Genomic DNA, 124420 nt, shown 5'->3' on the forward strand with positions numbered 1-124420 from the left:
CCCAGTCTGCAGGAGCTTGGCAGAAGAAGAATATTTCACCATGATAACCGTCCAAAGCACTCTGCTGAAACTGCACAAGAATTTAAGAAAAATGTAAAAACTATGACCTGGACAAATGTGTCATCTAGAATGATTCAATGAAACACTTTTGGGGCAATTTAAAGAGAACGGTCGGTCAACACAACCTCGTCAACAAAGAACATCTGAAAAAAGAAGAGAAAATCTTCTCAGGAACACACTGGCATCAAACATTATTGGTACGTTCCAACGAGGAGTTTTGAGTGTCATTTAAAATAAAGGCGGACAAATACCGAAATTTTTAAGTTTTGAATCTCAGTAACAAAAGGTGTACTGACTTTTGTTGCATTATATTGTTAATAAAGTGAATCTAAACTATTGGTTTTTAATTTTACAGAAGTGAGATACTCTAGTAATTAACTTGGAAGTAATGCAATAACCATAAGGTGATACAATTTTAAATCGTTTGACATTGCAAAGGACTTACCTCCATTTATACACTGTAACTCCATTACTTCAACTCAGCTGTTAGAATCTCCCTGCTGCAATGGAAGGTCTTTTGGAAAACCATTCTTAAAAACCCATAATAAAGTGTGCATTCAAACCACCTCACCACAAACACACACATGCATCACCTCAACTTCACACATGCTCACTGTCGCTTTCACACACAGCCAGATAAAATGATGCAGGTGTTTCCACGCTGTTCAGATGGAATGGTTTATTCATAATCATGATAGCATAATAAAACAATGAACATTGAAAGCACTGACAGTTGAACCCAAGGCCTCTCACACACAGCATGCACCACCCCGACCCCAGCGTTCACAGAGACACTGAACATCCCGAACGCCAAGTCACTCCTGGCTTCTGAAAGTCGTCCTTTTTTATTCTCTGTCCCAGTCAGGTTTTTCCTTGTTCTTTTTTTTTTAATCCTTTAAATATATTTTGATATAAAAACAAGCCCACATATGATGAATCAACCATGTTTGTGAACTGCCTCTCCCCCTTCGTCTCCTGTTACTGTCCTGCCCCCACCTTCCCACTGCTCCTCCAGGGCTTGCCTCGGTTGGAGGACGAACCCGGTGCTCACCCTCTTCCTGTTCACATGCTCTTCGTGGACACTTGGAAACAAAAAAACCCCAGTCTGACGTGGCAATGGTGGAGGTGGGGGAGACAGCACTAAAAAAAAAATATGGTTTAATAACCTCCCTGAAAAAAAAGAAAGCAATAAAAAAGATAGTTTTTAAAAAAAGTGATAAAAAAAATGAAACCACAACAGTCCAATTAAAAGAAGTGTTGGGGGGGGGAGTCTGGAGCTCTGTAGACTGGAGGCACTTTGGCACAGAGCGAAGGCCCCACACCTGACACGACGGCCGAGGGAAAGTAAGGAGGGAGAGAAGGATGGAATGACACAGAGGTGGGCTGAAAGGCATGCAGAGCCACATGGTGATACAGAGATCCAGGAATGATAATGGGGTGGGGTGAGGAGGGAGGAGCACCTGACAAACGTGGAGGAAAAGGCCAGCCTCCCCTCCAGTTAATGCCATGTTCAGGAGAGGAGGAGGGGAGGAAATACAAAGAAAGAAAAGGGATCTGTCGGGTAGAGGAAGAAGAGCGACTTGGACCAAGTGACAGAGAGCGAGTGAGCAGCGGCAGGTGTAGAAGGAGGAAAGAGCAGTGGCCCATCGACAGAACAGGAAATTGTCTGGCAAAGCTATACAACACAAACAGGAAAACAGTCCTAGTGTGGAAGCAGAGGAGGGCTGGTGGACGCCTGAGGTCGGGGCAGGGGGCTCGCTATGGCAGTCCCACAGGTCAACAAGCCGGGCAGGCAGGAGGAAGGTGCTGTGGTCCCCTCTTCTTCTTCTTCTCCTCCTCCCTTCCTCCTCCCAGCTGTGCTGGGCTGCTTCTGGTCCCCCTCCTCTTCCTCCTGCGCCCCCCTCCCACCTGAGCCTCCTCTTCACAGGTAGAGCTCTTTGGCTCTGATATGCTGCAGCTTCTCCCTCAGCATACGGAAGGAGGGCCGCACCACGGGGTCCAGGGTCCAGCACTGCTTCATCAGGTCGTACACCACTGGTGGACAGCCGTCTGGGGCGTCCATCTTGTACCCCTTCTCTACCCGGGGCACCACCTCTTTCAACGGCTGACGGACACAAATAGAGCAAAACTCCCATTAGAGTGTCTGCATCGAGGTTCAGATCAATAAGTCATCTGATGCAAACGATTAAACGATCCCAAAGGTCATTCTTCACAACAACAAATAACTAAACGTGTAAATGTAACAAGTGGTGAAGCATGAAGCAAGAAATAATTATGTTCATAATTTATGGTACACCTTCTGGTCACATTTTCATCATCCGCTCCAGCAGTTTAGCGGCATAAATGTAATTATTTTGAGGTCTGCACTGAGGAAACCAGACATTACACTAATGTTGCACAAAAACAAATAAGAGAAAACAAAACACTGGTCCCAGGAACAAAGCCTGCCATCTGCTGGTGTGTGTCAGACCTCAGTGGAGGTACTTACAATTCTAGGGTAAGGCACACGGCCAAAGGAGTAAATCTCCCAAAGTAGGATTCCATAACTCCAGACGTCTGACTTGGTGGAAAACCTCTGTTGGACAAAAGAGAAGCTCAAATTCACACACGTTGCACATAAAGGCATTCAGAGAGCAGATTAGGGTTTTGGGCATGGAGCCCAACAAAACAGTTTGCTTTAATCTTATTTCAGGAGGTCAAGCGAGCAAATACTACGGACACAATAGCCAGCACTCTGAGAGCACTGCAGCCTGAGCCTAAAGAATGATAAAATCTCTAAAATGCTGAGCTACATGTGTAAAGCCAGTTCAGTATAGGCTCCACGGTTGGGTAAACAGGTCTTCACTATGAATCAAATATCAATCATGATCACGATTGTGGCTTCACCTGAATTGTGCGTATGATCAGCGGCAATTCTGAGGTTTGAAAATACTCCACTCATCTGCACACAGACAACTATGTGGATAAAATCACTTCGTGCCACTTTGTGTAAATCGGACATCACAGCTCCTTATTTTACCCATTTCAAAGTGATTTTTTGGCCACAGACCTGTCTAAGCTAGAACAACTGAGAAAGAAAACTACAGGCTCCTCTGTGCACGGCCACCCAGCTAGCCTCTTCCATGTCCTGCATACGAGGGGTTTAGAAAATAATGCTAAACTGCTGAGTCTATTCACAAGGAGCTGTTCAGCAAGTGAGGCGATTTGGGTCAAGTTTTTAAAAAATAACTCACCCTAAGAAGATGCACTGAATTTAGGTGAAGACAAACCTTATTTTTAACACTTCTTGTGGTACACAGATTTGCACAATAGCAGGAATGTCGCACAACGTGGAGGTGATACCGGTGCTCTGCCTATTTAAATGTGAACGTTGAATAAAATTATCGTGTAGTAAATAACTGTAAGCTCAGTATTGATCAGAGTAATTAGGATTACCACTCTGGCTATAATTGTGCAGTCCTATGTGCAATGTGCAGTTTAAAAGATTAGCAAAAAACATAAGGCACCAGGCTGCCTCTGAATCTGCTGTGTTTTGTTCTGACATACTGTCAGAGTCTGAATATAAAATGACCTTAATTATGAAGAGATGACTCCTCTTTTAGAAAACTCAAAGATATGAAGCAATTTCAGAAAAATCCTGTTTGGAAAGTTTTTCTGAGATACTATTATTCCAAGTAGACGACAGTGATCCTTGTTGCCTTTCCTCTCTTAACTGAGAAACAGTAAGTGGTGCCATTAAAGCATAATGTATGTGATGCATAATGTAGTCTAACTCCACATTTGTGCAGCTTGTCTCTCAGTCAGACATTCACACTCTTTCCTTTGAGGCTCTGAGTGGCCGGAATTATTTTCTCGGGGTTTGAGCTTTTCTTTAAGCTCCTCATAATGTCATTCTACGCTGGCAGTAATTCTTGGAGGCTTGACAGATGACTTGATTAAGACTTGGAGAAACTCTGGACTTGTTTTTACTCATCATGCATTTAATCCATTGCAGGAAAACCCCTCACATGAGCCACAAGAAACTCTTCTCAGCTAAACTGGGCTAATGAAGCATTTTTGGGCTATTAACACCAACAGACACATTGCTAATGCACTTGCTACCAAAAGAAACACTGAGGCTACAGACAGCCCATAATGCAACATGATGTAAGAGAGTAGTGGACCAGTATTCGCTCAATTCAGAAATAATCTGCTGTTAGGTGGTGCAGTCCTTGAATATGATACAGCTCCCATTTTAATACATTTTAAATCCCACCACCCTGTAGTTCATGTCGTTGAAGCAGATGAATACTAATGCCACCAAAGCCACATCTCATCAGCACAGGTCTACTACCCATCCACCCCTCATCCACTCACCTTCTCTCTTAGTGCTTCGGGGGAGGTCCATTTGACGGGCAGCTTGGCAGTGTCCTGTATGGAGGACGCCTCCTTGGTGAGGCCGAAGTCGCTGACCTTGGCGATGTTGTCGTCAGACACCAGTACGTTGCGAGCTGCCAAGTCTCTGTGGACGAAGTTGTTGGCCTCCAGGTACTCCATGGCTTCACACACATCACTGACAGAAGAGATGATGAAGGATGACTGATAATATAACAACCCACAGGTCAAGATCTATTTTACTCCTTAATTTAAACAGACATACATGTGGCTGCGTTTATGACTTTTTACTCTCGGCTCTTGCTATGACATCAAACTGCAGTGCAAATAAGGAGTCATGATTTGAATTCAGCTTCAGAGGTCTTACTAAACTTGACAAAACAAAAAATGACAAAAAAAAAAATCAGTTATCAGTTAAAATGCAGGACATCTAAAATCAAATCTTTTGTAATTTTCTCACAAGTTCAGGCAAGGGTTACACTGAAGCCTCCACTGAAAAAAGAAATGTGAAATAATAAGTGGATTAAAATATTAATGTCTACTGATCCAAATGTTTATGCCTAATTTATGCTTGCACGCATTATAACTTGTGCTGGATTACAGCATGAACTCAGCAACTGTTAAATAAAAAATAAATGGGAACTTGGAAACCCTCGACTTACATTTAAAGCAGCCACTTACCAAGGCAAACAACCTGCATGATGGTTGTCTGAATAAACAAACAGCTCTTTCATGTTTCCAGTTGAGTGCGTGACACTGTTCTTTTGAAATTCAGTTCATTTCTGACAGTTGAAGCAAGAGCAGTTTAGCTGCAGACCCTGACTGTGCTGATTCAACGTTGCCCTTTTGTACAAACCAAATGAGTGCTTCAACAAGAAGAGGACTCACAGTGAGAATTTAAGTAAGCAGTCTCCACCGAGGACAGTCCGTCCTCGAGAGCGCAGGTAGTCCACTAGGCTGCCCTGTTGAACAGATCTGACTATTAAAAGAACATTTATACTCAAGAAAAACTTACATCATCCCATGCAGGTGTGCTTTTAACATGAATGAGTCCAGTGAATATCAAATGGCTGACACTCAGTATTTCTGAAAAGAGTTACAATGAACCAAGACATTTACAACATGTTAGTTTTCAAATTTTAACTCTTAGTTAGCGATACCTACAAGGTAGGAGAATATAAATTGTAAAAATTGTCACATTGCTGTTTAATATAGGATATTACAGAACTTGGAATTCCTATATTCGATTCCTTTGCTTGTAGGAGTAACTTCCCGGAGTCTTCACTGGCTGCGTGGCTACTGCCTCCTCCAGCAAACAGTCTGGCACTTAACTCACTGAAACGTCTTTGTTCCCCATAACTTTTTGTAAAAATAAAGCAAGCCGAGTTGCTGATAGTCACATTTTGTAACTTTGTACGGGCAATCTCTTTTCCCATGATTCCAGACCATTCATTTTATGCTAAACTTACCAATCGCTTGTGGTAGTTTCATGAGGCTGATACTGATTTTCTCATAACTCTACCACACAGTGAAAAATGTGGAACTATTCTTTTAAAACCTTGATGGAAAATATAAATACTAACACTCTCCAAACAGCTTTGAAATAAGTGAACGTTTAGAAGATCGTCTTGAGAGAGAACTACATAATACAGTGCAACTGACCTTCGCCATGTATTCTGTGACGATGTAGAGACTGCCCCTCTCCTCAACGATCACCCCTAGCAACTGCACCAGGTTGTTGTGTCTCAGTTGCCTGTGCAAACACAGAAACAGAAAAAATGTGATCTCAGAGTCCAGCAAAACTTGAAGAACACTCCTCGCTTTTTTTCTGCACACAACAAAATGAAATCCCTGAATAAACAAGGGCAAAAAAGTCAATGACAGGGGACAACCTCACATTTAAATTAAGCCAGTGTAGACACAGAGACGTATTTCACAAGTGGTCTGAAGGACAAAAGCAATAGTTGGAGGATCTTACGTCATGACAGAGGCCTCAGCGATGAAAGCCTGTGCTGTTGCATCATTTTTGATACACTTGACCGCCACCTTGGTCCCTCTGTAGTCTCCTACCATCACATCTGATAAGAACACAGACAGGTGAAGTTTTAGCGCCATCTCCAAGGCGACCTTGGGCTGATGTATTGAATGAAAATAAATTATGCAAATATATTTTTGAGAGTTTCTCACCTCCAAACTCCCCTTTGCCAATGGTCTGGATGAGTTTCAGCTCCTTTCTGTTCAAGGCCCAGCCGCCTGCCAAGAGACAGCATTAATGACACTTCATACTTCAAGTCCAATAATATTACTCTACAACAGTTTCACATAAAGGAAAAGATGACGTGCTTCTTGGTGTTTTTATAACAGCATGTTTAAATGAGTTTCCAAGTAAAAAGTGAAAAAGAAGGGACAAGAACTATTTGGTGGCTATCCAGGAAAATAAATAAAATATTCCGTTTCATTTGCATGGCAGCCATCTTCATGTCTAAGCAAGTGTGATACTTTTAAAATGATGAATTTCTCACTTGAGAGATGTAGTCTTGATTTATTCCAACATTTATCTTGTCTCATTTTTCTGCTGTAAGAATTAGCCGGGTCAGACGGGTACGAGAAGAGAAATAGAGGTGGAGAAGACCCAGACTGACCTTGAGAGCCTGTGAAGTCCAGCAGTCATTTCCAAACACGCAAAGATTAATCACCCTCTGGTGATTAATGCTATTAGGACTGCCATGATAGCAGAACCTTGTGGGAGATGCAGGATTTGTCTGTACACTGTGTGTGCGTGTGCGCATGCAAAGCTGGTTCGGTTAACGTGGCAGTGCATAAACAGGCCTAACAAAATGTCCCTGTGTGCAATGATGCCCTGTAGTGTCCCTGTAGAACAGTGTAATGAGCTCTGGGTGCCCTTACTCCTGGAGAACTCGTCTTGCGCTGCCACTGTTCCCTCCATCAACTTGGGTTTAATCAGTCTGGTACAAAGTCCATCGGCGTCTTTGGTGTAGTGCTGGAGAGAAAGTTGAGAAGTGAGGAGAATTAAATGCGTTTTCAGTGCATAAACAAAAGTGCCAATATGTTTGAATTAAATCATCTGATATTTGCAGGTCTGCAGTATATACTGTACACTGTGGACCAAGTTGAGAGATCTGGGACTGATGTTCATGAATTAATTCAGATTGTGAATCTGTACACAAGTGTTTGATATGCAAAACAAAAGTGAGGCTGAGGTTTCCAGCTACAGATGAACATGAAGGTAGTAATGAAAAAAAGATTCAGTCTGTGTTGTAAGATTGGATGTGAGGGGGGTCTGTCCACCAAACAGACACAGCATGGCAGCTTAAACTTTAATCAACATACATCAGTATTAAAGATGCAGAGAGACATCTGGAGGGATAACAGAATCCCTGCCTCATTTCCACATAAAAGGTGAAGGAAATAAACTTGAGAGGATATACAACATGTTACCCAGTGTAAGAACAGGGCTAATTTTATTCCTGATTCTCCTGTAGCAGCTCCCCTTTATTGAACAGTGAGTTCCTCTAATCAGCTCCACCTCCAAAAGGGAATTTTGAGAAAACATCAGGTATCTCTTTGCTGTAGCTCTTAAAGGTATGAAGTACGATTCTGATTTAGTGTTTTATTTCATTAAAAATAATCTGTCAGCAGGAGCAGTGCACAACCCTGATTTTCTGTGTGTATCCAGCTTAAAAGACAGTTTCTCCACATGAGCCATGTTTCTTCCCATCCATCTAAACACAAAATTTGCCGCTTTCATGCACAACTATGGTAAAATTATCTGCAGAGTTTAACAAGGACCAGAATATGGAATATGGATCTCACTTTTAACATTCCAACCTAAATTTCAACTGCAACTTTGGTTTATTACTAAAGCATCAGAGAAAGCTAACCATCAATAGAATTTACACAAGTCACTGAAACCCAAAGCATCTGTGCTGCAAGTGTACAGATGTATCGTGAAAGAATCACACGTATGAAATGAAGAAAGTTTTGCTGTAGATAACAAGTGTCAGGCCAGCGTTATAAATTTCGCTTCAATGAGTATGCAAGGGTCAGCGTGAAGTACATTTTGCCATCATGTCCATGTGCAGTCCAAAAGCTGTGTCCACCCTCTACAAGTGCAGTCGCGTGCATGAGTGGAACACGTAACACCAGTCTCCTGCACGTGTAGAACAGACTCACAGACTAGAAGGTGGCATAGCAACAACAACTATGCACACGTGTATGTCTGCTAGCCTTTAATGTTATCCCACTCAGACAAAGAGTATGTCCCAGGATGTGGAGTTGGGTAGTGTAAACTGTGAGAACCAGCAGCAGAGGACGACTGTGTGGGTGTGAGAGCGGTCAATGCATCTGTTCCCCTCCAGAAACACAAGAAAACAAACCCCAATCAATATCTGCTTATCATGAATTCAGGTCAGACATAAACACACACTAAATACAGATTCACAACTTTGGTGATATTCTACACCGATCAGACACGACACTAAAACTGCCTGTATAATAACACTCTGTCAGTCCCTCTCTTGCTGCCAAAACAGCTCTGACCCATTAAGTCACGTACACGGGACCTTGGGATCTGACATGTTTAGAGGCCAGTAAAATGCCTTATTCTCTTTGACATGTTATTCAAACTGTTTCTAAGCAGCTTTTAAGGTGTGATGGGGTGCACCGTCCTGCTGAGGGAGTGCCAAGGAGGGGTGTGTTTGGTCAGCAAAAATGTTTAGGTGGGCCAAAGTAACACCCAGATGAATGCAGAACCAAAGTTTCCTGCAGAACATTGCATTGTAACAACATGATCAGTGTCATACACTTCACCTTCAGTGGTTTTAATGTCATGTCTAATCACTATATTGATGTGGGAAAATAAATTAATATTTACACTTGCTTCAAATGTGAAAGACGGAAAAAGCAGGAAGGATGAGGTCAACAATAAATCAGTGTCTTAACAGACAACTGAGGTTACACGAGATCATTAAACCTCTGTGTAACCACTAGATTGCCAAATAGTAAAAAGAAGAAGCTTCACCACCAACAAAGCTAATGTTATACAACTGCAGATTGCTGACCACAGACTGTAAGTTACGATCACAGCCACCAGGGGGCAGCATGGTTAAGGAGGGGTGTGCTACTGGTCCTTTGTTAAGTACTAAGGCTGACAAGTGCAGCCACATTTGGAAAATATCCACAACTATACAAACAAACGTGCACAATTAGATTATATTCAGCATTTGTCAGCGATGCAGCTCTATTGTTTGTTATCATGTGTGCAGTGATGTCTATATTTCCTTCGAAAATGAACAGTAAAGAGCCAGGAAAGGATCCTAATTAGTACTGCTTATGTAACATATTAAAATGACTTAGCCTCTTATCACATGGAAGTGTATTTTCAGGAAAAAAAACTGTCCTGGCTTTCCCATATGTAATTAACAAAGAAGGGTGTAATTACAGATTAAAAACACACATTGAGAGCTATATCAGACAATCCTACTGCAACTTTGCAAATACCACGTCACTGCAGGTACAAGTCTGGGTCTGTCAGCACATGTTTACGTATATAGCGTGTGCATGCTATGTATGTGCATCTATGACAAGCCTGCTGTGACCAATGTGACCAGTAGAGCAGGACAACAGCAAGCAAACCGGAAAAACACACAAGAATGTGAGGAATCGCACCATAGGCTATTATAGAGAGACAGGAGGATGCAGACAGACTCCAGGATAAAGATGTAGACTAATAGAATGAAAGCAAAGAATGGGAGACAGCAGAGGGTAAAAGGAAGAGATTGAGATGGATAACAAAGAGAGGAGGACGGAAAGCAATATGCCAGGTATACATGAGGGAGCACAAAGAGAGAAAGAGGGAGGGAGGTGGAGAAAGGAAGTGGAAGCAGAACCAAGCCTGGAGGGTGTGAACCAGAGAGAGAGAGAGCGTGAGAGGGCGAGAGAGAGATAGAGATTGTGGGTGGCTGATAACAAGAATGCACCGGAGATGTAGATGGTCTCATTGCCAGCTGGCACATTCCTGTCGTCCACTTCCAATGCCCCGCGAGGCAAAAAGATGAGGCCCAATTAAAAGTGTGATAGCCGCCAATCCAGCTCTTCTCTTTATCTGAGATGATGAAAGGCCTCTCTCTCTCTCTGTGCTATCATGTCTCCTGTCTGACTCTCCACACTCTGTCCTTCCTCTGAACCGGCTTTCAGATATCAGCCAGGGAGTGAGAGGATCAGACAGCTTTTTGAAGAACGTTCACTTGAATCAGATTTTTGAGGGAAAATCCATGGGAATATTGTGACTGTCCCTGTTTACAGAGTTATGTAATCATACTGTTGCTTGATTAACGGAAATATAACTACTGTAGCTTTATTTTTAATAATTGTAGTGGAATAAGATTTGAAAGATTAATTCTAATCCCTCATATGTCTAATTTGTCAAATACAGAAGAAAAAAAGAACACCTAAACATGGATGTGCATTTGTCTTTGTTGTACCATGTAAGCTTATTTTTTCAGACAAATTCTTAACAGAAGACTACGAGGGTACAGCAAGATAGTCAAAAATGCCATCTTAGTCTCAACAAAGACAGAACTTCCACTTTCTTGTTATAACTCTTCTTATATCATTCACCTTTTCAAGAGTATCTACAGGTAAATATATATGTAGATCGATAACGTGTGCTGATGGGACAGTATGCACAACAGAATCTGAGAAATTTCTACACAGTCCTGCAGAGTTGCAAATCTTTATATAATTGTGTGATTGATGCGTGTTTTTGATTTATCATTTGGTCAGTAGAACATCTAAAATTGTCAAGTTCCAGGATAATATGTTCAAAGCCTGTATTTTGTCCAGGGAACAGTCTATAACAATATTCAGTTTACTATCACGTAGGACAAGAAGCAGAAGCAAATTTCTACAACTGAGAAGCTGCAATGCGGGAATATTTGGGATTTCCAAACAATCAAAGTGCCAATTATTGTTCTGCTGATCAACGTATCACCTATTTAACAATTTCAGCGGCATTATGTTGCTGAAGAAACCTCGACATGAACTAACATTTGCAGAATAGACACATTTTCTTCCACATTTCCAGCTTAAGCTTGAAAATTTTGCCTTATCCCTACGTGACTTTCACGGGAGAGAGGAAGTTTACTGGAATCCGAAAACAGTGACATTTATGGACCAAATATTAAAGGTCAAAGGTTTCACTTTCTTGCAAACAGCTCTTTATGCCATCTCTGTGGTTCAGCTCAACACTGTGAGCCTTTCAATTCTTACTGCGATTAAGTTTAAAGACTTAACAACCAACTCGCAGCGATGATGAGTGGCCAGTTATCCCTCTCAGCTGCCACACTGAATGCAAACTGTATTATGGTTACTAAAGGTATTATGTAAAGAAAGAAACGGAAGCATATAGCAAATGACAGCGACGTTCTCTACGATTTCTCACCTCCACCAGCTGCATGAGGTTCTCAAAGTACTCCTCCTCATCGATGGTGAGTTTGCCGTTGTGGTAGATGATGCGGTAGTGTTCCACCTTGCCGTCGCAGCTGACGCACAGGGTGTAATCACCAGGATAGTTGGTGCTCTCCCTCACCAGGAACAAACCCGTCTCTGGAGGGTAGAGGAGCCGCTCGGCCTGCTCCCGAGTTATCTTACCATGAAACCAACTGCAGGGAGGGAAGAGAGAGAGAAAATGAAGGACAAGAGGTGGACACAGGAAAAAGCAAACAAGAGTGTGTCAGACAAGAAAAGAGGACATTTATCTAGTCGGGAGATTGTTTGGCTGACAGGTTTCCATTGCCATATACAAATACATTTGATCTTTGTATAGGAATACTACATGGGCGAATTCTTGTGCCAGAAAAAACACCTAACGCCACAAACAGAATCCGACGGTCCAAAACACTTCAACAGATCCCACAAGTGGAAAAAAAAGTCACACTGGTTTATTATTGTCATTACACTCATTTGCAACTTCAACCATAAAAAAGGATTCACTTCCACGTATCAGGCCCACTGCCTTCCTCTGAAATGAGAAGTGAAAAACAAGAGCGAGGCGGTAATAGGAAGCCAGCAGCAGCACTTCCAGTCTGTTCTGCCTGAACGGTGCAGGGGCGGGGCCGTCCCGTCCTGGGGAGCCAGTGAGAACCCAAACAACAGGAAACACGGTGCTCACAAACACACACACACACACACACACACACGCACGCACACGTGCAAGAAGCCTCGAGGCAGTCGGACACTGACGCGCAGGCACTGCAATAACAGGAAAATGCAAAAATTGCTCAGACGAAGGTGGAGAGTAGGACAGAACCGAATGACCTGTTCCTGACTGAGGTCAGAGAGACCAAGGGATGGACTGATCTCTAAGCTAAAAAGCTGGTCAGAGGTCTGCTGTTATTAATATACTCTAACAACAAATAAAGCTCGGCCTTCCTGATTCGGAAGCTGTATAACCCTTTATAACCCCTTCTTTACCCTCACCATATGGCCTGATGGATACATCTATAGGCCACTAATGGATGGATTAGACAGCTGCACCACACTGTCATCTACGGATCCATGGTCTTTACAGATCTCTTAAATGCAAACACAGCATTTCTCATGGTTATTTTTTTATTTTTATTGAGCAGTCAGTACATTTTATCTTCAATCTGCTAATGGTGAGGTGTAATGCATTTTAGTTTTCGTCAATAAATGCAGTTAAGTTTATTTGCAATAAAAGCTGAGGTCCCACTGTTTGGATTCTGAAATTTACTTCCTCGACCTGTACTGATCTGTGGTGTTAACCTCAAACACAAAAACCCTTGAGCCAATCTCAACGGTGAAACAGCGGCCATCCCATCGATACATGTCACTCCTTGTCTGAAAGGACAAATTAGCCATCAACAGTAGCAACGCACGGAGTCTCCCTATCCACGTTGGTTGGTCAATGGGTGGTAATTAGCGCCGATAATTGATTCAGCCTGTTTTCCTGTGGCTGCCTCCATCACACCCTCCTCCTCTTCCCCCAAACTCGGCCTCCTCAGACAGCAGAGGCCCTTGTGGCAAAGCAGCTTAATACGGGTTGAGTTGATTAGATCACTGCAGGCAGCCTCTCCGATGGACAGCAGCTTTTTAACTCCCCCTAATCCGAAATCAGGCGGCAAGTGCGGACGTTAACGGAGACACACAGCCCCTTGGCGGAAACACACTCGCTGCTTTGTCTCAAAAAATCAGCTGCAGTTTTCAGAAATGACATCATACTTAAATAAAAGAAAGTCACAAAAATGTGGTAAACAACTTGTTCGGGACAACATGGATGGGGAAATTGGACAGCAGGGCTAAACACCATGGCTTTTGTTGTGGGTGGTGCTGTCATGTGGGGTAGATATCTGCCACATGGGGGCAGCAGACAGAGCAGATGCCAGTAATGGAGGCTGAGACTGCATCTGATGCTAACTATCAACTGGTCAGGGTGAGCATGGGGGCAGAAGAGCACAGCTGAACTCTTATGTAACCCAGAAAAGAGGGAGAGATCTTCAGTGAGACATCTGTTAGTGATTCATAATGAAATCAACAAGTCCCTGTGGGTTACAGCTAATGGCTCCAGAAGAACGACTTCTGATGGCTCAAGGATTTTTGACAAAACACCTAACATTGCACAGCAGTAAGAGCATAAGGTCAGCAAATGAAGTCACATCAAATATTTGGGTGTCTACTCATTTCATATGAAATCCAAGTAAAATTAGTGAGTGAGGCAACAGGTTTTGTAGCTTTGACTGATGCTGACCATCAGCAGTTTCTGTCTCTCAACCAAGAAAAATAGTTATTTGAAATATATTAAGTGATGATAATTTTGTGGCAGTTAACAACCAATTTCACTAAATGTAATCTGTGGTATAGCTTTGCTAAAATTGTAGCTAGTGTTGGAATGCAGTATTGACTGCTGAAGTCCTGTGTTTGTAAAGCCCTCAAAGTAGCACGACTAATTTTAGGTTACCATCGGCTCTCCTCATGTCACACACAACAACATGCCAAAGCTGGATGACACACTGACCAAGTTCAACACGGTGTGAACAGAAAGTATGAGGGCTGGCAACAGGAGAAGTTAAAGCTTTCAGCAGCAGTTGGTGAGGAAGACAAAGGGGGTCAAAAGTCTGTTTAAATGTTTCCTGCCAAACAAGGTGTTAAGAGCTCACCTACTATTGTGAGTTGCTGAAGCAATGCTGTGTGACAGTCTACATATGACAATCAATCCATAAGGTGATGTCTACATTTGGAGACAGCAAGTTTCCAATAAAATCTAACAATTTCCTCCTAGGGGCTCGAGGACAGTTAAGTGTTGTCAAACAATGCACAAGAGGACATAGAAGAAAAAAAATGGGAGCTAGCTATTGTACAGCTAATGCACAGTACATCCCTGAATCTTGTCAGAATAAGACATGTTTTTCAGGAAACGCAGCACAATGTTATACTGGGAACAAAAATTGAAATAAATGTGTAATCCAGAAACAACCGATTTGCAGAGTTTAAATACTTATTTATTATCAAGTAAGGGTAAGCACAAATGGCTTGGCCACTTTCAGAGCTTTCAACATCTCACTGCTATGTTATAATACTGTAGCAGCTCAGCTTTCCGATCTTCTTTCATTTGCATATGCCTCTCGTTAGGTTTTCCTCTGTTTGAATAGCTACAGTTTCAAAGCAACTGAAATGCCACTCAAATGTAGTGCACAGCTGGTCCTGGCCTCGGTGGCAGTCAGACACGTACAACAGACGACAGACAGTAAAAAGCAAGAAGGAATTTCCATCTTTTGAAGTCAACACTACATTTTCCCTCGCTGCAGGGAACAGAGGGGAGCGGGGGAACAACAACTTGTTCACACACTGAAGGGTGGAAGGCATATATGTCAGACATGTTCAAGACGCATAACCTCAGCTACAATTATTATGATGATTACTCCTACAAGCTGTTATACTGCTGTACAGCTTTGGCTTTTCCTAAAATGTTCCTTAAAAATCAAACATTTCTGTAATCTTAACAGTTCTACAGTTGGTTATTACAACAATTAAATTTAGCCTAGTGCTGGCTTTACAATGCCATAACATCTTACACATGAAGAAATGGTTTATGTAAACATAAAAAGTTGTAACCCTTTACACACACTCAGACATGATCAGTTAAGCCAGGTTTATCCTCTGTTAGAACTCTGATACTCACGGCATGAGACTGAGTTTCCCTCCTGACTTGACTCCTTCCCTTTTCTGGACATAGTTAGCTGGGATGGTGCCCTCTCTGCCCACTGTGTTCCTTGCTCTGTACCAGTTTGGATCCTGAAACAGTCAAGGTCACAACAACAGAACAACTGAGATATGACAACATCTTGAACATTCAGGTCATGATGCAGGTGTAGAGCATTTCAGGGTCTTAGGTCTCCAAATGCAGTTAGAAACATGGAGATTAGGCACCGCAGTTTGAAGCATAATAATAAATATATAATAATTAAATAAGATTATTAATCATGATCCACTTCTACAAACCCGGATTCAATCAGATATTGTTGCAGGCATTGGGGGCTGCTGTGCATCCATCCATTCTCTATACACCGCTTTATCCTCACTAGAGTCGTGAGGGTGCTGGAGCCTATCCCAGCTGACTCGGGCGAAGGCAGGGGACACCCTGGACAGGTCACCAGTCTGTCACAGGGCCACAAACACAGACGACAATCACGCTCGCATTCACACCTACGGGCAATTTAGAGTAACCAATTAACCTCAGTGTATTTTTGGACTGGGAGGAAGCCGGAGTGCCCGGAGAAAACCCACACATGCACAGGGAGAACATGCAAACTCCATGCAGAAAGATCCCAGGCAAGCTGGGACTCGAACCAGGGATCTTCTTGCTGCAAGGCGAAAGCGCTAACCACTACACCTGCTGCTGTGCATCTGTAGCAGAAATACAAGAAAGCGCCTCCAGCTATAACGTAACCCACTGACTGGGGCTACAAAGCTGTTTGATGGAATTACTTACTTGCTGGAATTTTAAGATTTTTAAAAGCCAATACGCTTTTTCATGAAGCTCTTTGTTTTGTACCATGCTGACATAAACTCAACGTATTTGGCAACAACATGTTGTTCTGATTGTTCTGCAATTATCAAATCTTTATTAGGGGCAGTATGTTTTGGCTGTCCTTAAGCGACTTCATGAACTACAAGTACTGGCTCAGAGTTCAGCTTAAAAAGAAATACAAAAAAGTCAGGAGACATATATACATAGAAACTGCAGTCCACATGAGATTGTTGCATTGCTACATATTTAAAGCAAGAAGAAAAATGTGTCCTTTCAGTATACATTCCTGTATTCAGTCAAAACCTTTAATTGGGGCAACTAAAAGTGGATCCATTTATGATCCCACATTATGAAGAAGCAAATAAAAGCATTTCAAAAATTAATTCACTCCTTGAACCAAAATCGTTTTGCCAGGACAGCAGCTCCGAGGGTTTATTGGACAATGTGCATCAATATCTCCACCAAGGAGGTTATGCTTCCATTTGTCTGTTAGCAATATTACGTGAAAATGATGAGGCCAAATTCAATGAAACTATGGAGCTCAGGCAAAGGAAAAGCTCATTACATTTCGGTGGGGATCCAGATCTCATTCTTTCAAATTGTGAGATAGGGCATTGGCCTTGGCCGAGGTTTACAGTCTCTGAGTGCACTTCTAGCTTATAACCACCATATATTCTGAGATACCCATTTTCTTACCCTGGTGACACCGATGATGGTCAGTACATCTCCTTTACAGAAGGGCAGGTCTTGTTCGTTGGCAGTCTGGAAATTATACTTGGCTACACACTCTGTGCCAGTCGACCATGGCGTCTGCATCACACAAGACACAAAGAGACCAACATTTAACATGAATGCAATTTAGTTTAACATTAGGAGCTGAACTAAACTAGTTCGAACACACAGTAAAACTCAAAATTAGAGATAATGAGACACTCAGGCAGGAAGACACAGAAATGGTTAACCAGACAGCAAGTTCAGCTCTGCAGTGTTATGATCTTGCAGTTCAGTCATTTACACCACAGCCCGACAGCAAGACAGTTCTTGGTTCAAATCTTTCTTTGGGGAGTTTGTTCATCCCATGTTGTGTGTTTCTCTCCCAAATTCCAAAGATGTGATTTATCTTCTGCTGTGAATGAGTTTGTCCAGCACAGTTAGCTATGTAAAATCCCCAAAAACTTGAACAAATAAAGTAATAAAGAACCTAAATTTGAACCTTGTAAAAACAATTCATATATTAAAACACAAAGTAGAGATCCAATTATGATTTTCACACACAGCAATTGCCACAGAAACTTATAATTACTTGAGGGGGGGGCATGATCAATATCTCAGAAATTAAATTGAGTGCATGCACAGAAGGTGTGGCTTGGATTTCAGGCAATAATTTATCTCTGTGCAGCTGTGCATGCTAACATCAGCCACTTCAAAGGCAGAGATCAACAGAGCCCAAGGTGGTTATATGAATTTTGGCAAAAGGCTGACTGCTACTCATAAAGACAGCAGTAACTATAGAAGCTGTGACGCTGGGGGGAGAGGAGTTTAAGTTTTCAAGTGCAGATAGAAGACTGTTTAACATAAACAAAAGGCTGTAATGGTAGCTGTCCCTTAAAAATTACCACAGAACCCGCAGAGTTCCTAAAAATTAAAATATAATCAAAATTTAAACAAGTTCACTCGAGGAAACTGAGGCTTATTTACATTATTTACAGTCCATTTTAGAACATTTATTGTTGTTTTGCTAGATGACTGTGGGTGAAATAGTAATAAAATGACAAAAGTGAACACATTCAAATATGTGATGTGAATGTAATTTCCCCACTAAATCACATCAGTTACACTGGAAATAAGCTTGGCAGCTACCGAGTTCTGTTAAACTTGTGAAACCAGCTAACAGGACAGGGCTAGGTTTGTTAAGGTATTGGGGTTTTTATGGTGTTTTATGAGTGAATTTCTGAGTTACTTCAACAGTTTACACTTTCCAGATTAAACAAACTAAAATTTAGCCATTTAGGAGAGGAAAAATAGACAAAAGTCTTCAGTAAATTGTCTCAATCTGGCATGATGTATTTTTTTTATTTGTTAGCTGGTATTGACTATGATTCATATAGTCCATACTGTCTATTAGTCACCTGAGCTTGATATTCACTACATCAGAGCTTATCTGAAAAAGCAAGTACTTCCACATTTTTCCTTTTAACTTCATGCCCTCAACCCCTCCTCCCTAAAATTAGCCATTTCCAAATCGCAATACTTGAAATTACAGACAAAAATTCTTGATAGATAATTTCATGTGTTGCTCTGCCAAACTTTACAATAAGTAGAGATCTCAATAGCCAGAAAAATCTGTGCAGGTGTGGGAGGTCTTTATGGCCCACAATAATCTGTGATATCAGTGTCTCACAACAGTGACTTTGAATTTCAGCAAACCTCTTGAAGCTCTGTATGGCCAATAATCTGTACTGCGAGTTGCTCTGACGACAATAAAGGCAGCAGATGCAAGAGACGAATGCAAATGACAGAAAACAGAAGGAAGGTAAGTGTATTCAGTTTGCGCTGTTAGATGAGCACAGTGGTGTGATCAAAATCACGCCTCAGTAACCTGAATGAGATGAAAGGACAAAGCCAGAGTACAAAGCACAGGTGTGAGTGAGCGAGTACGTTCCTTGAACAAGCTGTTTTATTCAGAACAGAGGCTGAATATGTTTCATGCAGTCTCAGTCAATAGTGTATTATGAGTTTGGACCATTGCTGACGGCTGCTACCAAGCGTCACGCACACACAGCAAAACCAAACATCCCTGGTGTTATTAATTTCCATGTGATCACATGAAGGACTTCATTTATTGAAATGAGTTTTGCTACACAGATTGTATTTCAAGAGGATATTTCCTTGAGGATCTTTACTAATTTAAAATGCAACCAAGTGCAACACACAAAACAGCTGGGGAGGAAAGTCACAGCTAAGTTTGATGCCATCTGTGCTTCACTGTGTTTGCTTGCTTAAGTTTTTAAAAAAAAAAATTTTCACAGGAGGGCTAGATGTTGATATAAACACAACACTATATGTTTGACCTTTTGGTCACGAGTTGGTAACATTACCAATAGATCACGGTGCTGCACCTCAAAATATTCTGGGTCAAATTGGCCTCTGGCCACGTGGCATCCTTACAGACACTCACTATGTAACTTTAGAAACACATCATCAGTTCTAAGCAAGGACCACACTCACTGCACAATACGTTTATGTTACTATAAAGCACAGGGTCTTGATGCTCAAATAACCTAAGTAATGACAAATGGTTATTCATTATGTACTATAACATGAGCCTTTAGCTGCAATTTTGATTCACTGACAAACACAATTAAAACTCCAAAAACCTCATAAGAAAGCATAAGAAGAAAAAATAAATTTTAAAAAATGCAACATGTACAAGCCAAGTATGTTAACAGACCAACGCAAGAAAATACTCCACTTTCCTGTGTGATGTGATTACATTTCCCTGAGACTTCCCATGGTCACATAGTCAAATTATTTAGTCAAATCTCAGCCTTGGTGTTCCTAAAAACATTAATTACAGCTACTTCCACATTTTCCTTTTTAACTTCGACCTTCCTTACTAATATGGAGTGTTATTCATACAGCAGCTGTGAAGCAAACTCCATGAGAGTGAAGTGGAATGTGGAATGCAGTTTGTAATAAAGTGAAAACTGTGCTGCTTCAGTTTGATGATGGGGTACAGACTAATACAGAGACAGGAACAAACACGAAAGACTGTTAAGTTCAACTTTGACGTTCAAAGTAAACATAGAAAAATAAACATTACACAGCGATCAAACAGTCAAAAAAAATTTCAGATCAAAGAAGAGTATGCTACAGAGAATTTTTAGAGAGTGAACTTTATCATTTAAATTAAACAACAGCAACAAAACCTAACAGCTGTCACTGTGAAGTAGTAACCTCCAGGTGGGAACAAGTAATTTTGTAACTGAAGCCGTTTTTCAAATGAAGGAAGGTCTTCATAAAAGGTGGGTTAATAATTTAATCTTTGGCATACCTCAATAGGCAGAAGAGACTGCTTGAACTATTTTGGGGAGGTTGTAAAATAATTTATATGTAAAGTTTTCATAAAATTTGCACTTATCAAGAACAACTTCAGACATGTGTGACAATAGAATATGCATTCAGTGATTCGGTATCAGGAACTGACAGTAAAGACAAATATAAATGCCTTTGGACAAAGAAAACATGCTTGTGCTCAGTAACTTCTACTGAAAAGGCCTCTTGAAGTGTTGGAATTTTTTGTTGTCAACTGACTGTACCTGTTGTGTCGTGTTATTTTAGATTTAGTTGGCTCAACAAACAATTTATGAAATGTAGAGAGAAGAATGAGAGAGAAATGTTTTCCTTCTCATGCACATAAAAAGGAGAAAAAAAAATTGCACTCCATGCTTTACTTACGTGGATCCCAGACATGATGAAGGGAATTGGGCAGCAGGTGTCCTCAGGAAGGTAGCGGTCACTGTTCAGCTAGTACCATCAGAGCTGAAACACAAAAGGCAGGGCATTAGAAATTCAACCAACAGCCTGTTCATTTACAATTTTGTAGCTTTCTCTGCACCACAGATAAGTTTTGATTTGATAAATATGCAAGAGTGGATAAGAATCTTTAGGCCTCAGCTGGCACTGATTATTACAGAAAGCCATATTTTACCAAATCTTGTCATGTTGTCAATCACAGAAAAATTTTGTTCTTACAACATTCTGGCGTTCAAATTGCCTAGTAGCATTTTCTTGTTTAGTCTACAGCTGAGATTTGCTAATATAACCAGTACCAACAACATATCAATGGAACAATTCAAAACTTCAAAATTTGGATTTGGCAATATCACTGGCCCTGGTGTAGAGAGGATTTTAATTATGACATTACATAAAGGGAGCCATGAGCATCAGTGTAGCCAAATCAGACATGCATTTGCATTCTAACAAAGGTGGATAGAGGTATCGCCGCGGAACCAAAATATGAGCAAGTATGTTTTTGAGCACGCAGAATAGCTGAAAATGTGTTCTGGCCCCAGAATGATAGAGTCACCGTGTTTCTCTGGAGGAAAGCTAGTGGTGCAATACATTATATATGGCCTTTCTGTACATGTGGGTATACATGGTGTAAATACAGACTGCCATAACGATGAAGGCAACAGTTTTTTAAAAAAATTATTTGCAGTATGTAATACTACACCTCAAAAAATTTCAACGATTAACAAAATCTCAGTGTTCCCCTCTAGTAGTCATGAGGTAGTATATCAAATGTCACACGCACGAGCGCTGCATCAGCTACAGCAACAGCAATGTAAAGATCTCAGGGAACAAATCATTTTCTAGCACACAGACTGTGCAAAAACTCAGCAGGGCTTCTACACTGTTAGGCAGCCACTGTGCCCATTTCCCTGAAGAAAAGGCATTAAAGCCAAATTTAAGTCAAATTTCCATTTATAATACTTAATGTTGCCGATTCTCAATGTACATCAAATAGAATCTCCCAAATTCATTCGCCCAATTTGTCCTTCTGACAAATGAAGTAAGCTGTGGATAAAACACTCCTTGATCTAGGACTGTTCTACAGATTAGGTGCAAGTCTGAAACTGTGAGATACTAAATGAAGAGAAGGCTGCTCAGTGATATCAGACTCTGTTGAGCATCTTGCTTCTGCAGCCATTTACCAGTCTTTTAAAGGTGACCTTGATACAGTGACAGAGAGGAGGAAGAGAGGGAGAGAGATGGACGATTGCAGACAGAGAAGAGAGTAAAGAACGAGAATGGAAAAGAAGGCATGAAGTGAAAAGTGTGCATCTGTTTTTTAAATGCACCTAGAGCGAGTTCATGTATGATTGGGTTTTTTTTCACTGTGTGACCAGTGGATCATCTCTGCTGAAGTGTGTGAGTAGAACACTGTATAATGTGCTTCTGTGTGCCTGACGCGGGGTGTGTTTAGATGTGTGCCTAAGTTAACCCATATCTGTGTGCTGTATTATCTTTAGTGTATCTGCCAAACTGGGACACCGTATGAAAAATATAATATGAAATGTTCTATGTCAAGACATACTGACAAGTCGATGGCAGAATGCTTGACATTACAGTAATCTGAAGATGCAACAGCAACTGAATAAGGTCTCCTGCCATACCCTCCACTCAAACCATCAAACTTCCGACCAGTCCAGAGAACAGGAAGCTGAAATGGGGAGGGTGGAGAGTGAGAAGAAGGAAGTAGCCAACACATATTTTCCAGTGCTTTGTATGAGATGGGGGGGGGGGGGGGGCTGTACTTGGAATCCAAAGTGAGCGTAGGTACTCTGGTTGACCTTCAGACGGACTACAACTGCTCTTGATAAAGTCAGGTCAGAACAGGTCACTACAAACAGGGAACAAAACAACTTAGGTATAACTCATAGCTCAAACATCCAAAATAATAATATATTCTTTAATCGTATGCCTCCCTTTAAATTCCCCTGCATATCTTAAGTGGATGTAATTACTAAAAGCTCCGAGCTTTCACTCCGATTCTGTTTCACAGAAAATTTTGTTCACTGAGTGTAAGCCAGTTGTTTTTCCACTTACAAAGTAACTTAGGGCCCTGTGTAATTTTAGATGCCTGAAAATGATGCATCTCCTTCCGAGGGCTTGGCTACTGGTTGGCATTCTCCCTGAGAGCATCTATGGCCAGGCTTCACAGCACTACCATATCCTGTGTTGAAACAGGAAACAGCCTAATTGCAGACCATCGGAGAGCTGTATGCAAACTGATGGAGCCAAATATATCTGCGGCCAGGCTGTTCTGGTGAACCCAGAGGGCACTCGCTTCTTTCCCTTTGCCATTCTTTACGTCTAAAGCAGCACTGCCGGAACAGAGCAACGCAGCTCACCAACCCACAGCCACACTTGCTGGCCAATAGAGGAGAGACAAGTGAGTGCTATTCTTATCTCTCTCCGGTGCTGAGAAATGCCTGCGAGCTATTCAATAGTTTCAACATCACACTGCTCACACCACTCTCCTTAAGTTAGCCAAGTGGTACTCAGTTAGGGCCCGTGACATCTTCAATTTTCTCTAGTAGACTGTAGAGGAGAGACATCGTATACAATTTGACAACACTTCAGCAAGTTTCTCAGAGAGTAGAAGATAGAATAAGACAGATACTGACAAAGAATGCATTGTGATACAGGCATGTTTAATGCTAAGCAACAAAGAAAATATTATATTGTAGTACTGCGTAACATTATTCTTGCTAAGCATCGATGCAGAAAACTGAAGCTGTGTTCAGACTGACGATAACACTACGCCAAAAAATAAGTGTGTCCGGCTTGAAAGCTTATTGGACGTCAAGACACTGTTCAACAGCTGATATACCACTGAGACAGGATTTTAGGATTAACATGAGAATTGATATAATGCTGCTTGGCTGGCTTGGACTGGAGACAAAGCACTGCCAGTTAATGTGTACATACACTGTGGTAACAGCTGTGCAACAAACAACTCTTCTACAATAACAATTGTTGATATGAATCCTCAAGATAAGGTGCCAGATGAGCACTTAACCCAACCAACTGGATCGTGTTAATAAAATGTCTGACTGCATGGCTTTTCATATGTTAACGTCACTCATCAAAGTGCACATTTAGCATTCTAGTTCACTCCGGCTACCAGATGCGCCACACATGAATGGAAATCACTTCCTTCTCCACATGCCCTCCTCCTACTCATCTTCCTCTGTGTGACAAGAGCTGCTGGTAACAGTGTCATGGCAACAAACTAAGTGACGTAACAGCATCCTTTGATGTAGCCCTGCTGTTTCCTTTGCTGTGCCAGACAACAGTAATATTACTACTGTTTGTCTTATGTGCCATTTTTATTATAGGAAGCGTTGTGTGTTAAAGCCTGTTCTTTTTCAACTGTCTGCACAAGTGTGTGTGATTCATATCAACTGCTGCACTCTACTGCACTTTGATGAATCCAGATTAAAGTGACTAAATGAGTGTGGGGTGCTCATCTAACACGCATTACGGTTTCAGCGCAGTGTGCCTCGGAGACAAATTCATGTAGTTCCACTTAGAGACTAAAATTTTTGTTTCTGTGCAACACCACTATCCCAAATCCTGGTGCCACCATTTTCTGTTCACTAAGGGACACAGCTACAGAGAGCAATCAAAAACATCCTGACAGGTGTGTGTCTCTGCTATAAGATGTCCAGGCATTCTTAAAAACAAATCTTTACAAGGGTGTTCGAAAATGAATCATTTTTGAAAAGACTATTGAGATAGCAGTGAACAAAAGATGACTCCTACGTATATCAGGAGGAAAACTATCAGAGGAAGGTGCCGTAATGCAGAATGCTGCCGTTCCTCCACTTTGTTGAAAGAGAAAAAAAATAACTAAATTTTGAAACTATACATGGTCAGTCTTGGGAAAACTGACAAATGCTTTAGAAGTTGTACAGGAGTTAATGTGATTCACTTGGAACTCTGCTGTCATATGGGTTTCCTGTGCAGCAGAGTTTGAACACAACTTTGCAATATTTACTTTTTACTTTTCAGTCATTTCCCACAGAAGACAGACAAGCTGCTCTGAAATGTGAGACTGACTTGATCCATTGACAGAACAGACAGTAATTACAGTTACAGCCCATTTTGTAATTTACAACTGCTGGCTCTGCCTTGAAATGAAGCTCATCTAGACGTAAAAGCTTTAATCTCCATTCAATAATAATACAAACTACTCCCCAGTTTCTTGTCAGTGGAGGAGCTGTAAGATGCATCACTTGATGGAGCTCCATATTTGTGATTCAGTAGCAAGTTACAATTTTGAAAATTTAGCTTACACTCTAATCCAGCTCTTAATAGCGGACACCCAATCCAAGAATAGCAGGACTATTTGTACCAGACACCTACCACATGCCAGCAACTGTGAGAAAGTTTAGTTGATTGTTGCTCTGTCAGCTTTTCCTGGATAAATTAAAGCTTCAACAGAAACTACAAGACAATGATGGTGTTTGACTTAGACTGCTGTTGTCAGTTTCTAAAAGTATTGTGACAAAGCCTCAGGTTATGTAAACAGAAGTCTCTGGACCAGGGCAGGCTCAAGGCCATCCACAGATTACAGTCTAATAGCAGAGCTTCTACAAGAGGTTATAAAAGTCTACTTTTACTTGGGGTGACAATTTAGCTTGCCCCATAACATACATCTGTTTAAATCAGGATGTCATTAATTGCCCTGAGGGAAATTCAATTGGCTGAGCCCACTTAAACAACAGCTCCCATCACACTCAACAAGGGACATCATTATATATATTAACCAGTAAACAACATTCCCATCAAATTCCAAGTCTGGCTAGTCAAGAAATGCCACACAGCTGACTGCAAACAGAGCTCTATACAAGATACTAAATGTTTCATTGTTTTACATTTGTTATAATGCAGCTATGCATTAAATCTGAGCGAAAGCAGCTATTTACTTTTCATCATTGCTAAAAGTCTTCTCTCAACAGAACTCAAATCAATAGCCATGTATTTTTAAAACCCATGCACTTAAACTAAGAACACATGCAATGAACAAGTAGAGAAACGCAAAGTTGCATATACATTGAAAAACTTTTAGCAATCGTCAACAATGTACTTAGTGTCTCATACTGTTCACAGAGTCCAGTTTTGAATTAAACTTTATCTGTGTAGTTCATTTTCATGAACGTGCATGTCATGTCAAGTGTCTGTCTTCTTTGGTCGGTCTGGCTGACCTACTTTGAAAACGAGAATTGTGGTTTGTTAAACCGATGTAGGATGCAGACACAAAGATAAACATCGGCTTACGTATAGACCTGTCTGTGACTGATTGGCTTCCTGTAGGACCTGACTGCTTGGCCACAGCTGGGCGGACGCAAACAGGCCTGGACACCCAGCTACACTTCCCTCTACAAACAATCACACTCAATCCATAACTAAATTACACCACTTGTGTTGTTACAGATTGATAGGAGATTTGAGAGGAGTCGATAACAACTACTGAAATATCTCAATTAAAATAGTAACAAAGAGAATATAATCGTGTTGCAAGCTGCTTTGGTTTACCAGCTTTTGTTGGTTATGTCCACTATGTGTTATCCTTTGCTGTTGTTGTTCTTGTATATATGTGTGTATATGTAGGTGTGTGTGTATGTGTATATATATATATATATATATATATATATATATATATATATATACACACATACATATACACACACACATATGTATATCTTTTTTTTTTCAATTATGGTTTTATGTTATTTATTTAGTTATGGTTTTATGTTATTCTATCTTTGATCTGCCAATGGGACTTGAGATGGAAATTAGCTACATGGCTATAATCTCTCGTATTTACATAAAAATGTACATTAATATGAACTGTTCCATTTTAAAAATAAATAAATGAAAATGAAGAAGAAAATGAAATGCGAATTAATCTGTATAGCAAATCTGTTTGTACTAAAAAGGTTTATTTACAGTATTGTGGTGGATTTCCACAAAAGCTAAGCGTTGGCAAACTTTTTCTTTGTTTTTTTTAAAATTACAGTGTTGATGACGTAATGTAAATACATGAGCTGGAAAGCTCATCAGTCACCATTTTTTATTCCCAAATCTTGCAGGTGACGGTGATCAGGAAGATGCTGCTACCATTTACCATTTGCAGCTTTACCATGTCAGCATTGTCAAGCGGTGGCAATTGGTGGATGGGCCTAGCAGCATTTCTGCCATAAACTTTGTTGTATTACCATATTTATTATAGTTTGTAGGGATATGCTGTGTATTGGCAACCATTAAACAAAATACCTCAGCAACATCTTTTCTCTCACAGGGAACATTATTATGGGAGCATCACAAGTATAGGGCATCTATCGGCTCAGTACAAAGTCTGTACTGTTGAGTGGACTGGGAGCAAAAAGAAACGGGGGGAAAAAATATGGAAATGTGACCTGCTGGGTATGCAAATATACAGTACAAGCTCACAAAAAACGCTCACAGAGCTCGAGGCTCGGCCGAGTGGACAGCATGGAACTGTCAACAACAAATGACTCGTGGCTGCATCGCATTTCCCCGTATGCAAAGAACTTAACATGTGTATTGGGTGGTGTCTATGACAAACATTAAAGAAATATGACACCCGGAGCTGGGGAATATGCAACTACAGATATGTATACAAAAGAGATAAAATGCATTTCAGTGTCTTTCCTTGTGTATGATATTAAACAAAATTTGCATTTTAGATTTTCAGCTGAGACAGACAAAACATATTTGACCGTTCTGCTCTTTAGACTGTGAGCTTTGGTTTACAGTGACTATGCTGAAGCATGTCTAAACAATACAACATGAACAAAGGAAATTTTGAAGGTCATTTTTGGTGGAAGCCAAGAATAGGTGCAATTGTGGCTAACCAGACTATGTCTTTGTTAAATTATAGCACACAACATGACAAACAGGCTGACAGTTTCATTATTATTGTCAGTTTATTTAAAAAGGGACCATGTACAATATTAAACATAAATGTTTCCATTTGATGCATGCTTTAAGCTAATTTCCATCTGCAGTCCCTTAGCAGGTCACAATAAAAACATTACAACATTAAAATGTTACAAAAAAAGTACATGACACAGTGAAACAAAATATTCTACACACACACACACACACACACACACACTCAAAGCACAGATGTACACACGCTCACACAAAAATGCCAATTAAAAATTGAACAACTGCTTCTGATAGGGTAGCACAGTCATCCCATGAGAGGACAGGTGTCAGAGAAAAATAAAAAATAAATTATATATATATATATATATATATTTTTTTTTTTAATAACAACCATTTGTGATTCAAACCCTGCAACACAACAGGACAAAGTCTTATCTATCCTACTAAGGACAATACATAAAATTAAAAAAAATGCAACAATACATAAGCCGTACAATTTACCAGTACTGTAGCTGTATTTAAAGACACCAGTGCACCAAAATGGCCACGAGCAGATATGGCAGCAGGCAGCCTTTATGGTGTGTACGTCTTTGTCTCTGTATTTGCAATGATGTGGATGTGTGTGTCCATCTATGTACCAAGAGACCCCCCACAAGGATGTAGGAAGTAGGCATCAATTAGTGCAAATGCAGAGAGATAATGCGCCCAGAAATGCAAGCAGCTTCCCCAGACGTTTAATAATCCTCATTGTCCTCACGTCCTTTTCATCTGGGCGAGCTGTCTTCCACCACAGCAAGCAGTCACCGCTGGGTTTCCACATGCTTCAGTGATCACATGACTGTGACAGACTGTTCAGCGCAGGGGTGAGGGCAAAATCACCATACAACAATGTTTCTCCACCTTCTCAGAAAAAATCCCACTCAGTGTTCTTCCAATAAACCAAAATATTAAACTGAAAATGCCTAAAAATGTCAGAGAGCAGTGCTGACCAGGATTGACAGTACATGCAAAATTTTGATTTAAAATATTAGTTTCTAACTAAAGGTCTAAAATCGTGTCTGCAAAAAAAGGTTGTACATTTGCCCATCTATTAGAAGAGTTGCATATAATATTGTGCTGCAATATCAAGTACCAGACTTGCGTCTTGTGAGGAGTGAAGTGAGATGCAAGCATCATATTGGAATCTACATATATTCATTTAGCCTTGTTATAAGTTCTTGCTGTAACTTGGCCGAGACACATGACACACTTGGTGCCCAAAACAATCACAGCATACCATTTCTCATGATCTGTGAGTGATTGGGAAGATGATGCCAGGGACTAATTACTACAAACAAAAATTCAGACAATAGCATGGACTGATTTTATGTCCCTGAAAGAGATTCCTCAGAATATATTGGGGAGACGTCACCGGAAGAAACCAAGTTCTCCTTGGCACAGACCAGTGCTTGGTAGGATGCTAAAATCTAGAACGGAAAGGCAGAAGAGAGTGAAGGAAGTTAAGAGAGACACTGTGGCTTACTCAGTTATTACGACTGTGTGGGTCCCTCTGCCATCTGCCATATGAAACGTTTCTAGTCATCGTCACCTGTTTCCAGCAAAGGTGCTGTTTTCACTGTCCCACAGAAACTCTTTCCTCTCTTTTTTGTCTCTGATTTAGAGAGAAAGATGGTTAAGGTTTGTTTGTGGCCTTCTGAAAACATTTATTGAGTTTTAAAATGCTGCCCAACAAAATTGCAGATTTACAGCATTAACTAGCAGATGTACTGTAGAGATTGGATTTAATTAGCCTGTTCAGGGGGATCTTATTTTGTAATTGTTGTGGGAAGAGAGAAAAGCAAGGTTAACGACATTTCTCATACACAGATTCATCAAATGGTCTTAAGATGTGAACTAATGGTCTCTGATGCTGAAGACCACTTCTGTAACTAAAACACTTAACTAGGTTTTACTGATCAAATATCCATTTTGCTCTGCTCCTTCTAACCAACAATAAGACACAAACGATAAGGTATAACGGTCGGACCCAGAATGAATCCGTAAGACAAATCATTTATCACTAAGTCTGCATGTGACTGGAAACACCAACCAAACACACTGGAGTATTGGTTATAAAGAAAATAACTGGATGTGCTATTAACACAAATCCTTTACAGACTAGATGCTAAAATGAACTGGCAAACGAGAAAAAGTTACACTGAAATTCAGAACTGAGCAAGAGAGAATAAAGTGTATCTTTTCTTTGCAGCAGATTAAAGGAGTCATGCGAGTGTCTAATCCACGGTGTCGACCCCTATTTTTATCCGACTGAATGAAAAATAGAGCAGCGTGACAGAGAAACCTCTCCCACCAAAGTCAGACAGACAGACAGACAGGAGGGTAGACAGGAGACAGTCCTCCTGCCTGCCCCTCTGACGTAACAAGTGACAGGCTCGGGCTTGCCGCTGATGACAGATTACAAAAGCAGGGAGGCAGGAAGTGGAAGAAAGAAAGGAAGAGGGAGAGAGTACACCCCCTCTCCACCCTCCTCTCCTCTCCTCTCCTCTTTGAGCTCTGGGAGGCTGCTGGACTGGAGAAAGCAGAGGGGAGGAAGGGTAGTGGTGACGGCTTATTGTTTGAGCTCTGTGTGCTGCGGTTCCAGTCTCAGAGCACACTCATCCAGGCCTGGCTATTTATATCCTCTCAATATCCATGCAGGCGGAGGCAGGCTGCAGTCGTTTTCATCATTGCATACATTATGGAGACACAGCACTGAAGAGTCTGCCTGCTGGAAGAGTGCTTACTTGTACTATTTTTTGACAGGATTTCCCCAATTATAATTGGACAACGTATGGTGGCGTCTCCAGAATTGTATGTGACTTTTTGTGTTTAGAAGGACAAGCACAAATAAATAATTCAAAAGCTTAATCAATCAGCTAACAACTCAATGTTCAGATAGTGATAAAAAATATAAAACAGGAGCATGTCAGAAATTTGCCAGTATGCTGTTAGTAAATTGGGGGGCTTGACAGAGTCAAATTAAATCTGGTCAAAATCAAAGCTGCTGAGACTGATATCCTGTCTTTTTATTTTGAGTTGACCTTTAGCAGCACAAACACTGGATCCAACATTTCACACAATCAACTCAACCACACCTTTTATGTTAGACAGGGTGAAATTCAAACCATCCAGAGCCACAGAAGACAAAATAGTGTTTTCACATTAAAACTCAGATGAAGTTAACGCTAACCAACTTGCCAAATGTCTCTGGGCCAATCTCAAAGATTGATCGTACTATTGTTTCAGAGCAGACTCCACTAGCCACGAAGAACCCAGTGAAGGAATATGGCACTTAATATGGCTCTTTCATCTGATAGACAACATTTATTGTTGCAATCATCTCTTTAGGAGAAATGCTGTGATAGAAAAAAAAATCATAGTCAGTGTAGCTTCTAGTTGTGAAAGAAAATGAGTTGCAAAGACCATGACAAATGTCAGGGTTCTCAGTTCATCACACAGATTGTTATTTTTTTTGAGTGATGTGGAGGCCAGGGATAGGGAACTGTAAAAGTAAAACAAATCCAGAAGTGCAGTGTGCGTGGGTGTGTGGGGGTGGCTGTATAGACTTGGCTCCATCCATTGATTAGCTATTAGGCATGAGATGCAGAGGAAAGCTTTTTGGTGAGGTTATGCGTGTGTTTGTGCCAAGTTGCAGAGTGAAGCAGAAAGTTAGGATGACTGAGGAGAACTCAAGTCTCAGTGCGAAATGATGTGTGGAGGCAGATGAGAGTAGGAAGTTACCCAAAGTGTTGATAGGAGGATTGAATTGCAGGTTCAGAGCCAGAGAACTGGGAACTCTGGGAGGTTCAGTGCTCTCAATGTCAACACTCACAAAAGTCTACACAGTACTAATATATGCTACCACTTACATATGCATACACAATCTGCAGCCCTGGTTTACACACACACACACACACACACACACACACACACACACACACACACACACACACACACACACACACACACACACACACACACACACACACACACACACAGAGTAAAGTATCTTCAAACATCCCAGGAGGTGAGGGAACGATTGAGGAGGAAAGGGGAACACCGCCTGCTGCTTTCATTGCCTCTTTTCTTCCTTTGATGGAAAAGCACAACAACTCCTCCATTCAGAAGAGAGGAGGTGACGAGGAGGCAAAGCACGAGGATGGAGACACAAAGAATGTCATTAGAAGCAGCAACAGCAGGGTACTGGTACAATATGGCATCGGCATTAGTGGCAACTGCAGCTCCAAATCTCTCTAATAAAAGAGGCATTCAGTGGCAGCAGCAATGACACCATGGAGGCAAGTCTGCCTCAGTGGGCTAAAAAGAAGGGACTAAGGGAGGAGAGGGGCCAAATCCAAATTACAAATAATACTGGAATAAGATTCTGGTTCAAAATAGAGATTATACAGATTACCTGGGCAATACCTAATCCCAAATTGAGAAAGAATTAGATTCTATATTTGTTGTCTCTAAAAAGAAGGTAGAGACAGATAGACCAGCTGCCCAATGTGAGACAGGAACAGAGCTGTAGTTACTTCTGAAAAGTAGAGCTAGACTCATCAGGTTGTCGTGTTCAACCAGTGTCTGGTCTGGTGGACTACACCAAACACAAAAGGCAGACAGTGGTGCAAATCTGCTGTCCTGGAAAATTAGTCTGCTCAGCAATCCTCCCTGTAATTACCTAACTACACAACCAATCTGGCACATCACCAGACACTGCATAGATATAATGAATTAAATATATAAGAAATTACAATTACTTTCCATAACTCTGAGCTATGTTTTAGGCCCAACTGAGCATGTTATAAATAAAAAGAAATAATACTTCTTAAACTCCTAACTCACAGTATTTTGTGATATAATAAAGTGAACCTGAGACTGAATTAAGAGTTCAAAGAATGAAAAGAAGACAGATAAAAACACACTCAGAGATACTTGGAGATGTAAAAAGAGAAGGACACATTCTACAAAAAGAGAGAAAAAGATGCTCACAGATGGAGGGGACAGAGATCAAGGGAGCAAGGACACAGCAAAAGAAGAGGAGGAGTCAGAGAAGTGTAGAGGAGTGGTGGGTGCAGATGTCAGAGGATAGCTGCATGACAGTGTTGAAGACTGCCTGGTTTCTTGGCAGTGGTCTGAATCTGCTGGTCCTTAATATTAACAGCAGTCATCTGTCGGTTCCATTGCCAAACATGAATAATAGAGGCTCCACCCAACTATGCCAGTGTCCTAAATTATTCACTCACAACCACAGACTTGCATTAGCGCACACTGGGGGCACTCTTCACGGCAGGGTGCAGGCACATTTGCCTGCTTAGACTGAACCACATTCACTCAAACAGGATGTGCATGTGCCCATAGAGTGTCCGTACAGACATTTGACATGCACATTCACACACTGACAGGAAGTTAAGTTATTGTTCTCTCTGAAGTGTTTAGCTGATTTTTCATAGAGGAACTCATCTGATGCAGAGCTGCTTACACATTTTGGTCAAACACATATATGAGTTCTATGCAATAAACACTGCGGCAAGTTTCATGTAACTATAATGTTTGAACAAAGTGATTAATAGTTGTGGGAACGATCAAGCAACACCACAAAAGGTCTTAAGGGTGCAAAAATATCACAATACTGGTTTAAAAAACAGAACAACAGAAGTATTTAGTTCCCTAATTTATTGAACAATGAAAGCAACTTCCCTCAAATTCTCAGGCAAAAAAGCAGTTATTAATCATTACCGTTTCAGCCACAATAGTACAACCCAGGAGACAATGTTAACTAGGTCATTGGTTTCTTTTCATAGACTAGGTTAAGAAATGTAGCCTAATTAGCTGAAAAGAGAACTGGCAGATGTAAATCAGTGTAATGCTGCTTTGACTATGTTATACATTGTGTATGGCCTTTAGTGAAGGTCTGAGGAATGGCTACGTGTGGGACAGAAAGGAAACACTTCCTACCATACACATTATTCCCCAATTTAAGTTCGTATTAAATCATGGCACCACAATTTCCATGCAAGCACAGTCATGTGCTCATAGACAGCTTTCACCAGCTTTGCATCTGCTGTAACAAGCACCTAACAAAGAATACAGATTCTCCTACACTTCACACCTCTCCTGATCAAAGCAGAAAGCAACTCTGCTTCCTCACATTCAAAGCCAGCCGACACAACCTGCCAAACAGTCTCTACTGTCGGGCAGGAAAACACATCAGCTGAAACCAAAACAGAATGAGAAGCCTGCAGTGGACTAAATCATGTATACTATGAGAACATACAGCAACGTTAAAGTATGTGGGCTTTCCACACAGTGATGTGTAGGCTGGAAAAAAATGCATTTAGGCAGCATATCTAGATTCTGTTTTCACCTGTACAAAAGGACATTGGGTGATAAGGTGATAGTAATGGTGTGGGTGATAAAACCCAGGTAGACAGGGAGGCACACAAGAGGCATCACAGAGGAGACTTTCTACTAATGCAGAGCCAATGTTTGCAGAGGCAGCAGCTGCAAATCTCGCCTGCAGAGAGCCGAGCTCAGGGATTTCTTCAGTAAATTCATGAAAGCCTGACACACACTGTGTGCAATGATAACCCTGTTCACTCTCACAGCCCAGGGACAGGTACAAAGCCTTAAAGAGAAGTCAGTGTAAATAGGGTTGCACAGGATGACCTTACATACAGTATACTTTAAATACTGGCCAGGAACATTATACTGTATATAACTGTATTTAATAGCAATGCAACTGTTTCTGCAGAATGAGACGATGTCCAAAAAACAAACACACATACAATCTCCTTGATCACTCCACCTAAATTTTAACATGTAACGGAAAGGTTTACAATATTAAGGGCAATACTTCAGTAGCACAAAGTGTACCATCAGTTCAAAACAAATTAAATACTTGACCAATTACATCAGAGGTGCGAACACAGCTTTATTGCTACTCTAGGACTCTTTTTCATTTCAATTAGCCAAAGGAGAAATAAAGGTGACATCTTTACATTGCTAGTGTATCCTGGATAAAAAGTGCAAAAAACCAAAGAGTATGCAATTTCTTATAAAATGGCTGAAATTTCACAATTGAGAGATCAGAACAAGAGACTTTTGACAGTATTTCAGCTTGAGAAATTCTTAATTTCAGTCAATTTCCAAATCATTTTGCTCAGTTTTTTATGAAAGAGACACTTCATGATTTTAGCACTTAACTTTCTTTTCCTTAACATATTTGGTGACACTTGGTAGATAGACAGCAAGAAGGAACTGCACAAAACACAATATGGAAGCCTGAGAAATCCTCCTGACTACAGATTGCATTTCACACCTAAAGCCCAGCATTACATAAGCTCATAAAATTGTACTAGCATTGAATGCACCTTAATATATGGCCATACACAGTGCTCAGAGCGGTTCTGGGTACATTGCTTGGCATAAGAATATAAACAGAATGGCATTCTATTACTACAATAACATCACAGTGACAACACAAGGCAGCTCCAATGCCAACAACAATACACAGTCTACTGGTAGTCTGGCCGAGCTAAATGCAGGAAGCACATTTGGCAATAATCATGATAATAATCAACAACCTCATATTTATCCAAACTCTACCCCTTACTTGACACCATGAGGTTAAGACTAAAACAAGTAGAATTAATACACAGGGAGGGTCCACATATCCTAAATGGTTGGTACATTCTTACATTCCCAGGAGGCTTGAGAAGGAGCTTTGCAGAAATTTGAGCTGGGTAGCTTTATTTTCCTCCGATGCTGATCCCATCATGGTCTGGACATCAGCAAGAATAGCAGACGACCTGAGTGAATGTGAGTGACTGATCGCGTGGGTGCACACGTCGGAGTGGGTATGAGAATGGAATGAGAGGCTGTGTGTGATGCTCTGCTTGTAAATGATCGGAAATGAGCTTCATCCTGGATCTTTACTGGTTTACAGCATTTTCATGAAACTGTATCTGCAGGTACCTGCTTGGATGGCTTTTAACATTCCATAGCTGTCCTGTTGTGTTTGTTATGGTGTATTAGTTTCATGCAACTCCTTGTGCTGGTCACCAGGCACAACAAAAAACACTTATGAGACAAATAAAGCTTGACAAGTTCTAATGTTATAAGATAATCAAGGTTATTCATATTACCTGTGAGTAGTCATAATGTTCTGGCTCTATAACTGTTTGGTTTTACTGCAACAGTAGCCTGAGACTGCTGCCTTTTCTGTTACAATTTTGAAATCATCCCAGTGCAGTCTTCTACACAATCACTAGACATCATTAGCAGTTCAACGTTTGTAAGGACTTCATCTTACTATAATAAATACTATGAGATGACACGTTGTGAACTGGCATTATATAAAGATGAGTGAACTTAACTGCATATCAGCCTCAATCAGTCTGTATGTTGTTGAAGATCTTATAGATAACGTAAGGGATGAACACAAGAAGAGCACAAGGGCTAAGGACATTTTTAGAAATTGTTCTTATATTGAGATGACACCAAAGGATCAACTGATTGTGGGGCTGGATCCAAGATCCAATTTGGCATTTATTTTTGAATATCTGTATTTGTTGTATTTAACCTATTCCTGATAAAAGAAATTGATGTAAAAATGTACTACTTTAGCTTTGATGTGGCCTCCTATCTGTAGGCTATACCTCAAGCAATGACAGCACTAGTTTCACAACACAAGTCTACCAACACTGAACCATAAGTGTTGTAAGGTACTCCTTCAACTAAACACAATTAAACCAGGCATAGGCAAAAGGCATTTCCACTGCTATTCATGTATTGTAGATTAGCTGTAGTACCTAATTGTGCCAGCAGGTGGATGGTTATTTCTGTAGCAACCAGGGGAGGCAGACATTTCCATGTTGCAAGTATCGAGCATCGCGGGGGTTTACCTAGCAAGAGGACACTACAACAAAATCCTCTGTGACGGTTAATGTGTCAAATCAAGCTAGGATCAACTTGAATAGTGATCCTATATCCCAGTGACATGTGTAGCAGTTGTCTAACATGCTTTTATTTTTCTTAGTTACTAAATTATCTCTAGGTTCCCTAGTTAGCATTCTTCTTGATTACTATTAATCAGCATCAGTCTGGAAAAGAATAAAAATTGTTGATCCCTACTGATAATATGAAATTCCTACAAGCAAGGAGAACAGACTTGACACTACAGCACCAGGAACAGTTGTTAGAGTAGCAACAAGATTGTCCCTCACTGACCTTACTGGTTTAACATTCTATGGCCCAGATGTGTAGCAGAACTATCAGACAGACAATTTTGGCTGAAAGACAAACATATTGATCTGTATCAACTGGCAAAGAATGTGATGCCAGCTTCCCTAGCAACAACATTTTACTTTATACCTGAGTTGCCACCCATACTCAGAGTATTAAGTTCAACAAAAAGATATTGATTATTTCCTTAAAACTCCATCATTTCAAGCAATGAAAGAAGGCATGTGGCCAATAGCTCTGTGATGATGATATTCTTGTGCTCATAGAATTTCCATGTATGAAAATGGTACAAGGCCATCTATTTATCCACCTCTAAATACATTATTATGCATCTATTTATGCATTCATCTATCCAGCTGCAATCTTCACCCGGGATGTCAGAAACATGCGCAGATGTAGGCCATAGACAACAATAACCATGTCTACACCGAACAGATCTTCTGGCTTAATCTCTGATTGGAAAACATCAGGACAAAAAAAAATGATGGTTTTAATAAAAAAGATAGCCTGAGGGAAATTCTACACAAAGATGATAGATGCAGCAAAATCTTCCTTGAAAAGAAAACCCTGTATTAAAGCAGGCCTAATTCAGGTCACTTAACTTTTCAGCACTCTGTGACATCATTAAAGCAGAAGCATTTATCGCATCTTTGAAGTGCATCCGATGACTCGACTGCACAGAAAACACTCCGGAGTGTATCAGAAGGCAGATAAAAAGAGGAAACACTGGAGCCTCCCTGCTGAGATGAGATTCATTGTCATTACCATCATCGTCAGTGATTCATCCTGTGTTCTTTTTAGAACAGTCACAGTAGCTGGAGGAGGGTTTTATGTCTATATAAATGGGGGAAAAAACTACCATCAACTTAATACTGACGGCACTATTTCCTCTTTATTTCCACACAATGACACAAATGTGAAGGACACAGGTGTCATGTGCGGGATGACAGATTGATCAGACAGTGAAGGTAACTGCGGGAAATCCCAAATATAAATGGCGTAGTGGGGCAAGTCTTGGATACAGTTCACTTCCTGCTTGGCTGAGGAACTTGTGTCCAGAGCTCAGATACTAGATAGATTTTTTCATTATGTGCCTGACATGGTGTGCATGAGACAAAGCACAGCTCTCCCAATAAAAAAAAAAAAATACTGGTTCTGCTGAGGCAGTACAGATGTAGACAAACTGTCTATATTCATGACAGTGAGAGAGATATTGTGTAGATTATGACTGACTGAGCAGTTCATTTTCTGAGAACAGTTTATAAATGAAAATGACCAGATGGTGAGGCAAATCCACAGAAAAAAAAACATACTTCATTCATCAGATACTTCATTGCAATAAAATCCATCAACTCTAGTTTCAAATTAAAGTGGCTATGTTGATTTGCAGCCTTACTGCAAATCAGCCTAAAACAACTAGAGATATTAAAGTCAGAGCAGCCTTGATATAAATTGCACTGCAAATTCCCAACTAACTGACAAGTCGCAATGGCCTTTGAGAGCATTATACAACCATCCATTATCTATACACTGCATAATCCTCATTAGGGTTGCCTCGACTTAGGGTGAAGGCAGGGGACACCCTGGACAGGTCACCAGTCTATCACAGGGCTACATACAGAGGCAAACCATCACACTCACATTCACAATTACGGACAATTTAGAATCAATTAACCTCAGCATGTTTTTGGACTGTGGGAGGAAGCCCGAGTACCCGTAGAAAACCCACACCTGCACAGGGAGAACACGCAAACTCCATGCTGAAAGATCCCGGGAGGGTCATGACACGTAACTGGGGAACTTCTAGCTGCAAGTCAAAGTGCTAACCACCACGTCACTGTGCAGCCCGCTTTATATATCACAATGTCCAAATCTAAGCGGACGCCATTTTATTTTTTTAGAAATTACTTTTTCTTTTCAATTTAAGCCACATGCTGTGACTTCTAAACTGTACATATTCTTGAAAAACATGTTTCTGCTCTATGTTTTGTAAACAGTGATATAAATCAGTCAAACCTTAAATATCACAAGACAATAAGAAGTTTTCCTCATGAGATGGGTCACAAGGGATCAGCCAAAACAAGGCTAACGTTGAATGTTGAATTATTTCAGGCTACAGTTACAAAACTACTAACTAAATAATCAGATTGTAATTGCTTCACTGTAAATTATCAGACTAGCAAATCCCAATGTGTTCCAGTAAGACATGGCTAATTTAGTCAAAAGTGGCTGTAAATATTCAAGGTGTAAATTCTGAAAAATGAAGATGGCCTCAACAGTTGCTAGTCTAACATCACGTTTAACTTATTGTCTACAGAGAACATGCTGCTTGTTAGCACCAGCAGGTCTGGTGCTCCTTGTGTGCTGACAAAGAAGGTGTTCACACATAGTACTAATTGTAGGTCACCTGCGTTTTAAAATGCTCTGGGCTCAATATACAAATAATGTATTTAAGTAGATTAAATTCAGTGGTATGATAGTGTAAAAATGCACTTTGGTTTGTGTCTACAGCCATATACAGCGCCCTCCATAATTACTGGCACCCCTGGTTAAGATGTGTTGAAAGCCTCAAAATAAATTCAATTTTTATTGCAGAAGCATACTCTCACACTGAAAATTGTAGAAAAATGTATTATAGGAGAAGATTAGGTGCTGTTTTGTTGGCAAAAGGGGGTTGTACAAAGTATTAACATCAGCCGTGCTAATAATTGTGGCACACATGATTTGATGTAAAAGAATTATTTCTTAATGTGTGATTTTTTTTCCCCACTGAATAAATGCACTTGAATTAAAGGTTGGATTTTCCTCTCTTTTTCATTGTGGTCCTATATTATTTAGAAAAAAACCCTGAATTTATTAGAAGCTAAAGAACACACCTTAACCAGGGGTGCCAATATTTATGGAGGGTGCTGGAATATGAGTTGTTGCACTGCGTGTGTAGGAAGTTGGATTTTTTAAAAGATAGGAGCAGATCTGCTCTGTCTCTCAAAAAGTGAGAAAAACACAGCTGAGACACTTTCTGTGTAGACACTGTTTAATAAGTTAAACTGCTATGTTAGCAAACACCAAGCACTGAATTGACGTTAGCCATTCATCAGCAAAGCTTCTTCCTGTGCTGATAGTGATAGTTACTTTATCAAACTGTTTATTTCCCAGTAGTACAAATCCTTTCCTTCAAAACACAAACTGAGTCACATAAATCATGTCACACACCTGCATTACAGTAAGTTAAAAGGCATCAACACTTCCTGCCAATATCCAGTGCCTCATTTATATATGTACTCCACATGATAACAATTAGGTGGCAGCTGGAAATTTCAAAAGGGAAAATCGTTGACATCAGTGTTTCATTGTCACAAAACTACCTAGCTGGCTTCCAAATTAAATAAACAGTGCTATATTTATTATAATCATCATGTAATGTTGTTCTAAACAGGCTCAGAACCTAATTTGATTTGTTTAAATATCTTTTCGTCTAATGACAGAAAGACAAGCTAGAAAGCTAGTCTCCGATTGGTCACCAGCATCGCTCACATGAAAAGGGCATTACGTCAGCGGCGAAACATCGGCTCCTGAGACCTTCTGTATGATTCCACTCAAAGAGGAAGTATCTGACTCTTTCCCACAGCTAACACCTTTCCTTCTCCTCATTAATTCAAATCAGCTCTTTCAAAACCCAAAACACGGACTGATTTCATCAAGCTGATCTACCATTTAAATAACAAACTACTGCATTGTGCTGGTTTGCTCCATGAGGTAGCTCTAGGTACACGAGCTGTGAGGTTAGTAAAGGATGACAGGATACAAACTGGCTATAACAAAGCCGGTAACAAAGCTGGCAGTTTTTGCCAGATTTATTTCTTGGACCCAACAAATTCTTTACTCCGCCATTTCTAACTGATCACCTCAGTTTAAATAGTTATGTGGGTAGTAAAATGTTTTAGCTGCGGGTAACAGGAACTGGTGGGTATCGTCATCTGGCTTGTTTTATGACCATTATGCCTTAAATGCACCAAGCATGCTACTACATAAAAAGAAAGACTGGAGCAAAAATTCAAAAATATATTTAGTGACATTGGTTTATTTCTCAATCACATGGTGCCGATATAGAGAATCACAACATTTAGAGTCTGTTCAAAATAAGACTATTTTTCTTGCATGCAGTCTATTTTTGCTTGCCCTCACAAGTCCGGTAGCAAAACTTGAACAGGGAAACAGGATATGACGCTGTCTGAAATGGCATGTCCTCAAAATGTTAGAGGGTTGGATTATCATTATCCTTTCTTTTCCCAAGTGGTTCCCAGTAGGAAATCTTTGGAGCCTGTGGGCGTAGTGAAAGACTAAGGCATGTGTCAGGCCTGCAGCTCTCCTCATCGCCTACATTGTGCAGCCAGCCAGCAGGCGTGGCAGCAGAAGCCTCCCAGCCGTCAAGGAACTGTCCAGCCGCTGCCGAGATGGAGAGGCCGCGCTGAGTTTACACGCAAGATGGCAGCCACAATGCCACTATTATGCTGGGCAGCAGATCACTCGGAAGGAGGGACTGTGGGGGTTCCCTCTATCATAGCTCAGCAGGTGCTGATCAGAGAAGATACAAGAGTAACAACATGGCAAAAAATACTCAGGGTCGATAATGACTGTTTTTTTTCTGTCACGTCCTGTTTTCTTAGAGGCAGCTTAGCTATTTTTTAAAAACATTTTTAGTCAATTTCATTTAAACTGAGGGGAAAATTACGAAAAATAACCTAAACACTACAAATGACAGTCAGAGCTGAAATAACTAGTTCACTACTGAATTAATCAACAGATAAAAAAATATTCTGCAACAACTTTGACAAGGGGTTAATAATTAATGTCTGAAGCAAATGTACTTGGCATTTTATTGGTTCCGCCTTCTTAATGTTTTTGTCAGTCCTTTGATAGAGTAACTTGATATATTTGGGACTGTTGAAGCTGTTGAACAAAACATGCAATATGAACTCATCCATTTGGGGTTTGAATAACTACCCTTTTCTGAGCAGAATATTTAAGACAGATCTCAGGGGGAAAAAAAATCTGTAATAAAAACAATAACTGCAGCTCTAACACATATGTAATAATCAGTATATAAAGTTCAACAATACCAACAATGATCTAACTTAAGAGGATGATTAGAAGGCAATACAGCAGCATCCTCAAAAGAAATCAGTCAGAAAGCAGTGTGCAAGAACGTCTTGATCATTTACCAGCTGGGAAACAATGTAATTGCTGTGTAGCCTACCTCACAAACAGCTGTGTGAAGTACCACGGTATGATGCACCCATTCTATTCCTACATAATTTAAAAAGAGGAAGCAGTGCAGGTGCAGATCTGCTGCCTGTTTCACTTTCTGTCACTCTTCCTATGAAAGTGGACCGTGTACTGCTTGCCACTTTGCATCTTGTAAGGTCTACAGTAAAAATGCATAACCTAGAATATTCACACACCTTATAAGGATAAGGATAAGGATCAACTTTATTGTCCCCTTGGGGAAATTTGTCTTGGGCTCACATCTGATGAAAAGAAGAGAAAAACACATACATTCGCAAAGGACAACAGCAGCTCGTCTACCTTATTACAACAGAAACAAATGTCCAGAGTATTGCACCGTCCCTAAAGTACAAGTGCAGATTCTAAGAACAGTTTATAAATACAGAACAGTACCCGACAGACTGATTATTGCACCTCCCAAATTAAAGTGCTTGCACAAGAGTTTGAGACTTATATTATATATGTCCCTTCGAAGTGCCAGTATTGGATAATAGGTTATGTTGCGCTGCCCATTCAAAGTGCATGTGCTGAGGTAGTTAACAAGATAATTGCAAGCCACACATAAGAACATGAATCAAATAAATATCTGCTCTAACACGGTGACTCACCCATCACCCCCGAGCAACCAAAAAATGCCCCTCACCTGTTATTGTTGAGCAAGGCGACAGAAGTTGGAATAAGATTTATCAGACACAATGAAATAGATCATAGTGCGCACTGTGTGCGATATAAAATTCATGTGCTTCTAGCAATTTATTGATCTTCATTTTACAGCTACAAAAACATTATACAGGGTGTCCTTGACTTGCATCGGAATTCAGCTCCTACGGTGTGATGGAAGTTGATTTTCGCTGTAAGTCAGACGAAGGGACGAGTCGAACACGGATCGCGCGGCATCGTTTGACAGGCAGGGGGGAGTCGAATATTTAGATCTCAAAAAAATATTCAGATCCCACCATAAGGACCGACTATTCGGATATTCGGGTCCAGCCCTCGTGAAAATGTAAACAAAGCCATTACGTGCCTCATGATATCCATTAGTTTACATATTTGTACAACTACAGTAACAAAAACAGTCATTGCTTTACACTGAAAATGAAAATACTAGGGTCCAGCCCTAGTGAAAATGTAAACAAATTTTGTGTATCATCATTTCAATTGGTTTACTTGTACAACTACAGTAACAACAAAGAGCGATTTGCTCACACTAAAACACAACTTGGTAGGAAAATACCGGCGCAAATGTAAATTGTAAGTCTGACTTACACTTGGGAGCCATAATGAAGTTAGCAAATGTAGCAGCAAGTGTAAACAAAACTACTACTGTACATACGTATTCATCCACTCCACTTGCTAGCTAGTTCCACTGAACCAGTTTCAATGTAGCAACGAAATGCCGTACGTTAAACCAAGGAACAGCCCGTAATCAGTTCTGACAGCGAAACGATGTAAGTCAAGGATGACGTAAACCGAGGACTGACTGTACTAGACTGCTGAAATGCACACGACCATGAAATAAATAATGCTAAATGCATCTGTGCAGAGTGATGTGATACAATCTACTGTTTTTATTGCACCATCTGTGATGTCCTGTTGCTCATGAGTGTCAGGATACTGTTAAGCCCTGCACCAAAATCACAGCGATAAATCCATCCTCTGTTATTGCACTTGCTGATTAAAAAGACAGTGGGCATTGGAGAGAAGAGTCTGGAGGGGAAAAACGAGCTAAACGCGGTCATTGTGTCGAGGTCAGCGGGGCTTTGGACAGGCTTCAAATGTGCAATGAGATGGTCAGGGTACAGACAGAGGAGCTATTACTTCCCTGCTGAGCACATAAGCCCAGCTCAAAGATTACCATGAGACAGTAACACAGCTCAGCTCTTCACAGCTTTAAGGATCGAACAACCAGTGTCCCCCGCCCTTATAACTCATCGCTAAATAGAAGAGAGCCGACACATAGCTAGGCCTGCAGACTTGTCCTGTCACTTCCAGTCCTCGTCAAGCTGCACCTCGATTAGACTACTCCATTCTAGCCATCAGTCAGTCAGTGAGATGGGGAGAAAGGTATTGACAAAGAGAAGATAGGGAAAGAGCGAACTAAGTGTGGTCGAAAGTTTCATCTGAAAGGCTTCGGCCACCTTACAAGACCAGTTCAACTTTAGAGACAAAGAGCTACAGTCTCATTTCTCAGACCAGTCAGTTTAGAGGACTGGTACATTGCAGAGTGCACAGAAATAGCGTATTATTAGATTAATGCAAGCATGGCATTTTTCTCACATATAAATTACAGAAATGTATATATGAAAGCAAAAGAAATAAAAATAAAATGAAAAAATACCTTTACTGTTAGGAGTGACTTCCAAGGCACTGTGTTGTTCATCTTAGCAGCAGGTCAGCCATGGAAGGCACAGCATATGGGTAGCTAACATGTTGCAGTCTGGTTCACCAGATACCTCTGGGGATAATGAATGCTCTCACACATGCACCTCACTCCAACCAATCTTGGTAACAGACTTCTCTAACAGAAAACCCAAAGCTCCCATGCTGCCTCATCAGGACTGTGCACTTATTTTACTGACATGGGAGTTTAGACAGGTGGGCATGAAAACACGACAGCCAAAGTAACAAACAAAGGACAACTTCTCTTACAGCTGATGTTTTTTCTTAGAAACTGCAATTAAGCAAGTAAGAAGTAAAAATACAAAATAAAGAAGTCATCTCCAAACTATTGCATATACTTATAAAAACAGAGATATGTGATTTAAGTACCAAGCAGAATTAACCCAACTATCTATCCAATCAGTCATTTTGCCAGCGTCCATATCCAGATTATAATGCAAACGCTAATCGCTGGTCAAACCTGCTGAGGCAATCAGTTATTAAAATAGGCAACAAGATCTGGACAGATGATACTACAGATTTTGAGTTACCACAACACGCTAACATGTCAGATAACAAGCACAGGCACTGAGATAATAAGCTAATCATAAGATTTGTTCCCTGAAAACAACCCAGGAGTGAGATCAGGACTGATTAGGCATGCTACAAAGCAGAGCAGTCAGACAGTCTTCACGTAAACTTCATGGAACCACTATGTAAAGTACCAATACACTACAGAGAGAGACTACACTGCTTTTGTCAGTCATGCCATGGCTTGCAAAGGTATGTACATTTCAACATTTCAGACAGACGGATACCTTGAAGACTGAGGAGCTAATGCCAAAGCTTCAGCGGACCTCATGCTTGTGTATTTCATGAACTATCGATAACGTTTAAAATATACATATATCACAGGTACTGACAACGTATTTCATGCTCCTTTAACTGATTCTGCCAGCATCTACTGTGTTAAAGTGTCCTTGAAAGGGACTGGAGCTGTACCATCTCCCAGATGGTGTTCTGCTGACTAACCTGACCTCTGACCTCCCTGTGGAAGATGCAGACAGAAAAACTATTTCCCTGAGGGATAAACAGAGTATCACAGTATCATCACAAAGATGCTGTAACAAATATCTGCTGTCATCAACAACACTTTTGTAACACAGTTTTTTTCTTCACAGTTAAATACAATGAAGTGTTTTCCTAAAACCAAGAGAAACGCTAATGGTTCTAATGGCCAAAGACATCTTCTATTAAAACATGATCAGAGGAGAGATCAATGTTTCCTCATGACAAGGGGCTGGACCTCAGCTGGATCCCTGTGTTCTAGTGCATCGAGGAGCAGGCTAAAATAACTAGCTCCATTATCGGACATAGCATTCTTTCGTGCTTACCGTCCTTATTTTCAAGCAAAATGCCAAACAATACCCACAGGCCAGACCACAGTGTCTTCACAAGTCCAGCAAAGGCTTGCCATTTAAACGACACAGTAGCTGACCCTCTACAGTCAGCTGCTCCACATTATACACAATTCAAATCCAGGCATCCGCCAGAAACACATAAGCACATGCTGCATGGTTCCTTGTTGTACTGACTTCCCTACAGTACTGGATCATATCGTATCAAAAGGGAGGAGAGCCAAAGAAAAAGGTAAATAACACAAGCCGTGAGACATGACCGAGGTGTCCGACTATGGAATCAGAGGAGAGAAAAGGGGGTGACGACGAGGTTTGGGGCACAGCCGCACAATCGCCCGTAACACCAACTTAACTGTGGGGAACATAACGAACAACAGCACCATTTCAGCTTGTTTCGTCCGTGTGTTTCCTGCTTCACTGCCAATCCATATTATTGTATTGGGGAGTAGACGAAAGATAAAATCTTGTTAAACCTAGCATAACGCTAAATCGTGTCCGATAATGGATCTCATGACGTTACATTGCACATTAACTAGCAGCTAATGCTAACACACTCAGTCAGGTTTAACGTTAGCTCTACACAGCGGCACCCGGTTACAACAAAGCATTTTAATGCTATTTGTGAATGTAATGTAGTTCAGATTAAAACCGAGGACGGAACAAAAATAATGGCATTCCCTTGTGCTCTATCAGGACCCTCCTCCTGCTGAAAACGTTGCAGCGGCAGCGGCAGCAGCAACAAACCGAGACAAAACAGTCACACCGCTGTGGTCAACTCACCCAAAAGATACCAGGGTGCTGTCGAGCAGATGTGGCTGCAAATTAGCGATGAAGGCCCATTAGGAAGACTCCTGCGGTCGGGAAGCATCCAGGTTGCTCGGAGTAAAGATCAGACAATTCCAAACGTGGCTTTGCTTTGACGGTTGTCTCTCCTGTGTCCGTATATGTGTGTATGTTTGCGTGCGTGTGTCGGAGCTATGCGAGGCCTGCTGCTGGAAGGAAATGGTCTCCGCTCCGTCAGAGCAGGGCGCATGCGCAGAGCGGCAACCCAGCCACAGGGTGAGCGGTGTGTGAGCACAGCCGTGTGGACAACAGGTGACTGTCAACCGATGGACGACTTGTTACAGCGGAAGGCTTCCCCTCAGATAATAGGCCGCCTGATACACTTCTTACAGGTCAGAAAAATCCCCCGCTAAATTATACCCGGGTCAGGCCTGGGCCAAATAAATCTCAGAGTATAGAAAAAGTCTGGAGTGGTTCATGTTTAGGTGTCACTATTCAGCAAGTCCAGATTATACCCTCTTTGTGTTTTTCCTAAATTAGTCTGTATTTCAGTGTTTGGGGTTTGATTCCAACATAAGTTTAGACAAAATGACCTGCTGCTTCTAAATAATAATAATAAAAAAAATTTATTTGTAATGCACTTTTCATTTAGGCAAACATCTCAAAGTGCTACATTTAAGATGATGATCATGAAATAAAAACACACGGTCAAGTCTTCTTTTTAGTTATTTTACAATCAGGAGTACCTTCAGTACCAACATTATAAGTTAATTACATCAGGTCAGTGTGATGCTATAGTCTTTGTTGCTACATCACATCATTAAGACTTACAAGTGGAAAAATCAACTAAAATTTCTTCACAATTTACTGAGGTAATCCAGATTTTGTACCCAAATTTTTTGTCATTACAGAGTTTCAGATAATTGTTAAAGTTTCCATAGCAGACTATCCATCCATTCTATATACACCACTTTATCCTCACTAGGGTCGCGGGGGGGGGGGGGGGGGGGGGGTGCTGGAGCCTATCCCAGCTGACTCGGGCGAAGGAAGGAGACACCCTGGACAGGTCGCCAGTCTGTCACAGGGCTACATATACAGACGAACAATCACACTCACATTCACTATGCAATTTAGAGTAATCAATTAACCTCAGCATATTTTTGGACTGTGGGAGGAAGCCGGAGTGCCCGGAGAAAACCCACACGTGTGCAGGGAGAACATGTAAACTCCACGCAGAAAGAACCCAGGCCCAAGCTGGGATTTGAACCGGGGATCTTCTTGCTGCAAGGCGAAAGTGCTAACCACTACGCCTGCCACTGTGCAGCCCCCATAGCAGCCTATTTTATGAAAACAAGTCAAAATGCTGTAAAATGGAACTGTTAAAACTCAGAAAATATTGTCTTCTCCCAATCATGACTTCATGTGATGCTCACATACTTCAGACTTTTTCTTTTATATTTCCAAAAATGTGCATTTATCATACATGTAAGTGTGGAAAATGAAATGCTGAGTAAAAACAGGCATAAAACGTTAAGGCATTGTTTTTTTGCAACCAGTATTCTGCTTGACATTGTTCTACATTGTCATGTAGTGGGTGTCGTTTTAGTTTCAATATTGAGGCAACACACATTAATTGTGGGTGTGGGAGTCATATACTACATTTCCTACTTTCTGGTGAATTGTTATACAACAATTAGTATCTTCTCTGTATCAGTTTATGATGGAAACAACTTTAGTTATGTAAAGAAAAAAACTTAAGGCACCAGGTGACAATTCAGAATATACATGAATATAATGCAATCAGGCTCTTGCTTTCAAATGTTTATTCTCTGTCAACTTTGCCACTATTATTCCTGTTTAGTTACACATGCACATAGGCAAGATTTACTCCTCTTTTGTGTCCATAGTTTGGAACAATGCATGTGTTCTAAATATTGAGAGGGACACATCTCATGCCTTCTCTTTGAAATCTCCATCTATGTGTATGTAATACAAATATTAAAATATAAATTAAGTCTCCTAGAAGCCCAGTGTTTATTGTATGTCACTTTGGATGATTATTTTTGTCTGAGAATATGCATTGCATTATTGCCAGTCTCGTCTACCCATTTAGGCCACTGTAAATATATGCATTTCTCTAAACGTGTTTCACTAATGACCACGTGTAAATAAGGTGGCTTCACTCTATGTCTATCTCTCTGTTTTATTCAGAGTTTCAGGGTTTTATATTTAACAAACATAAGAAACCAATCCTCTCATCTTGCAGCTTTTTGTGTCTTCAGACTTGGTTTTTGGTCTGAACACGTATAGCTGAATTTCTCCAGCATTACAACTTGTATTTGTAAAGCTTAGAGTAGTTTTACAATCTTTTCAGCAGAGTTGTAGGTGAGCTGATGTGATGAAGCTGCAGTAAGTGGGGAGGTTTTGTGGCGACAGAGACAAGGACATCATAGATCATTACATTCTAAATGAAGCAACAGTGCAGAATTTCACCTAAGCCATTTGAAAGCTAAAAGGGATTAGTTTCATGAAAAATAACTCAACTTCTAAACATGTAACTTTGATACAGAGGTGAACTTTAGGGATTAAATCTCTATTTTGCACCAATATAACACATAAGCCTTTCTCCAGGAAGAAATAAGACCAAGTCATAAAATCTGCTGTGAAAAGACATTACAATGTATTATAATTGCTATGTATCATTACTAGAAACAGACTCCACTATTAGAAGTCTTATGATGGGATTATGGAAAAGTGTTGGTCAGTATCACAAATAAAGTAATTCACTATGAAGGATGGCAGGTCGCATTGTTTACCGTTCATTCTATCATCTGACTGAGTAGCTCGATGTGTAACAAAATCATACTTTATAAAGTCATTATGTATTTTAAAATCTCAATGCCCACATTTTAAATTATAACTGCCAAATAAATACAGCAGAATAAAAAGTGCAGTGTGCCCATCATGTAATGTAGTGGTGCTAAAATAAAAGGAGCACTCAATTGAAATGTGTCTCTCAAAACTGCGCTTTGGTGTTTTAACTAGGATTTGTATTTGGTGATTACCACCGCCCACTCAGAACTTGCAATTTACACACTTTAAAAAAATGTATACTGTCGATTGCCCACCGTCATCCTAGCATCTGCATTTTATCAGGAAATCAAGGCTCAATATATATGTCAATTTGAAATATTTAAATATTTTAAAGCTTCAGATAGACACGAGTGGCTCTCCTGCATAGCTAAAGTTACACTTAACAGCATGTTTGTAAAGGATCTGCATTCACATCAGTAGTTTTTTTTTTAGAAATAACCAAGAAGGCTGGCAATACATGTAAACTTATTTTATTGCCACTTTTTCTCCATCTTCCCTCACACAACTAAATCTCAACATCAGACTCTTCTAGAATAAAACATGCGTCATTTTAAACAGTAATGCAGTTTTATCACAACCATGACCGCATTATAAGTTTGTTCTTTGCTACAGTAGAGAAGAAAGGGAACAGAGAATGACTGTTTTATCCCAAGGGTGAGCTTCCAGGAGAATTTTAAATGCTTAATTTCCATGAATATTCAGATCTTTTATTTCAAACTTTGTAGAAGCACCAATAGACTAAGTAGCTGTGGACTGAATGACTCTCCTGTTCACCACAAAGTTATTGATTCTTTACACTTTGCAGCAAAATAGCCACTGACATTCTACAACAAAAATGATCACCCTTCTCTGACAAATTAGCAAAAGGACAACAATAAGAGATGTATTCAGAGTCCAGCCAGGAAGTACAAAATAAGGGATAAATTAAATACAAATTTAATCAATTAAGTAGGTTAAATGCAGGACACTACAAAGCCTAGCCATCCCACTTATGTTTCTACTCAATGTACAGCCATGGCCAAAAGTTTTGAGAATTACACTAGTATTGGTTTTTACAAAGTTTGCTGCTTCAGTGTTTTTAGAGCTTTTTGTCAGATGTTACTATAATATACTGAAGGATAATTACAAGCATTTCATAAGGGTCAAAGGCTTTTATTGACAATTACAGTAGGTTTATGCAAAGACTCAGTATTTGCAACGTTGACGCTTCTTTTTCCCCAAAACCTCTGCAATTCACCCTGGCATGCTGTCAATTTACTTCTGGGCCACATCCTGACTGATGGTAGCCCATTCGTGCATAATCAATGCTTGGAGTTTGTCAGAATTTGTGGATTTTTGTTTGTCCACCCGCCTTTTGAAGATTGACCACAAGTTCTCAATCGGATTAAGGTCTGACGAGTTTCCTGGCCATGGACCCAAAATTTCGATGTTTTGTTACCCGAGCCATGTAGTTATCACTGTTGCCTTATGGTAAGGTGCTCCATCATACTGGAAAAGGCATTGTTCGTCACCAAACCGTTCTTGGATGGTTGGGAGAAGTTGCTCTCGGAGGATGTTTTGGTACCATTCTTTATTCATGGCTGTGTTCTTCGGCAAAATTGTGAGTGAGCCCAGTCCCTTGGATGAAAAGCAACCCCACACATGGATGTTCTCAGGATGCTTTACAGGACTGATGGTAGCACTCACCTTTTCTTCTCTGGACAAGCTTTTTTCCAGAAGCCCCAAACAATCGGAAAGGGGATTCATCAGAGAAAATGACTTTACCCCAGTCCTCAGCAGTCCAATCCCTGTACTTTTTGCACAATATCAGTCTGTCCCTGGTGTTTTTTCCTGGAGAGAAGTGGCTTCTTTGCTGCCCTTCTTGACACCAGGCCATTCTCCATAAGTCTTTGCCTCACTGTGCGTGCAGATGCACTCACACCTGCCTGGTGTCATTCCTGAGCAATCTCTGCACTGATGGTGCCCTGATCCCGCAGCTGAATCAACTTTACGAGACGGTCCTGGCGTTTGCTGGACTTTCTTGGGCGTCCTGAAGCCTTCTTCACAACAATTGAACCTCTCTCCTTGAAGTTCTTGATGATCCGATAAATGGTTGATTTAGGTGCAATCTTAGTATCAGCAGTATCCTTGCCTGTAAAGCCCTTTTTGTACAAAGCAATGATGGCTGCACGTGTTTCCTTCCAGGTAACCATGGTTAAAAGAGGAAGAACAATGATTTCAAGCACCACCCTCTTTTAAAGCTTCCAGTCTGTTATTCAAACTCAATCAGCAAGTGATCTCCACCTCGTCCTCATCAGCACTCTCACCTGTGTTAACGAGAGAATCACTGACATGATGTCAGCTGGTCCTTCTGTGGCAGGACTAAAATGCACTGGAAATGTTTTTGGGGGGGATTAAGTAAATTTTCATGGCAAAGAGGGACTTTGCAATTAATTGAAATTCATCTGATCATTCTTCATAACATTCTGGAGTGCATGCAAATTGCCATCATAAAAAATGAGGCAGTAGACTTAATGAAGATTATTGTTTGTGTGATTCTCAAAACTTTTGGCCACGGCTGTAGTCTGTGGATAGAAAAGAAGACTATTACACAGCGACTTAAGGGCTCCTAAAAGGTCTTCTTGTATAATGTCAAAAACACACAACTTCCAATCTAAAGATACAACTGAATTCTTTGTTCTGGAAAAGTTGACATTTTGCTGATCCAAAGATTTAACACAAGGTCACTATGGTGACCAACGGAGAGGCAGTTACTTGGAGTGACTGAATCTGATGAGTCAAAATGGAAAATGTTTAATCATTAGGGTTTTTTTTATACAGCCAACTAGCCATAATCCCCAGAGATAAACCCGGATCAGGATGGAGGAGCCCCTGGAATGTGTGCTACAAATTCATGTTTAATCTGCAGGACTTCAGAAATACAGAAAAAATAATCCTCCAGGAATGTCTGCCACCATTTTTTATTTTCAGTGTCAGTGGTTCTGAACTCAAGACACCAGTGCATCAGTGTAAAATAGTGACAGAATAATGTAAATGCAAATATATATTTTTATCATTTATCATACATTATTCCTGAGATGTAGTCCAAAAATAAATACAAATATAGATTCTGTGTTACCTTTTCATTGAAACATGCTACAACCGTTATTTGACAAAAAAGCACCTCTTTGAGTAAAAAAAAAGTAACAAATTGAAAGAGTGGACACAGACATCAAGTGTGGAAGTTCAATGGCAGCTCTGGATTGGCAGACAGCATTAGGCTGAGCTGAACTCCAGGTCACAGGTCAGAACCAGACTCCACAGGCAATCTAAAGGAGGAAACAGGAACTGTGTCTGCTGCTTTGACTGACCACAGGGTCAAAGGTCAAAGAGAGACTCTCAGTGATCAGCATTTTGTAAACATATTCACATCATCACAGAGCCCTTATCAAAACACACCAAAGACAGGAAACCTTTCCTTTTCAAAAACAAGAGGTGCTGCACGCAACACATGGCGACTGCTGAGATGACAAACCTGCAGCTCACGCATAGTTCAGTCTCTCATACAGTGCTCCCAAAAGTGTCAAAAAGTTGTACACACATTGTAACATTTTTTTTGTCATTTAGTAGCTCTTCTACATTCACAATTCTTTGTACTAACTGTGGAAAATAAGACTACTCTCTCACAGTGTCCAAATATACCATGTCTGTTACGCCGGGTGCAGAGGGATGACAAATTTACATCCAAAGGGCGAGTGGTAGTTGATGCCAACTTCTCCGTAAACCAGCTTAGGGATGCCGATGTCACAGAGGTACACTCTGCTGTCGTTGTCTGCCAAAGGTAGTGGAAGCCCTAAAGAGAGGGTCCACTTTGCCTCCACAGCCTGATGCTGCTCACTGAGTGGAGGATCAATACTCAGGACTGGAGCTCGGTTTCGGTTGGCCCAGTCGGCACCTGACTGGTACCAGGACTGCTCCCTCAGCAGTGGGTTCTCATGGCAGTCCAGACAGTTGATGACCAGATCGACTGGGCTCGCAGGCAAGTCTAGGACACAGGTAGACACAAAGAAAGTATTTCAAAGTTACTTCACTTAATGATTAAAGCAATAAATTTGTGGTGCGTGTGGTCCCCCTCCAAACTGAGCTGGCGATTCTACAGGAATCTATAGATGTCAAAACAAGCGTCAGATAGCCTCATAAAACCTCCTCCTAAAACGTCTGACTGCATCAGACCATTCACGTAAGTTCTCCCAACATTTACAGACTAAAGAATCACAAATTATGACAAATTTCACCAATGTTAATTTAGGGCAACTAAACATTTCCTGAGATGAAACTACATTGTTCTGAGTCATACTGAATACAAGAACAAAATGATTCAGGAGTGTTTTAAAGCATGCAACTCCACTAGAGGGCAACATTTGTCTGCACTTGTCCCCTCTAACAGGTCAAGATGAACTAACATTTGCACACTGTCAATCTCACTTACATCGTCCTCTCCATCTGAATAACTGAAACTTGTGTAGACAAGGATTTAAGCCCCTAAATACCGTGTGTTGGTGAGCTCTACCTTTCACGCTGGCCACCTGCTTGCCGCTTGTCCTGCTGGAGAGGTTGACCTCGCTGGTGACTGACTCCTGCATCCTGACAATGTTAGGCAGGAACAAGATGACCTCCACTTCATGGTTAGCCAGGTGTCTGCCACAGCTGATACCCTGGGCTCCCTGAACATGGGGCCCACACAGAAGCACCACTGTGGGTCTCTGGTGGACATTTTTTGGGGTGAGCCTGAGGACAGTCAACAAGCGATACCGAGATTTTTCCACAAAATATAAACCATTACCCACACTGATACAATACCTGTCTTATAAAATAAACTACATTAAAACACCACTTTAAGAGCAGGTGATGCCGATAGACAAATTCCCAAATCTAACACACTAAATTAAGCTTTTTGCAATAGGACCTGCAGTCAGCCAGTGCACACTATTGCCATGTGATGTCCTGAATCTGAACTGTCAACTCATACTGTGACTCAATCACTTTTCAATGTGTAGAATACAATGTTAGTATTGTATAAAGGTTTTAGATATTTATGTTATTATTCATCATGCAATACCATCAGGGAGGCAAAGAATGGTGTTACCCCTGTGGCAAGTTGTCCAACCTTTTTTTTTTTTTTTTTTTAAGACAATGGGTGTTCACACCAAATATTGATTTGATTTAATGTTTTTCTGTTTGCTGAACTTTGCATGATATTAACTGATAAATATAAACTAGTCACTTCTAAAAGCCATGTGCACTACTACACATGTAACAGCAGTGTGAGCTACCAACAGGTAGGTTAAAGAATAACTGAAGAAAAACCCAACAAGCGAAACTCACAACTCACCCTTAAACAAGTTAAAATTGGATAAACATTAAGCGGAAAAAGCCTTTTTAGAAATCGACAACAAACATTAATAAAGTGTGTATACAGACTAAATGATCTTCAAGTCTTTTTGTGAGGTTGCATTTTTACTGAGGTTTGCAAAATCACAGTTGACCAGCCTTTGGCATCATTGCACAGTTGGTATTAATCTTTCTTGTCAGAAGGACAACATAATTTTGTGCGTGTAGAAGCCAAAAAGCCCACAAATGTATGTAAAAATGGTAAAAGGTAGCTTTCAAAAATTAGAGGAACACAAAATGTTAGTTGTTTTAATTATTAAAAGCTGTCAATCTGTTAAAGATTGATCAGAGATCTAATTTATCAGTTAAAAAGATTTAGACAATTTTAGCTAGGCATCAATTGTCGAGTTGTGCTGCCGTTTACAATAACTGATTGGGGAATGCAAAAATGTAACTGCTTTAATTTAACTGTGATAAATAATCTTGTAACTAGTAGTATAAAAAGCTGCAACCTACCAGGTTCTTTAAAGTGATTAAGGGACCTTTGTTGATAATAGCACTTGACTAAAGCAGATAAACTATGAGAATCATCCTATTTACAATCCCAGTTTTAAATTTTGAAAATCGGGCAAGTTATGAGTTACAGCTTACACAAGCAGCCAATTATTTGGAAGCTTAATTAAAAGCATGTTTTAATATGAACCGAATGACTAAAGAAAGAACTGAGAGTCTGTTGGCTGTCAGTAAAACCGTGGATACCACTTAACATCTGTGATTGTGTCACTACAATACAAAACTAAACTTGATCTGAGCTCCCAGTAGTTCTAGTGTAAATTTCAGACACCCACGTATCACAGAGAAAAGTTGATAAAGGGATCTGAGATGATAAACCTGTTTGTTATATGAGCTACTGCACTTTGGTTCTTTGATCTTAAATAGGACTTCACCTCCCATAATGGTTGCAGTGAAATGATACGAAACGGAGTGACTTCAGTCTAATCGGATGTTCCTGACCTGTTGTGCAACTGCTCAGTGTAGCACCTTCCTCAGGAAATGCACCATGAGGGCGGTCAGGGTTAACACCTTCTAATTTGTAGTAAAGACGATTGCCATGGTGACCGGAAAACATGACAGGAAAACAATAAGTTGGACAGACCAGCTTTAATGACTATAACTAATTACACAGAGATGTTTGGCACATTCTTCCTATTATCATATAATTGTCTAACTACATTCTTGCACCAGCCATGAGGTGGCAACTCTTTCAGGCTTCTTCACTACTGAAACCAAGATTGGTATTCCTTACCTGTTTGGTCCACCCAGCAGTGTGAGAGCCATCTGACTGGAACAAATACCTGTCGTCTCCAGCCGGCGCTCAAGAGTCAAGCCCCAGTGCTCTGCAGCTGCTAGCAGATGCTTATGAAGCTTGTAGGACACACTGGGAACCACCAGGCCTGAGTCTGCGGAGGGAAAACATGAAGTGAAATAAACAGCATGTTAATAGTATTTTATACTTTCTCTTTCCAGATGTAGCGGAACATCGAGGCACATCAAAACATCAGCTGGTTCTTGGAAGCGTATGTCCAGATGAAGTTACCTTGATTAGATAAAGTAACAGTAATTGCTGTCATTACCATTCAAATACTGATTAGCTATCAAAGTAGCATCTAGCTCCATGCCAAATTTGGGCAACTCCTAACTGGTAAACATGTTCTACAGGTGACTTTCCCATAAAAAAAGTTTAGTAAGAAAAGCAGGTTGATGCTGTTGTAGGTCCCTTTCATATATGCATTAATCTTTTACAATCTGAAACCAAAGCTATAGATTCATACATATTTGCAAGTCTGCATTCACTGGGATGGGCAAATGCTGCAGACAAATTCACACAAGGTACCATAATTCGACATTACGCCCGAACTATAAAACACCTTCTACAGTTTTGTGTCATTTTGCAATTTGTCTTCATTATGACACCTCGAAAAAACAACAGCTGTGGTAGGAGTCAAACCCAGAAACCCGACCTCTCAGACGAGGACAAATATTGGTTGACAGATAAACCTGCTTCTATGCTCTCAGGGGGTGGTAGTTATGTGTAAGCAACACATCTCGCACTGTGAGCAAAGCGATTCCTTGGGGAAAAGCCCTTCGTCCTCCTCCTCCTTCTGACCTGATCTTGTTCCCATCACAGAAGATTCTCCATTTCCTTTCCTGTTTGTCACTGCTGTCTGTGGCAACAAAGGGAAGATTGGCAGCCTTTACAAAACATGACAAACATGAGGCGATCAGAGTGAGACGCCTATCCCCCACGGGCCCCGAGTTCACACGCACCATCACATGGTTTCTGACCAATCCCCAACCCTTAGCTGTGGGACGGGGCTGCACTGGGCTGGACCCCCCACACTGGCTGCTGCCTCAGTCAAAACATACAGCAGGTTAGCGTGACAAAAAAGGGGACAAACATCATACACATATGAACACCTGCACCTGTATCCCAACAGCTAGTGGTGAGAGATTGGAGGAGACTAAATATAGGAGAGGCATGCTGGGCGAAAAAAAAACAACTTCTGTTCTCAAAATATACTGCTTGCAAAGGTTGCTAAATAAAAGAAAAAATACCGACAGCCTCATTCATAGACTATGCATTTATAATTTTCAGTGTATTTTATGTACAGAATTGAGTGAAGCACTTAAAAGAAACTTTTTTCAATTCTTTGACGGAGCACACGTCAGTATAATCAGAAACTTGTGGCAAATTATTTTTCTGACAAGAAAACACTGTTATGACTTTGGCAAATGTGTTTGTTTTACAGGTTTGCTCACATGACAAATATACATCACATACAGCATTTACAACACTGAGTAAACTGCCCTTTCTTGCACTTTTTCTGCATAAATAGGCAGATAAGAGTTGTTAGCAACACTATATCAGCGGCACAGAAGCAGCCTCATGAGCACCAGCTGGACAAAACACAAAGATATTGAAAGTAAATCAGGATTGATCAGTTCTCCCTGAACAGTAACTCTTAAGTTGTCCTATAGGAGGGTGCTTCAGCTCTCACTGGCCAGTGTTGGTAAGGACTGTTTGTATGTGGAAGCTGCTGCAACAGTGGCACAAACAAATGTACGCATGTGTGCAGGAAGGTGACGGTATAATTTTACACTTCATCAACAAAAATCTAACATTATATCATTATTCTCTGGAAGATTAAAGAAATCCAGATTGATACTGAAGAGTTACCAGCAATACATTGGCTAATAGTGATTCTTGAGAACACACAAAGCGTTTCTGAAGAACAACTGCCCAGTGAATCCAACATTGGGCTGCTATCTTTGGGATATCTGAAGGCATGTTTTATTATCTTATACAAATTTTTATCGGCAGTCCTTCTCTTCTGAGGAAATTGCTTAAATCAACATGTTTTTCTGTGTCCATCATCTCATGTCACCCACCCTTGTCAGAATTGTTCTCTTCTATGTATTTTTTTGAATTACTGTATTGCATAACTACAATTCAGCCTCTTATCACTGTACAAACTGGAGTGTGTGGAAACCTTTAAAGGGCCTGTGCTAATCCTCGGCTGTCTACTGCCTGTGGCACATTAGAAGGGTAATGAAAGTCAAGCTGGGGGAACTGCACGGATCAGGATCCCTTTGATAAATAAAGCTGCTGGGAGGCAGTTAAGTCCTTAATGGCCTCCAACAGATCTCTGGCCTGGTAGCTGAGAACTTGGTGGCCTTGCTGGTGTGCACAAATTCACACTGACACACACACACATGCCAGCACACACCTCATCCTACAACACACTCACAACAAGCTGTTGTACAAAGACACATACGCCCACAGCTTCTCACCCAGGCATTCAACACGGTCAGAGTGGCACACACATTCTCCCACGCAACACACACACACACACACCCTCATACACAAGATAATTACACATAAACACAGGTACTCATGCCGTGCCTGATTGAAATTCTTGCTTATCTTTAGATTAACCCTGCTCCCCTCCCACTATTCTTTTATTGATACCACACAAAGACTGCTAATATATTTCAGTGGACAGCCGAAATGTGAAACATGCCAATCCTCATGAGCGATAAGCGCAGGAAAGTCAACTGCTTCTTGTCATGCAAAGTGCTGCCTCGAGTGCCAAGCTCAGGGGAAGTGGGAGTTGCACTAGTATGCACTAATTGCTTTTCAACCATCCCACCAGGTGCGCCTCTTAATAACTCTCTTGCTGAAGTTGCCGCTACCAAAACTACCCCCTCCTCCCCTGCACACACACACGCCATCTCCTCCTCGCTGACACACTCTCACACACATGCAGTAATTTATGTACACACCCACTTTCGAAGTGGTGCGAAAACAAACTCAATAGTCAACTAGCTGAACCGGGTAGCCATGAGTATGCAGCTGTGCTAAAGTAAACTGAGCTGGAAGCAATCCTTCAAGCATGACAAGGAAACCGACGGGACTGAAAGCAATACACGCTGGCTGGATATGGGCCATGTGTGACTAAGGCTTGTACTGGGATAGGGAGGGTCAGACGAGGCTGTTTCATTCACACGAGAGCTGCAGAGGTAGCAAGACGGGGTGCAGGGTCATTGGGGCACAAAAAGAAGCTTAATGCAGTAATCTGTGAGATGATTTTTTTTAGCATTCTGGAAATATGTTTGGTGCCAGCAGTTCATTGTTGCAGCTTTCTTCACCATGTTTTGCACAAATCATCTATTGATCAAAAATTTATATGACTTGCATCTGTTGAAGGTCTGAGTACTGAATCTGTGCAAATACAGTTAACACAGTGACAGCACGGGAGATTCTGTTCTTGCACAGAATTTATGATTTTGTGCGCCGGCAAAAAATCAGGGACCGACACCCCACCAGGTGGAATGTACATGAATTTAAAATCATTCCTAAAGATCAGTACATCTAAACTGCAATTTAACGCCTAAATTCCTCTTTTATTCACCTGACAGCCCGCAGTTCCAAAAGAAGCTATTTATGGTTTACATCTATCTAAAGATTATTGCGTTAGAATGGTTAAACAACGCAATAATGATGCTGTATTTGCATTCTGTATTGGCCAAAGTGACGTGGTATAAATAAATGAATAAAAGAATAGCAGGTAAACCAGTCGGCATTTGACTTGGTTGCACTATGCTTGCGGTCTGGCTTGTTTGCACTGAGGTTTCACTGCAGAAAAGCAAGATAATAGCAGAGCTAAACTTACACAGACTGCAACTTTTACAATAAACAATGGACTATAGAAACAGGCCTGTAAAATCCCCATGCCAGCACGTTATGTCAACTTAACCTACAGCTGGGCACTTTGTTTTGCTTTCTGTATTCTCCTATTGTTGATTTATCTGTTTACTGGCAAAGATTCCAGGTCAAGAGCTCTGCGGTTGTTCCTGCTTCAGAGGTGCTGTTTATGTAAGGCTGTACGGCGGCATACTAATTACAGAGTACAGAGGATGGGGATTATGATGACAGCCCTGGGAAGCAGATCTGCCTGCACAGTAAGAAAAGGAGGCTCGGCTTGGCAGCTGTCTGCCGAATGAGCTCTGCTATGTCACTACAATCAGATACAGTCTGGGGAAAATCCTAGAAACACCATCAATACACCACTCTCACTCCTACAGCCAACTGAATAGCTGAAATTGCTATCTAACATAATCTTTGCCCCAGCCATCCTACTCGTGCTCATCTTCAAACAGTGCAGAAAGACTGCATGAATGATGAATGCAAAATCCCAAACTAGATTTGAAGAATCTGCTGCCATTACCATGTGAAAACAGAGCTCATATATACACTACCAGTCAAAAGTTTGGACACACCTCATTTAATGTTTTTTCTTTATTTTCATGATGTTTACATTGTAGATTCCCACTGAAAGCATCAGAACTATGAATGAACACATATGGAATTATGTAATAAACAAAAAAGTGTGAAATAACTCAAAACATGTTTTATATTTTAGATTCTTCAAAATACCCACCCTTTGTTTTTAATGACAGTTTTGCACAGTCATGAGCTTCATGAGGTAGTCACCTGAAATGGTTTTCTAACTGTCTTGTAGGAGTTCCCAGAGATGCTGAGCCCTTGTTGGCCCTTTAACCTTCAGTCTGCGGTCCATCTCATCCCAAACCATCTCTGTTGAGTTTAGGTCAGGTGACTGTGGAGGCCAGTAGTGGTTTCTTAGCAGCTATTTGACCATAAAGACCTGATTGGTGCAGTCTCCTCTGAATAGTCAATGCAGGGATGTGTCTGCTACTAGAACTCTGTATGACGTTTATCTGGGCTCTAATCTGAGATGCTGTTAACTTGTGATTTCTGAGGCTGGTGACTCGGAGGAACTTATCCTCAGCAGCAGAGGTGACTCTTGGTCTTCCTTTCAAGGGGCGGTCCTGATGTGAGCCCGTTTCATCGTAGCACTTGGTTTTTGTGACTGCACTTGGGGAAACTTTAAAAGTTTTTGCAATTTTCCAGACTGACTGACCTTCAGTTCTTAAAGTAATGATGGACTGTTGTTTCTCTTTTCTTAGCTGGTTGGTTCTTACCATAATATGGATTCTAACAGTTGTCAAATAGGGCTGTCAACTTTGTGCCAATCTGGCTTCTGCACAGCACAACTGATGGTCCCAACCCCATTAAGAAGGCAAGAAATTCCACAAACTAACCTTGACAAGGCACATCTGTGACTGAAAACCATTTCAGGTGACTACCTCATGAAGCTCATTGAGAGAATGCCAAAAGTGTGCAAAGCAGTAATCAAAGCAAAGGGTGGCTATTTGGAAGAATATAAAATATGTTTTGACTTATATCACATTTTTTCATTTACTAGATAACTCTGAATGTGTTCATTCATAGTTTTGATGCCTTCAGTGAGAATCTACAATGACATTTAATGCAGTGTTTTATAAATCCACTGTCTCACCAGCCCACCTTATCCTGCTGAAATAATAACTATATTTTTTGCCAGAGAGATTATTTAGACGGGAATCTTGATCATTCATGATAAAAGTCTTTATTTAGAACCACACTGGGGCAAATTTGTCCAATATATACTTTTTTCCCCAACTTACTCCACATTAGGCCGGTGAACTATTTGAAGAGCAACCTACAGGGTAATTTTATGTAGTAAATTTATACTTCAAATTTCTTGGAAATTATTGCTTAAGCTTGATTTAATGTGTTTTATGAGACATGAAGAGAAAGTTCAGATGAAAAAACAGACTAAAGCTGTTTATTCTTTTACAAAGCATCACATAAAGCCCCTCTGCTGCAGTGCACTGCACAATAGTAGGTGGTAGTTAAGACGGAGCAGCTGTGATTTACAAAGTTTGTTTATTTTCTACCTACTTTGCATTTCACAGTATTTCATTATAGTGATTGTTGTGTTTGTGCAAAGTGCACAAACTCCAGCCTGTCAGGACATCAAGCCCACACTTTTCCTAACAATGAAGCTGCTTTCATGCTTGTGCCAGCTTTGGGCAGATGAACGGTAGGGGCTTCACTGTTGCAACTGTCACTAAGAACATCGTTGAGTGCAGGGCTCATTTTAGACGGCTTGATTATGTTTGTGGAGACACAATGAAGTTCTGGAAAGGATGTCTAAGGCATGGCTGTCTGAGACTGATAGCGGCTGCAGTTTATTCAGTGCAAATAACTGCTTCAGTGCCATCAGCAGGAGCAGTGTCGCCAGGAACAATGGTTACAGATTTGTTCGAGATTCAACTTAACAAGAGCACAACTGTGTACTATAAGTTCTCTAAGTTTGGAAACTTCTACATTATTCTGCTCTCTCCTACCTTACTCTGTCTATTTTTATCATGTGAAGCTGTTAAACGTACTGTTGGTTTCTGTTACACAAGACATGACACTAGCTTATCCTGGACATTATTTTGGCTAATTCTGGTCTGTTCCTGGTCTCTGTGACACTCAGCAGGCTCATTACTGTACATCAGTGGCTCATCATATGCACGTGAATATATATTTTCCACCTCTTCTGTGTCATAACTACTGTTAGGATCCATAGTTCTTATCGTTCAACTGGACCTAGCACGGCTGCACGCTTTTTTGATGTCACAACTCGTGTAAGTTTTAGGGACGGCATAAAATTCTGTTACAAATACTCTAAATGTTATTGCAGTAAATACAGAGACATTCTTTAATAAACTTACCTTCCACTTCATTTTTGCTACAAAATAATTCTCTGAAGTCTGAAATTGCTATTTAACCTTTTTACCACAAGAAGGCGGAGTACCAATCTGCTCGTAGTGTAAACCCTGTACATACAGATGCATCATATCACTCTGTCCTCCTCCATTACCACCCACCCTCCACTGTTTCAGTTCCTAGAGAGTGGGCTGATACAAAGACCCAGGCATGTCTCTCACACCTTGAACTCAAAGGCCTGTGTTTGAATTCCTTTTACTTATCTTGTGTCAGTATTAACCAGTTATGTAACGAGTGAACCAGTGTGAGAAAGGACAAGGTCATCATTTCTGTAGGCTTACACCCGAGGGGTTGCTGGAGGTCATGATAAACAGTAACCAGGCCTGTATGCTGCCAGTCAGCCTGCCCCAGGGTGAACTCTCTCCGACCAATGGGAGAAATGAGCGTCACGTCTACTGTGAGCCCCTCTTTATCGCACATGTTGTTTTTCTCGTGGTGTTCAATAGAAAGAGTGACTACAGCACATTCCTTGCAGTACTGAGAGCCTATTTAGTGCTCAGTATCAGGTATAAAAAAAAGTTAAGCATATTTCACCTTTTGGAAAGAGCTGTGACTGAGCTTCCCAACCGTGCTTGTCAAAACAGTGTTATTACATAACCAGATGGTACTCCTGGCCAAAGTTGAAACACGGTGTTCTTCCACTGAGCTCTACTCTGTCCAAGATAAACTGTGTTCACAAAGCTGACATGATCACTGATAAAACGGCCCAAAGACAGACTTCATTTCATCTCATGCTAACTATCTCATGTCTCATGTGGAATTAAATCGGGGTGACTGTGGAAAATCCTCCTGGAAAGCACAGGAGAATGTACGAGGGGGGGTATGAGGTGTGATTGCCAAAGCTTTAAATAACATCTTAATCACTCTTATTTTCCTCTTATCACAAATACAAAACCATAAATGACAAAGTCTTATCTGCACAGAGCTTGTACTATACCTAATGTGCTTTGACTCATAAAAAATATGTTGCAATACCACAAATAAAATGCTGTTTAAAAAATAAATAAATTATTAATTAAAGAAGAAAAGATTTCAAATTAGCTGCTTTGTCGTAAGTGGATTTTGGATTTTGATTGGCAATATATATGAAGTTGGTGATACAATTTAGATTTTTTTTTGGATCATTTAAACCAACGAGCAAACTAACAGTACGTTGCTACTTTCTCACGTCAGTACGCTTCACTGGCAATCAAACATAAACCTTCTATGTCCCACTGACAATTTCAGTCAAATATGGTCAGAAACATCACATTTTATTATTATTTTTGAATTTTCTAAGGTAATTTTATACAAAGGTGATTAACAGTGTCTGTGTTGTGAACCACTGTCTTTTGCTGACTGGGTTCTCCAGTGAGTATTTACAACAGCTGGACAGTGAATGTGAGATTTGCTCAACACAAACTAAAGTTGTGTCATTTGTGATTATAAAAGAACATGTCAGACAGGCTTACTGTGTGTTTCATTTAAGAATGGTTTTCATAAATTTACTGACAATATGAAAAATGCAAGAATTTGAAACTATTTGTCATTTCTTTTCAACAGACTACAATAGCATGGGTCATGTCAAAATCAGCTGGAGGTGTGTGTTCCTCAAGGACTTGATTTAACGATTTTATATGTGACTCAACTGTTTCAATATTTGTTGGTTTTCTATCATATCCACTAACAACACAATATGTAGAGAAACAGAAAAGGCTAGGTGCATACATGGCATTCTAGTTCCTGTGTGTGTGTGTGTGTGTGTGTGTGTGTGTGTGTGTGTGTGTGTGTGTGTGTGTGTGTGTGTGTGTGTGTGTGTGTGTGTGTGTGTTCTTCTTACCAGTACAGTACTCTTTACCCCCAATGCTCAGGCGTCGTTATCTGTCTGTATGTAACTGGTTTCCCCTCCAGAATATTCTCGTCATGGCGATATGACAGGAGCTTCTGCTCGGCCTGCCTGCTCTGATGCTGTGTCCTGCTGCTGTGGATACTGGTCCCGTCAATCTGGGAGAAGACAGCAGCTTTGTCGAACAGAGCCAGGTTTCCCTCGAAGTCAAAGTCAGTGTCCAGGTCCCCATCTGTCCCGTCACCAAAGCGCTCATTGTCCTTCGACCTTACTGGTCCTCCAGCTCCTCCATTCCTCGCACTAGTTTTCCTCGGCATGGCCTGCGTCACCCCTCTGCTGTTTGATGAACCTGCAGGTGCTGCAGACCAGAGAGACTTTGAAATATAAGTAACAACACGAGCGGTTGGGCTTTATAGTCATTTGTAGACAGCTGACAATTGTTGTGCAAAGAGTAAACACAAGCATAAAGCTAATTTTCTGCTTTAGTGTGATGACTGCTTGCATATAAGAAGATTGTCTACAGAACCATGTTGGCAGACATAAAATCTGAATATTTTTAAGACACCAATGGAACCTCTCTCTCTCTCTCTCTCTCTCTCTCTCTCTCTCTCTCTCTCTCTCCTCTCTCTCTCTCTCTCTCTCTCTCTCTCTCTCTCTCTCTCTCTCTCTCTCTCTCTCTCTCTCTCTCTCTCTCTCTCTCTCTCTCTCTCTCTCTCTCTCTCTCTCTCTCTCTCTCTCTCTCTCTCTCTCTCTCTCTCTCTCTCTCTCTCTCTCTCTCTCTCTCTCTCTCATTGTACACATCCCACTGCATAGCCATCATATTAGCCTCTGACTCAAATAAACTCCAATGTTTGTGCACATCGTATTAGAAGGCTGAGGGTGATCCCAGGTCTGCTGAATTTCACCACAGCCAGATATGCTCATGATTCTGTTCACAGCAGAAAAATGGCTGTAGCTGCAGCAGGAGAGCGACATGTTACAACAGAACACACTGACACTGAACTGACAAAGAGTGGTAAACTATGCATGCTCAATAGTATTTCATATACACATAAAAAGTATACCTCCAAACAAATATTTTTGTATAATTATTATTTCACACTGACATGACCGCTATGATGTTTCAGCAAGAGATGATCTTCCTCACTAGATGTTATTGAGACAACACATTTGTATTTAATAGACAATTCATGCAGAATCATTCCGTCATTATTTCCAAATGAATCTGAGAATCCAAGATATTGTATTGGGCATGTTAATGATAGATTGTAACTAATTCTGGGATGCTGTTTGCTATATTTAGTCTTCTGCAAAAAATTAAAAATTGCCATGTGCAAAATTATTCATTTTCTTTCTCAGCTATCAGTATCAAAGCCTTCATTTGCCACCACAACCATTAAACAGTTCATGCAATTTGTAACATGCTTTCTCTGTGTCTGCACTGGGATTTTGTTCCACTCCTCTTTTGCAAAGATCTCCAGATCTTTGAGGTTGGAATTCTTTGCTGCCATTGCTCCAACTTTCAGCTCTTTGCACAGATTCTCGTTTGGATCCAGATCTGGACGCCGACTGGCTCCAATATGTTCAAATTGTTTCTGATAACAATTTCTTGACCACTTTGGCTGCATGTCTCAAATCATTGTCTTGTTGGCAGCTCCACTGCTGCTCAAGACCATGTTTTTCTGCAGAATCCTAATGTCATCCTTTCTCATGTTGCTGTTTACTCTGACCAAGTTACCTGGCCCATGGGCTAAAAAAAATTACTAAAGTTTTTTTTCCCCCCACCACCATGTTGATAGTGAGGATGGTGTTCTGTCTTTTCTTTTTTTTTGGTCAAATGACTAACCCATCCCTTTGTCTACACAATTCCATTGTCATTTAATCTGACCACAGAACTGATGACCAAAAGCTTTCTTTGTTGTCCAGGTGAGATGTTGCCAAAGCTGGGTAAGCCTTTGCGTGTCCTTTTCGTCATTGTCTATGGATGGCAGCCTTTCACAGTGTCTGCTGGAGTGTCTGCCTTGGGATGCTGAATTGCTCAGATTCATCAGAATGAAATTTGCAGTGGTCTTCCATTCTTTGGGACTGAGATTTTTCACAGAATCAAACACTTAGACATGGTTTCAAAGCCTTTTCCTGTCTTGTCAGCTGCCGCAGTGCCTAACTAGAGGTCCTCACTAAGCTCTTTGGTTTTAGCCATGACTTGCTATTGACTGAGTGACTGATTGCATTGCTATTTTGAAATTATAGTGGACTAAAATGTTATAGAAGATGGCAGAAATTACCAAAACCATTTGGAATTTCATGGATACTGCACATACTCAAACCTTATGACAATTTCATGTACAGGTATGTATAGTATTGGACAGGGCTTTTTTTATTTTAAAAAAAATTGTTCAAATTTATCAGCAGCATCTCAAACACACAATATCTTACTACAGGAGGGGTTGGTGAGGCTTGAGAAAGATATCTGATCTGATTTTATTGAAATAAATTTTCAAATGTGTCCCTGAGTGCAAGAAAATGTTATCCTACAGATAGTTAAAAAAATAAAAGACAAGATATTCTATTATGTATGTTTGGCTTATCATAAATAATAATGATAATAATAATACTAACAATAACAAAGACAATAAGATGGAAATGGTAGTTTCATTTAACTGGAATGTCAAGGGCAGTGAAAAAGATGACCAGCCAAAAAAAAACATTTTACTTCAAATTTTATTCACAAGAAAGCATTTCAAATGCAATTTCAGAATTGTTGGCTAAATCATCATTATTATGCAGTGTAAACAACAAATTAATAAAATACAACTTGCATTTTGTGTTGCCCAGATTAAAGTTCACCTACTGAGGGTTAAAAACAGGAACGCGAGGTGCTGCTCTGAACTGCCACAGGCCTGTTTAATTTTAAATATACATTAGTCCTGAATATATTTTCTACCTGTCAGTGCAGCTCACATCCTAATCACCTCTGAAAGAAGCTATGAGCTGTCATACTAAACAGTAAGTCACTGTGTTGCACATGGTATAATCCACACACAAAATGTTCCTGCACTCAGCAGGTTCAAATTCTGACTTGATGGTTGTAACTCTTTTTACTGCATGTAGCTCTGACTGAAAACTAGTCTTTTTCTCTCACGATTAGTTACGAAAACCCACTACTGAGAACAAAACACCACTGACACGCAAAACATACAATGGCTGACTGAGCGGGGCTCAATAAAGTTTACATACATGTAAGCACAAACAAAAAAACAAAATGAACTAAGAACAAAAAAAAGAAAAACCGGAAAAACCTGGCCTTCAACCCTAACCATCCAGAGCTCTCACGCTAACCAGGAGACAGAGAGGCACAGTCGCACGCTACTGTCAGTGTGACAACTAAGGTACTTTGGCCTCTGTCACGCAAGACACTAGGAGGCTCAGTCATAGTACAGTGGCGTTGCTACAAAGCTGCAAACAAACTGTGAGCTAATTTGAGACCTGGCTCAGCATAGAAATATAGTCTTACAACCACCAAACCGGGCTGATTTCAGCTGGGGGTGTGTTAACATGCAATCACAGTTTCTACCGCTGCATTCACAAAATACAAACATTATCGTGTCTTGTTCACCCTTAAGCACATACAAGTGAACTCCCAAACAAAGGCGAGTGTGTCTTAACTGTTTATAAGTTATTTGCTATTTGCAATCAATTTTAAGTAGAATGAAATGCATCCAGCATGTTGGAGAGAAGGTGGTGGGTCAGTGTGCTCACCTGTGTGAACAAGGATACAGGCTGCCGGCCTTATTACCACAAGCCAACAATGGCTTTATTTACAAGGAAGTGTTTTGTCATGCTATGAATCAAAAATCTGAATAACCTGGGCAGAGCTCCAAGTCAAACAGGCTAATGAATAACAACTACACAGACAGTGAACCTCACTGATTTGAGTTTAGACAAACCTACCACCACAAATTAGCACAATGACAGAGGCCAGGAATATTTCAAACTGAAATATGGGTTATGGTAAAATTGGACCGCTAAATACATAAATATTAAAACACAGAGCTGAAACTGTGACAAGGGATATAATTAGACATGTTCATGTTTTGTTTTAGACATCTCTATGCTTTGCCATCTAACTTTTTGTCACAGCAGTTCCTTACCTGGAAAATGCCATTTTCAGCCATATCATTTCAAATAAAAATTCTGTGGTCACTTACAAAGAACAACATGGGAGTCTATGAGGAAAAATCAATTACTGAAAAGTGGCAATAAACATGAAGTCGACCATAACAGTGCATGTTTTACATGCTATATGCACAATTTTGAATATTCAGGTGAATATTCCCACTATATCATTATTTCTACACACATTTTCCAAATCTCAGCTAATAAGTATAGCATTTGTGTATGGGGCAGTGTGGCCTAAAGTGATTAATGCCTTCTGTAATGGATGCATAATTAGTTGGCAGCTTCATTACCATTGGCTAAATCGGGCTAAAAAGAGATTTAGCTGATGTTGAAAAGTAAAAAAAAAAAATGTAAAGTGTCTGTCAGTCAGATGCAGCACCCTAGAATTAGATGAACTAATGAGGTGCAACCAGCAGGGAATCTAAAGTTTAGCTGCAAAAAGTCAATGCGGTTGCAAAAATGCATGCAAGAAGATGTAAATTAACCGCAAATGACTTGATACAATGTAAATGTGAAACTAACAGGATGTCATTATCGTAAAGTGCAACCCTTTTGTTTGTTTTTTTTGTGCATGCAGTGTACACGGCTACTATAGACTACAGGGGGGTAACTGTAATGCAACAGCAATATATGATCAAATACAAGGCTAAAGTGAAGTCATGTCACTATCATTCAGTCACAAATGAAAAAGGGAGCAGCTGGAGATGGTGGCTGGAGTACAGCAAAAATACAAATAAACAGAGGTAGGGCTGACTATTCATTACTATATGCAAAACCCTGATTTGTTGCTGGTTGAAATGAGTCAACCTGATGGGAAACCTCAGCTGAGGACATGAACATGAAAAGTTCAGCATCATCTCAGTAGCTACAGCTGGCGTGCTGTGACAAAGCTTTAAATCACACTTAAACACACTATGTGGTTAACAGTGGAAGCCTGTAATCAAACTGGGGTGCTCTCTGCATGAATATGTGCAGTTGTGTGAATGTTAAGTTAAACAAATCCCGGATGTGCAGCAAAATCTTTCCAAGGTATGAAAGCTGAAAATTCTGAAGGAAGGGTTTCTGGGAAAACACGAAGCTGGATATGATTTCACTCCACATGCAGAGGTAGCATGCTGGTAATTGGAACTCTTTTCATAAGAGCAAAGTCTGTAGTTGCTCTTCCAAAATGCCAGTTTAATGGGATCTATTTGAGTGTAATGGAATTTGACTGTGCTTCTGGAGGCCTGTGCATCTCTCTCAACAGCGCTTAGTCTCTAGATTCCTATTTTACTCTCCCAGAAAGATCAATGGCAGATATTCACAAACCATTTCTGGAATCCACAATCTTGTATAAGCAACCGCCCACCCTGCTTTCCCTTCTTTGTGCCCGGGGGCTTCTTGGGAGCATGGCATTGCGTGTGAAAAGACCAGCCCTGCCCAAGCCACTCAGCACTTTGGCCCCATGCAATTTGGGCATTAGCTCCCTGGCCACCAGCCTGAGAGCTAGAGATTAAAATAAAAACTCAAAAGGTAAACATTGCCTCCACAATTGATATCGCTCAGGCCTTCCGAGCACACTGGGACAACATGGCTTCCTGTCGGGGAGGGGGTGTTTCCTGTGCCGGCCAAGAGCAAGTGAAGGAAAGGAGATGGGGGAGAGAGAGAGGACAGGCGGCTTTACATAACCTTCTCTTTAGGAGCAGACACCGAGAGGGAGGGGGAATGTTTATTGATTTTAGTCACACACGTATTGTAAAGAGGAACTTTGGTACAAGCGTTTAGCACGCTATGGGAATCTTAGGGGGAGTTACAGTGAGACACAGTTTGGTTCCAAGTTCGTGTTGCTTAAGAACTAGTGACACACAGGGAGGTACAGAGACTGGGTCGACAAGTTATGAGTCTTACTGACTGACTCAATAAATGAAATGAAACCAAACTAAATAAAATGAGGGGGAAAAAAGAGTTCCTATTGGGCAAGTCCGTGACAGGAGGTCATTTTTACAACCACGCTGAAGACAGTCAGAGTCTATCAGCCAAAGTTTTGACCTCTGACTCCTCCATTGTTCAGTGATCCTGAGTGTGAAAGTGAACTGACTTTAACTGATTACTGCAGAGGCCACAGAGCTGTCCATGCAGACTTCCTGCTCAGTCTTGACTAGAGGAAATGCTGTTTTTAACTTTTATCTAATCAGGAAGGTTAAGTAACACATTCTGATTTTTACAGCTACGTGTACAATTTGAGACAGGGGAACATGTGTTTCACTATCAATGTGTGTCAAAGCAGCAGAACTGTGCTGACAATTTATTACATCTGATTTAGTTTTATTACACCATATTTGTTCTATTAAAATGTAAATTTTAATCAGAATGACTGCTGCAATAAAGGCAGTAAAGTAAAATGAAAGATTATATAATTAGCTTTTTTATCATTTACAATACAAAGACTGTCAATATTTTACAGGTTTCAAAAACGACAACACATCAAAAGCACTACACGACAGACAAAACAAACTTTGAGATAAACAGCAGCTACAAAAACAGCAGCTAATGAGCCAAGCAGACACAGAGTTGAATCAACCCCACTACTGCACAGTCTGAGCTGCAATATAAACAATAATATAGGCTTCACAATGGATGAATGTTTTGGCCGCTCTGCTGGATTACATTCCTGGTACTTTGTCAGTGATTTCTTCAGACTAGTGGAACAGTTGGTTGCATAAACCGCATTAAACCTAACATTACTTTAACTGCATTAAAGTTCATTTTCATCCCGTTGAAATTCTTTTTCACCACAGCCAAGCAGTGGCCAAAGCATATTCAGCTCTGGTCAGGACAAACTACAATGCCCAGGTCTTTAGGGAAAATACTGCATGATTTTTTAAAAGCCCATATTATGCCCATTTACAAAATTACATTAAAAAAAAGGGGGGGGGGGGGGGGGGGGGTCTGCTAGAATGTAGAACAAATTATTTTTCTCATATTGGACACTGCTGCAGCACCTCTTCTCACACTGTCTGAAATTCTGTCTCTTCAAGGCCCCACTCCAGAAACACTCAGTTTGTTCTGATTGGTCAATAGGCCTGATGAAAGTGAGGTAAAGTTTGTTATGTACCGTAACCCCAGACCTTTGAATACAGAAAGAAAGCATGGCAAACTGCAAGGAAGCTGCTCGTTCTTTGTCTGGGGACAAGTCAGTCTAGTGTCACAAGCTGGGCTTTGTGATCTAAGTAAGTGGCAGGTGAAAAACCTGGATTTAAAATGAGGTATTTCAGACAAGTAAGGAGCACTGTTTTCTGTGGGAGAGAATAAACTTAGCTTGGGCTTGACTTTGTACATTTGCAGTGCATTTATATGCCCTAAAAGGCAAGAGGGAATTATAAAAAAACATAATATGGGTTCTTAGAAGAAAGAAAATTAAATATTTGTGCCACATTTTGATGATTACCTTCTTCAGTAGAAATGAATAGGCTTGGGACTGGAAGCCACATGCAAGCTAGAGGTCAGAGATGGATCGCTCTACTACACTGCAGTTCATCACTACACCACTAAAAAGTCCAGTGATTGGTCAAAGCATAATACAAATTTACACATCACGCTGTTCTAATATTTGATTGGGAAAGGATTTGAAAGTGGCTGTGGTCCCACAAACCCAGCATCCGGTGTAAAACCTTAAAGCCGTCTCAGTACTGATGCACCTCAAGGAAGTAACACTGAACAAAGCACATTTCTGTTGAACGGAAATTCAAAGAAAGGCCTTTGAGTGGAATCAGAGTGTTGTGATTTGGCACAAATGCAGTGCATGAAAAGTAATTAATTATCTGACATTTGAATTTTATTTATCCTCCAAATCATTTCATCTGCTTTGAAAACTGCTTTCCTTTTCATTGTAAGCCGGGAAACATCTTTACTGTAAAATGTAACACAGTGGCATTGAGTGACTTTGCATTTTTAGCCTGTCTTTAGTGGCAACTTTCTGAAAATTACAGAGTGACTGAGTGACACATGATGCCGTCGTGTGTCACATTTCCGTCAGTCACTGAACAATATCTATGTTCCGCTCACCAACAGAAGAGTACTGTACAGGCATTGCTGTGGTAAAATTGTGTCATGTCATCACTCACAACATGCTCTCTGCAACAATAGTCTTTTTCTGTGATGTGAGAACTAGGAAATGCAGCATCACTGTGAATAAGCAAAAGCCTTCAATAAACCGTGCTTTCCAATTTTAAGAAACCTATGTGAACCTGTCTTAATGATTTCATAACAATTGTAAAATAACCTTCCACTCCTATTGTATCACACTCACACAATCATCATCCTTTTGCACAATGTTCAATTGTTGGAGCATGATTACCACATAATTTGTCGAGGTCACGAGTTTTTTCATTTCAAAAAGTCATTCTGTTATCTGCTACTGATGCTGTCAGTAAGCTGAGCTCATGTTTGGAGAGAACCAGCTTCCATGTGAACTGATGATGATGAATCACCATTATCATTATTTAATCATAAGAATAATGGATACTGAGGATAACTGAACAACAGATCTCAAACAGTTCAATCATTCTGGCTCTAACTAAAGACACTACAGTTCTGTTTAATTTTGAACACTCTACTCTCTTCAGCTTGGCAAAACAGAATGGACCTGAATTACGGCCAATAATTATGTGGCTTTCAGCAATGTTACTTATTATGAGGCATTATATTACTCTAAAAAACTTAAATATTTGCTCACTATGTTCCCTACCAATAAAAATAAAGTGTGGGGTGATTAAACCTTGGTTCATGTATCTGCCTACCTCTGCGTAGGATAGTGACTGGAGCAGTGCTGGACTGAAAGCTGCCACTCGTTGAGTGAGACTGAGTGGTTCTGGTGCTCTGGCGTCCTGCTGACATGAAGCTGGGTTCTGTTGAAGCCTCCTGTCCAGAGCTGGGCTTGTTCAGTGTGTTCTGGATATCTAGAAACTTCAATTCTTTGATATCCACGGCACTAAAAGACAAAAACACTGACCTTACTTGGAGCTCAATCTGATCTTGCTCCTGTACTGGAATTGGCATTTCTTCTTAGATGGTTCCTTCACATTTTCCTATTCAAAAGCACCGGAATGTCAGCTTAAAGACTAATTCAATGATTTACACTCACTTTATATTGTCTACAGCTTTCTAACTATTAATGCAGAGCATCAGGAGATATGAAAAATTGGTAAAGGTTTTGAGCTGTTTTTAAAGTCTTACATTAACGCTAGAAGCCAGACTTTAGAGCATATTTAAAGAGTTATCACTTTTTATGACTGTCAAATGTCTGAGAAAGGGTGTTCAAACTTTAGACTGGCAGTGCATTTGGAATATTACTGGGAAAATACAAACATTTGACGATTTGTTTGTCTTCAGATATTGTATGTGGAGAATTGTAAAAACCCAGTGAAAGTGCATCCATTTTATTTTATTAGATAAGAAGGTAGAGATGGGATTTTTTGGGGTCATTTTTTTTTTTTACCTGAATGTGACCTCAGGAACAGAACACTTCACTCCATTGTGATAGGGTTGTCTCAGTGAAATGGTTTGGCTGACATGATTAACAGATGACACCTCTCCCTGATAAACTCCCAATGCCACCCCACAGTTAACTGACACAATGCTACCCAACCAGTGCGTGGCCATTCTCCTCGCTGTGTTCCTGCAGTTAAAAATATAAACAAAAGAAATGAAGGTGGTCGATTTAACAGTTGTTAAAATAAGTACATTGTATAGGCTCATTAAAGGAATTTTGTCTGAATATAACAAAACACAGCTGCTTTTGGGCTATTAAATAAGTAAAATAATTCATAGTTTTTAAGAATAACCTCAATATGAGCAGTGTGGAGAGGACTTTGAAAGAAGCAAATCTCCTCTAAGGCAAATTATTTACCGCAAATCTAAATGAACAACTAATTCAATTAATAGCAAGAAAATAATGTAATTCTTCTTTGCTGTTTAGTCAAATCTGGGTGTGCTGGTGAGAGTTGCTTCAAGAGAACTTCGGCTGATGACCTCATATTTCTAAAATCATCTTGATCTGTTACCATATCTAGCACTTGTATTAAATGCAGGAAAGAAAATGCTTTACCACCATTCTTTGGTAGCACTGAATCTAAATAAGGCTGGGAAGCCGTGAGAGAGTGTAGTCAGATATACCGTTCATACAATGTCCATCTAAATCTCTTCATGTTTGGCTTGTTCTCTGCTCACAATAACATCAGAAGGAGACAAAAGATCGTTTTATAGAGATAAGTTTGTTATTGGCCAAAGGAGTCACCAATCTGTCCTGGAAAAAGGCTGGCAGGCTAAATATGGGTCGATGGATTTTGGAAATATCTGCAACTCTGGGGTATTTTCATAGTCTATCTAAAAAGAACAGATGTGGCACTTATGATGGAAGCACCTGGGGATAATTTGTATAACTGTACATTGTCCACATTTGTTAAAGAGCCTTTCAACATTTGTGCATTACTCTAAGATGGATCTGTATCTCAACTGAAATGTCATCATAACATAATACAAACATACATTACCATTCAAAAGCTTGAGGTCACTGAGAAATATTCTTATTTTTCAAAGAAAAGCATTTTTTTTTCAATGAAGATAACATTAAATTAAAGAGAAATAAAGTCTAGACATTGCTAATGTGGTAAATGACTATTCTAGCAGGAAAAGATTTTCAATGGAATATCTGCATAGGGGTACAGAGGAACGTTTCCAACAACCATCACTCCTGTGTTCTAATGCTACACTGTGTTAGCAAATCGTGCTGAAAGGCTAATCGATGATTAGAAAACCCTTGTGCAATTATATTAGCACATGAATAAAAGTGTGAGTTTTCATGGAAAACATGAAATTGTCTGCGTGTCCCCAAACTTTTGAATGGTAGTTTATATACAGGAAGGTGTTTATGTGTGTTGTGTTTCTAGGTATTTGTATAGGTATGAATGCATACCCCGGTGTGTGTTAAATGTTGATAAAATCATTGTTGGAGGAAAAAAGACCGACAATATTCCACCATGTACCTAACTTTGTGGAAATATTAGCTAGCTGCCGTTTGTTTAATAAGTTTTCATGTGTTGCGTGAATTTGAGAGGCAATAATCTTAATTTCAACGTCCACGTAAGCGCAGAATTCGCAGAAATCAAAGAAAAAGCACAACATTTAGCTACAAAACTAACGACTAGTAAGCTGTGCTGGCTAGCTTCACGGCTAACATTAGCTTCGCTTCTGTCCGTTGCTTGCTTGTTTCTTTACCTAAGCGAACTAAAAACGAGTGTCTGCTCTTTAAAGTACCAAGCCTGAGGATATTCAGTCGACAAAGCACAGATTTACCTTGTCTTGAAATCTGCAGCGAGATGTCAAAATGAGCCAGAGGCCGAGCTGTTGTTTGTACTGAGTTCCGGGTTGATAAGACACGTGACTTTTTTCACCTCCCACGTGGGTTTGTTGTGATTTTTTTCTGATGTTCTCAACTGGATCTGACTCGCTCTCTCTCTCTCTCTTTCTCTCTCTCTCTCTCTCTCTCTCTCTCTCTCTCTCTCTTTCTCTGTGTGTGTGTGTGTGTGTGCCTCATACAACGAGAGCAGATTTTTCCAGCACATAATTTTTATTTTATTTCTGCGGCTGATTAAAGGATGCTGCGGCCCTTACATTTTATACAATCATTAGCACATTTGCCATAGAAATACGAAACTGTACAGCCTACTGATATATTTCAATATGTCAAAATGACTTGAACTGTTTTGGCGTCCTGAGATGTGCAGCAAAACTATTTTACCTCAAATATATACAAACACTAAGATGAAAAAAAAAATCACTTTCAAAAATACAAAAACAAAATGTTGATATGCACACAAAATCACATTTTGGGATACAATTATAGCTTCAGTGTCTTGCATCCACAGTATAATGGAATGCAAATAATTAGCTTACAAGTGTGAATAGTATCATAAGGTAATATTTGTTCTCTTCAAAATCCTGTTACAGAAAAAATGTAGGTTGCAGTGCTCCACATAGTAATGCCCATTCAGCAGAACTCACTTTGTCCCAAAGTTGAACAAAGTATAAATAATTTCTGATTGGAAGCAGTTTGGATTACTGGACTGCACAGCAGGAGAAATAAGTGTCTCCTTATACTTCACTGAGAAGCACCAGATACGTGCAAGAAAATATCCTAGCAAGCCAAGACCACGTCACAGATAAACACAAATGCAGACATCTCTAACAGTCCTCAACAAGCAAACCTCACATAATTGCTTTCATGCCATTAGCTCAATGGATTACATTAGACTTCCAGTGCCTTACATTCTGAGAAAGTTTCTTCTTTCACTGACCCTTGATCTGACTGTGACCCTCACATAGTCAGCCTCTACCACCTACTGAGTCAGACAGTGTACATTTTAAATAGCTTCACTGCTCGCTCCTCGCTCGCATTGTGGCCCTCAGGTGGCAGCGTTTGTGTTTCATTGTGAGGCCATACTCTGGCGTCATGTCCAGGGGCTCTCCAGGCAACGTGTGGAAGTGTAGGTTCTGGATGATGATTGCCAAGAAGAGGAAGACTTCATGTCGTGCAATGACCTCGCCAATACAACGCCGCCTTCCCAAGCCAAAAATCTGGACCTTCTCCCCCTCCATCTTGTTGACCTCAGTGCCATCAGCGCTCAGGAAACGCTCAGGGTTGAAGGAAGATGGATCCTTCCAGAGATCACTGAAAGGTGCAGAGAATGAGAAAACATGACTGGTTGCACAAAGAGCCCCAAAAGCATTAAACATGACAAGTTTATTCTCCTCATGCAGCTATGACATACTGGATGTGGGGAGGTGATCATCATCTATCTTTTCAACAACCAAGGGGGGCTCCTTTTTAGGACTATGACATGCAATTGCTGTCTGTTTCAGCAGAGTTGGCTCTGCAGTAGTGTGCAGCTTTTATAGGAGTATGTTAAGTCATAAAGATTCTAAAAAAAATGATAACAACTTACGGATCATGGTTTATCTGCCACTGATTGATGAAGACGCAGGTGTCTTTGGGGATGAAGTAGCCATTCAGAGATGTGTCTTTTGAGGTGCTAAAAATTTAGAAAAAGTGTTAGTGTTTTTGCAAATTTATATTGCATACTTTCTTATAGTGGTGACAACCTGAAGTACTTTTCAACAATCAAAAGAGAAGAACCTCACCAGTGCGGGATTGTGAAGGGCAAGAATGAAGAATGGCGAAACAGCTCCAGGATGAATGCCTCCAGGAGGGGTAATTTGGTTTTATCAGATAGTAGAGGAGTACGATCCAGACCTACGTTGTCCTCTGAAAATTAAGCAAAAATGATCAAACTAACTTTATTACAGACTCAGGGTCCAGATAACATATAAATCAATGTGATGATGCTACATTACTGTTTACCACTAAGAACAACCTTTTAATATCAAGTGCTATTCAAAGCAATGCTTTTATTACACATTTTCTGTCATATAAGAATAATCAAATGTAAAAGGAAGCACTTTTTGCAAAAAAAGTTGTACTTACTAATTTCTTGGTAAAGCCTTTCTTGCATCTCTGGGTTAGCCACCAAGTACATCACTGACCAAGACAGGGCAGTGGAGACAGTGTCAAAACCTAGAAGAGAAGCATTCAACAGTTCTATGAGGATACTTTTTTCATCACGGTCGCATGTGATCAGATTCTTCAACAAATAGAGAGGTTCATTTAACCTACCGGCACCAAACAGGTCATTGACAATGCCTACAATCTTCTCATCTGACATCTGGACATTGGCATTCTCATCCAGCTTTCTGTCCTCGCAGTGATCAATCAGGGAGTCTGTAATGTCACGGATGTTGTCCTATAAGCAGATAATTGGGAAATCTCAATAAATCTTAGACACACAGAGTCTAAGAGAAAACCTCTAAAGAAGAATAAAGTAAATATGACTTAGTGTGTGTTTTACCTTGTCATAAGTGGCATAGTGCTCGTTGACAATCTTCTGAACAAACGCGTTAAAGCGCTCATTGACATCCAAGAACGTCTTCATTGCTTTGTTGGGCAGAAACCGAAGAAGAGGAATGAAGTCTGCTGGGTTGCCAGTGGCTGCCACCTGGGTGAACTCGTCACTGAGGTTCACTAGGCTGAGCAGCTCCTGGTCATGGTGATCGTAGCGCCGGCCAAAGCACATGCCACAGATCACATTGGCAACAGAGACGACAATGTAGCGGAAGGGGTCAAAGCTGCCTTCAACCTTCATGGCAGTGTGGAGCTGTTGGATCAGATTCTTGCCCTCTTTGCAGATGTGTTCCTCCAGCACACACGAGTACTCTGGGTCTGTGCCCTCTAGGGTGGCGAAAGAGCGCAGAGCGCTGTAGGCCAGCTTTCTACGGGCTCGCCAGACGCCAGCTTTGTCTGTGCTGAAGGCCAGACTCTTGCCATCATTGATGAAGCTGAAGCTGTACAGGTCAGGTCTGCCTGCAAACTCCTCCCCTTGTTTGATGAGAGCCTGTCGAACTGTTTCATTGCCACTCAGCACGACCACAGGACGCATGCCGATCTGGATCTGGAAAACATCGCCGTAGCGCTTGCTCATGGCAGTGAGACTCAGGTAAGGTTTGCTGCCCACCTCCAGCACATTGCCAATGATAGGCAGCGGCTTTGGGCCAGGGAGTCGACGAAGCCCTTCAGGAATCTCATTGTGGAAACGCTTTAGGAAGAGGTAGACCAGACACACCGTTGTTATGGCCAGCAGGCCCTCAGATATTGACAGGGATCCAATGAGTGGCAGAATCATTAGCGCCATGGTGACAACTTTTTTCTTGCTTCTGCAACACCTGTAAATTAAATAGGAGGGGCATTAGAGCAGTACAGGCAGTGAAAGGGAGAAGTATTGCATAACAAGTTGACTACATGCACCATGAAATTTGAAGTAACTGTGATATGGCATGTGTCTGTTTAACTCTGTATATTCTCCAGCTGCAGAACACAAGTGATAGTTTAAGCACAGTAGCAGACATGTAGCAAATTTTAGTGAAAGTCTATAAGTTTATTACCACACTACAACTCATATAACTGTATAAAATGTGCAGCTACAAACACCAAATGCATATTTATGAAACATATTCTTTCAAACGAATCTTGCTGTCCTGGACTTTAAGGTATAAATAAGTCTGCCTTCCAATGCATGCAATTAATTAACATACCTTTGTCCAAGGATGGAAGAAGAACAGCGCTGTGGTCCCAGAAGAACTTCCCCAAACAGTGAAGATATCTTTCTGTAGACTTGATGTCCGAGTTTACTGTCTTGATGTCTCTGAAACAGAGAATGGACTCCTGCTTTATAGAGCGCTCCAGCGCTTCATTGGCTGCTATTCATGACGTAATCCCGCTCCCTCTCCCTCTCTCTCTGTTTGTCATGAATGAAGTTTGGAGCAGAAGTTTGGTGTGCGTACGTGTGTGTGTGTACGCGGGTGTACGTGTGTGTGTTGTGTGTGTGCTTGATATAAACCTACCCATGCATAATTGCTTGGCTCCGCAAAGTCGTTGATTATCAGGTTTTTATCACTTCAATGCCTTTCGTGTTTTATAGTTTATGTTTTATAAAGCAATTTCCACTCTGATAACAGTGCTCAGATCAGTGCTTCACTTACTGTTCTGCAGGTAGCTCTAAAGGGTTTTGCAAACAGAATCTTGCGTTTGGGTTTCTATTTTACGTACTATTTGGGCTGTTATTTGTAACGTGCATGATGTATCAGAAATTATTAAATTTCGGCGTGTTTCGCATATGTGCCAATTGTGTTTGGATGCAGAAACTTTAATTATCTAAATTTCCTCCGATGAAGTAACTAAATCCACATGTCCTGTTGTACCTGTTGAGCGCAGCGTCCGATCATTCTGTGAATGCCTGCAGAGGATTTCTTATGGTAATAAGCTGATAAAACTGCCGACTCTTGTCCGACCACTCGGCTAATCCATTTCTGCGGTGATATTGTGATGTTAAACCGACGTCAATTAATAATTTAGATCAGTTTGTTGTCTGCATGGTGTGAAATAGATTTTTCTGGTCCAGATTGAGTAGAGTTTTAGAGTCATGCTTTGGAAAATAAACAATTCCAGTAAGATCTTACAGGAAATTATCTATAAATGTGACGTTTTATTGAACTGCAAATGGGACATCAGGGTTTGGGGGGGTGAGAACAGGAGTCCGTGACAACCTCCCAGGCAGGTTTAAGTCCTGATAAAACACTCAGATGCCATTGCGTGCTTGTACCTGTTAGTTCTCCGCTGGAGTTAAAGATTGACCAGTTGCGTGAGAGCGCAGTGATCAAACCCTCACCTCCCCTTTGAAGAGGATGCGGAGAAAGGGAGGGGGGCAATCAGCCAGCACTGCTGGACTGCAAGGGTATGAGTTCAGTACCATTCCTCTTTGTCCTCTTTTCAACCTTTAACAGCCAGATTTTCTGAGTAGGTATTTGCAGCAGAGCTCTGCTTCACATTCAGACTAAACTCTGTGCCATTTCGAGTTTAATAAAGGCAAATAGCCTGATATTATCACTGGATAAATTACTTCTTTTTAACTTTACTTTCCTTGCTGCTAGTATAAAAGGCTGCTAGTATGCGATCTCTTCTTTCGCCAGCCTCTTAACGATGCCGGTTTTTATCTTCACTTGCCGTATTCTTGGATCTGCCATGGCTATGGAGGATGCGTAGTGAACGGTGGTAGCCTGTTGTCGACAGCTAACTGTCAGTCAGTCACGAAGCATTTTTTTAAGTCACTTTTTGGTTTAATTTAAGAAATGTACATAACACTGGATTTCAAAAGATTAGTCTATATACTGAAATGATTCAATTTGAAACCTTAAATCTTTTTGAAATCTGGATCTTAATTTCACACCCAGGATGTGTTCTTTCTAGCCACTTGTTGCTCTACTGCACAGTCAAATTCTATGACCTAATTTGATGAAAATGGGAAAAGAGAAAAGGCTGCAGGCACTGAACACAGAGTCAAACACTGTACTGACTGATCATCCATTTTCCTCTTCATAGCTATTAAAAATATTTCTATATGGTCCAGATGGAAGTAGAGGTGTAATAGGGTGACTTGCTTATACATGCAAGCTTCCCAGAAGTTTATTAACTGGCTTTCCAATAAATATGATCAGAGATTTATTTTAACCTAATTCTTAATATATCACCAGCAAGCAATTGTTATTTACAGATAAATATATTTTTACACTTTATGTATTGCTGTTATCACTTCACATATGATTCCTCAGATTTCTTAATTTAATAACAGATTTCATTCAGGTAAAATTAAAATCACAACTTGAATAAGTTTGTTTGCTGCAAAAAAAGTCTGCTTTGTGTACATCTGGCATATTAACTAAGGGGGGGAAAAGGAAATGGATATCAATCTTAATTTAGATTTGAATTTTTCTAAACTAACAAAGACGTCTTGTAGAATTCTGGCTCTTATTCTTCTTTTCTATTATATGTATTTTAATTTGTCATATAAAGACACAACAATCTTAAAATTGTTCCGCAGCCTTAATTTAAAAATACAGTATAAAGATCATTGAAATGTTTTGGCAGTGTTGGCTATATAAGCAGAAAAGCAGAAGACATCTAAAAAAAAAAAAAAAAGTTCCCTTTAATGTATTCTGTTGCCCATGATTTACTCATGACATGTCTTGTGTCTGCTATTAGAGAGATTTTTTTTTCTCACTCACTGAATATTACACCTGTATGCAGAGAGTTGGGTAACAAAATAATATCTGTTTTTTGTTTTGTTTTTCTTACACAGCCTTTTAGGGGTTAAAAATCACTGCACACTGGGGGACTACTGAAGTTTGTAGGCTCAAACAAACTCGTTGGTAAACTGTGATCCAGAAGTTTAAGAAGCTCTCAAGTCATGAGGTAATTTTGAGTTTTAAAAAGTTAAGCAGTAAAACTTTTGTTTATTTTGCGTAATCCCCGCGGCTCAACGCAGTCCTGATCCTCCGGGACTCTGTTGACTCTCCGGGGACTCTCGCCGTGCGCCTCGGCGCTGCGCCTCTGGTGCTACAGGTTGCGTGAGAAGCGGAGCAGGCGTCCAGAGGGGAGGGTCTCGGTCTTCTGGACAATCCTAAATCTGCTTGGTCAAGTCACGCGAAGGCAGCAGCCTCTGGAAAAGACACAAGGGTTTTAAACTTGCAGAACAAAGAGCGTAGGACGCGAGACTCTTTTTTCCCCCCAGCTTGAGCACGAAGGTGCACATATTTGCGCTATAGCTTCTGTAAATGCGAGGATCTTGGGGCTTTGGAGTCATGCAATCTGCCACTCAGGCTTCATTCATTGCAGTCATGCAACACGGTGGGGCTGGACTGAGCAGCCACACAGGCGAGAACCCACCAAAACAAGGCAAAACAAGTTACGAAAACTGGAACTTCGAGGTGAACTAGTCACCCTGTGTGTCACGCAGCGGGTCCCACAGTGGATGCTGGGACTGTTGGAAAGAATCACTGGATGAAATCTTTCAATACTTTTTAAACAAGATGACAGGACAACGAAAACAGAGAGACGTAATTTACGGTTGTTTATTTGCGTGCATGGGCTCGTGTGTGCTGCTGGTTATTGCAGCTCCAAATTTGATTTGCAATGTCAAAAAATACCTATACAGGAAAAGTTCTTTCTGCCAGTGAACTCCATTTGTATTTATGTGCAATATCTCACAAAATGACAAATATATGAATATTCCAATCGTATGCAAAACCGATCTTTTCCACACATTTACATATTATCCATAATGGTATAAAAATTCTAGAATATTAATACATGATTTTGCTAAATCCTACAGAAAACTAAGCGTCTGTCTAAAATCATAGCTCAGGGTTCCTAGAAAAAAAAATAATGAAGATTAATAAGTGATTACCTTACATGTCATTTTACAGCTCCAACAATATGCCAAGCAGGGTCAGTAGGTAAAGGACAAACACATCTTTCAGCAGATAAGACATGAATTCACTGAAACGCAGTGCAGATGAAGGTGAACACATGAACCTGAATAAATCTGAAATCTAGAACAGTATCTCAAAATAAACTCAACACCTGAAGTAATTCACATTGTTCAAACTTCACTTGGTGCATTTTCAAGTTGAATGTGAGTGCTCCCTGGGGATGAAATTAAACCTGATTAAAGGTGAATGTGGCTGTGACAGTGTGTGGAGCGCCTGAGGTGAGAGCCGGCTGCATTCTCAGTGAGCACTCAGGCTGCAGGAGTGTGTCAGATCACAACAGGTGAGCGGCATTCACCACTGGAGACAAACAGCCGTAAATGTCAAATAACTGGGCTTGAAAACACCCAGATATTGCTTGATCATGTAACATTTTTGAATTATATTCGCCTCTACTGCTAGGCCTAATGTTCAAAATGACCAAACATTACAAAAAGATGTAATGAAGGAGGTCAAGAAAGAGCAAAATCAATGTTGAATTGAGCCACATTTGTCTCCACTGAGAGAAAACTGGGGGAGCAGTGGAGGAAGGATGAGGAAGCCTGGATGTGAGTCAGGGGGAGATTCCACGGTGAGGTAGTCTACTAATACTTACAAAGATTAAAGAGATTACAGGCTACTACACGAAGTGCTCAGTAGTGCTGCTGCACGGACCAAAGCTGTGTGTCGACATGACCACAGGGAGAGCAGTGGTGGGTCTTGTCAGAATCCAGAGCTGGACGCTGGCCTCGAGGTTTTTTTGGTGTTAGCTTGCCTGTGTCCATTTCAAAGAGCTTGAAAGAAAAAAACAGAGGAAAAAATGTTTTGCCCACAGCCATATACCTCTTAAAGAATTCTTGGACATAAAAGCAGGTGTAATGACTGTGAAGGCTGTTAGTTTCTACTCACGCAACGGCTGTCACGCACACACCTTCAGTCACCTTGTGTGTCTTTCTTTGCATACCAGTGCTGTCAGGAGGTTGTTTTTTCTTTGTGGTGGTTTTTGTGATTTAGCATGAGTTGAAGAATGCGTGCACCTCCGGTTGTCATAAAGCTGTAAAACCTTTTTAGAACACGTCCATAAAAATAACAAATTCATGCTGGTGGAACCATAATACCTTTAAAAAGATGCTTATAATATTTATCTCTGAAGGACTGGGGCCGGTATCCAGTATTTACCATTGATATATAACTGGTACTTTTTGCTTTTGAAAATAGAAAATCAAACATAAACAACTACGAAGACTTCAAACCCCACTTGATGCAAAATATACCTCCTTAAGAGCTGCTTTCAAAGTGTCTGCAACATTAAAATCACCATCTCCTCCTTGACAAAATAAGTAAACATTTTAATTTCTTTCCGGCGATGGGGTTCTTGAATAATACTTGACAGAACAACCAGCTGCCCCACTAAAATGGGTTTCAGTCTCTACCTGATGAGCAAAGCAGCACTGATGTACTTCAAGGAAGTAGGAAAACAAAATAGGAATCTCCCTTCAATGCTCTGTTAAGTATCATATTATGTTTTCATGCCACATCGCCATTTGTGGAGTGTCCCTCGTAATTACTGGCAGCAGCAGGACTTTTTCGTACGTTTGATGACGTACTGTAGGAATGAAAGGAGTTATTCTGCAGTTAGTTCTGCTCTTCATAAAAATGGGGAACACATTTAAAAGAATGATCCAGATCAAAGCAACAGAGATATCCTGAGGACTGTTCGTGCTTTACACGTCTGCAAGGGTCCATGTAAAATTTGTTATCTGACCAAATCTGATAGGGTCCGCATGGATGTTCATGTACAGGGGCTGCATAGTGCTTGCTGGTTAGCACCATCGCATTGCAACTTGAAGATCCTGGGTTTGGTCCCGGCTTGGGTTGCTCTTTCTGCATGGAGTTTGCATGTTCTCCCTGTGCATGCAAGGGTTTTATCCGAGTACTCAAGCTTTCTCCCACAGTCCAAAAACATGCTGAGGTTAATTAATAAGTCCAGCTTGTCAGTAGGTGTGAATGTGAATCTATCACTGACAACCTGTCCAGGGTGTGCCCTACCTTCACCAAGGCCCCCCACAACACTAATGAGGATTAAGCATTGCATAGATATTGAATGGATGGATGTTCATGTACATCCCAAAATTTTATTGTGACTGTGTGAACTGTATGCACTGTAAGCACACCCACTGCACATGTACCATGTTGTTTGAAAGAAATCTTGTATACTCCCCAGTATCCACACTAATTAAAAGAGTTGTAAAAGAATTTGTCACTACCAGACTTTAGTGGTGCTTTGATTTGTACATACCTTCCATTAATGGCGCACACAGTTGGAAGTTCTATCTTCTGCAGATATCCTGTGCTTGGGACACCTCAGAGATTACCACTGACAGGGTGCTACTGAACACTCTGTAACTTACTGCTGTGTCCTGTAAAAAATGCAAAGTCACAACTTTTTGGAAACATCCACAGGAGCTCTGTGTGTTTTCTGTATTCAGTGTGAGGGGGGCAGTGCAGCCTGACTAGTACGCTGCAGTTTGTATAATGTAGTATGAATGGAGCCTCTTGCAAGGCTTGCAAAACCCAGCTTTGGAAAGCTTCAGATAACAGACATTTTCAGAGTTGTATGTGTGTTCCTTCTAACTAGTGAACTGAGCTTCATGTGTGAAATCCCCTAAGTTGCCCTTTAATGCGTCTTTGACTACTGCCTTAATTCTAAAACCGCAGGATAAACCTCACTGTAACATAAATGGAATAATACAGTTGGTCCACAGTAACAGAGAACAATAGCTTGACCAGTAGGACATCAGTTAACAGGCTCCTGGCCTTGCGTGTGCCCCATCGAGCAAATCTTAATAGGATTATTATGGACTGCAGGTCATGACACCTCACATGAATATTGCCTATGACCTAATACAAATTTACAGCATGCTCCCTTTACTGAATTGTCTATAAGAGTTAATATGGAGCTAAAAGCAGTAGAATTGGAACTTCACACATGCACAATGGTTGAGTTTGTACATGATCTCATACTCCACAAAAAGGCATGTGATGATGCTCATTGTGAACTATCATGTTATCTGTTGCATGCAATATGACAGTAAATCATTGTACAACTCCCCGCTGCACGCAGGGTGTAAAAGCTCTCATGTCATCAGTTTGTGGTTTTCAGTTTGCAGCACACCTCTCTGTCTCACTCGTACGTGAACATCCGTTGAGTAATATTCACATATAAAGTATTTTGGGTTTTATTTGTTACTTCAAAGCTCAATGGCAGTATTATTAATGTTTTATTTGTCTTTTAAAAATAGGCTTTTTTTTAGTTCATGAGTGATTGTTTCCAGTATATTGTAAGTGAAAGTGCATATCAAAATGTATGATGTGGTGATGGAAAAGGCTTTAAATCTGAAGACAAGTGAGAATCAAACTCTGACTATGAATATATATCAGAAGTTTGTGTAAGTGTACTTCAGTTTGGTTTCTGTTTCTTTGTGGAGCTCATTTCACTGACTTCATATATATAGCTGCCAACTTTAGCTTAATCTGAAAAGCAAGGCTTGTAAAAACTGCATTGCATAATAAGAAGTCCAGGATGAGATGAAATCAAATGTAGTGCAGCAGAAAAATCAATATTCTTAAGTTCCTTCTCTAAAAGTACTGCAGACAAGTTTAGAAACCGAGTCTTCATAGAGAAGTGTTTCAGTTTTCATCACCAGGTATGAAAATGAATAGAGGGTTCCTTCAGTTTTTATCGTATAAATAAGAGTAGATGCTGATTTTCATGTAATGTGAGAGAATGAATCAAAGTGACACTTTCACGTTTGCTACTGGGAGAGATGTGAAGTAAATAAATAGGTCAGGGGGGACTAAGCTGACTGTAATTATGATGAATTTGAAGAATACACTGTAGAGCACAGACAAGCAGCTGGCTGGCTATCTGTTTTTAAAGATGCAAACAGTAATTTTGATGTTGAGATTTTCTCCCTTTATTTTCTTTGCTCTTTCAGTGATTTTTTTTAACATACACTACATTCACTAATAGTGCAAATTTCCTAGTTGATATTACAACAAAGATAATGTAACTTAAGACTTAATTTAAGCTCTACACAGTCACCATCTAATGTGGAAGTTAAACTTCATGGCTTGGTGTGTTAAGAACCGAAAAGCAAAACTCCAACTCTCTCTAGAAACATTTGATATTGGGTGATTACTGTCCTTTGAAGTGATCTCAAGGCAATTACACAGTGATAAGACAGTGGTTTATGGCCAATGACTGGAGCAACAGGTGTTGGCACTGCTGTAGAGGACTCAGCGCTTTCAGGTCAAAACAGAAGACACAATCAATAGATAAGCAGTAGGATCAGGGTGGGTCACCATGAGAGCACTAAAACCAGCTCAGCAGTCTGTACTGATATGTCTTTCACACGCAACCATGAACTCAACACACAAACATCTTGCAGCATCCCTGAGGAAAAAAAAGCCTCTTCACATAGGCTGCATTTGTCTGTGCTTGCATGGCGGGAGACAAAGATTTCGTGTGTGTAAGGGCATGTGTGCAGGGGTGGGTGAGGGGGTCACTGGATCACCTTCCCTTCCACACCAGGCGTGAATACCAGATTAGTAACTGAGCTAATGGTTTCCCCTCCCTCCCTCCCATCCCCACAGCCCTCCTCTGTCCTTATGCAAGCCAGTATATTTGCGCTCAGCGGCAGTAACAATAGTTGCGTGCGGAAATATCTCGGTCATCCATCTTTCTGTCACCTCTCCCTCTGCAGCCGAGCACGAAGGTGTCATAACTGAGCGTAAATAGGCAAGGCCAAGGAGGGAGGATCATAAAGGAAAACCCCATAAGATAGCGTGTCCAAGTGGAGTCATGACCTGCACTGAGGAAAAAGCACGAAACCTGGCCAGACACGCCGTGTGAGTGAGTGGCTGAATATCTGACTCACTTTGAGCTTAATACTCAAATGTTGAAATAGTTTAAAAATAATACCTCAGCTGATGGAAATGGGTTGTCTGTTCAGAAAATCACATCATCATCCTATTACGGCTTGTTAGTGTGATTTTAAGAAAGGAGAACTAAAACAGGAACACATTTATATCAGATATGGAAACAATATTGTCAGTGATTGTGAGTAAGCTGCATGCTGGTTATTTTTTTTACTTTAAAAATTTCTTGTGAGTTGTGAAAGTAGAAAGATAGTCGAGTTAAAATGACTCAGCTTGAGTCATAACACTTGAGATTAAATTGAATCAACTTGTCACGCAGATCAGACAAATTCACTTTGCTTTACAATTTTAAAGTTTTAAGAGTGACTCCTTTACCTAACATTAAGAACTTACAAGCTCAACTCTCAAAGCCTTTTCCCCCTCAAAGTCTTTACAAACACAATCTGTGAGGCTTTTCCCAGTTACGGTCAGGCATATTATAAGTCTACTAGTGTAAGGATTGAATTCAGTGCTAACTTTTTCAGGGATTTGATTTGTTACAATTATTACATAACAGGCACAGGCAAATGTTAACTATCAAACAATCTTTCCAAGGAAGTCTGCTAGTTTTGTTTGTTATAAACTTCATGTAATGAGTTCAGTGAACTCTCAGCTGTTCATTCATTCGACTTATCAAGGCTCAAGTTGTAAGAACTCTCCACTAAGTTCTCAACTCATCTGATGCTTAAGATTAAAAAGTTCAAATAACTAGAAAATGAGCAAAACTAATATATTTACATCAAATAAGCCAGAAAATATGAGTTGATTTGACTTTATTCTTGTATTTTTCAGATTGAGAAACTATAGAAGCCCCCAACATCTCATCAGTTTAAGTGGTATAGAATAAAACTGTTCTTTGAGGATTCATTGCACAGAAACGGTACATGTGCATGACAAATAATTCACCATGCTGGACAGATGTTTTCAAAAGAGGCTCCGTCTGTTATTTGCACTTCATAAAAAGTTAAAAGATTGTGATGCTTAGTGCCAAAAGTTTATGGTCAGATGCACACTATTCAAAAGACAAACACAACATTTATTTTGAATGATTCTGGCAACATTAGCACTCTGTTATGGCGTTTTTGTTCAGTAAGGATGGTACATGTGTTCACATTGTCACAAAAGTGATGATTATACTTCATGTTTATTGGTGGTATTGGACTGGACTGTATTACACTTGTTCTCAATCTTACACAAACAAAAGTTCGGGGTCACTTACAAATGTCCTTGTTTTTGAAATAAAAGTATTTTTTAAAAATGAAGGTAACATTAAATTCATCAGAAATACAGTACAGTCCAGACATTGTTAATGTGTTAAATGACTATTCTAGCTGGAAATGGCTGATTTTTAATAGAATATCTCCATAGGAGTACAGAGGAACACTTCCAGCAACCTGTGTTCTAATACTACATTGTGTTAGCTAAAGGTGTTGAAAGATTAGAATGATTAGAAAACCCTTGTGCAATTATGTTAGAATATTAAAAGTGTGAATTTTCGTAGAGAACATGAAATTGCCTGGGTGACCCCAAATTTTTGAACGGAATTGAATATATGTTAACTTGGTGGAGTAAAAATGAATACATTTAAAGATTTTTTCCCCCAACATGGTTTAAGACCTTATATTTTGGACAAGAAGGAGAAAAAGCATTCCTCAAGTTATGACCTATGACCTGAAGAGCTTGCCTCTCATAGTGAGCTGTAAGTTCGTGGTTGGACCCCTGCTGACTGCAGGCACCGTCCATCTCCTGCTGCAGCTGAGTAAATGAGTGCATCGAGGTCACGACCCTAATTAAGTGTCTGGTCATGACTGCATGCTGGCGCCATTGCAAAAAAAAAAAAAAGAAAAAGAAAAGAAAAAAGATCTTTTCTCCCAGCAAGAACATATTTAATGCAAATAAATAAATATACATAAAAATAAATAAATTCATGTGAAAAGTAAAAGCACCATCATGCTGTTCAAGGTGAGAAATCCACTGAAAAATATAGCCCAAAGTAACTGCCACAACCAAAATGCAACGCGGCAAAACTTTGTTTATATTATATATATATATTTGCAGCTTGCAACTTACACTACCGTTCAAAAGTTTGGTTTCATGCAGACAATTTCATGTTTTCCATGAAAACTCTTTTACATTTTCACACTTTTGTTCATATTCTAACATAATTGTACAAGGGTTTTCCAATCACCAATCAGCCTTTAAACACCTTTAGCTAACACAGTGTAGCATTAGAACACAGGAGTGATGCTCCTCTGTACCCCATGGAGATATTCCATTAAAAATCAGCTGATTCCAGCTAGAATAAACATTTACCACATTAAAATGTCTAGACTATATTTCTGATTAATTTAATGTTATCTTCATTGAAACTTTTGAACAGTAGTGGAAGTAAGATGGTGAAGAAAGAAAGAAAGAAAGAAAGAAAGAAAGAAAGAAAGAAAGAAAGAAAGAAAGAAAGAAAGAAAGAAAGAAAGAAAGAAAGAAAGACAGAAAATTGAAGGATCCAGGTGGCTAGAAACAAACTATAAAAAAGGGGCAAATTGGGGCAAAATGCCTTCTATATGAAACAGGTGCTTGTTTTGTTCTGCCTTTGTGGACAAATATTGTTTAATTCAGCTTTAAACCTTCAACATTGGCGCTGAACATGCATTTTAAATGTACAAACAGCTTCACAAAGTAGTTTTACGAAGATGTTGGCAACAATTCAATTTCTACTCTGTAAATGTATCACTTTCTCACAGTAAATTAACTTCATTTGTATCTAAAATGACCACTGTGAGCACATTATTGAACTTCTGTTATACTTGAACACACATCAGATAATTTTTTAGTGATATTTTGTTTTACATTGCTGCCCAGTACGAATACTGTAATGCATTTTTTTTTAAAAACAAAGTAGGAAAAAGAAAAAAATGCTCTTTACATATTAATAACAGTTATTATTATTATATTATTATTATTATTATTATTATTATTATTTTGGGGTTGTCTTAAGTCGACGTCATGCTCATGTAGCATTTTTATGACCTTACTATTATTCTGCAGCAGATAAGCATCGTACAGACAACATCTTCTCTGGTCGTCAATCTTTCTTTCCACTTTTTTTTCCTACAGCGAAATAAGATATGGATAAGCTTGGCACGCAAAACAAGCCATGCGTGAAACAAATGACCCTTTTCTGCCCCCTACAAATGCATGTGCTGACACACACACACACACACACACACACACACACACACACACACACACACACACACACAGAGACACACACACACACAGAGACACACACGCACATCGCCCCCGCCACAACCTTGTTTCTCGCTGCGGTACAAACCAACGGGCCGTCAAGCAGCCTGTCATGTACGGGTTAATCCAGAGAGTCCGATTTCAGCCAAGAGGTCTCACTCTGATCCATTTTATGAAGACCATGAGGAACGTGTTGTTGATGTGATTATGCTGTTGTGGCATCCGTGAGACATAATGCTGTAAACAGCTGTAAACACAAAACATTAGTTGAAAACTGAACCCTCTCTTCATTTTTTTTTTTTTTTGACAGAAGTGGGTCAGAGAATGGTGAATTAATAAACACAGAGAAACAGCCTGTGACCTCTGGCCAAAAGTAAGTAGCATGCTTCAAGATTTAAAAGTGTTATTATTCACAAACTGTATGGGCAGTGAATGCAAAGTGACTGCTCCACATGCATGGGCAGTAACAACAAGAAACAATTTATAAAATCTTTACAATAGACCAGGAACATATTCATAAATAATGAAGAGTGAAGACATTGCGAAACTTTAATGCAATGTACATTATGCAAGAGGTGAAGTCGTGTGTGTGTGTGTGTTTGTGTTTGTGTTTGTGTGTGTGTGTGTGTGTGTGTGTGTGTGTGTGTGTGTGTGTGTGTGTGTGTGTGTGTGTGTGTATGATTATGCATTAAAGTAATTAAGGTAAATCAGGAATGACAGGCCACAGATGCAGACTCAGAATAATGCAAACCACAATATAAAAGAAGCAATATATACATAAATAAATTATTTTAACAAATGCACAAGTTTTATCAGTTCTGGAACATGTACTCACTTGTGGGACAGAGATGTAATTTTGTTGTACTGTTGTAGAGAAATTAGACACTTAATTTGTGTTTGTTTGTTTGTTTGTTTGTTTGTTTTAGTCCACTGTGGTCAGAACTGAAAATGAATAAGAAAATCTTGAAGCCAGCCAGCACACAGCTTCCTGATCTCTGTTACAGAGCTACATTCTGGCTTGTCGACAGAGAAGTTTGATAGTTTAGTGACAGTAAACCAGCAACAGAGAGACTGATAAGCTGTCAAGTGCAGCTGCAACACAACACATTTTTTCAGCCAAATTTATAATCAGATTTTCATGCTGAGAAAACCTTAAACTGGCACTTCTTGGTTTAAAGTCTAACAACAGCAACAAAAAGCACAACAGGCCTGACAAAGAACAAGGCTAAAAGAAAGAATAGGAAGGCAGCAACAGCGCAGGTCTGGATGTTATGGACAAGAAACTGGGCCAAGTTTTTTGCCTACTGAGGGAAACTTGCGTCAATAGACGATCTGCGGGTTAATCATTGTGCATTGCGTGCAGACTGTGTTTGCTCGGACAGAGCCAAGGGTCGGGAGGTTGTGTACAGAAAGAGCAGAGGGAGGTATCGGTCACTGTTTTCTATCAAAACAATCATCGGCCGTTTTTTTTAGACAGCACGCAAAGTTGTGGAAAAAAGAAAAAAAGTTTGCACTTATGCATTTATGGGCCAACTGTAGCCTGCCAGCTGAACCAGCTTTGTGCTGCACGTCCTCAGTTCACAGAAGTAGGACTTCCAGGATGCCTGTGGAAAGAAATGCAACTAAGCTGTGGATGGAAAAGATATTTCTCTTTATCCACACAGCACGTCCTCAAAGATACATATCAAAACAATCCGTATCAACGTTTTAGTAGGCAGCTAACAAAATTATAGTCAAAGTTACGGGACAGCTGTGGTCCTCTACAAACCGAATCCCTCTGAGCGGTGCATAGGTTGTCATAAAGTGCTTGAACAAGTAACTAAAGTTGTTTTTTTTTGACGGAAGAGTAAACTCTCTTCCGTCTGAGCGCCATGGAAGACGTGTAGTTAAACATTGAAATTCACTGGAAGACTGTGGGATAACTATTTTATTGCTCACATTACAGTACAAGACCTTAGTGTTCACTCTCAGCCAAAACTCACACTAGAAAAGACAGTCAGGAATTTAGTTCATCCTCCGCTGCTGAAGTAAGTCGGTGGAGGGACTGGAGAAGTTGATGGTATGATGCATGAATCAAAAACCAGCTACTGTGCGTGTAGTCATATTTAATGTTTGAGGGAGTTTCTGATGAGAATATTTTCCTGGGTAGGAAGTGTCTAAGGGTCTGGTCTGGTAAAATCAAGTTTTTTACCTCGTTACCATGCACATATGCCATTTTCTATATGGCAGAAAACACATCAAGAGTGAAATAAGCAGTCAACACCATAGCTGGGAGATTCTGAATGAGGCTGTTTCTGCTGACAAAAACATACATGGTTTCAGGCTTCTACGATTTCAGATGCGACAAATCAAGCTAATCATCTTGAGGGCTGGCATCTTCTGTATCCTTATTCTTCTTTACAATCGGTTTAGTTAAAAAAATATATGGTTGAACTAATACAATTTTCCATTGTGTAGTGTAGACCAGTTTTACAGTGTTAGCGCACAAGTGGGCTGGTGTGCTTGAGCTGCAGAGTGGTGGGTGGACAGAATGGTGGGGACCTCATAGATCTGCATATTCTAAGAGAAAGCAACAATAATGTAGGGAAATCTAAATATGTAGCTTTAATACACAGATGTGAGTTTTTAGGAGTTTATTCCACGACCAATGAGAGACTTGCGCATCAGTAAGACTCTTCTCATGGAGCTAATTGATTAAGTCATTGTGATTGAGTTTGCCCACTCGGCTTATTGTAAGCTTTGGAGAACTTGCGTGCAGTAATAAAATAGTGGGGATGCAACCTGGTAATATTGGGAAAGGTGCAGAAGAACCAAAGCAAAATGTAATTTTCTTCAAAAGACAGAAAAAGACAACACTGAAATTAACAGACAGGAGATTAACAGGATAATATTCTGAACCAGATGTAAAAAAAAGAAAAGAAAAAAGTCAGCTATTATTGCAGGTTTGTAGCATAAAGTAAATAATGCTCAGACTTACATAAGATATCACCTATGAAGTGTGTCTTGAAGCCAGAAAATACTTGGCATATTGACCAGACTTTTGACTCTCAGCTCTTTACTTTCTCAGGAGATGACATCTACTTGTGCTGAGTCATAACTGCTTCCTAAACACTGATAAATGAGAACAAAACTGCAACACACAGTTGTATTAAGTCAGTTTCAGTGTGTTGGAATCTATCAGCTTTACTAAACCCGCCAGTATGCTATGAGAAGCTGTGCAACCCACTGTGTCAGTGCTCCTTTCCATATGTTTATGTAAGAATGAAGGGACTATGATCCTTAAGCTTATTTCATGTCTGATTTACCAGTTGGATTAAAGAGAGTAACAAGCAAAACTTTCTCCCTTGTAACATTTTAACCAAAAAATTAGCCTTAGACTTACAGAGGCACCACTAATGGAGCAACATTCTGCTCATGCTGTTCATTGATGTTCACAAGATGCAATGTTGTGCAGGTGATGTGGCATTTTCCTGAGGTGTACTGACTGTTTTTTCCTTAGCAATTTCCTTTTTGTGGTTTGTATTTTTGTGTCACTAACAATCCAGCGGCCCTGCATAACAATTGTGGAGTAAAGTGTCTAAACCCTTGTTCCATCCACATGCTGTGAGCAAACTCAGCCTTGATCGTAAACTGTATGTAAAATTTATAGGTTTGTGGGCTACTGCTTTCAACTCTTCAATCTGGCATTTTGGCAGTTACCATCATGTTTTTTTTGTTTTGTTTTTTTGTTTTTTCGCTTTACATGATGAGCGAGCAGTGGAGCTGCACAAAAAAAACACTGTGCACAAAAAAACACTGCACATTCTAAAAGTAGCAATTCATCAAATCCAAAGTAGCCTTGCCTTTGAACATATTTTGTTTTATTGTTGATTTCACTCTAAATGGGACCTTAATTGAAAAAAATGAACATCATGATATATTGATGAAATCTTAAAACTAGAATCTGAAACCATAAAGTCATTAGGTAAGTGCTTACTGAGGTAAGGAACAGAGTGCAATTAGACTTGTTGTTGCAACCAGAGAAGTCGGCCCCTGCTGTCCATTATAAAGAATGCAGGTTCAAGTCACTTTTGCATTGGCTTCACTTTTACAGACCCAGGAAAGTCTTTACTATATTCACAGTCTGGAAACAGGATATAGCATTTTTGGCATGGGATTTTGTCGCTGTATTTCACAGAGCAACGCCCAAATAGACCTCTCTAAAATCACAAAAGTAGCACAGCAATTAATTTTAATTTCATTGTAGAACCAATAGATGCTCAGCAGCAACATTGTTTTAATCCACTTAAAGCAATAATACCAGGAAAGACAAGGAAGTTTGAATATCTTTTGTTGCCTATGATAATTTGCATGTACAAACGATTAGATTTTAATTCATTTACTCACTAAGTTTAATCTGCAGTCAGTCATTTTAAGGACATATATCAACAGGGTGCAACTATACACTGTGAATACTGCGATTAGGACTTGCTCAGCCACCACCACACTGTTATTACTACTTTTTTTCCCTTCTTGCTATTCTTTCCACTCAAGAGAAACTGATCTTTTCTGTCCTCTCTGTGGCCAAACTGTCATTATGTAATGATGAACACAGCATTTATGGTGATGAGAGAAGCTTATTGGTATATCAATATGTGTTACAAGCAACTGAGATATCGACTGATAATGTTTGATAATGGGTTCTTCTAAAGTCCGCTGTGGTTCAATGCAGATCTAGGGTGTACCACAAAACTGCCAAAAGTGTACAGCCACTATTTGCACATTGCACTTTGTTTACTTGATTGTGGCTTAGGCTTTGATTGAAACAGCAAATGTTTTTTTCTGGTGGTACCCCCAGTTAGAGCCTTCACATGCATTATATATTACAGTGCAAAGTTTTTTGCTTTTAACTACATTTTTGTGAAAGAATTACACGTAACTCTCTGCACTTCTCAGTCTCTTAATTGTTTAATTTTCCATCAGTGTGACCCAAATGTTTCCCTAACATGCTACAGATTATTGCCACTTCACACTGTGGTTTATTTCTAAGGTAATAAACACTTCCAATTGAGGACTCAGCGCAGAAAATTGCAATTCTTACCGGTTTATACAGCTTCTCTGTCTAATGCGTTCAAGAAAATGAGAGGGTATTAAAAATTTAAATGGAATGATCAGCAGGGATGAATAACTCCCTCGCGTGAGGAAGCTCTAGTTATGCAGGTACACGTGTAGTATTGAGGCTATTGTGTGCCAAGCTTTATCTCCTTAATCAGTTCTGTTCTCTTTGCCACCAGTTAATCATTTGTGCATGCCAGGGTTTAGACATATTGGATTCATTACACGCAGTGGGAGAACAGAGGCAGGATGACGACACCGTGGCTGATAGTGCTGACTGAGCTGCTGGACAGTGGTGTGAATTACACAGCCACCGGCTCCGCTTTTGTGCCAGCGGGAATAGATTTAATCGTGTGCATTGTGAAGCACTCCAACATCTGATCTCTCTGTGTCTCAGCATGCTCTTTTCTGCAACACATTGAGTGACAAGGAGGTAGATAACAAGAAATGTAGGAGGGCTGACACATCTGGCCCCTAGCCTTGTGTGTGGTGAGTGTGCATGCAGATGTTTGTGTGTGTGGCAAGACCAACATTCATGCTTATTTTGAAGTTAAATATTTTGCAGAAAAAACCACACACATTTCTATTATGCAATCTAGGAACAGACAAATGAAAAGTGAAGAAGTGTGTAGTCAGTGCCGGCTGCTGTGTGCCGTGCTGGCATGTGTGATAAGTGAGGGCAGTAATCCAACGGCTTGTTAGTTCGCAGGCCTCACACAACAGGAGATTAAAGATGGGGATCATGATACAGGAATGTTAAAGAGACACGACAGAAACTACTGAAGGAACTGCCACACCTGGCTTCTGTATATATCACAATGCTTGTGAGCATGTGTGCATGTTCACTGCTGCAGGTATGTGTGGAGTTCTAGATGCGTGTAAGCGGCAGACATTAATGTGTGTGAGAATAACAGAGGAGAGTCTGGTTGTTTGTTGTCAATGGGTGTAACCTGGCTTAAATAAATTTTGATCCCTGCAGGGTAAAACAGCTTGTCATCCACCCATCTCTGGGATGTGAGCATCTCGTAAACACCACAACAAAAACCTTGGCTTAGTCGCCATGTAAACCTCCAGTCTTGCATGCTTCAAAAAAAAAAGAAAAAAGAAAAAGAGAAGACAAAACACTATCCACTTCTGTTGTCCATCCACAGCCTGCAGGCTAAAACCTGCTGCACAAATTATATTTGAGGATAGAATCTTAACTGGGGACAAAAAGAATATCTCACAAGGAAATGCAAATGAAGTCCTGTCACATGTGGCGACAAGATAGAGTGTTCACACAGTCTGCCCTCCAGTGCCACATCAAATGAGGTTAGAAATAGATCTGCCAACAGCCCATTACCCTGCGTGCCGGGTGAGAAATTATTCTGATTTGATCTCAAGCCAGTCCTCGGATTCCAAAATGTAATTTATGAGCAATCATAATTGTAGTAGTTTCGGGAATGGTGTTTATTTGTCCTGCACACGATCATCATTCTGGTAACCCATGTTACAAAATCCTTGGCTGCATTAAAATAGTGCAGTCTGCTGTTTACATTTCTAAGGTTTCAAAGACCAGGCCGTCAGCTGTGGCTTGCTGCTTTCTGATTAATCATGTGAAGTGGGCAGAGTATCAGTACATGTTTTGTGTGACATTTAAGAAAGAAATACATAAACAATAGACTTTTTGTTGAAAATTAAGCAGCTAACCCAGTACAGACATCAGAAATGGCAGATACTGCGGCAGCTGTGGATAGTAGGTGTGAATATTCCGTCCATCTCCTTCTCACTTCAGCTGAAATCAAACCGTTGTGTCCTGTTTTGGTGCTATTAAAAGTGAAGGTAAACACTGTTCTAATTGGCACTGTAGGATTTATGGGAATGCAGTGAACCAGTTATGCTTAATATTACACTACCTTTACTAACAGTCAAGACATCACCATGTGAGGGCACGACAAATGTGGCAAAACAATGCATCAGGATCTATGATCTTAGTGTCTGCGTGTGAGCAGAGAAAAGGATTTACTGCATGTAACTCACACATTCATGCATGATTCAGCCTCTAAATCTGACTCTGCAGTGTCACCCTGTGTCATCACAGTGACACAAAATGTTCTTGGATAGATCAGAGCAGTGAACTGACAGTTGACATGAAGAGGTGACACTGTTGTGAGGCTTGTCATTAACATTTCATGCTGTGCGTGTTTGTGATTATGTTTTGAAATCTGTTAACAGTCCGACCTTCAGGAAAGTAGGACTGTAAGTTTATGAGTCTGAGCGACGGAGTTAACCTCACATGGCATTTTAACACAAGCTTAGGGCAGGGAATTGCAGAAGAACTGCAACTAGAGTGGAAACAAGAAAAGAGAACGTTGTCCAAGTGTTACTACGAGCATTTCTGCTGTCTGAAAAACAGTTCTGGTGTTCAGGAAGTTGAGTTGAGGATGTGCCATGCTTAAAAAATGTCAAAATCTGAGAAAATTACTCTCAGGTCATCTTGGGTGGGTGGGTGTGTGTGTGTTTGCTGGACATGAGTTGGCTAAAAGCAGGGAGAAGAACATGAGTATGACTTTATGCATTGGTTTTAGCCTGAGACTCAGACTCAGCCGACTAAACTCCAGGCTGGCATGGCTCACCAAGCAGATATTCAGTAAAGAAACATATAAAATACAAAAATGAATTAAACTCATGTAGGCAAGAATTTGGCATCTAAAAGTCATGGGCAAAAAGTTGTGTATAAGCAATATTCACTGATGAATAATCTGTCTATTTTTTATCTGTAGTTTAAACCAGATTATTGAAATTGTCAGCAAAAAGCAGGATAGCTTACATTTCACACAGTGTGACTCTGGGTCCTCCACCATTTTTCAGAGCTGTGAAAGGACATTCTCAACCATATCATGTATTTTAATCAACAGTTCATAATCTCAATGTTGCAAATGAGTGGAAAGAGCTACATTTTGTATCACTGTTTTTATGCAAATTGTTACCTTGGGACAGAGCCAAGTACATTGTTTCCAGTCTTTGCACTGATGTTAAGCTCAGTTAACCAGCTGCTGGTAGTTGCTTCATATTTGCCTCACAGACACAGAGAGTGGCACTGAGCTTCTTGTCTAACTTTATGTTAAACTGTTTCTTCGAATCCTAATTTTGGTTCTGCCATACTCCTAGATGACTGAAACTGCTTGAAAAAGTGTAGTGTCTTCTAGAAATGGCGACCAATACAAGGAAAGAATATTGCAATTAACTGGAAATATTCCTTTAAGTTTGTATGTTGACAATGTATTGCAATACCGTATTGCATGCAAAAATAACCTTGAAGGTATCGTCTGTAAATAAGTTATCATTGAACACACAAGACGATGGTTGCACCACAAAAGAGCTGCAACATCTGAGCATGTAAATCTGTACAGTTTGTATGAAGAGGGCAGTAAAGAATGCAATAAAGAGCATAGATATTTATCCATGGGTGTGGTGCCAACTATGTCCTCGCTAAGTATACGCCTCGGTTTTTTGTGCACAAAGGCAAGTGAGTAAATGTAAAAGTATGCCACTCTGCATTCCACCTGCTACAGCATGACTCATACGTTTGCTTTCGAGCAATCAGTATATCTGGTCCGGACTTGCACGTAGTTCTTTTATGTTAGGGACAATGTTATGTGTGGAGGAAGTAAACACGGCTGCAACAATGATTTAGTTTGACGATGATCTGCTTAACCCCTTAGTCCCTACAGCCCCCGCCGGCGGGGGCTGTAGGGACTAAGAGTAGGTGCCTCACAAACAGGGCTCAGGGACTAAGGGGTTAAGAGACAAATGATTTAGCAAACACAGATGGCAGAGATCGAACTAGAATACTGCACAATATATTATCTCTGTGGTCTGTGTCATATGTTATTACTTAATGAAATACTCAAAACTGAAATATCACCTGAATACAGTCTTCCAAATTGTAACAGTCCTTGTTTTATTCCAGATCACTGTCATTAAGCTCAAGGCTTCACAGTGAGCATGTAAACAGTGATGGAGACACTCCCATGCTCAGATGAATGAAAGCTTTTTGTGAATGACAGCAGGCTCATGAGAAGGGAGTCTGTGTCTTTTAAACTGTTGACAAGCCGTTTTCCTTAGCCTTTGGAGGGCAGGGCTGATACAGTATCAACATGAAGCTGTTTACTCAGTTTGACTGTGACACCTGCTAAAATGTAACATATAACACAAGCAGGCTTTTGTATCTGCCTTCATACGTATGGCAGTGATGGTCAGTTCTACAGAGTTTTGCTCAGCTCCTGCCTAAACTTGACAGTCAGTAACCTTCACATGACGGTGAAGACAAAAGGCCCTGTAACAGTCAGGAAAAGCTGTCAACACAGAGCTGAAGGCTGTATTAGTTAAATCTTTACAAAATAATGGCAAAGGAAGCTTTTGGGAGAACAGTATAGTAACAAAAGCAAGAAAGGAAAAAAGCTGAAACTGCTTTCATCAAATTATCCAATTTTCTGAGCAGAAGAGCATTGAATGTGAATGGAGCTGAGCTAGTACAGGAGAGTACAGGAGAGGAAGAAACTCACGTCTGAGGCTACAAATGCCAGTGACGCAAATAATGATTACCAGGCTGCTAGCAGACATTGAAGCTTTTGCAGCTGATGCTTCTTCACCATCCACTGCATCCTAAAATTAGATGAGGTCCAAGCAATAGCTCATACTAATCTTTTTGTCTGTGTAGGAGACACAACCCAGGGAGCTATCAGTTGGTTTTGCTGGGAGTCTGTATGGCTCTGAGTTACAACTAACTTTCTTGAGGAAGCCGGTCCAGGAGGCAAAAAAGAAAAGAAAAGTCAAGCTCTTGGGGAGTTGTCGATTCCAGCAACAGAGAAAACCAACGAAGGGCCTTAAAGCAGTTAGTAACAAGTCAGAAGCAAGAAGAGCAGAGGAGGAGATTTGTAAATCTATGGCAGCTTCAAAGGTTGCACCATCAAACATGACAACCACACCGCCAGCACAAACCGTGTCTATTGTGATAGTCAAGTTTACTAGCAAAGAAAGTTTCCACAGATGGAGGAGAGACTGGGAGAGCCACAAAAAGCAGAGAAAACCAACAAGTGGAGGTGAAAAAAAGAGGCAACTCTTGGGCAGCACTGATGAAAAAAATCTCCATCTTTATCTGTCTTCGTACGTTACTGTCAAATACATGTTGAGAGTGCTAGAGAGCAGATGTGAAAAGAAGTCTAGAATAATCTTAAAGATAAAGTACTAACTAGAAAGAATTCCTGTCCTGAGGGCAAATTAACAAAGAAAAGTCATTGACTTAACCCAGAGTGTGGAGAAAGTGATAGAGCTTGGAAACACTGACGTCTTCAAGGACCCACTGATAACCAGCTCCACAGAGAGTAAGCTGCCTGAAGCCGTTAGACTGGATTGTCATCATGCTTAATCCCAGTAATCAAGTCGCATCAGACAGTTGTTTTGAGAGTTTTTTCAAGTTCCTAAAAATGCAAGTAGAAATCTTAGGAAAAACTTTAACAGCTAGAAGTAACTGAAGAGTTAGAAAGTGCTTCCATGAAATAAACCATGTCCTTATAAAGTAAATAAATTTTAGTTCATTTTTCTGCTCTTTTGCCCGTCAGGATAGGAAAAAAGATGTATCCATTCATTTGCTGCACTCAACCAGGCGTGAACTAACCATGACATCACCCGTTGGTTTCAACACCGAGAAAATGAAGTCCGGATTTTGCTACTTCCTGGTCGCCGTTTTGGATTTTTTGGAGCCAGTGACGTAAAAAGCGTCATCAAACAGGCTGGACCGGAGAGCAACTAGGGGCAGGATTGGCTGAAGACTCTCTTATCCCGCCCACATTTTACCGCAGAGGCTTCTGTTGCTGTCTATCAAGTGTAGCCACGCCCTCTGGCTCCACCAACTTTAACGATTTATTCAAAATTCAGTATTGATTTATTTTGAGATCGGCCACCTGATCTCTCATTTTGACAATGAAAACTAACGGGAAAAAAATCCTGAGCTGTAGAAAATCAGTCTATCAAATTTTATTTTTTCCAAAAATGAATTGGGGTCTATGGAGCAAAAGCTTTTGGAGCCAACCCTAGCGGACGGCGTGATATTGCAAGTTTTTCACACTTCCGGGTGGGCTTCAATTCTGGAGCCAGATGCTACGTCCACTATATATACAGTCTATGCACTCAACATCCCTTATCTCCTCCAGAAAATCTTCTAGTAACAACTTCCATCCACAGTAAGAGCTGTCCAGGTTTTACAGTGGCTTCGTGTGGTTATGTCTACAGTGAAGGAGAGGTGAGATAACAGGAGGAAATCATTCACATTTTAAAAAGCAGAGCCAATCAAATAGACAGTGACCCCTGTTCAGTGGTGAATGGATGCAGTGGTGGAAGAAGTATTTAGATCCTTTGATTAAGCAAAAGTATAAACACAGTAATGTAAAAATTAGTGGTAGGATGCAGTTATATAAATTAATCTAATTAATTACAAGATTTGTAATTAATTAATTGTTATTAATTGCATTTTTGTCAAATAGCAATATTTAACACAATAAGTAAAATTTTTCGATTCAAATAAACTTTGTTTGACAGTTGAATCAATGAACAGACATACAGTGATTTTGGTGACACTACAGAGTATTAGAGGTAAGTTATTGAATATTTGTGTTTCTCTTTGCTGTTGGAACGGTTTTGCAATTTGCAGATGGTCCCTGTGCTCCCAGTGTTATTGATATGACATGATGTGATGTGATGTGATGTGATGTGATGTGATTTTATATGATACAATGTCATGTCATGTCATCTTTAGTATCAGATCAGATCAGCATCATAGCTGGAAGACGCTGTGAGCTCATCTGTCTGGAATGTAAAGCCAAATATTTTTTATTGCAGTTTATTGTGGCATATTCATTCAGTCTCAAGTGATAGCCTAATTTATTTATTTAAGGACAGAAATTTTAAATTGCGCTAAATGTTTTTTTTTCTCTGAAGCTTAATTAATCGCAATCATTGAGTCTTTTTTATGGATTTGAGAAACTGGAGGTACAGCAGACAGGATTAAATTGAATGAGCACAGTGAATTTGAGTTTATTGTCATACTGCAAAGTCATAATATACAAAACAGGCCAATATGTGACACGTTCGCCCACTGACTACACACAGACAAAAACAACTAGCTGCACATCCTGAATCTTTAGGGGCAACATTTTATTTTATTTTTTGCAGAGATGAAAAGTAACTACTTTACTTGAGTCTCTCAGTTTCATTCCACTTTCTTGTTCTATTACTCTACATTTCAGAATTTCCCAAAGAAACACTTTATTTGAAGCTGACTAGTCTTGGTTGCCATTTTGCTCTCAAAAGCATTGCTCTGAGATAAACCAAAAAACACACAGCCCTCCACCAAGACACTAATTTAATCCTAGGTTTCATCTGAGAGATTTAATTCCTGATGTGTATTTCAAAGTTGGGACATTTTCAAATGAACATTATCTACATTTAGTTATAAACTATCAGAAGTTGGCTGCTTCTATCCAAAAAACAAACAAGCAATAAACCCCAAAAACAAACAAACAAACAAAAAACAAAACAAAGAACACATCAGTATTAACACAACACAACTGTCAATCTTCAGTGAAAAGCTATATGCATGAGTTAACAGAGTTATGTGCACATGAATATGACTTAAATCACAGCAACTGAGAGTTGAGTTCAGAACACTGAGAGCAGTGACAGTATAAATTCCTTGGTCTTGTTTTATCAACAAACTTTCCTGACCCTGCAGGTCCTGCTCTGTTGTTACCTTAACTATTATGAACAAGGTAGGAACGCTCTGTGTGTGTGTGTGTGTGTGTGTGTGTGTGTGTGTGTGTGTGTGTGTGTGTGTGTGTGTGTGTGTGTGTGTGTGTGTCAGAGGTGAACGAAGTATTTGGAATTATTACTGTTATAAATACTGTAGTATCTTAATTTAAATACCATACACTGTAGAGCTTACTTTAGAAAACAATTGTAAGTATTAAAATACGAAAGTAAAAATATTCATCACACACTAAACGCAGTCTGTCACCGTCACTGTATTTTTGTATGTTAGAATATTGGATTATCTTGACTGACGTATGAACATGCAAACATTTTGATGTTGCAGCTGACTAAGGCAGAGCTGATGCTCTCTTTACTGTCTGATAAGCTTTATTGCCTCTATAGTAGTTCTTTGCATTTATATCTGGTGATCGTATCCTGTTACATTTTTAAAGACCTTATCTGCTGCAAAGAAGCCAAAGCTGTCAGATAAATGTAGTGGAGGAAAAAATAGAATATTTCCTTTAGACCATTACCTCTACAGGTACCTAGATAGGTAGAATCATAATTAAGTATAATACACCCCTGATAAATGCTTTACTTTTATTGTGTATGTGTGAATTCATAATCCAGTAGAAAGAAAGAAAGAAAGAAAGAAAGAAAGAAAGAAAGAAAGAAAGAAAGAAAGAAAGAAAGAAAGAAAGATCCTCTGGTGTTGCTATAAAAAAAACTATACTGTCAGCCTGGGTTTCCTTTCATTGGTTTAATATAGTTTCATGAGCTACGACTTGCGTGGCTCACACTGCTGAGGAAAAATGCCACTGTGCCTTCAGGATGAATCCATCAAAGAGGTGAGTTGAAACACCATCGCAGCCTGTATGATGTTGCCGGATTTTATTGATGGACTGTAAATCAAAGCTCCTTTTAACTGCCTGTCAAGTATTTTTATAAGAGTTAAGTTTCCTGCCTTATTCCCTCCCTGACAGGTTGTGTTCCACCTTCAGTCTGCACACCTGTTGACAGAGCATTAGCTCATGTGAGTGTCTTTTTAAACTTTCTCCAGACTTCCTCTGACTCCTGGTTGATAGCTTAGACCCTCTCCCTGTCAATACCCGGTTAACAGACATTTCCAGTACGTGTACTGATGAAATATGCTACCTCAACTGTAACAATGTTAACCAGTCTGTGCTTTGTGTTAACTCATCTTACCTGGAAAATTCTGACTAGTTTCAGTGTAAACTCCTGTCAAAGTCACTTATGTTTAGACTGCTGCTGAAGCAAATCCAAACATCCATTTAGTGTTTTTATTAGCTGGTCATGGGGAGAGCTGAGTTGGCTTTTACATACTTGTTTTTCTTGCACAGATTGTGAAACAGTAAGTATAAAAAATTCCATGTCTACACTTTCAGTATAGCGTTAACATAGAGGTAGATCTCTGTGCTGTTGTTGTTCTTTTGTGTGTTCTACTGTAAACTTTCTCATTGTTGTCAATGTGTTTGCATGAAATGCAGAACCTGATGAAGCAATGGAAGAAAACAGCTTCACAGCACTACTGAGTTCTTTTTTTCTACCTCTTCCTCAAATGTTGTTTTAATTACTGTGTCAGTGAGGTATAGCTGATGACGGATGAAACAAGATAAATTCACTGGAGCAGACCTTAGATTAAACAGATATCAAGTCTCTGCCGGTTGATTTTCGCAGAAAAACTATTGCCTGCAAGGAAAAAAAAATACAATCATCAAGCTTTGACAGTATTGCATGCTATGTGAGAGGTTCAGCAGCGTTTAGCACATGCAAATGAGGAAAAACAGAGAGACAGAAAGAGAAAATAACGCATCCAAGTCAGTGCTTGCGTAAGCCTTCTTCTGGATAGCTAGCTGTTCAAAAAAAAAGTCAGACTCTGGTCTGGGTGCCACTCTGCAGCCAGTTCCAGGCAGCTGCTGTCTAAGCAAGACCTTTGTTGTGGTGGGCTTCATTTCGTAATGCTACTGGTGTCTGCACACTGTTTGCCAAGCTCTAATTGAATTATCAGCCTGTTTTCCAAAGCAGGCCACTTGGAAATTTCACCATTACAGATACCACTATCATGCCAGAGAGCCCAGTCTGGAAGGCCAAAAACAACACTTTGAGATGGTGTGCTGTGCGTGCATGAGTCTGTATGTGTGTGTTTGTGTCTCCATCAGTGTTAGCAAGGTAAGTGGCTGTGCATTTATTAGTCTTTGCAATCAAGACAATTTGCAGTGAGATTGAACGCTCCAGGTGTCTTTTGCCCACACCAGTGCCATCGTTTGATTTAGTGGTTCGTCGGCATGTCATCAAAGCCATCCATCTGTGGTTTGGCACAGAACTATCAACAAGTTCTCACCATACTACATCAAGGAAACGGGAAGCAGACGTAAGGGATTAACTGCCACTGCAAAGCTACAGCAACACTTCTGACAGGAGATGTTACAACTTGCACTTGTTTTGAAGAATGCGAAGACTGCAGGAACACACGTCATTAAAGCAATATTATTATTTTCTTAAATCATAAAATGAGCCAGGTAAAATGCAACTATTATGTTGCTGACAGACAAGTGATTGACAGGGCTACTTAGTGAAAAGAGTAGCAGCTGTGAGAACAAGCATTAATCAGTATTCATGCAAATAAATACAGGTGGCATTATAAAGTAGGCCAGTAGACGTTATAACGACTTGAAGTGGAAACGCTGCAAGTTGCCATGACTAATTTAGCCAATACTTATATTCGTATATTGCCTAAAGCAAATTAGAATACTATTTCTCTTTCATCTCAACCACACAAGTAAACAATCAACAGTCTGTGAAATAAGCATGTGATGAAAGTTTAGACAGCTAATGTGAAACAGTTTCTTGCATAAGAACACCTAAAGCATCAATACAGCAACTGTATGATTATAATATGTGTATAGACCACTCTGTCCTATGTAGAACACGGCCTAAGTACTACCCAAAGCATGAGCCTGCTAACTAAACAAATTATTCAATTTTTAAACAATAATAACAATAACAATGATATTCATTGTTATAATAAGAATTATTATTGTTATTACAGGCTTCCTGTTCCCACAATTTCATGACAGCTTAAAGACCACGAGCTAGAAGAATTAAACCATCGACATAATATTTAGTTGGTCTCCCTTGTGCTGTCAAAACAGCTCGAAACCCTTTGGGGGGGGGGTTTCCTGTGTTGATTTTCAATGGGATACCGGCAGCATCTCCTACCTGGTGCATCTCCTGCCTGCTTGATTGGATTGGGATTCGGCAAATTTACAGAACAGGTCAACACCTTCAGCTCTTGGGTGTGTTCCTCAAGTTGTTCCTTGGCAGATTTTGCTGTGTGGCAGGATACGTTGTCCGACTGTTGAGTGCTGTTGCCATACAGGTTATGCTTGATTGTCTACAATATTTAATACACTCAGTAAAAATATAAACACAACACTTTTGTTTTCCCCCCCTTTTTTATGAGATGAACCCAAAGATCTAAAACTTTTTCCACATACACAATATCAGCATTTCTCTCAAATATTGTTCACAAATCTGTCTAAATCTGTGATAGTGAGCACTTCTCCTTTGCTGAGATAATCCATCCCACCTCACAGGTGTGCCATATCAAGATGCTGATTAGACACCATGATTAGTGCACAGGTGTGCCTTAGACTGCCCACAATAAAAGGCCACTCTGAAAGGTGCAGTTTTGTTTTATCGGGGAGGGGTCCACTCCTCTTCAATGGCTGTGTAAAGTTGCTGGATATTGGTTACACGTGGTCTGCGGTTGTGAGGCTGGTTGGATGTCCTGCCAAATTCTCTGAAACGCCTTTGGAGACGGCTTATTGTAGAGAAATGAACATTCAATACACGAGGAACAGCCCCGCTTGACATTCCTGCTGTCAGCATGCCAATTCCACGCTTCCTCAATCCTTGCCACATCTGTGGCATTGTGCTGTGTGATAAAACTGCACATGTCAGAGTGGCCTTTTATTGTGGGCAGTCTAAGGCACACCTGTGCACTAATCATGGTGTCTAATCAGCATCTTGATATGGCACACCTGTGAGGTGGGATGGATTATCTCAGCAAAGGAAAAGTGCTCACTATCACAGATTTAGACAGATTTGTGAACAATATTTGAGAGAAATGGTGATATTGTGTATGTGGAAAAAGTTTTAGATCTTTGGGTTCATCTCATAAAAAATGGGAGCAAAAACAAAAGTGTTGCGTTTATATTTTTGTTGAGTGTAGTTAAGTAATAAGATGATTAATGTCATTCACTTCACCCATCAGTGATTAGAATGCTGTGGTTGATTGATCTAAAAGGACTCAGTAGTGAGTAGCACCACCATTTTTGTTGATCACTTTACGAAGGGCATTTCCGGTCTGGAGCGGATGTTTTTTTTTTTTTTTTTGTAAATTTCCCTTGCCATCCATGAATGCTCTCAATGGGATTTAGATCAGGGGGACATGTAGAATGGTTGAAAAGAGTGACATTATTCTCCTGGAAGTAGTCCATCTTGAGGCAGACATTGTGAACCACAGGATTGTCCCATTAAAAGACCCAGTCATTGCCGCTCAGATGTAGAACTTCAGACAAGAAGACTGTCCCATGCAACATCTCCACATCGCCAGCTGCCGTTTGACACCCTGCACCTGCAGCGTCATTGTTCCACTGAAGAAAAAGGACCCCAGATGATGGAGTCTCCTCCACTGTGCCACACAGAAAACATCTCCCGTGGGATCTCCTCGGGATCTCCTCGGCATGCTAGTCACGCTTCTTATTAAAACCAAAATAAGGAGCTCAATGACCCTGAAAATCAAAATTTTTTGAGCAACACCTTTCACATAGTACACCTCTACCAAGAGACGAGGGTTCATGGATTTATGTCAGCATTTCTTTATCGTGGGAAACGTATATATGTAGGTATGTACTTCAGTTTTTACCAGATTTCAACCAAGCTGATATACTGGCTCTGCCTACACTGCTATTAAGGCTGCTGATCATGGTGCAAACTATGCATCTGTCATAGTGAGATGTTCCACACAGTCAGTCAGTGGCATATATGTTTACACCTGTCATGTCGAATTTGTGTGCCTTTGAGCAAGAAAAATGAAAAAAAGCATGTTGTAAAAGTGCTGCTGCCACAGGCCAGATCAGAAGGTCAACTGAAAAGATGAAGCTGTTGTCCACACGCAAGACAACTCTGCAACCGAAGGTAGCACTCTTTTTTTCCCAAAAAGACAAGGGAGCCAGGGACTTGCTCATCTGGTTTTTCACACTCTTGGCACTGCTATGTGCATGCGAACAGCTTGTAAATGACAGAGGAAGCCAAGGTGTATAGAGACCAAGTGCCTCGGGCCAAGGGAGTTTACACAGCGTGCTGCCATTAATCCGCCCTCTCTGATTTTTCTATCCAATTCTGCCATAACGATGCCAATCAAGTTCAACTTTCCTGTGAAGTTCAGTAAAGGCTTTTGGCAATTCTATGATATGCATTCCTGAACGATGTGATATTGTTTCTACATTGAATGTGCCAAAAGGCGCTACTGTGGAAAATCAAATCATTCATGTGCCATTCACATGGTAAATAAATCATGCTTTCATAACTGTGAGAAAATGTGGAAATCTATTTCATTTTTCTCAACATTTATTACACACGCCTAAAGCCGTTCATTTGTAGACTGTGGCTCTGTGAACTTGAATGTGTGCTGCAGAAGAACCTGCAAATGAATTCCAAAACATGCCAGAACCCTTTACAGCACATAGACAGGTGCTTCTGATAAAATGCCAAAATGACCACTGTTGTAATGTCAGCTCTTGATTAGGGGATCAGTGCTTCTGAGAAAGCCATGTGGAGTTGCTCCTTAAACGGACACCTGCAGGACTACAGATAATACATACTGATCATGGGATTGGTGGCATGCTTTTGACACAGCTAATAGATCCATTACTCATCAGACAAGCTCAGATTCTCAGGCCTCTTAGCAGCTCCATTATGAACAGAATGACAGAAGTCAGCCTACAATCGGAAGAGGGTGTGCCCAGAGACAAGGACTGGAAGAGGAACAGGCTTCAGAGAGTAAACTAGGTGCTTAGTACTCGGCCTCAGGCACGTAACTCAGATTTAAGAATGAGTTAGCGTGTCAAGATAGCGTGTCTTGCAGCAGACCACGCCTGCACCTGTCAGGTGTTCTGTGGCATGCCTGGGTTTCGTGAGGGAGATATGTGTGTGTGGCGGCATGCTATATGTGTGTGTTCTCCCTCCCCTTGTTGCACAAAGCTGAATACCGAAATGATGATAGACACCTGTGATTTAACAGTACCTGCAATCCCGGCAGATCCTTGGAAACATCTAAATATTTATCAAGAAGTGCAGTGCTTCACCTGCTGGGTCACAAAACATCCTCAGCCTTTGTGCTTACGTGCTGAATTTGGTTATGTAAACTGTAAGATCTGTGTCACCTCCAACTATCCCAATACGTTGCGCATGTTGGCATGATTGACTGACTCTTACCGACTTTGTTCCAACTTGCACTGTGACTGAGAAATGTTACATTTTTGTAGGTCACACGTTTCCTGTAATCTATGGTTAAAACTGAAATTAATCCTGTAAGTGACTTCCAGAGTAGTCTTTGTCACAAATATAAGTGACTCCAGACACGTGCTCAACAAAATACTCCTAGCATGCTAACTGCTTCAATTTCCCACTGAGCCCCAAAGACCAACAGAAGCAACCAAACAACTAAAACAAGCATTAAAAATAAGATTATGTCCATAAATATAACCTATTTACACATCCATCAAACCTTTAACAACTTTTAAATTGATTTGGAGCTAAATACAAAGATAGTGCGGTTTAGTTTGATTGAGTTGATGAAAGTGCTGAAGAAGAAAACAGTAAAATTGCAGGTTGGCAAACCAAAAAAATGAGCTAAAAGACAACTTAAGCTGTGTAAAGCTGAGGGGAATTACAAAATTGGGAGGTAATTCTCTGCGAGATTGCCAAAATATGCAACACTTTTCATATTACAGTGATCATTTGAACTACTGTAAACATATGATGGATGCAGCTTTAATGTTATTGCACCATACCAGAGGAGCCTACAGGGATGACACAGGTAAACAACGCTATCTAGGAAACATTTTCTCTGGATGGAGCTCTTGCTGCTATGCATTTTTCTTTCCTGCTAGTGAATAACATTTCTGTCTAGTGGGTAATTTTTCTTTGGACAAACCTGAAAAATCTATTGTTTATCAGTTACTTTGTGGCTATGTGGTAGGTGATAAAATATTCACAAAGGAGATGGTCTTGACTTGACCTGAGCTCAGTTTTTCTTTGCACAGTCCAACTTGCGGATTGATGGAAAATCACAGTCTAATATTCCACACCAGCCTGATTATCAGTCTCATATGGGTCAGACCTCTGACGATCTGTGACCTGCAGTGGATGGTGTCTGTGCACGTATGCTATTTCATAAAAATATCAGTTTCCTCTTATCTAAAACATCAGTACATGCCACGTCATTCTCTCACTAGGTGATTTCTTCCAAGTGACAAAGAAAAGATGACTGATAAATGTGCAGCTATGTTGGCTTTCTCCTGGAGCCTGCATTCAATCTGAAGCTGTTTTAAAACGTTTGTTAATGAAGCTTACTTATGCTGCTTTCAGTATGAAGAAACGGTACTTTTGATTTTACATAAAACTATCGGGAAAAGTAATGAAACCGCTCAGGTTCCTTCTCACGGAATGAATGCACTTACAGTAAAACTAGATGGCAATAATGAAACAAAAAGTGTCAGAAAGTTTCAGGAAACGTGAGTACAAATAATAACCATAAAAGTCCCTGATATCGAATACCTACCGGGTGAAATTAAACAAGTATCTGGCTGTAAAGGACCTAACTGAATGTTCAACGAGGTCCCACATCCTCCAGAAACATCCACAAAGACTGAGTTGTTTAGGCTGTGATGTGTATATTTTTAAATATATTTATTTGCATTTTACATTCTGGTGACATTAACACTGATACAAATATTTTAAGATTTTTAAAAAATAATTATTTTCTTTATTAGACAACAGGCAGTAGAGAGACGAAAGGAAATGTGAGAAGAGAGAGATGGGAAATAACACGAAGAAACAAAGAATGCTGGCACCAGATGCAAACCAGGGATGTTGTGGTTCATGTTAAGGTTAAAAAAAAAATTAAAAAAAAAATTGGAATTTATTTTTTCTGTCTTTGAGACTAATAACATAAATTTCAATGGCAATCACTATGATAGATTGTTCATCATGACCTTTTAATTAAATTGTTTCTGTGTATTAATGTTATTCTGTGCTGATACAATAAGAAGTTATTGAATGAATTTAATCATTTCCCAACTGTAGGGTGGATATGACCCTAGGCTATTTAAATGTGACCCTAGGCTATGATAGGCTATTTAAATGAATAAAAACAATGTTGAGGTTGTTTATTAGCAACCGGGGCATCATAAGTTGTAAACTGTCTCTTTCTGACCTGTTGAATTGTCTTCAGTACAAAAACATTAGATGTCGAAGTGCAGCTCAGCAGAAGAGGAACTAATTAATAACTGAATAAAGTCACTGAAACATACACATGCATTTGCATTTTCACACAGTATACACACACCTCCATTGCACAGCACATCCATTCACAGACACGTATACAAGCGACTGTTGTGCATATACAGGAACACACATAAACATCCACAAACACACACACCCGGAGGAGCAGACTGTTTGAAGTGACAGCCCTGTTGTGCATGAGATGTATTTATGGATGGCCATAGTGTGCCAGTACGGAAATTCCTCTCATGCTAGGAAACATCTGGCCAAATTTTATCTGTTGTATCTTTATTCCTCATCTAAAGACACCAGCAAATAGTTACACAACTCTTCTCACTGTACAACATCAGCGATGTCTGGCATCTCAACAGCCCGCACTGAGAATACTTGTAAAATCTGTTATGTCATTTATAGTGGAGTATGAGGATATGAGGAGTTTAAAAACAAAATAAACATTGCTTATTTTTAGAAAACCTATGAAATTTTCTCTTTCAGTTTTTCCAGTAATTCAAACATTTCTCAATTTCACAAGCTAATGTGAATTTTTCAATCGATATACACTACCGTTCAAAAGTTTGCGGTCATGCAGACAATTTCATGTTTTCCATGAAACTCACTCTTTTATTTATGTGCTAACATAACTGCACAAGGGTTTTCTGATCATCAATTAGCCTTTCAACACCATTAGCTAACACAATGTAGCATTAGAACACAGGAGTGATGGTTGCTGGAAATGTTCCTCTGTACCCCTATGTAGATATTCCATTAAAAATCAGTCATTAACAGTGTCTTGACTGCATTTCTGATTAATGTTATTTTCATAGGAAAAAACAGGTTTTGTTTCAGAAATAAGGACATTGAAGTTGATGTAAGATAATTAAGTGTTTCTCTCAGTCAAAATAGGACAATTTTTCTCCATGTTGTTGATCGTGTCATGATGGAGTTGACAGGCCTATTGTCACTGGCGGTATGTGAACTTTGTGTGTCGTTGTGCACTCTGTTGATCTTGCCTCTGCCGTCCCCTACAGGCTGAAAGGGAGGCCTCCAGTTGCATGACAAGTGCTGAAGGAAATGAGATAATCTCTTTCAGTCTCTTGCCTTTCTCTTACTGACATAGTTCTTAAATTGTTTCATGTTGTTTTTCCTGATCCTGGTTGCCCCAGCAACAGCTGCACTGTGAGCAGTGACTGCACGGCAGGGGGTGGAGCTGTTAGGTAGAAGCCTGTCAAGTAACACGCACACAGATGTAGGTATCAGGATACTCACATAAATTATAGACGATGTGCACAAACTAACAGTAAAATGCATAATGCATCAATTTTTCTGCACAAAGTCACATTCAACCACGCACATACACACACACACACACACACACACACACACACACACACACACACACACACACACACACACACACACACACACACACACACACACACACAAATTGTCTGTCGGTCACACACACTAACACAGAAGCACAGCAGAATTGAACTGTTCATTAGGATGAAAGCATCAAACAGAGCAAAAGGCCAGACAGCGTGAACCCTAACACAGCCCAGATCAGACATTGGCTTTGTTACTTTCAGACAAACTCGGGATTCACCGTCTGCTCTAGGGTGGGTTCAAGCCCAAACAGGTCTCTGCTGACAGCTTGTGGTCGATAATTATCCCTCCAGCTGTTTATACCTAGGCATTTGACCTCTGACCTCTGATTCTTAACACTTTTCTTAATGACACCTAGCCACGCTATGGGTCAACAGTCACTGCTGAGGATAATAAATGGGAGCATCTGCTTGACACATAAATGCTAGGATGATTTACTTCTTTTCCATGACTTCTATGTTGGGGAAGCTATGAATATTTCTGGTGGTAATTATGTATGGAGGTAATGAAAAGTCACTTTGGTGAGGTGAGTAAACACCTTGTTGGTATTCACTATGACACATTGAAGAGACTGAATTTTTGGGGTCATTTTTAGGGTATTATCAGGTACAGTTTATTAAATTGAATCATCCAGTTTCCTCTGTAAGACAAACTGGAACTGAGAAGTTGTTGCTCACTTAGAGAGGAGATTTTACTCTTCAAGAGGGAACATTGTTGGACCTACAATTTAAACACTGTCACCTCTGTCACCTTATCAACGGAATATATATTCTGACTAAAACAGTCTTTTGGTAATGCTCTTTTCAGTGGAATATTGTAGACAAAGTTGTTTCTGTCCATTTTGAGGAAATCTATTCAAAATTAAAGCTGCAAGCAGCGTTGGACAGGTCCTTGCATCCTTGCTGGTCGGCGAATCCATGCATGTCCACCCGCTGGCGCTGTGAGCGAGAGTGTATGTCAACCTGTGAAAATGTAAAATTTCAGGCAGATTGGAGCATGTACAGGCTAGTTATACAGCTTTTCCTGTCACTCCAGTAGGTGGCGCTGCGACTGAGAGTGTATATTGGTCTATGGATGTGATCAGGATTGGTCTCTGATCACACATGTAAAGTTTAGAGCAAATCGGAGCATGTAAAGGCCAGTTATAGAGCATTTCCTTCCATCCAGCAGGCGGCGCTATAACTGTGGCTTTATATCAGCATGTGAATGTCATCAAGGCAGGATATTGATCACACATGTAAAATTTGAGGCAGATTGGAGCATGTACAGTTAGACAGCATTTCCTGTTTTATGGCAAATTGTCAAAATCTAGGGGTCGCCATTTCTACGCCCTCAGACTTTTGCGGAGCATTTTGTTAGCTTTTGATCACCCATGCCTGCTGTACATCCTGGCCAAATTTCAGCTCTCATAGTGTTACCCTGTTTGAGTTTATAACGTTTGAAAATGTCTAAAAATGACCGAAAATGGTCAAAAATGACACATAATTGAAAATTATCCAACTTCCTGTTGTATTTTGGGCATGGGTGTGAATTACATTTTTGTGTGTCTTGACCAGTTACATATGCCTACCAAAATTTGTACCTGTAGATGACACACACTGGCCATAGTAAATGTGCCCACACTGTGCCCACACTGTGTCGCTCCACACTGACACCTGATGGCTCTTAAAATCATTACAGGTAAAAATTTAAATTTAATTAAATAATTTTTAAAATTATTTAAAAATAAATAATAATAATTAATAATATATGATTTCTATTAGTATATTTGTTTAAAACATGTTACACCGGGTGCTGGAGGCTCAGATGCAGGAAATGAACGAGTAGACAGATTCGCAACAACAATTAATTTATTCACAGAACCAAGAAGAATACAGAATTACAACCTGAACTAGCTGTACAACTCAGGGTGAACTCAGGGAACCAACCTAGGAGCCTCTAGAGGCAGGAAAGACTAAAAACAAAAAAACCCCAAAAACTAACGTTAACCCACTGTTGATAACATCAAGGCAGGAGAACAAAATAACAAGAGAAATCTAACTAACAAAAACTAAGCAACCAGAACTCTGCACTAAAATCCAAAAGCTCAACCAAAACTGCTCTTGACTATAAGGAGCTAACACAGCCGCTATGCTAACGTAGGGAGACGACAGATGATTTTCCTTGACCCAGCAGAATCCACGGAGGACCAGGAGCAGACCAAGGAGCCAGAGGAGTCAGGTAACCAAAAGCAAGCAGAGGTCAGCATGGAGGAACAAAGACAGTCCAGCATCAAACGACGACTGACGACGGTTCTTATAGGACGCCAGGACCTGATTAGTTGGCCTCCACCTGTACATGATCTGCTGATGACAGATGACACATACCTGGACTCATCATCACAGCACACACCTGCAAAGAGAGAGAGAGTAAGGCAGAGGGAGGAGAGAGCGCTGCCACAGCTCACAGCCTAAGCTGAGGCTGTAACAAAACATGTGACTTTGCATGTTGGTAGTTGCTAGAGGCATCGGTACTACAGGTACGGACCCTAAACCTGACCCTAACACTAATCCTAACCTTAACCTTTGCTTACCTTTCAACAGTTTGCAGTGGTTAGCAGCTTCTTGACTCGCGAGACTCGCGTACGGGTCCATATCTGTCTGGTAAATGGAAAGTGCTGTATCCGTAGCCCACAGGCTACGGGTACGGGTCCGTATCTGTAGACACTACCTTGCATGTTTTAACACCTTATTTTGCAAAGAAATTAACACATTCTTGCCATCTGCAGATTACACTTTAAAGAAAAGAGCATTTATTTGTCACGTTGAGATAAAACAGAATAAAATGTTCCCTCTTCAGACTTGACAGTAGAGCCTGGAAGTTGCCTGATTTCAGACCAGCTCTGTGTCCCAGCAGGGCCATACATTCATCATGCCTGTTTGCATGTAGTGGGAAAACAAAATATATGTAAATATACAGTGGGTAAGTATTCAGATCCCTTGAAATTTTTCACTCTGTGTCATTGCAGCCAATTGCCAAAATCAAAAAAGTTCATTTGATTTCTCATTAATGTACACTCAGCACCCCATCTTGACAGAAAAAAACAGAAATGTAGACATTTTTGCAAATTTATTAAAAAGAAAAACTGAAATATCACATGGTCAGAAGTATTCAGACCCTGTGCTCAGTATTGAGTAGAAGCACCTTTTTCAGCTAGTACAGCCTTGAGTCTTCTTGGGAATGACGCAACAAGTTTTTCACACCTGGATTTGGGGATCCTCTGTCATTGTTCCTTGCAGATCCTCTCCAGTTCTGTCAGGTTGGATGGTGAACGTTGAAAGACAGCCATTTTGAGGTCTCTCCAGAGATGCTCAATTGGGTTTAGGTCAGGGCTCTGGCTGGGCCAGTCAAGAACGGTCACAGAGTTGTTCTGAAGCCACTCCTTTCTTATTTTAGCTGTGTGCTTAGGGTCATTGTCCTGTTGAAAGGTGAACCTTCGGCCCAGTCTGAGGTCCTGAGCACTCTGGAAGAGGTTTTCCTCCAGGATATCTCGGTACTTGGCCGCATTCATCCTTCCTTCAATTGCAACCAGTCGTCCTGTCCCTGCAGCTGAAAAACACCCCCACAACATGATGCTCCCACCACCATGTTTCACTGTAGGGATTGTATTGGGCAGGTGATGAGCAGTGCCTGCTTTTCTCCACACATACCGCTTAGAATTAACACCAAAAAGTTCAATCTTGGTCTCATCTGACCAGAGAATCTTATTCTGATAGTCTGGGAGTCTTTCATGTGTTTTTTGGCAAACTCTATGCGGGCTTTCATGTGTCTTGCACTGAGGAGAGGCTTCCGTCGGGCCACTCTGCCATAAAGCCCCGACTGGTGGAGGGCTGCAGTGATAGCTGACTTTGTGGAATTTGCTCTCTGGAGCTCAGCCACAGTGATCTTTGGGTTCTTCTTTACCTCTCTCACCAAGGTTCTTCTCCCACGATTGCTCAGTTTGGCTGGACAGCCAGGTCTAGGAAGAGTTGTGGTCGTCCCAAACTTCTTCCATTTGAGGATTATGGAGGCCACTGTGCTTTTAGGAACCTTGAGTGCTGCAGAAATTCTTTTGTAACCTTGGTCAGATCTGTGCTTTGCCACAATTCTGTCTCCGAGCTCCTTGGGCAGTTCCTTCGACCTCATGATTCTCATTTGCTCTGACATGCACTGTGAGCTGTAAGGTCTTATATAGACAGGTGTGTGCCTTTCCTCATCAAGTCCGATCAGTTTAATTAAACACAGCTGGACTCCAATAAAGAAGCAGAACCATCTCGAGGAGGATCAGAAGAAATGGACAGCATATGAGTTAAATATAAATGTCGCTGCAAAGGGTCTGAATACTTCTGACCATGTGATATTTCAGTTTTTCTTTTTAATAAAGTTGCAAAAATTTCTACGTTTCAGTTTTTTTCTGTCAAGATGGGGTGCTGAGTGTACATTAATGAGAAATCAAATGAACTTTTTTGATTTTGGCAAATGGCTGCAATGACACAGAGAGTGAAAAATTTCAAGAGGTCTGAATACTTTCCGTACCCACTGTAAGTAAACGGAGTGCGAGATCTCCCTGGTCAATAGTGTTGTGTGCTTGTAGCACTAAAACAAAAGAGCGAGCCAACTTTACCGGGTGAGCACCGTGTATATGACCTTTATTTCTTATTTCCCTGGTGCGTTCTGTCCCGAACCACAGCTAGACCTCACTCGTCGAGAACAGACAATGTGCACCTTAGGCAGAACCAATCGAACACTGATGATAAGACATCTCTAACAATATATCACATCCTCCCTTTTAAAGCTTAGCGGTAACTGTTAACTCTCAACATAAACCTTAATGCAGAATATCAGGAATTATTAATTTTTTTTTTTTTTACACTGTCGATAGTACCAAAAAAAAATAAGCAATTATATACAGTAAACCTTCACACAAAATCAAAACTCAAATCTGAACTCGGCTTATCAGTGGGGCTGTTAAGTATCAGTACAACTCATAGTCCCTAAACCTTGTAGGCATCTGCACAAGCCTCCCACTTCTGGTGTTGCATGTGGGAGTAACTGGAGTGGGACTTCCGGACTCACAGGCAGGTGTACGTGAGTGTGGGAGGGCCTGTGATCCGCTGTCCTGATCCTGTGAAGTGGTTGATTGCTCCAGTATGTTATCATCGTCCCTTCTGTGAAGACTGGGATGGATCCTCCTCAGATGACGGCGGTTTCTTCGGAACGTGACACCACTGGGAGTCTGTACATCATACGAACGTGGTTCCAGTCTTTTACTCAGAACAGTAGCAGGTTCCCAACCACGACGGGCTGACATGTGGACTGTAGTGCCAGGAGTAAACTCGGGCAGTGGCTTTGTGTTGTGGTTATAGTGGTGCTCTTGCCTGGCCTGTAGGTGTATCAGCCGTGAGTGAAAACCATGTGCGATAGCTGGTTGCAGTACAGCTGTTGAGCTTGGAAGTGTACTACGCAGTACTCTTCCCATCAACACTTGTGCCGGTGAGAACTCAGTGCCAGTCACTGGGGTGTTTCTTAGTGACAGGAGAGCCAAATGTGGATCTGTGCCAGTCTCTGTTGCCTTTTTAAGTGCGTGTTTAACAGTCTTTACCGTTCTCTCTGCAAGGCCGTTCGACTGCGGGTATCCCGGGCTGGAGTGGACAAGCTTTATCCCCCATGACAATGCAAACTGTCTCATTTCAGAGCTGGCAAAAGGGACATGATCACACATCAGCTCTTTGGGGATTCCATGTCTGGCGAAAACGGTCTTCATCTTGCGTATGACTGAGTTTGCTGTTTTGTCAGGTAAGTGTAACACCTCAGGGTACTTTGATAGGTAATCGACCATCAGGAGGTATGACTGCCCTTGTAATTCGAAGATGTCGGCACCTATCTTAAGCCATGGCAGCTCGGGTACCTCGTGTGGGATCATAGGCTCTTTCTGATTTCTTGGTTGGAGTTGTTGGCATGGACCACAGCTTTCCACCGCGTGTTCAATGTCCTGTGTCATACCAGGCCAGTACATCAGTTTTCTTGCCTGTGCTTTCATCCGCTGTATACCCTGATGTGCAAGGTGCAGTCTGCCAAGCATCAGCTGTCTCACACTCTGTGGGATCACGATCCTGTCACCAGCCATCAGGATTCCATCCCTGTTGCTGATAGTGTTTCGCATAGGCCAGTATTGGTGCAGGTGACTTGGAACACTTGTGCGTCGTCTCGGCCAGCCTCTGTTGTGTAGCTCCATCACTTGTTGCATTGTATTATCTGTTGTCGTAGCGACCTTTAGTTTTGAGAGGGTATCAGCGTCGAGTGCGTCTGTGGCTTCCATTTCATGCACTACTCTCTCTTCGAACAGACTTCCATCCTCGTCCTTGCAGTCACTGATAACCGCGCGGGACAAGGTATCAGCCACGTGCATGTCCCTGCCTGGTGTGTAGGTTATTTTCAGGTCATAGCGTTGGAGCTGCAATAACATGCGCTGGAGCCGTGCTGGTGCTTTGCTTAGGTGTTTCCTGAAGATGACTTCTAGCGGCTTGTGATCTGATTGTACAGTCACTGTGTTGCCATAGACATATTGGTGAAAGCGCTTGGTTGCGAAAGTTATTGCCAGCAGCTCTTTCTCTATTTGAGCATAATTCCTCTCTGAGTGTGTGAGTGCTCGTGATGCATAAGACAGTGGCCTGCCTTCCTGCAGTAGGCAGGCGCCAAGTCCATCTTTTGATGCGTCGCACTGAATTATGAGTGGCTTGCTCTGGTCATAGAACTGGAGCACTGGGGCATGCATGAGCGCAATCTTGAGCTTTTCCAGCGCAGCCGTGTGTTCATGGCTCCAGTGCCAGGCAGCGTCTTTTCGTAACAGCTCTCTGAGTGGGCTTGTAATTGTGGCTTCGTTCGGAATGTATTGGCAGAGATATCTCGTCATTCCCAGTAGCCTCTGTAGCCCTTTTTTGTCTTCAGGCTGTGGCATGTTCCTGATGGCTTCCACCTTGGACTCGTCCGGCTTAACTCCCTTGGAGGTGACAACGTGCCCCATGTATCTGACTGAATCCACCTTGAATTGGATTTTGTCCTTGTTGAATTTGATGTTGTTTCTCTGTGCAGTGTCCATGACTCTCTGCAGAATGGCATCATGCTCTACCTCTGACGCAGCAGCGATAATCATATCGTCTGCTATGATGTGCACTCCATCAATGTTGCCGAATATTTCCCAGTTCTTTTGTTGGAAAACCTCGCTGGCAGACTTTAGTCCAAAAGGAAGCCTCTTAAAGTGGAAACGGCCCCATGGTGTGCTGAATGTGCAGAGCATAGAGGAAGGCTGGTCCAGTTTCACTTGCCAGTATCCATCCTTTTCATCCAGAATGGAGAAGATGGTTTTCCCTGACAGCCTGTGGAGAACTTCCTCTGGGGTGGGTATTGAGAAATGCTGTCTCTTGATCGCCTCATTTAGGTCCCGAGGGTCCAAGCACACCCTGAGCGACCTATTTTTCTTTTCTGTAAGGACAAGGCTGTTAACCCACTCTGTGGGTTCTGTCACAGGTGCAATGACGTCTCTCTCAACGAGCTCCTCCAGCGTAGTCTTCAGCCTGTCCATGACAGCGATGGGGATTTTCCTGCACCCGTGCACTACTGGGGTCACCTGGGGGTCTGTGTGAATGTGATGCACCCCAGGAAACTGACCCAGACCACTGAAAACAGAAGGATAGGCGTCCACTAACTCTTCCTTAGTGGCTGGAGGTTTGACTGTAATTGTTTCCATCCTCTTGACTAACTGCAGCTGCTCACAGGCACTTCTGCCTAGTATTGGAGTTGAAGAGTGTTTAGTGACGAAGAAAAGGAGATCTGACGTCGTCCTGGCTACGTCACAGGTGAGACTCACAGTGCCTTCTGGCTTCAGGCGCACTCCTCCATAAGCCACAAGAGCAACACGGGTGGGGTGCAGCTTATGATGACCTGGAATCTTCTGCAAAATGCTCAGAGGGAGTACATTCGCATCTGCGCCAGTGTCCAGCTTAAAACTGACCTCTGTATTTTTTACTTTGGCTGTAGTGTACCATGCCTTGTCTTGTTGAGTGTTATTAGGTTCAGCACATAACACAGTTCCAATAAACAAAGATTCGACCTCCAGATCATGCACACCTCGGGCAGTTGGTCTCCTCTCATGTGTTGACATGCACATTTTCGCATAGTGGTTCTTTTTATTACACTTATGGCATGTAACACCAAATGCTGGACATTGTCTGGGTTTATGTGTCCCACCACACTTCTTGCATGTGTTTGCATTAGCTGTGTGTGCCTTTGGCTTTTCTTGTGACCTCACCTTACGTTTCATTATGCCCGCTCTGTCCTTCTCTAAGCCGGTTGACACCTTGTGAAGAGCATCCACGGACGCCTCTGGTTGAGCTGAGCGCATTACTTTCATCTGTGATTTTGCTACTTCAGCCGCTCTGCAGATATCAACTGCTTTATCCAAAGTCAAATCCGTTTCTCTCAATAGTCGCTCTTTCACTCGGACATCAGGCACAGTAAACACAAGCTTATCTCTTATCATGTCATTTTCAGTGATTCCAAACTCACAGTTCTTACATTTCTGACGAAGTTCAGTCACAAACTGGTCGACATTGACTCCTTCTGTCATAGGTTGTGACCAAAACTGGTGGCGCTCGAACACAATGTTCTTCTTTGGTATACAGTACTTTCTGAATGCATCCAGGATATCTTTCAGCGTAGGCTCACCATCGTCTTCTTCT

General features: G+C 40.6%; 3 protein-coding genes across 3 annotated transcripts; all 3 read right to left on the reverse strand.

The window, feature by feature from the left end:
- Window positions 1-724: 724 nt before the first annotated feature.
- LOC110967146 (tyrosine-protein kinase CSK) lies at window positions 725-47386 on the reverse strand. Its single transcript, XM_051941466.1, has 13 exons — window positions 47140-47386; window positions 20960-21043; window positions 17198-17311; window positions 15653-15765; window positions 11897-12116; window positions 7342-7435; window positions 6622-6687; window positions 6413-6512; window positions 6097-6187; window positions 5323-5396; window positions 4417-4612; window positions 2549-2635; window positions 725-2164 (listed from the first exon to the last, which is right to left on the reverse strand). Exons 2-13 carry the CDS (start codon window positions 20972-20974, stop codon window positions 1982-1984), a joined length of 1353 nt encoding a protein of 450 aa, XP_051797426.1. The 5' UTR covers window positions 20975-21043; window positions 47140-47386; the 3' UTR covers window positions 725-1981.
- Window positions 47387-50470: 3084 nt separating this feature from the next.
- On the reverse strand, window positions 50471-77057 carry LOC110969462 (enhancer of mRNA-decapping protein 3-like). Its single transcript, XM_051940005.1, is given in 8 exon segments — window positions 50471-54040; window positions 54566-54783; window positions 56693-56846; window positions 65448-65469; window positions 65471-65811; window positions 74411-74601; window positions 75109-75288; window positions 76965-77057. Coding segments are annotated over 7 exon segments (1425 nt in total). The 5' UTR covers window positions 75273-75288; window positions 76965-77057; the 3' UTR covers window positions 50471-53705.
- A 162-nt stretch (window positions 77058-77219) lies between these two features.
- LOC110969461 (cytochrome P450 1A1) lies at window positions 77220-80905 on the reverse strand. The gene is made up of 7 exons (XM_022219543.2): window positions 80814-80905; window positions 79574-80444; window positions 79342-79468; window positions 79153-79242; window positions 78810-78933; window positions 78614-78700; window positions 77220-78339 (listed from the first exon to the last, which is right to left on the reverse strand). The coding sequence occupies exons 2-7, from the start codon at window positions 80411-80413 to the stop codon at window positions 78042-78044; spliced, it is 1566 nt and encodes a 521-aa protein (XP_022075235.2). The 5' UTR covers window positions 80414-80444; window positions 80814-80905; the 3' UTR covers window positions 77220-78041.
- Window positions 80906-124420: the final 43515 nt, after the last annotated feature.

Source organism: Acanthochromis polyacanthus, chromosome 2, assembly GCF_021347895.1.
Source record: "Acanthochromis polyacanthus isolate Apoly-LR-REF ecotype Palm Island chromosome 2, KAUST_Apoly_ChrSc, whole genome shotgun sequence".
NCBI classification, from domain to species: domain Eukaryota; kingdom Metazoa; phylum Chordata; class Actinopteri; family Pomacentridae; genus Acanthochromis; species Acanthochromis polyacanthus.

What these genes read in the sequence shown, in the direction of transcription:
- LOC110967146 (XM_051941466.1), bottom strand. An exon ending in CCGAAGCACTAAGAGAGAAG is followed by an intron (nt 2,636 to 4,416) that starts GTGAGTGGATGA and finishes TTTGTCCAACAG; the next exon opens with AGGTTTTCCACCAAGTCAGA. An exon ending in GTGTGCCTTACCCTAGAATT is followed by an intron (nt 2,165 to 2,548) that starts GTAAGTACCTCC and finishes TGTGTCCGTCAG; the next exon opens with CCGTTGAAAGAGGTGGTGCC.
- LOC110969461 (XM_022219543.2), bottom strand. Translation starts at nt 80,413, where the DNA reads ATGGCGCTAATGATTCTGCCACTCATTGGATCCCTGTCAATATCTGAG. An exon ending in ACTATGCCACTTATGACAAG is followed by an intron (nt 79,469 to 79,573) that starts GTAAAACACACA and finishes ATCTGCTTATAG; the next exon opens with GACAACATCCGTGACATTAC. An exon ending in AAGGCTTTACCAAGAAATTA is followed by an intron (nt 78,934 to 79,152) that starts GTAAGTACAACT and finishes CTTAATTTTCAG; the next exon opens with AGGACAACGTAGGTCTGGAT.